Source organism: Tachypleus tridentatus, chromosome 11 (genome assembly GCF_004210375.1).
Source record: "Tachypleus tridentatus isolate NWPU-2018 chromosome 11, ASM421037v1, whole genome shotgun sequence".
NCBI classification, from domain to species: Eukaryota; Metazoa; Arthropoda; class Merostomata; order Xiphosura; family Limulidae; genus Tachypleus; species Tachypleus tridentatus.
The window spans coordinates 46762992-46907170 of NC_134835.1; the positions used below are offsets into that span (position 1 = coordinate 46762992).

The 144179-nt window shown below is 33.0% G+C and overlaps 1 long non-coding RNA gene across 1 annotated transcript; it reads left to right on the forward strand.

Moving 5' to 3' along the window:
• The first annotated feature begins 7572 nt into the window (after positions 1-7572).
• Positions 7573-79749, forward strand: LOC143232094 (uncharacterized). Its single transcript, XR_013017375.1, has 4 exons — positions 7573-8609; positions 9877-10849; positions 77805-78028; positions 78476-79749. It is a non-coding gene; the product is annotated as an uncharacterized LOC143232094 (long non-coding RNA).
• Positions 79750-144179: the final 64430 nt, after the last annotated feature.

Sequence of the window (144179 nt, forward strand, 5' to 3'; positions counted from 1 at the left end):
TTCAAAAGCAGAACCGCTTCGTTCCTCATCTGCCCGTTTGTTCTTCAGACAGTTTGTCTCCACCAGCCCAGCCTGATGCGTGAGAAAGCCAGGAAAAGAGGAGAGAACAACACCAAATCGATGAACTGATAGCAACTGAGTAAAGACAAGTGGAGTTCTGCATCTATTTAACAGACTGAATTCAGTTGTATGCGATAATGTAGCGAAGCTTAGAAGAGGCTAGTATAAGTAGTAAACTTCTTCTACCAGTGAATACGGATTTCGGTAGACAGCCACCAGACTTGCTGGCTTCGCTTCCGAATCGTGTTCTCCACAGAGGTCAGCACGTCTTTAGCTTATGTGCATGTTAGTTTGACATAATGGTTGCCATAGCAACTTTACTATTATGCTAATACGGCACACTCGCGCAGGATTTGACAACGTCTCTCGCACACGTCAGAATTGGGATAAAGCGCACGCAGACATTGATTCGCCAACCACCGAAGGTCTCTTGGCCCACGCTAGTATCGACGCAACCGTACTAAACGTGGTATGTTGGATGAGAGTATCAGACGAGCTTTACTGCTTTTAGTTTTTTTTCTTTCCAAGGCAAAGAAATTTTCAAACAAGAACATAAAGTTGGAAAGAGAGAAGAAGTTAAAATGAATACATATATAAGAGAGCAATCAGAAAGAAAGATGATGCTGAGTTTTCCTGCGAAACTGTTTTATCTCTCTTCAAATAGATAAATCTGTAAAAATTTATAATACTTAAGTTATGCTAACTAAATTAATTAACATATCTTAACAAACAAACAAGTTCAACAAACGACAGAAATACAAATATTCCGTTTATTTCTTTTCTAGGCTTACTGGGATTCCTTAATCTTGTGCAATTTAACTATTAACTCTTGAATTACGTTTTTCTTTTTGGAGAAATTTGTTATTTTTAATGCTATGCAACATTTGATATGCCAGAAAAAAAAACAGAATAAGATGTTTAAACACGCTGTTTAACAACACTGTTTATGTGGTTAACTATGCTCACGAATAGGAGTAACTGATTACAATGAAAAATAACCCGCGTTTATTGTATACTTTGACGAAGTAGCATTTCCGTGGACTTAGCGGTAACCTTGGTGGCTTTTAACGCTAAAATTACTGGTTTTGCTCCTTCGGTGAACGTGATGTGGATAGACCATTGTACAGCTTTATATTGAAATGAAACAAACAAAATGACCAATTAAGTGACCATACGTAACCCTTCCATATATAAAATACAGTTGTTAATTTTTGTTTGATACTGAAAGAAAGCGCAAAGAGAACTAATATGAATTAAAGGAAAACTGGTAGACAAACCAGTAACTGCGACCAATGTTTTGAATTGCGCACAAAACTAGTTTAATCTTTTTTAAAAGCTTTAAGTTAAGATTTGTGAGTTAGGGGTTACCGATTCGTTCGTTGACCAATACAGATACGCTAAAAATAAAAAGAGAAAACCTCCTTGTCCTTCTCCCCAGAAAAAAAGATAAAAAAGATTGATTTATAAGAAAGTCACCAGTCACTCTAGTCTGGCAAGTCTTACAACAAAAAAGGTCCTTGCATTAATTCAACAGGCTGGCGTTAAAAAGAGTTCATCCATGTTAGGTTCAACCGTGACAGTAAAATCAAGCATTTCTACAACCATTGATGCATTTTTCTATTCGTACAGATCGTTTAAGTTTGCTCATTCGTGAAACAGAAACAGAAACAAACAAGCTGGAATTCGAATAAAATGTGTTCAAGAGGTTATGAATTGATATATAAAACACAGAAAATCAGGGGTTGGAAGTACATCTGGAGACACGCTATTTGGCAGGCTGGAATTTTCCTTATGAAGAGAATTAAACAAAGTTTTAATACTACAAACATCGTGTTAACGCTTCACATTATTTGTTTGTTATGCTAATTCTATAAATGGATAATTGACTTAAAGTCACTGACACACGTAACTGGGGTGGCAATAAATTTAGGTTTAACAAAGAAATATTAATTTTAGAATGAACTCAGTTATCTTGTATTGTGTTTTGAATTTTTATGACATGTATGATATGCATGTCTACTGTTTATAAAGTTATTCTATCCGAAAAATGCTTGTTAAACCACAACGGAACGGCTCAACAGCGCTACCTGTTATCTAAAAAGAGAAATATTCTGCCGGTTTGAAGCCATTGTTTTGTTCGCATTTGTTGTCAGCATTTAAAATATAGTTTATGAACATCTATCTATTGTTTAGAATACTCAAATCACAATGATTCTGTTTAACACTAAAACTCTTCTCACTTTTGTTAGAGGAGGAAATCGTAACATGATGGTCAGACTGTTGTACACTGACTGGACAGGATATTGCAAATTCAGTGAAATATTAAATATTATGTGTGTGTGTGTGTGTTTTTCGTATAGCAAAGCCACGAAGGGCTATCTGCTCAGCCCACCGAGGGGAATCGAACCCCTGATTTTAGTGTTGTAAATCCGGTTAAATATTAAGACGTCAATATTCACATTTCTCAGGAATTGTGGTAGAATGTTAAGATGTCAATATCTTCTGTTTTCAGAAGTTTTAGTGAAATATTAATAGTAAGCCGTTGACGTCTATACTCCTTACGAACTGAAAAGAAATAGTAAGCATTGAGACACCAATATTAACATTTCTCAACTGTCTTTGTTTATTCGAGATTACTCATTACTATTTTAATTTTTCATTTTTGAATACGTATAACATTTCTTGTTCTGTTCGACACATTTGTAGAAAAGGCAGCGATGCGACACAAATTTCCTGCTAACTAAAACAAACAAAAGCTATTCTGAGCCAACCAGACGAAGGGACTAAGAATGTGTCCCGACAGTTTGATAATGATAACCGTTATAAAAAGTGAAATATACATTTCGTTATCTGGTAGTGATGGAAGAAACTAGAGTATTTCCGAAATTTAATATAACTTTCTTCATTCGACAAAATGCTCACGAGGGAAAAAATGCGCTACGAGAACTAAAAGTATACTATTTGTTTGTGTTTATAGAAGAATGGTTCTATTTTACTTTGCACAAGTCCAGTCACTTATCCCTGTTAGAACTGTGCACACGAAAGGCTCACTACAATAACTTGTATTGCTATAAACATTTGATTGATTATTTTGAAGGCTTTTTTTTTTCTAGACTATGAACTGTGATGTTTAAAAACAAAATGTTAATATTTGATGGGAAAAAGTTTTGAGACGATATTTATACCAAAAGCTTTTCTTCATAACATTTAAACTTTCATAAGCTTAAATAATTTACGAAGTATTTTATTTATTTCCAAGAGTTTCTTCATTTTGAACACTCTCGTTCGTTTGTCTTTCAACCACTAAGCTGCTACCACACGAATTTATGTGCGGTAAAATTCCGTCTGACAAAACCCTACTTGCTTATTGTTGTTCATTGACTATGCTTAGCGTGTAGTTGTGTAAGCAGAATATAAGTAAAATTTTATTCCTAAACGAATATAATGAAACACGCCCGGTGGTTTGCCAGAAATGAACAGACTAGGACGTATCACAAAAACAAGTACATGAACAATGGTTAACACACAGAACATCGCTACAGTCATCAGGAGATACAGAGAGGAGAATCTGAGATAGAAAAACCTTACCAGATGCCATATTCTCACTGGTATGATGAGCATCGAGCTGGTAGCCTTTCCAAACGCTCATTACGTCCATCAGCCTTTACAATAAGCGCCGACGCATTATTTGTGTGCCCGGCTGTGTTCCGAGAGAGCCTGGTTTTACGTTGGTCGAACTTCAAGGGGAGCTGTGATAGATAACTGTATAGTGAGTAGGCACGTCGTATTATCTCATTCCTTATTGATGATCCAGGTGCCTATTAACTCAATGTAATAACGCTGTTGTGATGTTGGACCTAGCAGAGACCACGTGACTAAGGTAATCTGCTACCTGTCCTTTCTCTCCCTTTGCGATTGATAGTAATGCTGATACATCATATTATGAGTGGAGATTCTCAAATATAGAAAGATACATTTGACAGGTAACAGTTATTTGGTGACTTACCCCAGTATCGTAACTCAGCCACTCTTGTTTCTTACTGCCAGTTGCTGACACTTTCATTCACATGTTACAGTTTAAGAATGATAAGTAAAGGTATTTGATGAAATGGTTTGTTTCAGGTAACTATTCTCAGACTAAGGTTTTACTTGCAGACGAAAACAGAGAAGGCCGGATAGAAATACTTGACTATCATTTTTCGTCTTTATTTCGTATCCCTTTATAACATACCTTTTTTGATAAACTCCTCTTCGAATAAAAAAATTTGAGAGCTTTCTATTATAATAAAAATAAAATGTAACGCTGATAAGGTTTGTGTAGAGGCGTATATCTGAGCTAAATATTTAAGTTTGTTTTCAATTTCGCGCAAAGCTACAATCTTGCAGTGTAAGACTAAAGGGAAGGCAGCTAGTCATCACCACCCACCGCCAACTCTTGGGCTACTCTTTTACTGACGAATAGTGTAATTAACCGTCACATTATAATGCCACCACAGTTGAAAGGGTGAGCATATTTGGTGTGACGGAGATTCGAATCCGAGACCCTCTGATTATGAGTCGAGTGCCTTAACCACCTAGCCATGTCGGGCCACTCTCAAGAAAACATTGGCGTTGGATTTTCTTTTTGAATCAAACGAATTATTTATGCTGTTTCTGTTGATAATTCTATCATTAGGAATACTAACATAAAGAAATACTTGCTACTCTTAAATTACTAATTAATACAGTTTTTCACATGTCTTTTTGTCACTACCTCTTATTGTTCACATTTTTAATTCGGGAATAAAACAGATAAGCTTCGGAGATAATTTAAATGAAACATAAATGTATTTAACACCACTGACTGAAACATAAGTGTATTTAACACCACTGACTGAAACATAAGTGTATTTAACACCATTGACTGAAACATAACTGTATTTAACATCACTGATTGAAACATAAGTGTATTTAACACTGACTGAAACATAAGTGTATTTAACACCACTGACTGAAACATAAATGTATTTAACACCACTGACGTAGTTAAAAGTTCAATCTCTTGAACAAGATTTTAATTACCACTGACACAGTATATTTAATAGGAAAACAAAATAACATCTGTGTATATAGAAAGCTCAGAAGAATAAATAGTGTTTTCGGCAGATGCTTCAAAGCCAGAATCTGTAACAGTTGTTTTACTTTCTTTGTTTTCAGCTCAATAAGGTCTTAGAATTACATTTCACGCAGCCCAGTAAGTTTTTTTCTCAGTTACTTTTTCTGAAAGACAGCATTTTGCAACATTTATCCTTGCAAAGAAACGTTAAGGAAGCTTAACATTACTGACAAAGTAAACCAATACTGGTCAGATACTGTGTACGGATGGTTATTCCAATGAATGCGCTTCATGTCAACTGGAAAATAAAACAGTATACAAATAAACAAGAAAGATATTCTGAAGCTAATGGCATGTTACAGCTAATTTTCAGTAATAATAATATTTTGCACCTGACAAAACAAAAGCATTTAAATTATTGAGTTCGTAACGATACATAGAACGTTCCTCTCTAATGTAACCTTATAATCTGGTATTAAAGCAATACACTAGGGTGTGTAACTTACGCTACTGCTTTTAATGTTTAAAAAGAGCAATCAACTTGAGACACTATCTCGATATTGTTGCCACCTTCAGTTATTCTACAGGCAAGTTAGTATCTTATAACCTACACTACACTACACGAAGAAACATATTTTAAAATATAAATGCATTTTTCGTTAAATATGTTCTGCAAGCTATTACAACACTCTATCATCAGGTCACTAATGGTTTTTGAGGACTCTTCCGTATGTTTCTGAAGTAGAATGTTAACCATGTAACCGGTAGGCAATCAAAGTAAAATAAAGAAATAAACTATGTTGTTTCCCCACTATCTAGATTTTCTACAGTGAATTCGTAGATGTGTTTGGGATGATTATATACGGTTTATTGTTTTTCTTTGAGTTATTTTTGGACAAAACTAATTTTTTTCTTTAAAATAGAGCAAAAATGAAATCACACGGTGGAATAATGTAAGGAATGTTTCATTGATTAGCAGCACTTTCTATAATCTGTGACAAAAAAGTTGCTAGGAAATAGCTTTTTTAACTATCAAAAAACTAATCTAAAGCGTTGATTGATAAATTAAAAAGTTAACTCTATTCAGCAAAAACTAATCCAAAGCGTTTATTAATAATCTAGAAAGGTAACTCTGTTTAGAAATGCCTACTTACAACTGCTTATAGTAACAACAAGTATATCTATGTTAGCTGAGGTAAATCTTCTGACTGTTTCCATCAGTAAATCCAACACGAGCACCATTCCCAGGGTTCTGTTTCTCTGGTGATTTTTGTATTTATTAAGATAATCTACCGATTGTCAATCAGTAAGAGTTAGGTTTTAAAACATTCTGTATGTTTTATTCACAAAAAACACAAAATCGTCTTGTGACTTTTGTTTAGTTTAAAAATGTTCACGACAGGATACAGCCATCAAAATGATATACAACTAAAAACATGCAAAGTTTCAAAAGGAAACTAAATCACTAAACAATCTATGATAACTTATATATTTTTAAAACTATTTCTTATTGTTCAATAAACAAAACTTTTTGCAGAAATATTTCAAATAACTTACTTGTTTAGGTAAGTAATGGTTAAAACTGTCGGTTCCAGTGAAACGCCATAATAATAGAAGTGAAGAAAACAAAGAAAGTTGTACGCTTTGGTTGTGATAAATGAAACATTTATGAAACGTATGGTTGTATTTGATTCCTTCAGACTTACTGATTTATTAACACAAGATACTTTTTTATATCTTAAATTCGATCGTGAAATCAATATGACTCAATTAAAGAAAAAAATCCATTCAAATCTTTACTTTCAAACCAAATTTTTTTTGTCAGTATGTCAGCTATTGTTAATTAACCATCTTTTGTGAGGTTAAATATTGTGTATCTAAGCTTAATCTATGATAATTGTTTTTTTATATACTTCTATTTGAAAAAAAAGAATAATTTCTACCACACCATTGATACTCAACTACTAAATATCTTTTGGATTTCTAGTCGTGATTATGTTGAATTTTAGAGTAAACGAATAAAGAAAGTGGTTTTTGTTCATTTTCACAACAATAATATATTCGTGGTAAAATCATCTACATAAATAAAAGTCAATATGTGTGTGTGCTTGTTCCTTATACGTTTCCACATTCCTTGATCAATCAGTACCAAACTTGTCACAGTGATGCAGGATGATACGAGGAAGGTCACGAGGGGGTTGAACTCCCCATCTAATTTCATATTGAATTAATACTTGAAAACAGTATGTCTTTCTTTTCAGTATTGGCGCCTTTGTGTATTTTTTGCACTTTTAGTCTTTATTATGTTAAGATAAACATAGAAGCACAATTTCCTATCTTTTCTTATTTCACTCGTCCATCGCATGGGTACTCCAGCTAGTAGTTCTATAAAGCACATTATTGACCTGACGAAACAATAAATGAAACTTTTATTAGCTGTGTTACATTATATTTCAATATCAGAGACCATTGTTGTTGTTTTTTAAATTTTCAATGACGAAAACAATCAGCAGATATATATCCATAGAAAAGCTAAATTGACTTAGGAGTGACTTTCTAACAAAGTATTTAGAGGCCGCGTAAACAACAATGATTTAGTAATAACTTTTATTTGTTTTCAAATTAATCACTCGAAAAGGTTGAAATAGTTTCCTATAAAAACAGAGGATAAATCCAAAGATATACGTTCGAATAATTAAAAAGAGAGAGAGAGAGATCTTTACCATACTGAGCGTGAACACAAATAATAAGTGATTTAAACTGAACAAAATAAGAACAGGGATCAACACATGGCGACGGCCACCAAAGAATTTTATTAAGTCTAGACAGAACATCTACGTCGGTTGTACGGTAAATTGCACATTACAAGCTCACAGACTGCCCTTTGATGGTATTAACAAAAAAGAAGCTTAGAAATAATTTAATTAAATATATCTGTTCGTATATGTTCAGATGAACTTAATACTTATCTGTACATCATTAGGTATGATATAATCAGTTCTGTACGTTTAAAGAACGAACTTTCGATAACCTTTGACAGACTTTTCGTCAATGTCATTCGACTTGATTTAATTTGAAAGGACAACAGCGCTCGTCCCCACCGTGCACGCTTCATTACGGCCTGCTATGAACAAGTAACTGTGACTTTTGTGAGAATGGAATTACGTCATGATCTGGAAACAGCCGGATTCCATACCCACAGCATCCTTTAGGCAGGGACTTCACAGTAAGGACATTATGAAGCACTTTACGGAACTACACCCTAAAACTCATACAATACAGAGAGAGGTTGTAGAGTTGCGATAGCCGCTCAAGGTGGACAGAATTGCTATTAAGTTTGACACAGTTACCTTCTGAAACTATATACTGTTGGTGTCTTTCAGCCATAGTGTTACTGTAAATGCTTCCATACCAGAGAGTATAGCACGTAAATGAACCGTTATGGAATAGTTCAGTAAGTACGCTTTCAAAAGTTATAATTTTTTTTATACTGAGGAAATCCATTTTATCTTTGTAATAGTTTATGAGTTGTAAATTAGCTACTTGTAAAATATTTGTAAATAATTTGTTGATCTTCAACGTATGTTGCCCAATGTAATACTAACAATACCATCCTTAGAAATGCATTGATTTTAATCGAACTTCACAATTCTGTAGCGCAAAAATAGTTGAATGGATATAAAGTACTACAGGTGAAACAAAACAGAATACAGTAGTAGCTGAAATTTTGAATATTATTTAATTAAATTCAACGTAAAAATGTTTAGCGGTTCCTAAGTAATTAGTAAGTTTTCTCAATTTTTAATATTTTCTAGTAAACACCAGCGAATACTGAGATGACGCTGGTACCATAACACCTATTGTTTGTTTTATTTTTTAACGAATGTCTACGGCCCGGCATGGCCAAGCGTGTTAAGGCGTGCGACTCGTAATCTGAGAGTGGCGGGTTCGCATCCCCGTCGCGCCAAACATGCTCGCCCTTTCAGTCGTGGGAGCGTTATATTGTGACGGTCAATCCCAATATTCGTTGGTAAAAGAGTAGCCCAAGAGTTGGCGGTGGGTGGTGATGACTAGCTGCCTTCCCTCTAGTCTTACAATACTAAATTAGGGACGGCTAGCACAGATAGCCCCCGAGTAGTTTTGTGCGAAATTCAAAACAAACAAAGAAACAAAACGGATGTCTCCATAATGTTATAAAAGACTACCTGCCCTAATCGTTTCAATGTTGAAGTGAAACACTAGAAGGAAGTTACTTCGTTTACAGTTAACTCTTGGACTACTTTAATTAAATAATGACATTTAGTCGTCTTTCCTGTAACGCAGCCACGGCCCCAAAGTGTGGAGAGAAAATTTTGGCGTCGGGTTAACGTATACAAGCATTCAAAATAAGCTTTTCTGTAAACTTCTGGTGTTTAACAATACTCCACCAGAGTTTCCTAAATATTTGTGCAACATTTTGCTTACTTGTGTATGCAAAAAGTCTGAATGTATGAAGTGTCAGTTGGTTTTTGAAGCTCAACAGATGTGGAAATACAATCGTAGTCTAGTCAGACTGAAATACAGTGGATATCAATAAGCAATTTCCCTGCTTTCCAACTGTGTGTGTGGTGGAAGGCTGTTTAGCTGTTTAACTATAATTTTTTTTTTCTTGACCGAATGTTCTAAAGCCTTTATTTTTAAATCAAGAATGACAGTCTAAAGGAAATTTTTCCTCTCCCTAGGAGAAACTGTGATATCCAACCGCTGGTGACTTGACGAGCGAAGTAGAAGAATATGAGAGACCAAATAGTTGAACAGTTGTTAGTAAGTCTGTATCTATATTGACTGATTACTCCAACAGTGATCAGGATTTGGTTATATCGAACCTAATCAAATAGAGAACGCAAAGACAAACTGTCATAAAACTATGACTATTGTATTTCAAATACAAACAGGCAAACTAAAAACAAAACAAAAAATGCGTAAGTAATGCTTAAAGTACAAACTGTATCCAAAGAGCTGCTGTGTGCACGTGAAAATATGGTTTCCATCATCTTCTCTACTGCTAGTAGAATAAAAACAAGGGAAAGATAACACTTTATCTTGAGTGTATTTTTCTCACACTGCTGAAGGTGGTGTGATAGTGTTAGAACATTCTGTGACCCCATTCATTCCTGGAACAACATTTCGAGTATATGTGATAATTTCTTCAGATCATGCTCATCATGTTATATTTTCACTCCAATGGATAACGGATCCTTCAAGGTACTAATACAACAATCCACTGTTTTCGTACTGTCCGATATTAGTTCGAAGAAAATAGCAATACTGTCTGTAATATTTTAACAACTAACACAACATCTATATCTCTGGTTGAATGAACATTTTTAGGATGAGCTTCATACACTGCATTCAGCACTATACTTTCCTGTTTTTGTCTTTTAATGGCCTACAGTTGAGCAAGACAACGAGTGAAAACTTTTGTACATTGAATTCACCACTATAATATTCTTCCTTTATTTGTTAATGGCTTAGAACTTTAGAAATTTGGTGTGGTGTATACCACATCCAGTCCAGTCTATTTTTACGATGATCCAACCTGACATCAAGTTGAGACCTCAAAAATAGTTTGGTAGCGTAAATCGTTAATACAGTTTTTCAAAAATTTTCTCAGTAATGAAAACGGTTATTCAATAATTACTAGATGTTTTTGAGGTAAGTACAACTTACCTATTTATATTGATTCATAGTGTAAAATTTACCATTACATAATTCTCTCGAAGCTACAAAATTTAAGACATTCATAACATTTTTGATACTGATAAACATAATAAGGGTTAATAGGTTTATGGGTATTTGCACGTCTTTCATATCTCGCACCAATCATAATGAGATAGTATTTATTAGAATCCTAAGTCATTTTAAATTATTAATCATACGTAAATTAATTTAAATTTATAATTCACCATTTCCTGCAGTTGGTTTTGATTAAAATGTCTTTCGTGCTCATCGCTAAACATCAAGCCGTATAATAAAAACAAACAAACGAGTACAATGGTGAAAATTGCTTGGTATTTCCACGTTTTTAATTCCATCCTAAAAGAACATCAAAGATTCTTTAGAATTAAAATAAATTAGTTGCATAAGTTGTAAGCTTCTTCTGCATGTATTATTTCATCTTACAATTACGATATTTGTACTAGACACAAAATAACCTGCTGTACGTAAGACTGAATATTGAAATACTGATGTTAGCCTCAGACTGTTCTTTAACATTCTTTATTATTTGTTCATTTGAATAAAGAGAAGTTAATTAATTTGTTTTAATTATGTCATTAACGTGTTTTCTCATTGATTGATACGAAATCATGCTACGAAGGCTCAGAAGCAGGCAGCAATATTGTTATTTTTACTACTTATATTTGGATTAGCAATATCAGGGAGGGCGGGAAACCCATGAAATGTCGCTGCCTTTCAAAGCTAATGTCTTCATGTAATCTAATTTTAGCTTTATTTTAGACTTGGTTCTGTTATATATCTCACTGTCCCTCCATCCTTAAGAAGAACTTGATGTCTGGACTGGTGAAACTGAAGAAGAATGTTTAAGCCTTTCATCATACTTCCTTATATCAGGTCATGGTTAGAGAAAACAAGGAGTAATATTATAACCATACTCATAAACTTAGTAATAGCATTTTCACTAAAAACACCAAAACATGTTTACTAACTCCAAACAATGAAAGAGTCAACGTAAAGCGTCTAATACCTAGCTTAATAATCTTGAAATAAATCAGAAACATATGTTAAACAAGCTTGAAGAACTCGATCACAAATTTTTAGTAAGATGGTGTTACTTCCATTCTGGGTACGGCATTGCCAGATAGTTAGGATGCTTGACTCATAATCTGAGAGTCTCGGGTTTCGTGGAGGTGTTATAATGTGACGGTCAGTCCAATTGTTTGTTGGTAAAAGAGTAGCCCAAGAGTTGGTGGTGATGACTAGTTAGCTGCCTTCTCTCTAGTCTTAAACAACTAAATTAGGGACGGTTAACGCAGTTAGCCCTCGTGTACATTTGCACTAAATTAAATACAAACAAACTTCATTCCTGAGTTACATGAGTAAATAAAAAAGTTAACTTTTCAATATAAATATGTCAGCAGTTGTAACAACTAGTTTAAGAATCATATTCTTATAAGGTTTGAATTTTGTAAAGTTTTCGAGTTATAAAATAATATTCAAAGCGAATACGTGTACATGATACAATGCCACATGATATGTTGAAACATAGATATAATCAGTTGAAATTTATACCAATAAAAACTGTTGCTATTATAATGATTCTCTTTTGTATGCACAATTTCGTCTGACATAAATCACTTAGAAGCTAAATGCTCTATCATAAATGCTCTATCAAGCCAATGCATTTTGACATAGAGCAAAAAGAAGAAAAATAACAAACCAAAGAAACTCTCTTTGAGGGTTGAACGAGTTTTATTCCACGAAGTTTCTTTTGATCTTGTGAAATTATGCTTTATTGGGTAAGGGGCGGAAAGATGGTTATCATTTATTCTGTTTGACTTTTGCTTTTAATTTTCTTTGTATTCTAATAGTGACGCTGACTGAATAAGGTGTTTATTTGACTTCTGTCGCATTGCAAGTGTTATAACATCTGAATGAATGCAATATACCTCTGTAATAAAGCACATTAAGATGTACACGCACAACTTTCCGGTTTTTAATGTGATATTAGGAAAAATGGTGTCATTAGTTATATATTTTATCTGTAAAGTTGATGGAAGCAAATTTGAGTTCAAAATACGTGTATGTCGTCAGTACCAAGGGATGCTGCTTCAATACGGATGTTGTATTTATTGTGCCTAAAAATTACTTTGGAAAGAATATGTAAAACCTTTACACATACAAAATGAATATCTTAAGACATTGCACAAAATAAACGAATCGCAAGATAAAAGCTGAGAAAGCAGGTCTGTAGTAAAACGCTTGGAGCTTACACGTAATGAAAGTACCTTTGTATTGGACAAACTACTCATGTGGTACGGCTCAAAATAGTGGAAGGGAGCGACCCACATCTCCGTCTAACCCGTTACTTTTTTTAATCTAGAGATTTCCAGATATCTTAACTAGTATTATAATATTCATAAATATTTGCTGTTAGCGTGAAGTGAATATGTTATTTTTAGCATACAAATTTGTATCTACGAATACGCCACAAAATATGAAAAAGATAAAGAAAAATTACGAAGAAACATTAGAAAAGTTTAGTTATAAATTGGTTAAATATTTGATGCTGTAATTGGACAGATTTATAGAATACGTTTTTTTGTGATATATATATATTAATATGTTTCTATTTCACATTTGTATGTTTTTGAATTTCGCGCGAAGCTACACGAAGACTATATGAGCTAGCCGTACCTAATTTAGCAATGTAAGTCTAGAGAGAAGGTAGTTAGTTACCACCACTCAGTGCTAATTTTTTGGCTATTCTCTCATCAATGAATAGTGGGACTGACCGTAACATTTTAATGCCTCCATGGCTGAAAGGGCTAGCATTTTTAGTGCGACGGGGATTCGAACTCGCGACCCTCAGATTACAAGTCGAGCGCCTTAACCACCTGGCCATGCTGAGCCTTTGTATGTTTGAATGTTACATAAAGTTAAATATATAATAGACCTGTTGGTCTCCAATGTTTCGTAAGGGCTAGGATCTTAAACCGTAACTTTTGAAGTTACAAGAAGTATGCTACTCATAACATCAGAAAAAATATAGCTTAAAACATTTCAAAAATAGAGTTACTTTAGCTGAATGTTATATTAATTAATATATAACTTGTTAACATGAAGATGACCTAGGAAGGTCGAAACGTTGTTCTTTGCTTTATTAGTAAAAGTGTTAATACACATACCAGCCGTTCTGAGATATATATAATAGATAAGGACGAATAAAAATGATATATCTAAAATGCTTTCTGTATTTCTTACTTTGTTACTTTAGGTTATTATGAAATTCAAGTATTTAACATAAAAACCAGAAGTTATGAAAATACAAATGCGATTGAAGTAAGTTGTATTGAAAATAACGTGCTAACAAGTGTGTTACGATTAAAGATAACTTGATGATGTATTTCCCAATTTGTTACCTGAGGACATTACGAATAATGCGCATACAGTGTGGAAAATTGAATTAGATTTACTTTTGAAAACTGAGAAAATACGATTAAAGATAATATTTTAGTACATGTTTATCGGCTTATATCTTAACACGCATATATCGGTGTGTTACATTAGGGTTTGTTCGTTTTGGATATTCGCGTAAAGGGCTATCGGGGCTAGCAGTCCCTAATTTCAAACTGATAGACTAGAGGGCAAAGCAGCTATTCAATAACACCCACTATCGACTCTTGAGATACCCTAGTGGGAGTCAATTTTTATAATCCACATATAGTCCCGAAGTGGGAAGCACGATTTCGTTCTACGCTTACGGGACACGGGCATTGAACTCACAGATCCATAGTCCAGCAAACTTAAGCGTAAGGCCACGCTCGGGCCGACACCTTCCGTTACTGTTACTATTATAAAGTGAAAACCAGGGATGCTCTCTATTTTTGAAACCCAAAGCTGTTCGCTACTCTAAACATTTGTGTAGAATTATATAATGTGAAATAATCACTTTATTTTACATTTATGTTACACTAGTTTTACAGCAAAAGTTATGCTTTTTTGGAGTAAAGTTTTTGAATAATCTGTAAGCTCTTTTCGTTTATTCTTTTCCACCCTAGTGCACTTCTATTACTTTCCATTTAATTCGAAAAAAGCAATTTTAATACACGTAAATGCGAATACAAACTTTTTATCTTAAATTGGAGAACAATATGATTTTAAAACGTGTACACATTAATCATTAAACCGAAATACGATTCAAACGTGGGAAACTAAACAACATTAGAGAAATATTTGAGGCAAACACCTGCGATTACTGACATTTTGAACAGGTGCTTAAAATGGTTACATGAAAGTATACGTAGAGAGACAACCTAAATACCTGACATTTAAATGTTTAAGTACACGAATATATGTGCCTTTTAGTTTGGACTGAATTTAGCGTCAAGCTACACGAGAGATATCTGCGCTAGCCATCCGTAATTTAGCAGTGTAAGACTAAAGGGAAGGCAGCTAGTCATCACCACCCACCGCCAGCTCTGGGGCTACTCTTTTATCGACGAATAGTAGGATTGACCGTAACATTATGACGTCCCTCCGGCTGAAAGGGCTAGCATGTTTAGTGTGACGGGATTCGCACCCACGACTCTCGGATTATAAGTCGACTGCCTTAACCACCTCGCCACGCTGGGCCTAATGTATATATTTAATATATGGGTTGTTTAGTGTTTCTTTATCAATGTTTAATGAAACATCAAATACTTGGACAAGTTAACTAAACAGAATACTACACATATCACGTTTTCAATTTCTGTCACTCGGAAGATTTGTTTGTTTTGTTTTTGAAATTCGCACAAAGCTACTCGAGGGCTATCTGTGCTAGAGGGAAGGCAGCTAGTCATCACCATCCACCGCCAACTCTTGGGCTACTCTTTTACGAACGAATAGTGGGATTGACCGTAACATTATAACGTCCCCACGGCTGAAAGGGCGAGCATGTTTGGCGTGAAGAGGATGCGAACCCGCGACCCTCAGATTACGAGTCGCATGCCTTAACACGCTTGGCCATGCCGGGCCAAAATATGAACGCGCCCGAAGATGGACTAGAACCCTAGACCGTTAGGTTAAAAGTCTAACGCTCTACCGACTAAGCTATCCGAGTCTTGCTTGAAAGGTTATATATTTATCACATTCTAACATGAATTTCAAAGTTTATATATTTTCTATTCTACTGTTTAGTATGATATAGTATTGAACTTCGAATACTTTATGGACATTTTTTATCGTGTATGTGTGTAACACTAGCTAAAATAATATATATATATATATATATTTTACAAACTGTTTGAAATATATTATATATTTAGGTTTGCAGTAATTCAGAAGTTCAGTTTACTTTGAGAAAATAACCTAAATTACTACTATCTTGATTTCTTCGTTTACCCATTTGCTTTCATTTCCAAGTGGCTTAGCGGTAATCTTGAAAACGCATAACGCTAAAAACTGGGTTTTGACACTCTAGGTGATAAAAACACAGACAGCCTGTTGTGCAGCTTCGCGCTTACTTTAAAAAGAAACAAACATTTAATTACCTTTGTAAAAAATTCATTTTTTTTATAGCACCTACCTTGATTTATGCAAGACCCCTTTCTTACTTTTTTGTAAACAACGTAGAGAATGCTGGGAAAAGTATTGTAAGTATTGAAGCTAGCTAAGTTATTTTATGAACAGTTGAATAGTGCGAGTTTAGTACGTTTCTACTTACAATGATTTTCTGAACAATTTCAAATTTTTGTTCAGAAAAGCTCAGATACCAGCAAGGAACGCATTTAACGAAAACGATTTATCTTGGCAGTCTTATTAATTTTGAAATTATGAACTCTTATTTGAGTTTCAAACAATATGCTTATATAAAACATTGGGTAAGCAAGTTTTAATGAGTCATACCCCCCTCCCCTACTCCCAGCCCACTCAAAATCACTTCTCATTTTACATTGTCTCAACGCGCTTTATCCGCTTTGAAGCACATACGGTTTCACACAGTGAACTTTTATTTAGTATTGATTTCAAAATACACTGTCATTTAATACCATTGTTGTGAACTTACAGTACAACCAATCAACTGTATTCAACTGTGAAGAACGTTGCAATATTTTACAACCTGTTACTTAACTATTCAGTGTATTTTTTCATTAATCTAAAACCATTTTTGTTATAGACCATTAAGACAACGAACATAACTTTATTGATAGAAATAGTTAATCTTTAACGTCAAGACGTCACTTCCGTGTCTAAGATCACAGAAGGATGAAAATGACTAGAATGTTGTGCTTGTCGAGTCATCTATTTGTGTGTTTGTTCTAAATTTCGCACAAAGCCATACGAGGTCTAACTGCGCTAACCCTCCATAGTTTAGTAGTGTGAGACTGGAAAGAAGGCAGTTAGTCATCACCACCCACTGCCAACTCTTGGGCTACTCTTTTACCATGAATAGTGGGATTGACCGTAATACTATAACGCTCTCACGGCTGAAAGGGCGATCAAGTTTGGTGTGACGGGGATTCGAACTCGCGACCATCAGATTACGAGTCGAGCGCCCTAACCACCCGGACATGCCAGACTTTGAGTCGTTGAAGAGTACAATTGGACGTGGTTGAAATCAACAAAACACAAGAGAATATGAAAACAAGGGATTTTCCTTGTGAACGTACTAGATACAATTTCAAATATTTGGTTCTCCTCGTGACTCAGCAAAAGTTCGGGGTTTTATAAAGTTCCAAATGGGATTTTGATACTTTTGGTTGGCACAGCACACATAGCTCATTGTGTAGTTCTGTGCTCAACAGCAAACAAAGTCAAATGGATGAACTATAGAGGGCGCCTCTTGATACTCTTTTGTTTGTTTGTTTTAAAAACTTCACTCAAAGCCTCAAGACAGGCCAATCTTGAACTGATAGAACAAAGAAAAGACAGTCTGCTGCACCATCATCAGCTCTTTGGTTACTCTAGTCTAACTGTCACTCCTACAACGCATCAACAGACCCAAAGTGCGGGTTACACTTGTTACATTCGCACTCGAAGTACGCTATTAACTGAATCCAAAAGCAATAAGACTTATTTTCAGTTACTCGAGGTAAGGTGGGTATTTTTAAGAAGTTGGGACAGAGGTAAGTCTACGGACTTAAAATGCTAAAATCCGGAGTTCGATTCCCATGTTGGATACAGTAGGTAGCTGAATGCAGCTTTGCTAATTTGTATAACACACTACTGAAGTCCATATGATTTGTGAAACGTATTTTTGTAATCCTGTAAGCTAGAAAGTCAATGCGAAATATATTATCTGCTTGTTTAAAGTTGCTCCTCAGTGACTCAGCAGCATGTCTGTGGATTTACACCACTAGAAACTGGATTTCGATACCCGTGGTGGGCATAGCACAAATAAACCATTGTGTAGATTTGTGCTTAATTACAAACAAACAAATAAAAATTGTTTAAAGATGCACAATGGGTTAATGCAGCACATTTTACTAGTAATGACTATAGTTAGGTACAGTAAGGTGTATCAAGAATGTCATAGATAGGATAGAATAGTTTCTAATAATGTAAAATTTTTGTTAAACGTCAGTTGAAAAGAAATTAATAATCGGTTGGCTTATTATTACGAAAAATAGATAATCATCGATTTGTTATTATGGAGGGAGAAGATACTTATGTCTTATTGTAATACAGGAGAATGACAGTAGTTGGTTCATGTTTGATGAGACATCCTATATATATATATGTATTGACTGGACCATTATCGTAGAAAAGACGAGATGGTGATACGTTTTATCATGGAGGAAACAGATATAATGATTGGCTCATTCTTGCTGAGACAGAATATAATGATTCGTTCGCCACAGTGAAAATATCAGATAATTGGTTGGTTTTTGGTTCGTCTTATTATCGTGAAAATAAAAAAAATTATTGTTCTTTTCTAAAATACAATAGTACCAGACAAAATGCTCATGAAAGATATCTTTAACAAAACATACCTTTAGGGAAAAAAATAACTTTATAATAAGTCTCAGTTTTAAAAAAATCTGTTTAGGCAGGACTGACAAAAAACGTCTTTATTGAGTACAAATGCAGGAACCAATGCTGAAGGTTCCGATACACGTGGTAGGTACAGTGCAAATTGTTTGCTGTGAACCTTATCTTTGTACTGAACACCAACTAAAGAAAGTTAAAAATTAATTATTTTTCAGAACACAAAGCTGATTAAAAATTTATACAATATGTTTGTTAAGCACAATGCGACATTTGTGATGTGCCTGAAGCAGAAATTGAATCTCAATTTTAGCTCTCAAGCTTACCACTGAACCATTGTGAATCTATATGATTTGAAATGACTTTTACTTATAGAGACGGTGTAGTATACGTCTAGACGTAGACTAACAAGATAATGATTTATTAGATCGAAGAATTCAGAAAAGTCGCCAGAAGAGGAAGGCATCTTAAGTCTACTGAATTCAGTGACTGAAGATGTTGCTTTAGATCACATATTAGAATATTTTACATTGCAAACTCTCTTTGTTAACCTGAAGACCTAGGAAGGTCGAAACGTTGTTCTCTGCTTATCAGTCAAAGTGTTAATACCAACTCCAGCCGTTCTGAGATACATTTTTATTTCAAGTGGGTTTCTCGTCATCAAGTGTGTCTAAACGTTGTTTACTTCTTGACAAAACAGCCGATTTTGTTGTGTATATCAGAATAATATTGTGCCATGTGACTTGGGCAGTTAAAGTTAACCGAGTGTGTTATAATACATTTAGAGATAAAAACTATCTACATGCTTTGCTTAGAATGATAAATGATTCAAACGCAATTCTATATTGATTGATTTTGTACGTTGTAAACTAAAAAGATGGATTAATAAGAGTTTATACGATCTGTACGGATACTATTACCACTAAGAGAAGAATGAGAAAATCAACAGAAAAATAGTGTAAAGCAAACCTGTCTGTTTAAATAATATATTTAGATATGTTCTAAACTTTTGTAACACAATAACAAAGGAAACTTATATTTGTTAGGAAAAGCTTAATATTCGATGAAATTATGCTGTTAATATAATAATAATAATAATTCATACTTATAACGCTCAAAAAATGGGTTTCAATACCTCTCGGGACAACACAGATAGCACATTGTATAGCTCTCTTCCTAGCAACAGAGCATAGAAACTGTACGTTTTTAAGTAGTAGTATTATTATCACAGAAATTACGATTAAAATCTACAAAATGTAAAGAAAGTTGAGATAATTTAAAACAAAACCAATAATTCATATTTAGAGAGATAATACAAGAATACCGAATAATAAAAATAAATAGAGTGAAAATCTCTAGGTGGAATAATGACCTCAAACACAGTAAACGTAAAGCTTGTCTGACATGAAACCTGAAACAAAACAAAAAACTTATGAATAATATTTATGTAGTACAAAGCCATGTACAAAAAATATAATAATTTACCGTTAAAACCTAAATAATCTAATACAGGTATGAAATTCAAAGGAGAAGTGCGATTAAAATACACAGAATTCAAACTGATATTGCATAGTTAAAATATACGGGATAGTTCAAACATTTAAAGTACAACGAGGTAGAAGAATGTAAAACAAAAATAACTAAAAGTAATAACATACAGAAACTCCTTGAAGAACCGAAGAAGTGATAATTAAGAAATGTCGTGTAAAAACAAACTGGTATTCATAACAGAAACGACATATAAAATCTGTGGATTTGAATTTTGGTATTTTAATAACTGAAAAAAAAACGACGAAAATTTTTAAGGTAGAAAAATTATATAAGTATACAGAATGAAAGGATGATCGAAACGTTTAAACTACAAAAGCTGGTTCAAGCCCGTAAAACTGATACCAAAAACGTGTAGGGTAGAAACCAATGAACAAGAACTGAAAACACAAGCAGTAAAAGTTTTAGTTTATAATGCTGATATGAAAGCATAGAACAGAACTGATAATTAAAATAAATAAACTTCAAAACCGATATAAGAAACTAATTTATTATCGACAAATAAGCTATATAGCATATAAGTTGTGTACAAAAACGTGAAATAAAAGACTATAGAACATAGATCTGGTGTAAAAAAATTGAACTAAAGCAGTCTTAACTTATCTACTGATTATTGCTTCTTCTTTGAAAACATGCATGTTGAAAGTTCCTCACGAGTTCAACAATTTGTTTAATATGGTTACAGCTCAAAGCTTTCTAGAATTATAAACGGAAACAACGATTTTATTATTGACCAAAGATAAGTCTATAAGATCTGATTGAAGAAATAGTGTTTCTATAGAACTTCTAGCATCTTTTATATGAGATAAAGATACATAATCTTAGATATTCCAACCTTAGATAGAGTAATGTTATATTATAGAGTTAGGGCATTGTGGTAGCTTATTGCAAATATTGAAATATCGTTATAAGCATGCGTAAGAGAAGATAATGTTTTGCACTGGATTATCTGAAACTGTGTTGAGGTCGTAGTGGACGACCTGAGAGTGTTAGAATCAATCTAGACCTCTTTCTCACCTCTCGGCTATTGTAACTGACAAACGCTACACGATAATTTACGAGATTAATATACAATTCAAGATATTTATTACACTATTCGTATTACCCTCTTCAGGACCTTGTCCATGAATTTCCCATGTATAGCATTTTCACCATTTCACTTTGTCGGTCAAACTAGTCGTCTTCGTAACCATTTTGTACTCGTGTATATTGCAGTGTAACGTTAAATTTTAATATTAAAAGTCATTTAGGAATGATCTATGAATAACTGTATAATCCCCATGTTCTCATTTGTATTATTTTCGGCATTTACATCCATATCTTATCTTACATTTACAAAATGTCTCTTATTATTTGTTATTATTAAAAGTGTTTTCAAATAAGTTTCGGAAGCTTCACTAAAATGCTGTCAACATATTGTTTTAATTATACTGAAACTTTAAGTTTTAAACAGTTCATTTATTGTTATTTGAAAATTAAAATTAATTAATAAAACTACTCGTTAAATCGCTTGAAATTAATCTGAACGCTATTTAAAAACATTTAACCAATGAAGAAAGGTGTAACCGTCCAGTTATAAAAAAAAAACAATAAGAAAATTTGCAGCGGTGTTTCGTCTTAGATCAGGAATAAGTATCTTTATTTATCTGATCCTTCAGTAATACGGCTCAGAGTAGAAATAAACAAAAAATTACGTTTGAAATTTACTTGCTTTTCACTATAAAAAACATTCACTAGTAAAACAACGGTAATTTCACTGAATTATAACCCTAAAACCCTGAATTAGATTTCCCCCGTGAACACAGCAGATAGTCTAATGTAAGTTTATAAAACAAACAAACATATAAAACTTGAATTTTGAATTATTTTGTTTATCCCAATAGTAAACACGTTTATAAAAAAATAAAATGTTTGAGAGCAGATGAAGACATTTCGAATACAATTATATTAAAATAAAAAAGTAATGTATAATTTCGTGATTTATCTGAAGAAATTATTTTGCAGCAAAAATAATTTTATTTCCAAAAATATCTGACAATTTTTACTTCCTACCCTCAATTTAACACGAATCTGAGCACTTAAACTTCAGCAAGAAAGTTTCGAATCTATACAATAACTTTAAACAAAGGGAATCGACTTTTACCCACACACGTGATTTGTCTCCAGTTATCTGTTTCAAAGCATCACTTGGGTTCGAAGCTGAAATAGGAATAACGCCATTATAAAAATAAAGGTGAAAATAGCACACGTTTCCAAGAGAAGAGGTGGTTCGAACAAGGTGAATATTTTACTTCGCTTGTCCGCATATGTAATGACTCGTAGAAAATTGATCATTTTCTTTTCTGGTTCGCTGTTGATGAAAGACAAAAAGAATGAATGTGGAGATAAAAACACTGAAATGAAAAATAATGTTAAACTTCCAACTGTTGTATAGCAAGTTTTTTCTCGTAGCCTCTTAGATGATAATCACCACAGAAGAAACTGCACAGCATTGGCTTGTTAAAACTCAAGAACACTTTTTTTTCATAATTACGTCGGCTAGTTCTATATCGCTGTTTCAGTTTGGTATATCGTTAATAGAAGTTTAGGAGTTAGTAACAAATTATCATAGGAGGTATTTCCTAAGCAATACAAGTCTTTTTTTTAAAAACGTTATCGGATATCTCACACATACACGCTTGGTTTTAGAATGTGTTCAGCGCCTGTTATTTACTAGTAACACTGTCGAAATTGACAGATGTAATATTATTCTTTTAAATGTAGTAATATTTCAAGGATGACTATAATTCTTACGGTAGCTTTAACAAGGTAAATTAGAAAGTTATATATATCTAACAAGTGTTTCAAATGTTCACACTTAAACGAATTTTAGAACAATTTTTTCCACTTATTTTTAAAAGTGTGATAGCTTCTCAACTTTCTTAACCAGTGTGATAAATTGGAAAATCAGCTTGAAATTATTCGGCTAACAATTATAGGCTTAAGTCTTTATGGACTGCAAAACAAAGAAAATATTAACAGTTTAGTAGTATATGACTGCAGGCGGGTTGAGCATAGAATCTAATAGTTAGCGTTTGGGTCATTCTCGTTATCCGGATCAGTGTGTGATACTAACTATACCTGAATTTGAATATTTTCTTATCTAGCTATGTAGCTCGATTGCGCATAAGATGCTATTCAGGCAAAAATTCCAAAGCCGTTAACAATTCAAATTACAGTTACCAAAATCCTTCCTTCAACCTGCAGTTTTTTTCACTGTAGCTTTGTTTGTTTGTTTTCGAATTTCGCGCAAAGCTACATAAAGGCTATCTGCGCTAGCCATCCCTAATTCGGCAGTGTAAGACAAGAGGGAAGTTAGCTAGTCATCATCACCCACCGCCAGCTCTTGGGCTACTTTTTTTACCAACAGATAGTGGGATTGACCGTCACATTATAACGTCTCCACGGCTGAAAGTGCAAGTATGTTTGGTGTGATGGGGTTTCGAACCCGCGACTCTCGGATTACGAGTTGAGCGCCTTAATCATCTAGCCATGCCGGGCCTTCACTGTAGCACTACAGCTTTCAGACCCTCAAAAACAGTCTTCTACAGTTGGCACTTGTGAACAGGGTTTTGCAAAATGTAACTTCACAAACTGAGATATCGAAGTTTTCCTTGTAAAGCTATAATGGTAATATCCAACTTATATCTTGCATTTATTCGTCTTTAAACAAAATTGCTGGTCATACAAAGTGGCTAATAAAATGCTCATTGTATGTTGTTTTCACATGCTGATATTCAGTTAATAGCACACTTAAACATACTCGCTCAAACTCAAAGAGGCGACATACAGTTAACAGGGAAAAATGAGTTTTGTTGCTAATTATAATGACATATCAGGAGTTTGGTTTATTTTTATGTTGTGTCTGTAAACTAAACACAAACTTAGTTAAACGTTTCTTTACACATTAAAAAGAAAGAAATTTGACTGGTGTGTGTGTGTGTTCTTTATAGCAAAGCCACACTGTTGTGTCTACCGAAGGGAATCGAACTCCTGATTTTCGCTTTGTAAATCCGTAGATTTACAGTTGTCCAACCAGGGGACTTTTCAAAAGTGGATGTTGAACTTGCCTGTATGACCAGCGTTTCAAGAGGGAGGCAGAAACGCTCGGACAGACACCACGATTTGCCCATATATATAACATTCTATTTGATCTTCTTCATTTATGAGACTGAAATTAATTAAGAAAGAGTAATAATTAGCTCACACCGCTATATTATGCAGGCTTCACTTCAAACAGAACTGAAGTGGATTACAAGATAATAATAAATAACTCATACCGCTGTATTATGCAGGCTTCACTTCAAACAGAACTGAAGTGGATTACAAGATAATAATAAATAACTCATACCGCTGTATTATGCAGGCTTCACTTCAAACAGAACTGAAGTAGATTAAGAAAGAGTAATGATTAATTCATATCACTACTCCAGTAATTACTTAATGGTTCTAAACTGTTGCGTGAGCTCCTTAACTTATTTTTTAAAACTGTAATCACTAATTAAACAGATGTGAGGACCAAGATTTGCGTGATAGATTTAAGCAATAAACATCTGAAATAGAAAGTATGGCGCCAAATGAAAGTTCACTTTAGTTGTCGCTCTTGTGTTTGTTTAATACACAATGGGCTATTTGCGCTTTGTCCATAACGAGGAATGAAAATCCGAACTTTAACTTTCAAGCTTAAACTTAGCGCTGACTAATCAAGAGGCTAAAAGTCCAGAGAACGATGTTTTGGGTAAATCCAATGTGTGTATTTATATTATGAGTGTTTTGACATTAACAATGTTAATTTTACTAATATTCAGAAAGGGTCTTTATGTTTTTCAAAACTCAAAAATTTTCTGTGTTAGCAACTTAAGGCGTTGATACTTTACATTTGATCAAACGTTCAATTTCGACTTTAGCAAGCAGTAGCAATGCAGAATATTATTTATTCTAGAAGCTGGCCCGCAGTCTATTTGAGGTTTTTAGTCACATATTTGGAACATATTGATATATATTTTAAGGTACAGTTTGTTTACTAAAGCCATTTCTTCGGAAGTTGATTCCCATTTGTCACTGTTCATTATAATTATAGGCAAGAAAGTCTCCATTAAAAATCTTACAGTCTGATTTTTGTTTTTTTATGCAAAAAGGAATTTCCTCAGGTTCATCAGGACGTAATAACTCTGGTACAATTTTGACATTTAGTTAACATTTTCATTTCACACTGAGAATCATTGAATGTGTAGCATTCGTATTCTGTAGCATCTTCAGTACAGGTCTCGCATCGCTAAATGATTTTTTTGGAATTACTTAATAAGAAATATCAGCTAGTGTAAGCAAATAATGTTTAATCGGCTATCGAAAATGCCTAACAAGTTTGCTAAAAATGAGATCCCGCTATGTGTTTCAGAAACTTTCTGTTTACAATTGGATAGCTTCTATGACACTGGATGTTGTTGAAACAGACCAAAACTTATTGATTTTTTCCCCTAGACCTATATTTTCGTCAAATTGAATACCTAGTAATCATGGATATAATCCATAACCTATACACTTGCATACAACTTTTGGTTATATATATGTGTGTATGTGTGTGTGTATGTATTCTAATCTTTGATCAGAAAATTAGTAGAGGGAGAACTGGATTTTAATATGAAATGAGAATCTGGCATAGCACTCGACTCGTAATCTGAGGTTCGCGGGTTCGAATCCCCGTCACACCAAACATGCTTGCCTTTTCAGACGTGGGGTCATTATAATATGACGGTCAATTCCACTATTCATTGGTAAAAGAGTAGCCAAAGAGTTGGCGGTGGGTGGTGATGACTAGCTGCCTTCCCTCTAGTCTTACACTGCAAAATTAGGGACGACTAACGCAGAAAGCCCTCATGTAGCTTTGCGCGAGATTCAAAACAAACAAACAAACAACATGAAATGAAATGTCTTTCGAGTCGTCAACGATTAGTTCCGTGCAATCGTGGAAAGTGAGCTTTAACAGTGCTGGAAAAAAAATATTCATTTTGCATTTAGTAAGTTATGAAAGTTCTTGTTTTAAAAACTACTAATTAGCATTTAGCGTGTAGGTATTTTCGATAGTTTGTCTGGCTAAATTAATGGCGTTTGATTATACTTACAGCGCTCCCTATCGATAATCTATTTAAACTCATTAGATCGAAGATTGTGTTTTATTCTGGCATTGATTACATTTTTCAAGTCTCGATCACGTTCTGTTTCTCTTTATCGTATTTTTTGTGAGTTCTTGATCACGTTGTCTTTCTCTTTCGGCCATTCTTCTCCTCACTGAGTCTGTAATTAGGATCTCTTCTATTACGTTCTTCCGATGATGTATCTTGTTCCATCTGTCAGTCTCTTGTCTTCAAATAAATTAAGTGAAATCATTAAAACCCTCAGATATTTAATTGGACTTGGCACTACTATTCTTCTTTGCATACACACTTTCCTATTTACGTTTATATTCCTGAAAAAGGCTATAAACCAAAACTCTGATATGCAGGATATTTTATAATTCTTGTTTATTCCACTTTTGAAATAATAAGCATAATACCAACACTATGGTAATGGTTCACTGATCTCTGTTGACAGTTGCATGAGCAAGGATGAGAATACTTATTATTATTTAAAATTCCAATATGCTTGTACCAAGGGCATGTCATAAGGGTTCTGTTTGAATGAACATACTGATCAAATTTAGTCTCAATAACTGTCATAGTACTGTAGTATTTTAACTATACAGAAAGAAACTAGAAAGGAGGTAGCATGTGGAACCAGTATATGCTAGAATAAACCTATTAAACAGCAATTTAAAATACATTTTTATAAAAACAATGTTTAACGCTATCTATTAAGTTTTGTTGTCATGACACGAACCAAGAAACGCGGAGAATTGTCAGTAAACAGATAGTTGGCATAAAATATTAACTTTGTTGAACTCAAGCGCTTTAACTAACTTTCTGTTGCACTAAATATGAATATTAATAAAATGTTGATGTTTTACCTGTGAATTACCTTCTGTTATTCTTTGAAAATAATCTGAAATATAATTTTTGACTTTGCCCTAACACTTTGGACAGTATTGTATGTATTATCATTGAATCTGTTCATTTTGCTTTTCAATAGAAATAGCTTTTGACTTATCTATTTTACATGTTTTCTTGAATTACGAATTTTTGCATTTTTGTGCTGTCCTTGTGAGGTAATTAAGACAACTATATTCGAGTTATTTGATAATTTGAAGACGAATCTTATAAAACGAATTCTGTACATACTACTATGTAAAAATTAGGCTGGTCTTGCTTTAGCGGTTAGCATATCGGGTTTTCAAGCTGTGGAGTGTTATAAATGTGACAATCAGCACGACTATTTGGCTACAAGTAGTGGTGTATGTAGCAGGTAGTGAAATATAGCTGTCAACAATATAAATTACGTATAGCAATGCTTGAGCCCACGGGCCTTGGAATTTACTCTATGTGTTGCATAAGATGTCTTTCAGCTGCAATTATTAGTTCGAAATGTAAAAAAAAAAACAACTACGAAAAACACACTGTTGGGTAGAATATGGCTTTGCCGATGGTGTAAAAATGATTTAACTTGGTTTAACCAATAAATGTTGAAACTTGGGGCTGCAGTTAATACATATATTAAAATATTTTTGGTCGATAGGTCCTTCACACAGTGACACTTTTGTCTAGATTCGAATGTAATGGGACTAAAGATTTTCTAATAATAAAATATAACATTCTTGTTAAACAAGTCTGCAATTGTTTGATTAACAGTGCTATCTGCGGTAGCCGTCCTTAATTTGACAGGGTATGGCTAAAGGGAAGGCAGCTAGTCATCATTACTCACCATCAACTCGTGGGCTACTCTTTTACCAACGAATAGTGGGATTGACCGTAATATTATAACGCCCTCACAGCTGAAGGGGGCGAGCATGTTTGGTGTGAGGCGGACTCGGACCCGCGACCCTCGGATTACGAGTCGAGCGCCTTAACTACCTGACCATCCCGGGCCGTAACGTTATGTGTGTAGCACATTTTGAAACATGACTAGGAGTAAGACAATATTAATTTGGTTTGTAGTAGATACTTGCAGCTTTGGATAAGACGGCTGTTCATAAAGAAAATATTCGAAAAGCACATCACATATGTTTTTTCCAAACATCACAAACACCAGCGATTTGAAAATATCCTACTTGATAAATATATTAGCAACTTTTAAATTTCTTTTTATAGATATGTATACTAATAAAAATACCTTTACAAGAACGCATGCAGTTGTATCAGAATTGGCCTTTAAACTTTTTGTTAGAGTGTATGCATGCAATAGAACAATATAATCAGTAGATATAAGACAAGTTATTTTTTATATCAGACTTGTAAAGGTTTAGGGTATCACAATATCGAGCGTAGAAAAACCAGGACTACAAATATGTATGGAAGCTAATTGTAAACAATAAGAAGGTGAGAGGCCCGGCATGGCCAAGCGTCTTAAGGCGTGCGTCTCGTAATCAGAGGGTCGCGGGTTCGCATCCCCGTCGCGCCAAACATGCTCGCTCTTTCAGCCGTGGGGGCGTTATAATGTGACCGTCAATTGCACTATTCGTTGGTGAAAGAGTAGCCCAAGATTTGGCGGTAGGTGGTGATGACTAGCTGCCTTCCCTCTAGTCTTACACTGTAAAATTAGGGGCGGCTAACACAGATAACCCTCCAGTAGCTTTGCGCGAAATTCAAAACAAACAAACAAACAAGAAGATGAGATTAGTATAAGTTATTATACATGAGTGCAATAGGTGCGTATGTAAATACAGGCAAGAGCGGGTTAATCTCACGCTTTGTAAGAATGATTTGCACATGCATAGAAAGTGGCATGTTTACACAAGTATGGATCATGGCTTCATTTGAGTTATTGCTTATTCCAGTCCATTCGAAAATGTAATGCCGTCACGAACATGCTTATATCCGGGGATTATTTCAGAATTATTTTCTATGAAGGATATTGTAGTATACGGTGTAGAGTCAGTAAACACAGTGTTTCAGAGAAGCTATTTTTTTGATATTACTCATGAACGTAGAAAAAAAAATCTCCCAGCTGTTTAGGAGAGAAACACGCCAAACTCTCTCCGGAACAACAAACTCTTCCGCAAAAGGGGAAGCTATGAGTACCATAAAGAAGACAAAGATCCTTGTGAACCATAAAGCTATTCTAATGAAGCTGGGTGTATCTCTTGGCAACCTCATCCATCTTCCAAGGCAACTCTAATAGACTTTTGGACCATCGGTTTGCTTAAACATAGTGTTGAAATACTAGATTGGGATGTGGGGAGATTTTATTAAAGTGTGTTGTAAAAGATTCACCGCTTTTAGGGGAAGCTTGTTGCAATGCAAAGTGCATCATGGGGCAAAAGGGCATAATTATAATCAGTAGACTGACTACGAGTAAAGATAAAGGAAGTAAATCCATTACCAAGTTGGTATCTGGAAAAGTGTTATATAAACTATAATTATCTCTCAGTAGAAAGTCAGAATACAGAATCAGCTTCAAAGATCAAACAGTTAACTAAACGTGAAACTATAAGTTACATGGTTTCTGTGATATTAGATTTCCAGAGAATGAAAGTCTATTGATTAGAAAGCTGTTCTCAGATTTGATTTACGATATTAACTCATTTGGAGCTTTGTTATCGTAGTTCTGTGACCTTTTAGTCTTCTTGTTTGTTTTTGTTTGTTTGTTTGTTTGGAAATTTCGCACAAAGCTACTCGAGGGCTATCTGTGCTAGCCGTCCCTAATTTAGCAGTGTAAGACTAGAGGGAAGGCAGCTAGTCATCACCACCCACCGCCAACTCTTGGGCTACTCTTTACCAACGAATAGTGGGATTGACCGTCACATTATACACCCCCACGGCTGGGAGGGCGAGCATGTTTAGCGCGACGCGGGCGCGAACCCGCGACCCTCGGATTACGAGTCGCACGCCTTACGCGCTAGGCCATGCCGGGCCTTTAGTCTTCTTACACACACTTTCGTAATTGGAGTTTTACGACAGGCACCGTTCGGTGCAAAAACCTTATTAATAAACTGATTTCAATTTCTTTCAACATGTGTATTAGTCGCATTATAGTCTGTGTTTTGTTATAGCAAGGCCAGATCGTGTTATTTATTGTGTCCATCGAGGGGAATCGAACTTCTAATTTTAGCATCGTTAATCCGAAGACTTGTAGCTGTTTCAGCGGGGAAACGCTATAGTGTGATCTGTTTTCTTATTTATATTTATGATATATGAATTATGCTCTATTTCTTGTGCACAGTTTGTAAAATAAGGCTAGTCTGCTGATGATCTTTTATTCGTATGAAGATAACTATGCCGATCAGATATGCAGCTAATATTTGTAGGAATTTCGAGTACGTATTTTATGAGTTGGAGTTAAAAATAAAACAACTCTATAACTTATCATATGAGTATATCTTAATTAATAAATTTATCCCCTTTAATTTTATTACAGGTTTTTGTAAAGTTCTAGACAAACAAAATTTCTCTAACTTTGCATTTAATAATCTTGCCCTTAGGGATATTTCTCGTGTTCGAAGACGCAAGCGCAAGCACTGTCTATCGATACGCCTATCCCAAAGCTTTGCTTTTTTCCCCTTTTTTGTTAACTAGATTTTCCTGCTGACGTGACATGTCAGGAAGTTATCACAGAATGGAATATAAGAGTATGCAAATTTAGTTCACTGGTATAATCCATTTGTCGTTGTAACAGCTCTCAGACCGAGAGAGTGAGTTGATATTTAACCACTAGAGAAGTGGTATTTAGGTTAGGTAATAAAGGTGCTCTTTCTTTTAAGAAGAGATAAACATTTCGTATCCAGTCTCGTTCATTGTTAGAGATTCACTTATTTCACACACGCATACAGTTTTCATTGTACATCCTGTTATTGTGGCTCCGTAATTTACCAGTTGGGTTTCACAGCACATTAAATACCTCACTCTTTTAATCTTCACTTACTAACATTCGTGGCACCAGTAGAGCTGCTTTGATGGAATAAGCTGAGAATTCTTCTAACCTTCCGTGGCCGTTTGATGAACCACCTAAACTCTGATTAAACAAACAAACAGAAAATAGGACACACTATGACACCGTCCTTACTAGTCAAATTAACAAGCATGTCGACACACGGACCCTTATTTACTAACACATATAAAACTTATGTCCTTTAGTTATGATTACAGAACCTGACTGTTTTGCACCCTGATATTCTATGTATGCATACGGCTAATAGAGATGTATTGCTGTAAAAATTGATGGTATTATTATGCTTTATTTTTTGTGTTCCTTAGAACCAGTCTGTAGCAACTTCAAGTATATTTTCGTCTGAAATGTTTTCAGTTAACATAATCCTGAACAGCTATTATGTAATATCATTCATCACATCTGGATCGCTCTAGGTGCAGCGAACATATAAACAGACCAATTCTACAACATTTCTCTGAGATGTTGCTGCACTAACTCACTTTAATGCGGAGATCTTCGAGGAGTAATGACTGGTTTTTAGTTCTATAAATTGAATTCGGTTGCAAAACACGTAACACATTGATACACTAGAACACGTTCGTGAAACTAGCTGATGATGCGCTTGCGTAGATGATCCAGGTATCATTCGGCTTATTACTATGTCTTACGAAGGAAAGTGAATTAGAACATCAGAGCACTTTACATTCCAGGATACTTGCTAACACAATGAAATATCCATGTGGTAAGATAACCTGGTTCTAATTATTCCTTTCTTAAGTGTGACAAGTCGGGCGTAAGGATGTGAAAGTGACAGAAGAAGCTGGTACTTTCTCTAACACCTTTTGTTTGAGTTTCTATGGCAACTAAGTGTATTTTGACATTTCACTAAAGTTTGAAGTAAATTGTGTGAAAGAGAAACGCACAAAGATTACTGATGCACATCACGAGTTTTAGTACGTCAAGAAATATTAAGTGAAATTAAATCAATGTATCTTGTACTCTCGTATCTAAAGTAAATACCACTATATACATAGCTGTTAATTACATTTTCGTGTAAGATGTTCTGTGACTTAACAAGACCCGTCAAGAAATACCGATTATGATGTAAACACTTTAAAAACACAGGTAACTTCGCTAAGTATCATGAAGTGATACAGTTAAATCACACAATCAGTTAGGACCAATACAATAACCAAAAACTATATACTACCAATATATTCATATATTAAAATATGTTAATAATCCGCACGATACTAAGAAATAAACTGCAACGTTTTCAGTATATATAAAATATTATTTTTTGAGGAAGAAAAAAATTCGGGTAGAATTATGTTTTGTACAAATTCGAAGAAAATAAATCCCTAATAAACACATTTCTCTAATACTTTTCCAAAAATAAACTTGACTAGAAGAAGCAGTACTGACATCAATTTGAAAACCTCTTCTAAGAAATCATGTAATACCCTAAATTAATAATTATGCCTAAATGGTGTCATTAAGAATAGACGTAGTAAAGCTAAACTGCACCTTTTAATCAGTGGTAGAATAGTCATATAACGACATTTAAATAATAAATTGATTTTGCTCACCGAAGCGTGAAAACACACACACACAGGTATATACATATATATTTAGTGGTATAGTTTGCAATAAACATTTACTATTGTAATTCTGTTAGAATTTATTCTCTCACACTTGATCACTGTAAGTAATTTACAATAAACTTGGTCAAGTGTTCTAATTATTAGACCTTGCGACGACAGATTTAAGGTTTTCTTTTCTTTTTTTTTACTAAGGGATTTTGACTGATGCAATCAGATTTTAATTTAAATAAAGTGTAAGCTATTGTAAAAAAAAGATTTGGTTTGAAGTTCGCGCTACTCATCCCTAATTTTGCAGTGTTAAACTACAGGGAAGGCAGCTAGTCGTAACCACCCACTGCCAACTCTTGGGTTATTCTTTTATCAACGAATAGTGGGATTGACCGTCATATTATAATGCCGCCACGGTTGAAAGAGCGAGTACGTTTAGTGTGACGGGGATTCGAACCCGCGACCCTCAGATGACGAATCGAGTGCCTTAACCACTTGGCGATGCTGGGCTTGTAATAAAGATAACTGAAGAACTTTTGTAGCAAAATAGTAATAAATTAATTGCAAATGTTAATTAAAACAAATAACAAAACCACCACTCCAAGTCGGGTAGAAATTAAATTAGGCCAGTAATATAAATTCTGAGATGGTATTTGTTACGGGTATTTTTTACTGAGGTTTGATATATAACATGATGTTTTTTCACTGAAATTTGATATTCTTTCACAAAACGATATTTTAAGTGATTTGCCACTGATAATTAATATTTTTTAAAGAACATTATTTTTACATGCTTTATCACCGTAGTTTGATGTTGTTTTATAAAACATGATAAGTTTAAGGGTTTTTCATTAAGACATATGATATCATTGTATAGAACATTTCAACGAGATATTCATAACCAGAACAGTTTTACCACAGTTATGCCAGAGAATCTATTACACTCATTATAACTTTAATTACTCGTGAATTTAACACGCCTGATAAGATAAAACAGTTTTTGGTTCATTTCCTCCTAAAATCGCTGCTTATCTACGATATCTGGGGTCAGTTTGAAAGAAGTATGTTTAAGAACTATCTAACTCTTACAACGGACTCTTAAAACGTTAACCGCCAACAACAGTGTAAGCTGTATTATATAATTTCTTTTGACATCGTTGATGAAGTGGTTACTACATTATTAGATATATCATCCAGTTTTAGTACTATGTGTTTTTGTTTACTATTTACAGTATTCGGGAAATACTGTTCAACGTAATACTTTTGGATTTATTTAAATTACATGCTTATTATTTTTTGAATTAAATAAACGAAATATTTATATTAGAGTAGAAGCCATAAGAAAAGTTGGTGTTGAGTCTAAGTAGTTATAGATTATTTGAATAGTTTTCCTCTTGTTCAAACATTTATTATTTTTAAAGGATGCCCGAGTTTATTCTATATGCATGAGAGTTGAGTACGTTATATGAAAACGATTTTGAATATGCAAATTAACAAAGCAAGTCACGTGACAGCTTCAGCTAATATGAATTCGCTGTGGAACAGAATGTAGGAGATTATATTTTGACAATGTTTGGCTTTCGCAGTTAGCGTTATAATGCAGCAAAATTGATCGCTTTTAAGAAGGAGATATAACAGCCTTTTCCAACGCAAAATATTCACAGAATCGTATGATATAAATTTGTTCAGGTGAGGAATTTGAAATTTTAAGACCGAGATACGCATTGCATTTAATGGCATTGGAAAACAGAGGAATATGGATCAGCTTTGGGTACCTACCCAGGACCACCGAGAACGATCTGCAACAAGTCGCACTCCAGATGTGGTAAGAAAAATTTGACGTATTGTTACAGGTGAAAATCCACAAACATAAAGGTCAATGGCAAAAGCTATCTACGTGCCATAGGCAACAGTAAGCAAGATAATCAAGAAAGAACTTGAGATGGTGAATTAGACGGATATTCATGCGATTTTACTCGAACGCATATTGGCCAGGTTGTCGAACGTAGTGCGCATGGTTTTCTATGCGATCGGATTAAATAAATGAATTCTGAGAAATCCTAGTGGATTTGATAGCTTATAAGAATTCTGTAGGGAGAAGGTTCTACTTTTGGACCTAACAGCTTTGTGACGTAGCTTTTTTTTTCTGGAGTGAAAACAATGCTGCATAGCTATTGTGAAGAGATACGGTCATCAGATAGAGTGTGACTGGACGTGACAACAGGGTCAGTAACAACATTGTGAAGCTCGAGCGTCGTTTTAACACAATACACTCAATCTTTGTATATTTGATTCCTTGTGATTCCTACAACTAAGATAAAAAGTTTAAAAAAATTATTTGGTGTGAGTCTAGCACCTCTCATTTGTTTCCTGTAAGTAATATCTAAAGCCTACACCGCTTTCTACATGAATATTAGACACGTGAATTGTTTCTGGTTGCCCTCTACTGCAAATCTCTAAAGCCTTCGCAAATTTTTAAGGCACGTGTATAATCGTTTTTTGCTCCCCGCAAAAAGATTTAAATTATACACAAATTGTTTGACACATAATTTGTTTTTCTTTATTCTCTAATGGGAAGGTATTAACGTTTCCACAAATTACTTGATATTTTTCTTTTTGCTTTCCATATCAAGAATCTAAATGCTTTATAGTTTGTTAGACATGTGTTTGATTAAGTTTTTGTTCTCATTGACAAGAGCATTAAATTCTCACAAGCTATTAGACATGTGTGGTATTTATTTGTTCTCCGCGACAAGGTACTACGTTCTCATAAACTGTTAGACATGCGTGATGTCTCTTTATTCTCTACGACAAAGGTCTAAGTTATTTACAATTTTTTGTCACTTATCTTGTATACTCTTGTTCGCCACGCATGACACTATGTTCTTAACAGACTGTTAGATATATTCACAGTTTTCTCTTTGATTTTCAACAATAAGTTACTATACGTTTCATAATTGTGGTTGTCTGGTCTCTCTTTATTCTTCAGGACATATATATGGTTTGTTGTTAACAAGATATAAATTATTCACAAATTATTAAACGTGGCTCTAATTTCTATCTGTTTCTTATGACAAGGGTCTTAATTCTTTACAATTGTTATATATATTTCTTGTTTTCTGTCTGTTCTTCCTCATAAAGTACTAAATTAATCGTGAATTGTTGAACATATATCTAGTTTCTCATTACACTCCACGATCTATCTTTGAGTTCCACCACAAGAGTTTAAAATCTTTATAGATTGTTAGAAATGTGACTGGTCTGTTTTTGAGCTCCGTCATAAGGATCTAAATGCTTCACAAGTTGTTAGACATGTATATGATTTTTTTTCCCTACGGCAATATCCCAATTTTGACTTTGCTGATCACGAGGTACTTCTTATGTTTCACTTCTCTCTCTCTCGCTAAATTCGAAGATATCCACAAATTATAAGATAAGTATCTGATTTCCGCTTATGTTTTTCAAGATAAAGTTTTAAGATCTACAAACCGGTAATGTAGTCTCTCTTTGCTCCCTCTGTATACACTAAAGTCAAAAGCGTCTACAAATTACTGGTTTCTATATACACTAAAGTCTCTACAAATTACTGATCTCTATATACACCAAACTCCAAAGCTCTACAAATTACTGATTTCTGTATACACTAAAGTCAAAATCATTTACAAATTAGTGGTCTTTATATACACTAAAGTGAAAAGCCTCTATAAATTAGTAGTATCTATACATACTGAAGTTAAAAACCTATACAAATTACTAGGTGTATATTCTGTGCCTTTCTGACTGTAACCAAAATTTAAATTATTCAGTAATTTAAGTATTTTGATCGTTTGTTTGTGAAGTTTCGTGCAAAACTATTCGAGAGCTATCTGCTCTAAATATCCCAAATTTAGATATGATAGACTAGAGGGAAGAAAGCTAACCAATTCTACTCATCGCCAATTTTTGGGATACTTTTTACCAACGAATATTGGAATTGACTGTCATGTTATAACGCCACTACAGATAAAATAACTAATATGTTAGGCGATAGGATTAGAATTCACGACCTACATATTGTGTGTCAACCGTCTTAAGCACTAAGCTCTGTCAATTAAAGAGTGGTTCTTGTTTGCCCTGTACAACTAAAGTAAAATGATTTCCTATCTCTTTTATTCTCTCTTCATTCTTTTCTATTGTTTACTCATCTTATTAATGTAGTTTGTGAATTCAGTATTAAAATTGAAGACGTTAACGACTACATAGATATTTACTCGAAAGTGTACCGAAAATAACCGTTGTTAAAAATTGTTATTTTTCATCGTTTATGAAAGTTCTTTAAGTACTAAAACACATAAGTATCCCACTTGTGTTAGAGCAAAACTCTGGAAATAATTTATTTTCTTAGTTTTTTCCAAAGTCATAATGATTAATTATGACTTCTCTGCGAAGTAGGTTTTTTAATAATGAAATAAACTATTTTAAATGAATTGTAATAATTAAAAGGCATACACTACATTTCAGCGTTTCAGTAGAATATTGGACATTAAAGAAGCTAATAAGCGGGCTATTAGAAAGATAACATTACAGTTAAGCGTAAAATAATTTATTTATTCAATTAAGCCCGAGAATATTAACATTCTTCTAGACCTGTTCCTATTAACCAAGAGCTGTATTGTGAGTCGTACGTTCTAGGATGACAGTAATAAAGGAAAGACGGTTATCAATAAGGTTCTAATGCGATTTCTTCACGTTGTAAATTGGACAAAATTCAAATTCATGAGCCACATAATTTCGTGAATATGAGAAGTTAAGTTCAAGAAACAGATATCAGGTTATATAAGATCCTGTAATATAGTATTTTATAAGTTTCTGTGTAATATATTTTATTTTTTCCAACAGAGAGTTAATACTATACGTTGCATCTTAAGCTTTTATTAAACTGTGAACATATGTATATATGGAAACTTGTACCGTATTTGCCGGCGTATAAGATGTTTCTGGAAATGTTTGAGCAAATTAAGTGTATTTCTTGAAGGTATGGTGTATAGGACGACCTCTACTGTTAAGCAAGTGTGGAATGTTCCTTTTGTAAAGAAATTCTTACAATTTATTTTTAAACTCTGTTAACCTGCGTTCTGGGATAATCAATACAACCTCAAGTGTGTTTTTTATGGTCTTTAAATGCTACGGATAGTTCAATGCGGCTTAACTTAAGTTACAAACAACTTTCAATGTTTTCATCACAGTTGATCTCCTTTTCTATTAGAAAAATACTAAACTTTAAAATATAATGATGTACCATAAAAACACGTTTACAAAATTAGTGTACGTTACAGAAACTGATTTTGTAATATAGTATTACGGATGAAATCAATACCTTTGAAATAAAAATTGATTACTTGTAACTTGCATGTGAGACGAATAACTTATAGTTGTAAAGAATCGTGACAAATGACACAGTGACATACATGTTATTGTAACACAGTAGTTAGCACAATGAGAACGAACTTACTCAAGAAACAACAACACAAAATAAACAGAAGTAAAAAGAACAACGCGCTATTATTTCAATATGGTATTAACCGAAGAGTTGTTACTGGTATTCTATTTTTGAATCTGTGTTTAAGATGAGAGGTAAAATCAGGCATTGTTTTAAGAGAAAAAATTATCGTCTTATACACTGACAAATACGGTATGTGAGTTAGTTATGTATGTATATGTATGTGTGTGTGTGTGAGTATTAAGGTGTGGAGTATAATAAACGCCCCCTTCCCCACATGGTGGTTTGGCAGAAATGTTCAGGGTTTATGACGCTAAAAATCAGTTTTCGATACTCGCTGTGACAGCAATACATTCAAATCATATTAGAAATCTATACAGTTTATATTAGAAAAGTGAAATTCCCGATTTTTGAACATTGAAGCAACTTGTTATTTGTTTCAGTAAAACTGGGTGTGTATAAACGTATGTATAGATGAATCTTTCTTACCATTATAAATGCTAATTTGTTTACAGTAATTTTTGTATTTTAATTAAAATGAGGTGTATAGCCGTTCTAACATTGCTATTATATACTTTGATCTATATGTTCCTATTAGAACATGCTTAGATTTACGTGCATGGTAGTTTTGTATTTTTATCAGAAACCAAAAGAAACCCAATATTGGACAAAACAAGAGAACAAAGTTGAACAACGACTAAAGATAGAGTAAAAAAAAAAAACCAACAAAAATACATTACTCTATGGACAGGCTATTTCAGACATTGGATTTTTGACGACACTTCTTTTGTAGCTCTGATAATACGAATGTTTTATGACATAGGTTTAGTTTGTTATTCTGTTGCATATTCCATTCAAATATCTCTAACCTTGACGATCGCTTTTTGTTTCTAATATAGTTAGAAAATACCGTATCATTGAGATGTATATCTCTTAATAAATAATCATTCAAACAATAATATTAAAAAAGAAATATATATATGCAAATACAATATTATGATAACAAACTGATTTCAAAATTAGACCAGATATACTAACACATAGGTATCTGATTACCATATGATTTTGCTCAGTTTTTGTTTAACATCCAAGTACGTATTTCTAGTAAGAATGTATATAGTACATATTATGAAGATGTGTCTAGATTTTCCCAATTCGCCTCAGATTTGTCTGTGTTTATTTTGTGACAATACACGTTTAAAGCGGATATATTCCTATAACTTTAAAACTTATTATTTTATTTGTACTTACTAAAGATGATAAGTATTTTTAAACAGCCATCTGAGAACAACAGATTCACCCCCTTAATCAGTTGCATACTTCTAGGAACTTGTAGTGTACTATAAGCTATTTATTTAAACATACAGCGTTATTTGTTTGTGTTGGCTGAGGATAGTACTTTGTTATAGTATATATTTTAGTTTCCTTTTTTGATAACTCGCTAGTAAGCTAAACATCTGTACAGCAACAAGATTAAACATTATGTTTGGAAAAGGTTGTTATTTCTGTTAATTTATAGACTAAAAATATCTTTGTCTTATCGTTTACTTTTTGTGAATGTTGTAATGCAAAAATAAATATAGAATTAACACGCGTCCTCCGTCAGCTTCGAAGTCGTTTTAAACGCTAATCTGTGCAATAACATAAACTTATATAATTTATTTACATTGCATGAAAATTAGTTTAACAAACATCCGGCCATACTCTATCTGACGGTCGTGTATCTGAACGTTATCCCCGAAGCGTAGTTTCCGTTAGAAAGTACTCTTTCTAAAGGCTGTCAAAAGCACACCACTACTTCCCGCAGGCTTGCCATAAGGAATCTAGTATAAGAATAGGACGCTTGTTTCAACAGTCGGATGGCACAGAAATCAATAGGTGCTGCATCTATCGAATTGACTGGTATGCCTTCGTGTGAAATATTTAAGATACCTCTTTCATTTCCTAGTTGCTTGAGGTATATGGATACAGCAGTTCAACTGATATGTTCTGCACACATGACTTGTGTCGCTTTTCCAGACGAAGATTCTTCTTGATTATGCTGCGTACTGATAGTTGCCTGGGGAGTGTGGAGGGTTCATGTTACTGACATTTGTGTTCGTGGATTTTCATCTGTTATATTACATCACGCTTTACTTACCGCTGCATGTTGCGGTTTCTTTCTGGATAGTTCTGTTCCCCAAACTAATTCATATTTGTTTGTTTCCCAATGCCGTTAAGTACAACAGATATCTTTCCTGTCTTGGAAATCCTAAGTTCTCGATTTTAAAATATTTTATTTTCTTAGTATATGAATATTTAGTGTCATAAATGTCTGTTACACATCCTTCTCTGAAACGATCAATTTTCGATTGAATCACACTAAACGTGATACTAAGAGAAGCCGCTCTACCGCTATAAAGACGCGGTAAATTTAATAAGGCGATTCAACCCTCATCCGAGCCCAAGTTAACCTCTATTAATCAATATATAATTATATCAAAAGCCGAGCTCATATAGGCTAAGGAGGAAACATACAATTGTACCAAAGGCAGAGCCTAAGTTAGGTTAAGAATCAAACACATGGATGTACCAAAAGCTGACCCTAAGTAAGGTTAAGAATCAATATAATTGTACCAAAAGCTGAGCCTAAGTTAGGTCAAGAAGCAAACATATGGATGTACCAAAAGCTGACCCTAAGTAAGGTTAAGAATCAATATAATTGTACCAAAAGCTGAGCCTAAGTTAGGTCAAGAATCAAACATATGAGTGAATCGTAAGTCACGCTCAAACCAGACGTTGAGAACAAACAGATGATTTTTTTGTTAAACAATGGAAAACTTTTCTAAGTTGTTGTGGTTTCATCTTGAATTAGTTTATTGTTGAAACATTTTATGACGTGCTTTGTCTATATCCTCTTTGAAACCTATCTATCCATAAGACTCACGCTTCTCTATCTTATGTCACAACTATGGAACTTAAACCAATAGCATACAAAACCTTTATTAAAATTAGAGGAAAGCTTTAGTCAGGTTCGTGTAATTTTATTACTTTGATAACACTTTAACTTATACTTCGTCAAAACAGTATGTTTACCTTCATAAAAATTGGGAAATAGTATAAGTACTTGTTCAATCACGTCATAAATCATCAGTGTAGTTTCGCTTTAAGAAAAATAAGTGCAACTACCGCTGTTGAGAGATTCTAGGAAGCTCTCCGACAACAATTAGATGAAAATGATTTGAATCCATTCTCTAGGGACTCTAGAAAGTTCCCTATAACAGTCAGACCGAAATTACTTTGAATCCATTCTCGAGGGAGACTACAAAGCTTCACAACAACAGTTGGATCAAAATGACTGAGTTCTCTGTTGAAGGACTCTAAAATTTTTCACGATAATAGGTGAATGAAAATAACAGAGAATCCTCTGTTGAAGAACTCTTAAAAGTTTTCTGATAACGAATGGATCAAAGTGACTTTCAGTCATCAGACAGAACCTTCTGTTTGATCACTGTTATTTATCAGAATGAAAAAAGTGAGACAGGTTTCAAATAACAGTTGAAACAAAGAACAACTACAAAACAAAAGTTTCTGTTGCATGGTAATGCACGTTGATGAATGTGTCCTAAGCAGTTTAAATTCATTTAAGCCCACTAGTAGGAAGGAAATTACTTTTTTGTTTCTTTCAGAGCAAAGTCATATTGGACTATTTGCTGTGTTCACCGCGATAAATCGGATGTTGGATTCTAGCCTTGTTAAATCCGTAAACCTATCGCTGACCTACCAAAGAACAAGGAAATCAGATGTTAGTAGCTTAATCGAGCATTACTACTCTAGTTATATCGAGATATAGCGACAACTAAATATATAGCTTTAAAATAACTTAGAAAGTGTTTATGTTTGCATATTTTGCTTAAAGCATACATTGACCGTAAGCCAGGTTTCTATAGATTTTAACAAGCTAACGCTTATTGAAAATTATAAGTACATATATAAATATTTTTCATTCAGGATGCGAAATGTGACTAGTCGTCATAGTTTGCCGGATACCATACACAATTTTATACTGAGAGTCGGTTCAGTTGTTAAATGGACAATTACTACATAATAACGTCGCAGTGTGTAATTATAATCCATCTGAGAAAATTACGTATAAAACTACCTCGGTTCAGTGGTTCTATTGTACACTACTGCCAGGAAATGAAAACTCTTGACGTTTCCGGCTACGACCGGCAAAACTAGCGAGCTCTGGACCTATGTACATTGATTCCTACCGTTTTACTGTTTGTTCTAACCTCTTATCAGTAAGCTACAGCTGTTTTACTTCTTCTCAGTACTGCTGGAGTTTCGTCAAGTTGACGACTACAAGAACGCCGTCCATGCAGCGGTGATCGATGGTGTTTACCCGGCATTGGCCCGTACTGAGATCCCGCCGCTGCAGGACATTTGAAAGTACCTAGCCTAGCTTAATAAGTGGCTCTTAGCCAACGAACTCACGTTTACTTTTTTTAAAATGACCTAGAAGAACAGACTTTCTAACCCACAATAAGAGTGGACTGTACCTCCATTAAACCACACTCGAGTAGTAATACTCTTTCTTCATGCTGTTTACTGTTTCGAAAGGTTCGCTTTCTTCTAAATGATTAGTGAAATGTAGAAATATAACCACAGAAAGAAAAGAATACATTTTTAATCTCTTTATTTTTTATTTTCTGTGTTCTGGAGTGAAAGTCTTGAAATATTGTCGACAGAAGGAAAATTGAAAAGAATTTTAGCTTAGCAAGTTTTGCGGGTACAACTTTTATTCTTGGTCGTTGAATAAATGTGTTTTCTAAGTAGGCTTGGGATGTTTCAAACCAGAGCCATATTTATCTACCTGCTGTGCCCACCGCAGGGAATCGAACACCGAATACGTCCAAGTAGGCCGAACATATACAAACGTTTTTTCTTTCCTGTTTTTACAATACCTTGGTGGGACTGAAGAAACATATTAAATGGTCCTGTTTTTTGTGTTTTACTTTTTAATACTTGATAGTAGAAAAGTAAAGGTAATTTTTTTCTCTCACTCTCCCTAATGAAGACCAAATAATGAAGTATTTCAACTTGTTTTATCTTTAAAGAATTATATCTAATAAGCCCACAAACAACCAAAATTGTTCAACAAATATATTATTGAGCAATATGAAGTCGTAGTGTTTTCATCAAATGCAAAATACTGGCAAAACCTGAGCCCACATGGAGCAGTAGCTGACTGCCCCTGTGGTTACAATATTATAAGAAAATATACTTTATGCATTTCAAAATAATACAAGCATGCACGTATAGTGTATTTGCCCCACGGCAAAGTAGGGGTATATTTATGAACTTAAAATTCAGGGTTATTTTTCCTGGTGGACAGAGTGAAGAAAGTTGGTAGCCTATTGAGTAGTTTTACGGTAAAAGAAACAAACATTCCTTTGCCCATTGCAACTCAGTAATAAGTTTGTAGACTTTTAACGTTTAAAATAGGGTTTCGATATCACTTTTCAACCCTATGCTTAACAAAAATAAACACAGTCTCTATTAAAACTAATACGAAAATCCTACAGTGACACAGCGGTGTGTCTGCGGTTTTACAAAGGTAGAAACCGTGTTTAGATACACGTAGTGGGTAGAGCACAGATAACCCATTGTGTAGCGTTGTACTGAATTACAACCAACTATCAAGAAAGGCAGCGCATCGAAGTACACGTCTTAGAAAATGTCCCTAAGCTTCAACTATCCTCTCTAAAGATCTTAATGAGTTTTACAAATTTTGTCTTACAGACCTTCTGAAAAAATTCCATGAAGAACCATGTCCAGGAGTTTATCGCGTGTGTTTACATTGCGTTTTGTGCACACGCTTACCGACTGTCATCGAACGAGTTACACTTGCTTGCAATCTTTTCTTTCATTAAATGCATGATAAACTTTATATATTTATGAAACATAAAGTTTCTTAACTTTTCTAAAATCGAATGTTTAAACTAGAAAGTTCATTGTATTCTAACGATGTGAATTAATATATGTGTACATATTTCCTTCTTTCTTTTTATTCATTTTACTCAGCGTCATGTACACGTGGTTTTTATTTGAATTACCGTAATATATTACTACTTTTATAGATAGATTTACTCAAATGTCTCAGTTCAGTTATACACGTGTTTTTTATTTGAATTACCGTAATATATTACTACTTTTATAGATAGATTTACTCAAATGTCTCAGTTCAGTTATACACGTGGTTTTTATTTGAATTACCGTAATATATTACTACTTTTATAGATAGATTTACTCAAATGTCTCAGTTCAGTTATACACGTGTTTTTTATTTGAATTACCGTAATATATTACTACTTTTATAGATAGATTTACTCAAATGTCTCAGTTCAGTTATACACGTGGTTTAATGACAAATATTTTCTTCAACACAATGACTTGGGGCTGCTTCTTTCACTAAAGGAAAGGTAAAATGTTTTTATTACCATTTTCTTTGGTATTATTAAACAAGAATCAAAATGTGATAATTAGAGAGCAAGACATTGTAATAGGATGAAGACGATGTCTTCTAACTTGTCAGAGACTTCAGATATAACTTTAGATTGAATACATCTTTTAGACTAATTTGCATTACAGTAAAGCAATGTAAACGTTGGTTGATGAAAATTTTAGCATGGTATGATACGAGCATGACGCTTACAGATGGTTGTAATGCCGTTTCTCTTGAATACAGATTTGACCAAGTTGCATTATGAAAACCACCGAATCTTCATAGTGTGGCACAAATCTACGAATAATTAATTAGAATAATTATTCCATATGATGACCATTAGTTTTATTGAAAGGAGCATGATACATAAATCAGGTAGTTTAATATTGATTACGTCATAGTATTGTTTGTTTTTTAATTTCGCGCAAAGCTACTCGAGGGCTATCTGCGCTAGCCGTTCTTAATTTAGCAGTGTAAGACTAGAGGGAAGACAGTTAGTCATCACCACCTACCTCCAACTCTTAGGTTACTCTTTTAACAATGAATAGTGGGATTGACCGTAAAATTATAACGCCCCTACAGCTGAAAGGGCGAGCATGTTTGGTGTAAGGCGGATTCGAACCCGTGATGCTCAGATGGTCATATTGTAATACTAATTTTATGCTATTGTTTTATACTTGGAAAAATAGCTTTCCTCTCGTTTTATGGTTTTCTAGTTGATTCAGTTTGTTCTACAGAATATTAAAAGATAAACTGATTCATGTAAAAAATAATGAACCTGGGATTTGTACAGAAGAGCTATGCATTACAGAAAATAACTCTAAACATTTAATCATTTTAGAGTTTAGTAAAGAAGGTTTTGGTGCATATATTTTACTCGAAAGGAAACGAATCTACATACTAAACAGGAATCAGTATATTACAATAGCGTTTCTACGAGATTACTAGCCAATACTCTCAGTTTGCAAAAAATATATAGCCAAATACAAGGGTGAAACCAATCTGCATACATATATGCCTACATACATATTTGTTAACTTGAACAGCAAGTCCTTGAACATTTCGAATAGAAATTTAGCATTCTTCATCCTGCTGCTAGTTAACTAATGGCAAACTGTACTTAAGAAGCTTCAAACATAAACTTCATCTAAGCTACTTTTCGCTATGGAAAAATATAATGGTGGGTGTAAATACGAATCCTGCCTCAGAACCACCTTGAGACATGTAACAATCCACCTGATAACTTTTCATCTCATCATACTTAACTGGTCTAATGGAGTTGTCCTTACTCGAGACTACCGTTCATAGAATTGTTTTTTTTAATAGCTTTTAATATGCTATGTATTACATAATAGAGAACCACGAGGGATGACTCTACGAATTTTACATCAAGCTAAAATTTACACACCCACAAACCTTTTTTGTTATAGCAGAATACTTACAGTGGGTGTGTACACACATACACACAAAAAAGCAGGCTAAACATTTACATAGACGTACATACAACTATATATACATGTACGTCTTTATAAAACTCCATTCTTAATGCATTTTTTTGTTAGAACTTAATAAAATGTTCAGGTTAAATATAGTAATTAGTTTTTCTTTATATTTACAAATACAACTATATATTATAACACAGATAACGCTATACTTGAATGTTTCATGTTTATAGTGAAGCAGAATATCCATCGACTTTTATAATTAACTTGGAAGTTCAGATAAGATTTTAAAACAAAGTCAGACTTGAAGAACAGACGACACAAGTGCATATAATTTCCTTTTTTTTTCTTCCCGACATTAACAAAATGTGAGGCTTTTATGAATCCAAAAAATAAGACATTATAAACAACAGAAGACAAACCTACCTTCACGTCACCTTATTATTTCTTGTTTTTACACAACCTTTCCTTTCTGAACTATTTTACCATTCAAATATGCGATATTAATTTACCGAACGCCGAACCAGCATAATTAAAACTAACAAAATTTTGACATTTCCTTGTGAAAACGAAGTAATGAATGTAATAAGAGATTATTTTGCAGGAGAAACTAAAAATGCCTAGTTAATGTTCTTCCCTCTGAAGCATCCTGTGAACCGTATATTGTATTATAGATTTACTTGGCATAGGTTACTCTTGCCTTATTGTACGTGTTTAAATGATATCCACCCCTTTTCCTGTAGTTTTATAGATAAGCTGGTTCCTTGTTAGCGGCACTCAGCTGCATTGTCACTTATAATTAACTTTAGTAACTGCTGTTTGGGATAACTGATTTTTTTTTATACGGGGTAAGGAAGAATGAAACCATACGCGTAATGTAAGAGAGAGAATGATTAGTGTGTTTGTGATAGAATGAGAAATAAGAAAATATATATTTTTTCCCATGGCTTTTCATGTATTTATATGTGAATGTCAACTGATATAGTGATATTCGAATAGAAATATTCATACTCAAGTGTTAAAGGCGAATTATTGTTATTATGTAACAAAAATAACAAAGTTATGGTTTATGACAAAGTCATAGAATAAGTCGGTTCAAGATAGTCGTAAAAAAGTTCCATGAAATAAAAATGAATTAAACCAGAGACAACGGATACAAATGTATCCGATAATTCTGCAACTAAACAGTTTATAATATAATTTGTCAGTTAAAGCGCAGGAATAATGAACAAATATTACTTACGATTCTCTGGTATATTTACAATTTTTATAGGAAAATGCAGTTAATCTTTACAGGCAATGTTGATAAATATCGTTATAACAATGATACAATTAAAGTGCCTTGCTTAATTATTGTGTTATGTCAAATACATTTTTGATAATCATTTATTTTAATATATCTATACAACACCTTTCTGTGTTGTTAAGAAGTTTTAATAGTATCTATTAAAGGGTTTAATTGCTACTCCACATATTTGAAACATCTCGTACTAATTAACTTCAGGGATTACAGAACACTTTGATGCGTTAGAAAAAGTCTTATCCTAAAACTTAGTGTTTCTGCTCATTAACCAATTATTCTTGTGCGTTAGGTCTTGCATTTTGTGCATACTGTCGATTGTGGTTTACTTTAATGAACAGAAGAATTGATCTTATAAAACATGTTGTTTCACTATAGAAGCCTTATTTAAAGTAAGACACTGTAGGATCCTAACAAAACAATGTGTTAGATGGTGAATAGAAAGCTTCAAATCGGTGGAGAGCATCTGGCACTTAACCGCTTGATGGCTGTAATGAACGACTTCCTTCATTTGCCATTGGTGCCCACCTCCATTTTATCCCATGTCAGCAACGTGTGAGAATTCCTGTCGGGTGTGGCTACTGACGTCAGACCCATGCAGCTGTTGTTGATGTTCTGTGCTGTCAATGTGAAAGATAAATTACATCTAGAAACAACACCATCGTCATGTGATGTAACTACGAATTTTGATAGGTTTACATTTTCGTGTTTTTGTTGTTGTTGTTAAAACTGATAACCAAAATTGATGTTAATGGACTATTGAAAACAAAGTAGTAAATAATTGAATTGTTTGTTGGCAGTTGATACAAAATATCACTTTAATATTGCATCGACAGAATAAACTTCGTACAAATAAAATAATTACTGAAATGCACGCGTGATATTATACATAATTGTGCATTTCGTCTATGGAACAGCTAAAGTCCTAATTTATTAGCAATGACTAACTAACTTTTCCTTTGCATTTTTTACTGAAATGCACGCGTGATATTATACATAATTGTGCATTTCGTCTGTGGAACAGCTAAAGTTCTAATTTATTAGCAATGACTAACTAACTTTTCCTTTGCATTTTTTACTGAAATGCACGCGTGATATTATACATAATTGTGCATTTCGTCTGTGGAACAGCTAAAGTCCTAATTTATTAGCAATGACTAACTAACTTTTCCTTTGCATTTTTTTCTTTTTCTTAACAGATTCCTTTTAGAGTTCAATAAAAATCGTTATTTCTGTGACTCAGAACACTTGCTAAGGCTAAGGTAACATATTGAATACCAGCCTCCTTTATATTGTAAAGTAACACGTTTACAGTTACGCGATGAATTTTGGAAGCTCCGAAACATAACAATAAAAATACTTTTAGTTTTATTTGAAGCCTATATCTAAAGAAAAAACCTAAATATTTAAATACAACACATTAAGATAAAGGATTCCAAGGATATTAATTCAGAAAATTATACTAAATTCCGTTGTAGAGCTACGTTCCTTGAAATGTCAACCAATACGCACATTCAGTGGGATGAAGTATCCAAATATTAATTTCTAAAGTTCCTACACGTAATGCAAGTGCTCTGTTATTAGCCTTGAAAGCAACTCGTCAATTTTTGTCTGTTGAAAACATTAACTGTGACATTAATTTTAGCAGAAGAGAACTAGCTGACTTTTATACCTTGGTAACTACTTTGTGACGTCTAGTAAAGAATAGATTCGTCATTCCTGTTGCTTAGGTCACTAAAGTTAGTGAAGATAACTTCATACAAATCTGAAAAGTGAGTGTGTTTTTAATAAAACTGTAACTTTTAAAGTATGAAAAGTAGCGAAGTTGAACACAACGTATTTTCAACTACTGGTCACACAGGCTCACCAGTGTTATAGAAACGCTATGAATCACACTGACAACCATTTGTAACCAAGAAGTTGCTTATATAAACATGAAGAAAACATGAACAACACGGTTCTTCAACGTTTTAGGTAGAGTGGTTCTGTATACAACATGAGGGAAACATGGGCAACAAGGTTCGTCAATGTTTTAGGTAGAGTGGTTCTGTATACATGATACCATAGGCAATATGGTTTGTTAATGTTTTAGGTAGTTATTTAGAAAAAACCATTATTAATAAAAACAATGTGACACGAATATCACTGGTAACCTGAAAAGGACCATTACACTTTTTGTAAACTTCTATAGGCTTTCATTACGGACATTAGAAAATGTTATATAGTATCCAGAAATAAAACACTCAATTGTTGTTGTAGCAAATGGCAACACTGTTGCAGAGTCAGTTGTTGTTTTGAATTAAGCATAAAGCTACACAATGGGATATCTGTGCGCTGCTCACCACGGGCATCGAAACCCGGTTCTTTGCGTTCTAAGTCTGCATACATACCGCTGAGCCACTGGGGAGCTGCGAAGTCAGATGACCAGCATTGGAAGATATTTCTAATGCAGCTAAGAAATTTTTTAAATATTTAAAACCTCGTTATTTATTTAATTAGTTCCATTAAGAATGAAAATGATACCCAAGAAACCGCGATAACTTTAAGCAGAGGATTGTAATCACTTAAGTTAACACCTTTTGTGTACCTAAAAACAAAAAATGGTGATATGTATGAACATACTAGAAGAAACCAGTGTTTAAACTGTTGTATCTTGTCTCTAGATTGTCCCCTGCTGGTACAGCGGTAAGCCTACGGATTTACAACGCTAAACTAAGGGGCTCAATTCCCCTCGGTGAACTCAGCAGATAGCCTGTTGTAGCCTTGCTATAAGAAAACACACACGCTTCTGGATTGTGGCAGGTTGAGCTACATAATAAGAGTTAATGAACTGCTCCATCAGGACTTGGGATTGGTTAAACGATTCTAAAACAATGTCGGTTTAGTTACTCATTATGCTTTCTGCTTTTGAAGAACTGTTCGAAACTCAACTAGGAAAACTATTTGGTATATATATATCAAAGACATTCGTTTGTTTTAGTAAGAAATGAGAATCAGTTCTAAACAGCGTACTGTTAATATCTCAAGAGACTTATATAAGTGGTCCGAAACCCAAACCTGAAAGTTGAATGAAGTTGCACACATCTTTAATTCCTTGGGCACATATTGAGGAGTGAGGAAGTATGAAATTTAGCCAATAATGAGACAATTGAGAACATACATCATCTGACAGATTTTATACTTGCATGCTATTATTTACATTTTAGGCTAATTTCTGAGTGCTATTTAAAGCCTCAGTTCTAACATATTCGAAACCAGATTACTAGTTGACATTGAATTCGCATGCCAATAATGCTGTAAAAACATTCAGTCTAAATCATTGAGCGTAAACTTTACATGCCTTATCAATGCTGCTGCAACACCTATTGCACCTCAGAAAAGAAAAGACAAAACCAAGCGATCACTGTGACGTAAAAGATGTTATTCTATGATCTAAGTCAGCATTTTTCAAACTTTAGAAACCCGAGGATTCCTTTTAATTTAAAATTTTTTCGTGGTCCCCAAACTTATCGATGTTTTTGTTAAAAATTCCGTGTACATGAAAAGCTGTATTTCAAGAATGAAATGGTTTAACTGATACAAATTTGACTTCACAAAAATATTTCTTTATTCTCTAAATAATTTTTAAAATGTTTTAATGAACTTTACATATACTAGTTCTGGTTATATGCTTGTCTATGTGTACAACATACATATGCGTATTTAAATTTATGTATATATTTATTTAGGTAATGTAACTGTGTGGTGGCGTTCTCTTCTGGTAGCATTGTAAATTATTTACATCTTTCCTTATGAAAACGAAGACACTGCTTTTAAACGAAAGGAACATAACAAAGGGTTTTCTAAAGAATGGTGGTATAATGAACAGGTTTATAAGAAATGGAAGGTAGAAAGGACGAAAACTTCTTTATAGAACAGGAAATCTATAGCAGTTTGCTTTTTTGCAACCAAATAATTAGAGTAGGAGTTTTATCAAAAATATTGATTTGAATTAGGAAAAACAGGATTGTATTAAAATAAGAAACACATTACATTTCGTTTCGATCAGTTTCGAGTAAAACAAGAAACATATCATCTTGATTTTATACTAGTTTCGAGTGAAAAAGAAACATAACATTTTACTTCTCTACCAGTTTTGAGTGAAAAGAGAAATATAGCATTTTACTTTTTTACAAGTTTCAAACAAAAAAAAACATAATATTTTACTTTTCTACCAGTTTCGAGTGAAAAGAGAAACATAGCATTTTACGTTTTTACAAGTTTCGAACGAAAAAAAACATAATAATATTTTACTTTTTTACCAGTTTCGAGTGAAAAGAGAAACATAGCATTTTACGTTTTTACAAGTTTCGAACGAAAAAAAACATAATATTTTACTTTTCTACCAGTTTCGAGTGAAAAGAGAAACATAGCATTTTACGTTTTTACAAGTTTCGAACGAAAAAAAACATAATAATATTTTACTTTTTTACCAGTTTCGAGTGAAAAGAGAAACATAGCATTTTACTTTTCTACCAGTTTTGAGTGAAACTAGTAAACACAGTGCTGTGATTTCCTACTGTATATATTAAAACAAGACACTTAATCCTTTAATTTTCTTGGAGCTTTTCTATAAGACGTAAATTTTAATTTGGCTTAAGAAATTTTTTACAGTGCTAGTTTTTTGAGTGGGCGTAGCTCAAATAGCAATTTTTGATAGCTTTTGTCGCTTATTTTAATTAACTTTGATAGACTAATATTGTTTTACTGCTTCGTAACACTTATGCTACTCGTATTTGCAACTAAATTGAACGTGCAATTTTAGAAGGTATTTGTGATCTATCAGCCCCACGCATTTATATCGACAGTGTATTACAAAGGTAGGTTGTTTAAAGTTTTTATATAAAATATTTATACGTTAATATATTAATTTAATTTACACAATTTGCCAAATATATTTACTTAGCATGTAATTGGGTTAATGGATTAATCCAATTAGTTGCATTACTTTTCTGAATAGGTTTTTGAAAAGAATGTTAAAAGCGAGACATAGTTTTTGTTGTCCAATATAGTACCATAACAACATTTGTAGCAATTACGACTTTATCTTTTTTGAATTTCTCGCAACGCTACTCGAGGGCTATCTGCTCTAGCCGTCCCTAATTTAGCAGTGTAAGGCTAGAGGGAAGGCAGCTAGTCATAACCACCAACCGCCAACTCTTGGGCTACTCTTTTACCAACGAATAATGGGATTGACCTTAACATTTAACGCCCCCAAGGCTGAAAGGGCGAGCATGTTTGGTGTGACCGGGATTCGAAACCGGGACTATCGGATTACGAGTCGAACGTCTTAACACGCTTGGCCATGCCGGGCTGCGACTTTATCGTCATATCATCTAAATTTTAAAATAGGTTTAATATTAGATAACCATTTCTAAGAATGTGTTGTTTTTCACAAAAAAAAAACATGCATTTGGAATATTCTTTAAACAGTTTTTCGTTTTTCTTGATGGGAAGATTTTTTATTACTTATATATTTTTCAAAGAAAGCGTTGGTGCAGATGTGCTGTTTTCCTCACTGTATCATGTCTTTTCGGTTTAGAGAAACCATAAACCTTCAACACAGATATGACACAAAATGTTTAGCAATTTCAATGCAAATTCGATTTTATATAACGTTTGTAACGAAACAGGGTTAACATGTAAAACTTTTCTGTTTTTATTAAAAAAAGCAGAGATGTTTAAGATACTTTGTGATCTGACAGAGGATAAGAATTGCAATTATGACATTATGTATTTGATTGTCCCTAGTATCATATTTTATGCTATCTTTTTTATGTTACAACATTTTAGATACTTCAATGAATTTTACAGGTTTTCTCGGGACTAAATATAATTTATTACTGTTATGCCAACATACAGAATTGAATGAAAATAAATTGGTGTTTTTCATCACTTTATTAGCTTTATTAATATTAAATAAGTAGTATTTTAGTCTGGTTCCTGGAAGTCCAGGGTAATTAAGAAATGGAATAACCAAACCTTTCTAGTGGCTCAGCGATCGATCTGAGGACTTGTAAGTCTAACAATCAGAGCACAGATAACTCATTTTGCAGTTTCGTGTTTAATGACAAACAAAGAAACGTGTTGATGTATAATTACTTGTCTGTATTACTTAAAATACGATCAATTTAATATAGCTTTCGTATCTAATTGGTAAAATATCGGATGTAGAAGGCAATTGTACTAACCCTGCGTTTCTATCATTTGTAGGCCTCTAGGTTATGGCATTCCAATCTGCAACTCGAGGGTTTGAATCTTTTCATCAAACATGCTCGCCCTTTCAGCCGTGGGATGTTATAAAGTCACAATCAATTCCACTATTCGTTAGTAATTTGTAGCTCAAGAGTTGGCGATGGCGATGTTGAACAGTTAGCTGTCTTCTCTCTAATCTGTTGCTTCAAAATTAGGGACGGTGTAGTTTTGCGCGAAATTGGGCAATGAAACAAACAAACGATGATTCTTATTTTATTTCTGGCTAAACCAAAATATTTCATAAGTTTGTGTTAAGGTTCTTCCGAGTTAGAATTTACAAAACAAATACCAGAGAAACTTGAAATAAAGGAGAATAACATGGTTCGCTTCGCACGTTAAACACATTAAATAGAGTTTGTTATTGTGTTTAATAGGTTATTGATGATTGGAACGACAGAAACATTTCATTTTAGCAGAAGGCTAATTGGACGAGTTATTTGTAGTTTTGGTGTTAGGCAGCGAATAAAAAGTTGTTATTCTCTGTGTTTGTTAGTTTAAGAATATGACTTCTCTTAAGAATAGCCTATACACTATAGATAATTATTTCACGTTAAAAAAGAATGATCAGTTATTAGAACTATTAAGATTTACGTATAATTTCCATGAATGCGTTGGTGCTTTTATTTTGAATAATTTCATGGTGTTGCGAAATAAACTTGTAACTGAGAAACATTTCACGTATTTCCTTCAAACACATAATACATAAACTATTTAGATTATGGTTTGAGTTTATAGATACCTCGAATATTCTCATGCCATATTTTTTTTGTGTATATCTCTACTTCATTTAGGTTTTATCACTTTTGGTTTGTATATCTCTGTTTCATTAAGGTAGTTAGTGAATAACCAATATAAAATAAGTATGAAATATAAAAATCAATTAATTAATTATTATTTTTATCTGTAAATATCTCTGCAATTCTAAGACTGTTTTTAAAACTTAAATAAAAATAAGATGAAATAAAACAACTATTATTTACAGTACATTTACACAAACAGATTCATCTGAAACAAACAGTAACATTAACTCTTAATATTCAATTTGGACCCAAAATAAATAAAGAGAGGAAGTTAATTACTTGCCACTAGATAGAATGAATGCAGTGGTAAGACACAAGCACTACAATGGACAAGAAGAAATAATATTCTACTGAGTAATCTAAGTGCTCGTACTTCAACATTTCCGACATTACGTGCCAAATTGTACTTTCTATGAATCCCTACAGTGCCGTTTCGTTATATCTGCTCAGTCATGTTTAGGTCGTGGGGGGTATGATTAAATTTAATAAATGATCAAGTCCTACAAGATTTAAAACTCATATAAATATACTTTTACAGAAGAGATTTGAAGGCGTTACTTTCTCCAACCTCTGATGTGCTTTCTTGTTAATAAATTTAAAATGGTTATGAACATTTACTTTCCAAAACATCCAACGCATGAATAGAACTGACAAGATATGTTACTGTTTTTATTTATTTATTTAGAAGTATCAAGAACTGTTCTTCATGTTCAAAAACTAGTTAATAGACACAACAAGATATTGTAACCAAGTGAATTTAAAAACAAGTTCCGAACACTAAACTTCAAAATTATTTTACAGCTACTTTAACGTTTAAAATGGTAAATAGTCCGGTCAATGATATATTGTGTTAATACGAAGGAAAAGTGTGTTCTTAAAAGTAAATATGTCCAATTTACGTAAATAAACTTGTAAACAATAACACGAATCTTTGTAAGTACTTTCAACAGCATTTTAAGAAAAGTTAAGATAGCCACGTTTTTCTGCTTTCCCTTTTTGTCACATTGTGAACAATCGTATTGTGTAGATTATTGTTAATCTGGTTAAAACCAAGCTGAACAAGACTTAGGGCTCTTAATGTGCCTCTGGTAAACTTTGGTTTACTTATGGCAAACAGTCTTTAAGAAGCTAATGATTTTGAATATGGGTATTTTCTATAGTGTGCTTACTTGCTTGTAATTAAGCAAAAAGCTACACAGTGGGCTATCTGTGCTTTGCCCACCACGAGTATGAAATTTAATATTTCATAATCGCTTAGTATTCACTATAAAAACATTCAATAAAAATGCATTAATACCATTGAGTAGAGTCATTATAAGATTGTCACACAAGTGTGACTACAGGATGAGGACTGGTCTTTAAATGTTATTACATTGTAATTCATTTCATGAGCCTGTGACGAATTGTCTCTGTTCTTAGCTCTACAAGTGATTAATATATTGAAATTCTAGTAGTTATGTGTTTTCGTTACATTAATTGTTCTCAGCCTTTCGTAACATTGAGCACCATTACTTATTTATTCTGCCTGCCAAAACTCAACATCGGGAACTCCGCAGAGAGTTCCGAGTGAAAAATGTGGAGGATAATACCTATTAAAGGAAATATGTTCTTTATAATAATATATTCAAATAAAAGTTTATAGCGGACAGAGAGAAACTTGCGCTTTCTTACTGTTACACAGTTTATTCCATAAGACAATGCATTGCTTTGATCAGCAGCTGTCATTATACTGACCACCTTCTGTTAATTAGAATACAGTGTTATTTTTTTAATGCAAAACTATAGAATGAGCTGTCTGCGCTCTGCCCATCGTAGGGAATCGTACCCCACCTTTGCGTTTTAGGTCTATACATTTTTCGCTAATATGCCATGAGACAAGTGCAGTTTATATATATATTATTTTGAAATACATAAGTCACAACTGTTGATTATATTAAAACCGTATGAGCAAGTATTTGTTGGCCCATGTGGCTCAGATTTGGGTAGTGTCTCTTGATAAAAGCATTACGACTTGAAATTACCTTGATATTATCCAATAATATACTGGTTGAACAATTTTGATGTCTTGTAGTCTTACATTTAGATTTAATCCGGTAAATGTAAAGCAAGTTGAAGTAGCTTTGGTTTATGTGCATGATTTAATGTAATATTTATTAAAGTACTGTCATAATAAAAGAAAGTTCCCTAAGAACGTTTTGTAGCACTTATTGTTTTGTTGTGTTTTTATGGAGAAAACGTCGTTCAGGTCTACAACATAGTACTCGTTGGATGACCTAAGAAGAGCTCGAAATGTGACGTCATACAAGTTTCATCCAGGGATTTTTGTATAAAGTGTACATGTTCTTCATTATATTACCATATGTTCAACAGTACCGTCACAGGGAACTTGATGCTGACATGGGAATGGTAAAGAAACACTCCATGTCACTAGTATACCTGAATTACATGATTGCATATAAAGGGCTCTTATAAAAACAATAGATTGTAAAACGAAATGTGAATTGAAGAAGCGTAAAACAAAGTTCATATAAAATATTTTAAAATAACCACCGCAAATGATAGAGATGGCAGTTCTCTCACCTCTTGCAGTTTGAGTTTGTACTGGAGGCGATTCTTTTTCGAATATTAGGAATTTCGATTTTCGTTGAAGCTATTGGTGGTCAAATATAGAATATAATCTTACACACTATAGTCACCAGGGTTGCAACATTTCCGTGTTAATGGTTACTTCAGTTATGGAAAACTTTCTGACATCTACAGTTTGTGAATAAGTGGTTAATCATTCATCCGTTCATTTAATGATAATGGAAAGTTTTTAAATATTGTAATTACTGACTATTTAAAAGTTGGTAAGATGCGACAAGTTATATTTCTGTGTTTTTTTATTAATAAATTAATAATCCATGTACGGTTTCTGTACTTAATAAATGTTGCTACGAGACAAATACAACAAACGGTTTCTTTTTTCAATAAATGTTATTACAAGGCAAACATACAAACGGTTTTCGTGCTTTTAAACAACAGAACAAAGTTTAAAAAAACTGTTGTATCAGTAGATAGCTACAGTAATTATATAGACAAAGTGAATAATTTTAAAGAGTAGGGTCTCTGGATAGTAAAATCCGACTGGAAACAAACACATATGGTAGCTGTTTTAGTTCTCCTGTGGACAATTGATTGTGGTTACACGTCATGAAGTAATTTAATCTTTATAGTATAGACTTATGAAACAAAAATATTTTTTAAATACAGAGCTTATCGTATTTAGGTAGTGTCAAATGATGTAATAAAACCCGTATTTTGTTCTTGCAATACAATAACCTCAAAACCTTTTCAACTGTTCTTTCGAATTTTACAGAAAGAAGATATTGTAATCAGAGCAATATTAGTTTTCTATAATGTTTGTCTAATATCTACTAGTGATTACTTTTTAGAGCACCCAGGAGTTTCCAGATAGTGAAATATAAGAAAGTACCATAGTATTACGTGCCAACCAATGGGATTCAACACATTGTCACGTGACTAGGCTAATCAAAGATCATACGGGGGATAATAGCGAAATCGTGGCCAATAGTAACAAGATATTGGTTATTTTACAAGCAAAAGCCAACGATGTTATAATGAAGAATTGAAGCGTTGATAAATATGTTTGCTTGTTTGTTGCTTAGCACAAAGCTACCAAATGGATCACTTTTGCTGTGCCTATCACAGGTACGAAAACTCGGTTTTTAGCGTTTTACGTTTTCAAATGTATCGTTCAGCCACTGAAGGGGGTCATAATTGAGCAGAAAAGTTTTATATAATTATTATTTGCTAAAAATATACAATAAAAATAAATAACTTTTCGATAATTCCACCTAATGATTATATTGATTATGGTTTCCAATTGTTCCTTTATTTAATTCGTAATTTACACCTACAATTTCGCGAGTTTTTGAAATAGCAAAATGCCTTATTAAGCATTAAACCACTCATAGGAACATTTAGATTGCTACGAACAAATATAAACTCTTTTCTCAATCTTCTGCAAATAAAGAAAGTTAAAGCAGCCTATTTTTATCTTTTTGTTTAATGTTTTCCCTTTACTCTCATCACAGAAGCGTATGGTGTTCCAGAGCAGACTGTAACGTAAAAATTCATAAAACATATATCGGCCTATGAAAGAGAGGACACAGGTGGAAAGCTCTTATACTTAATATACACATGTATGTATAAGCTAGCTGAAAATTAGATCATTGAATTACTTACCCAGCTATCATAATCTAGACCAGGGTGTAAGAAGTTCTTGTAGGTAAGTCTATTGCTGTTGATAATAGTAAGAATAACGAACTCTATTTAAAACTTAAGATAAAGTACGTATATAGGTCTTGTAATTATATCTGTATTGTAGTTCACTAGTGCTAGAAGATAAGATACTACTACAAGAATGTCTCTCCTCTTCATGACGCACAGTCGTTGTTCGAGTGGCGATACGTAAGATCGCTCCGCTCGCCCGCTTGCACGTGTGTTCCACGCGACATCGATCTTGATCACGGTGAAATAAGCCTAACAGTTCCTAGATTTGTTCGAAACAAGTAATACACGAGATGGATCAGTGTTTTCCAGACAAAACTGTATTTAAAAAGGGTTAGTTTGGAACTTATTAAGTTTTACACATTAATGATTTGCGCCTTTTATGTAAGTAACCCTAATAGCAGTTTTAACATATACTTCATAATAATTCGCACAAAGTAGACTGGTTGATAACCATTATATGAGGCCACATAAAATGATGATAGCCTATATGCAACAGCTGTTCTATATATAAAGTTTCAAGGTAAATAATTTGGTTTGTTTTGAATTTCGCGCAACGCTACACGTGGGCTATCTGCGCTAGCCGTCCCTAAGTTAGTAGTGTAAGAATATAGGGAAGGCAGCTAGTAATCACCACCAACCGCAAACTCTTGGGCTACTCTTTTATCAACGAATAGTGGGATTGACCGTAACATAATATATCGCCCCCATGGCTGAAAGGACGAGCATGTTTAGTGTGACGGGGATTCGAACCCGCGAACCTCGGATTACGAGTCGAGTGCTTCTTTAATTTTGTACATTTTGCTACGAAATACGCTATTTTAAACAAAGAATACGCTCTTTTAAAACAAACAACCTTTGCATTTATTTCTCTTCGTGTGATTAAAAAGTAGTCTATAGCTGTACATTTTTTCAAACTTAATAAATAATTACACAGAGCCATGACCTACATAAAACAATCAACAGCCAAACATTCGGTGCTGATTTTTATGCATTATATCATAATTTCAATTGAGTTCTGGACAATTAGATCTCATATTCTCTTCTCCATCGAATCACATTATGCCAACATTTTCTGATTTTGTTAATTGGTGCAAAATAGAAAACAGAGTAAACGGCGAAAGTTACCACAAAGCTTCCCACCCACGCTCTTCCGTACGCTGGTTTGTAGTCTGGTATAATAAGTTGCAAGGGCGTACTACAGCGTTCTGTTACCGTGAACAAGGCATTCCTCATTGTTTACTGTAAGACAAGGTGGTGTTTACGCTGGTGTGGAATAAGACTGAAATCCACTCAAGTGAACAAGTTCGGTTTAATGAAATTAACTTCTAGGACTCTGAAGAATGTACTGCTACTATCTTCTACAAATACAATTCTTTATTTACGACAGCTTTTGCTCATCGGGTGCTCAATGGATCAGATATTTCGCGTTATTTCGAATGGATTTTCAACTAAATTTCTGGTGAAGAAGTGTGACCTAAAATAAAACACTTAACAACATCTTAATTCGTAGAGGCCCAGCATAGCACATGTAATCTGAGGGTCTCGGGTTCGAATCCCTGTCACATCAAATATTTGTCAGTCATTGACAGCGGGTGGTGATAACCATGTGTGTTCCATCTAGTTTTACACTGCTGTATTACGGACAGCTGGTGATGATAACCCTTCTCAAATGAAACAAACAATACTTGGTACTGTGCCGAAATCCCCTTCCCCATTTCGTAGCTAAACTTTATTTATATCTCTTCAATTTTTTTGGATATGTTTTTCTGAAAGTTATTTTAGGAAATGATAATAAAGTATTGCGAATTTATTAAGAATATATCAATGCGTATAAATTATTGCTATTCTCATTTGGTGACACGTGAACTGTTATTTTAGTGCCACTAGGGGTTTTATATTCTCTATTTGCTAACGTTTTAGTGTCTTTGGGAAAGCTTTAACAGGAGTGTTTCGTTTTGGTAAGTTTGGTTACAGTTTTCCTTGCAGTTAAATATTTTATAAATTGATCACGCGTTACATTAAACCCTAAAAATTACAAAATCGAAACATTCTTTTCCTTCGATATTTCAATAGTATTAAGATAACCTGGAGTCAACCTCTGAAAACAATTCGTCAACTGAAGATGTGTTTAGGGTTCTTGTTGTTATTTTGGAACGTACGAATACACAGTATGTCTGTTTAATATCTTTAATTTATATTTTTGCTTGTAATATATGCGTGTAATGAGGTTGGATATTTTAAAAATTGCAGACAAAGTATTTGTTTGATTACAAATAGCCTAAACTATTCTTGCAACATTACTCTATCTCTCCTTTTATCATGCTAAACAATTATAAGTTTATTGTTGACCTTGTAACAAATAAATAACTTAACGTTCTTTTAAAATATTCCATAAATCTCTCTTTCTATATATATGTATATTAAAACATATTTTAGGTAAACATTTAAATTTCTAATTACTCAATAATTCAAAATCCACTTTAAACAACAAAATTTAATAAGATTATCAGAATTACATACTGAAACTAATATCACAGACAAGGGTGTAAGAGGACTAAATTAGGCCTAACAAAGTGACATAAAACACTGGATTACATGAAGTTTTTTAAAATGTAGGTACTCACCTGTGCTTGAACTTGCAATCTGTCAATATTTTAACATAGTTTAACTAAGTGGTGTATAAGACGGTCCTCACGTTACTAATGCAATGGTCAATGTTGTTGTCAGTTTGACCATTTGCTTGTAGTTAGTTGTAGTACGAAATACGTAACACCTGCCATACAGTTCTGCGTCCTTGCGACATAAAATACTATTATCCAGTTTCTTAGCCGATTAGGTCAAGTTATAGTTCGTGGAGACACAAACAAACAAAGAAAATGAAGTTCCAAAGAAAGTTAAATTAATTGGCTTTATCCAAATGTATTAAAATAATAATAAGAAAGTGATACATTGTTCTTTGGAAGAAATAATTTTAATTAGAATATCATTAAATGTCAGTTCAAATATGTAGGATAGTATATAGGTAATAATTGTACGTTTAACTTATTAAAATTTGAATTGAAAGGTACAAGATACAAGTATCTATATATATATTATATTGTACAGTTTTGTTTTACCTTAGAGAAGAGGATAAAAATTTTTTTTAACTATATAAAATTACAATTATCTAATCAACATATTAAATGTTGCTTAGTTTTTCACATTATATGTTTCTTAATATAATATGAACACTAGTAATTTCAAGAACTTTTGAAAAAAAAACAATATTTTTCGTAATTGAGCGATATAAGATGTCGGCAGTCGAATAGGAAATAAAACCCATTGAGAAACATTGATTTAATCTATATTTAATTGTAAACTCAGTTAACTTTAAAATTATACATGTATACTTTATACTGGTGTTTGCACATTCAAGTGAGAAAGACGGATTAACAAAGAATGAAAACATGCTATTTACCCATCAGATTTTGATAAAATAAATTTACTTTCAGTTCATTTCCCATTCTTGAGTGAGTGAAGATAATACCTGCTAAGAGCAGCGTCCGTTGAAACTAAGCTTAATCCGTTAACAAGTGAGGATCTAAGTTTGGGTGTGTGGGTAAAAAAACAACAACAATTCAGTTTAGTTTTGAACTTTGCTTATTGTATTTCTACTACGAAACTTGGCAGGAATAAGAAAAATCTTGAGATGTATTGTTAATAAAGCATTTTAAGCTTCCAGCCGTTTGTGAGAGGTTTAATTTTGGGTTTAGTTTAATCTTTCCGATCCAAGAGAAGTTAATATTGAATAAATAAAGTTATCTACCCACTTGTTTTTGACAAAAAACATACAGATACTCAAGTTCAAATGTTATTTGTATTCAAGAACACGTTACATGTATTGTGTGTACGAGTCATAATAGGTACTTACATAATCTTTAGCTCCACATTAGAATTGTTAAATATGTATAGACGAACAAACATTTCATGACATTAACCACTTGCTGAACGAACGATATTATAATCATATAACATACTCTAGTTGTTTGTCTACAGAGTTATAGATAGAAAACAGTTTTCAGCAAATAGATTTTTGTCTCATATATTTTTATACTACAGTTGTCCCTTACAAACTAAGCTTTATGACACCCATTTTCTGACTTCCTTTCCAGAAGCGTTTGGCCTTGATATAAATATCCCTTTTGTGATAAATCAACACGAGCGAGGGAAGTTTCGCAATAACGGGAGGTTTAGAGGATTTAACTTTTGCTATTGGTAGCAGATGAAATGATTCAAACTGGCGCAAGATAAAAATAATTTAGACTTTAATAATACACTTTACAACTGTACTTAAGCAGAAACAAAACATTAAACAAATTTGTGATTTTTTCTATAAAATACGAAAATGAAACGGTTAAATTTAAATAAGGCTGTGCACAACTTATAACCGTTTTACGAAAACACACAGGAATTACACAAATATTAATAATTCTTGAGAGACCAAGTCAATACTTATCTAATTTGAAAATAATCTGAGAAGACACATTTAACATAACAAACTGTTTTAACTGACACAATAAATTTCCATGCAAATCCAGATTGCAACTGATCAGTTTTTCTCGTAAAATTCACAAGATCAACAAACGTAATTGTCATTAATACTTAACAGACCAATGAGAAAACAGTGAGAGGTTAGAATGACAACAACTAGAAAGGTCAGATTTGTAGGCAGCTGGTAGCAGATTAGCGTAATCACAAAAATAAATGACAGACATTCACGAGAAACAGAACTCATAGAAAAGTACATTATAAAATAGATTTACACGTAGTTTCTTGTTCCTAGGTTATTTTTTGTGATACTTGCTTCATTTTTCTGTGTTGGTGTTCACATTTATGGCTTGTATTTCCTTCTGAGGTGCATGGTACAAATAGTTTATGGTCAACAGAATCTTCCTTACTGTATATTTAACACAGATTTCTCTGTTTAAACTCTTATTATTAATATACATATTAAAATCTTCTGTTATTTATACTCTCATTGTTTTAAATATTCTAGAAATTATTATGAAAAAAGACAAGTCTTAATCAGAGTTAATCGCATTTAGCAAAATATGTACTACTGTCTCTCTAGACAGAACCTTTGTTCCTATGTTCCCATTATTATCTTCTGCTACATATCTAGCATAGATACTGCAATCTGTTCTACAGAGCCTTACTACTAGAGTGCATAATTTAATGTTATCTAAACGAGTTCTTTTCATTGCTATACATAACACACTGCCCTCTCTCTTTTTCTGTGTGTTTGTGTTTTCTTATAGCAAAGCCACATGGGCTATCTGCTGAGCCCACCGAGGGGAATCGAACCGCTGATTTTAACGTTGAAAATCGGGAGACATACCGCTGTACTAGCGGGGGGCCTCTCTTTTTCTAACTGTTCTTGAAGTTACTGTAGAAAAATATAAGTTTTGTATGGATTGACCATGTTGACTGGCGTAATACTTCATTCTGTGTACATTTGTTCCTAGTATACTAACTACAGTTTTCTGTCCACAACTGTACAAATTTTAGTCTTTGGATTACTTTAATCAATTCATGGTATTCCTAATTTAGGCTTCTGTCTTCACATACTAGTTCCTGGTACACACATGCCTGTTTTCTGTCCACAGATACTATTTCTTGTTACACATATTACAGTCTTTGGTTCATATTATTTACTTCATGGTGTCACTATTCCAGGCTTCTGTCTGTAACCCACTAGCACCTGCTACATATACTTCAGCCTTCTTACTACAGACACTAACTTTCTTCAAATGTTCTGTTTACAAATTTTGGTATACATACACTATTATTTTGTATCACTTTCTCCGTAATATACAAATGATCGACTACAATATTTTGCATAAATATACTTACGTCAATATAAGAAACTTAGAACGTTTGCACGTCCTTTCCAGCATTCTGTTTGCAGATACTGGTTTATGGTGTATGTTTAGATACTGGTTCATGGTGTATGTTTTCCACCTGAATACCGAGCTGTTTGATAGAATTTATTTTTTGACTTTTATTTATCTCTGATATAGATATCATAGTTTGCTAGTCATACAATTTCGTTTATGTTGTTATATATTTACATATATAATCATTTTCTGTTCACACAAATATAACAGAACATAAGCTACCAAATTTGATCCGAACACTTTTTGCCTCTTTTGTAGAGAGATATTCGCGACCTATGATAACGAAATTAGGTTGAGTGAGTTCTTTGATCTAACAGCTTTTTCTTAACCACCGATGGTGTTCTATATGACGGTTCTTGTTGTGGGCCATTACTCGCCCAATGGTAACTTTCAAGAACCAATTAGAGCAATCTAAAGAAACATAAATCCGTGGGATACGGCACGAATTTCCGTTAATACTTACAACTAGAAGGGAAAAACTGACATACTGACTTGGACATGTGGCTACATGTTTCATGTTGATGATATCCGATCCGCACAAAGAATGTATTTCCTCTCAGTACAGTGGTGTCGGTACATTAGCTTGATCGTATGTAGGGCTCATCTTGACGTTTTTTTCTAGCCTTCCGATGCTTAACTTATTATTATAGACGAAATATTCAATCATAAAAAAGGAAAACCTTTGCAACATTGTGCTGTATTGATTTTAAAGTGTTCAGAATCGTCATAATGATAACGAATTGCCCAGAGAAACCTATGTATCAACAGGTGTCGGAAATGACCAGGAGGAATGTGATAGGATGTGTAAATAGTTATCAAAGAGAGTGACATCTCTCTTTACTTACCTTCCGCTGTTCTGTTTTCACCACGGGATTTACTGTATTCATGTTCTGAATTTCGTCTATATTTTTTATTCCTTGTGCAACTACGCCAGTTATCTGTCTACTGACCATACATCTTGATATACCTATTCCAGTTTTCTGTATACCTGCTGACATTTATGGTATTCATTTCCTCGTTTTTCTGCGCACTGGTATAATCTGTGTACAGACACTTACAGTTAGTATGTATATTAAGATTTATCATATCAATTATCTGATTTCCGACTGCAGGCGTTTTTCTTGACATTATGGTCTACAAGAACATTCTTCACTCGACACACTATTTTAACCTTCTTACATATATTAACTTTCACACACTGGTTCGTTGTATCCATATTTCAGTTTTACTTCTACAGTTATTAACTACTTACATGGTATACATATTTCCCGCTCTTATGGTTAAATATAAATTTTAGTCGGATTTACCCTTTTTCACTGCCATGCAAATTCTAGTCTTCTGTCTGCCATATTTTACCGTATTTATGGCTGCCATATTTTACTATATTTATGCTCTCCATTCTAATTTGTTCATAGACGTTAGGTTATAGTATTTGTTTTTTGTTTATTTTGTAAGTTTCGCGCAAAGCTACACAAGGGCTATCTGCGCTAGCCATCCCTAAATTCGCAGTGTAAGACTAGAGGGAAGGCAGCTAGTCATGCCACCCACCGCTAACTCTTGAGGTACTCTTTTACCAACGAATAGTATGACTGACCGTCACTTATAACGCCCCTACTGCTGAAAGTGCGAGCATGTTTGATGTGACGGGGATTTGAACCATCGACTATCAGCTTACGAGTCGACCGCCCTAACCACCTGAATATGGTTTTTGTACTCCAATCTTGTGTCTACAGACTGTTGTCTTTAATGTAAAGACTACAGTTTCTATAGAATTGTTGCTGTTTATTGTACATAGCAGAAGTTATCGAGGTTGCTGCCATTACTATACGTAATCCAATCTTTTTTTCATTTCTAGTTTACTTACTCCGCTTTTCTCTGAAGAGATTTTTTGACGCTATTAATACAAACTCCAGAATCTGTTTGCAAAGGCCTTATTTATGTTTACATATTCCAGTACAAGAATTGTCATATTGATTAAAATAATCAAGTACAGATATTGTTGTATTTAATTAACATATTCCAGTGTGGAAGCCGCATCTTGAGTTACATAATTTAGTACAGAGCCTGCTATATCTAGTTCACATTCTCCAGTACGGAGCCTGTTTATTTGGTTTACATGCTTCAGTACGGAGACTGGAATCTCTAGTGTACACAATCAAGTACAGCAAGAGTTATTTTTTTGGAAATAAACCTCGGTAAAAAGCCTGTTACCTGGTTTACCTACTCTTGTAGAAAAACTGTTATCTTTGCTTACCTTACCATTACAGAATGCGGTATGTTTGGTTAACATATTCTAGCACTGAGATTATTACATTCGATTTATATATTCCACCATAGAGATTGTTATCTTTGGTTTACACACTTCGTTACGGAATGCGGAATCTTTGGTTAACATATTCCAGACTGGGTGTAACGGTTTTATAAAATTCGGGTTCTGTCTCGTGATATTTGTTGTCTGAATCGTACCTCAGTTTCTGCATATGGTTAATGTATGGTGAAATACAATCTATCGTTTTTCTTAACTACATACCACAGAACTTATTTTTAAACTCTTGTAATTAAATAATCTATGGAAATGTATGCTTTTGTATAGTCGCTCACTTTCAGTACGATCGAGAGAAGATTTTCTGTATGTTGTGTGAAATATAAAGTTAATATTATAGTTTTGGTGTTATTATTAAAGTTAATATTATAGTTTTGGTGTTATTATTAAAGTTAATATTATAGTTCTGGTGTTATTATTAAAGTTAATATTATAGTTTTGGTGTTATTATTAAAGTTAATATTATAGTTTTGGTGTTATTATTAAAGTTAATATTATAGTTTTGGTGTTATTATTAAAGTTAATATTATAGTTCTGGTGTTATTATTAAAGTTAATATTATAGTTTTGGTGTTATTATTAAAGTTAATATTATAGTTTTGGTGTTATTATTAAAGTTAATATTATAGTTCTGGTGTTATTATTAAAGTTAATATTATAGTTTTGGTGTTATTATTAAAGTTAATATTATAGTTTTGGTGTTATTATTAAAGTTAATATTATAGTTTTGGTGTTATTATTAAAGTTAATATTATAGTTTTGGTGTTATTATTAAAGTTAATATTATAGTTCTGGTGTTATTATTAAAGTTAATATTATAGTTTTGGTGTTATTATTAAAGTTAATATTATAGTTTTGGTGTTATTATTAAAGTTAATATTATAGTTTTGGTGTTATTATTAAAGTTAATATTATAGTTCTGGTGTTATTATTAAAGTTAATATTATAGTTTTGGTGTTATTATTAAAGTTAATATTATAGTTTTGGTGTTATTATTAAAGTTAATATTATAGTTCTGGTGTTATTATTAAAGTTAATATTATAGTTCTGGTGTTATTATTAAAGTTAATATTATAGTTCTGGTCTTATTATTAAAGTTAATATTATAGTTCTGGTGTTATTATTAAAGTTAATATTATTGTTCTGGTGTTATTATTAAAGTTAATATTATAGTTTTGGTGTTATTATTAAAGTTAATATTATAGTTTTGGTGTTATTATTAAAGTTAATATTATTGTTTAGTCTCATTTCTACAAAGTTGCCTTCTCTTTAGTGTTCACACTAATTACACTCTATCTTTCCCTACCAGTTATTCGAATTCCTGTAATTATTAGTATTTGATATTAATTTATTTTCTGGCTGTTTAAAAAGAAAAAGACAAGGCTCATTCTTGGAAATACTTTTCAACTTGTTTTGACAAACATGTTATTGAAAACTTTACTGATTCTACAATAAGTATTTTCTTGATATTAATAATACAGGGTGCTCGGAAAGTCACTGTGCAGTTTTGTAATCATATTTTATTCAGTCTATTTCAAGCCACCAACTGATAGCGGTGTTTAGAAACAAAATAAGAAGGATACAGACCTGTATTGATGCCAACGGGGGTCACTTTTAACATTGTTTATAATTGTCATTCATAATTACTTCCTATATTCTATATTTAAACATGCCTGTTAATAAATATATAAGTGCGCAGTGACTTTCCGAACACCCTGTGATTACTTTTCTGGAGTTCTAATTACTTGAATTACAGTTAATAGTTATTATTTTCAAAAGAACTTAAAGGACACGATTTCTTTCTACAATTCGAAACAAGTGTGCTCATACAGAAGAAGGTTCTAAACCTGGATAAAAATCATCTTTTTTAAAGACGTATTCAAAATTACAGTACAGTGTTTGAAGATAGCCAAACAAAGTGTATTGCAAAGAAATCACACATATCGTTTTACCAAATAACAAACTAGCAAGTTCATGTTGGCATAAGTTATGCAAGCTTCATTAATTTAATAGATAAGAGCAGCATTTGATAGTGTATTACAGCATAATTTAATCTGGTGTCTAGTTATGATGCATATGGGGCTTTTATATTTTATCATTAATATGCTTTAAAATACATGCAAAGAATAAATTATTATTTTTTATCAGGTTTTGAAGTCAAATTAGGAGTTCTAGGATAACATGGTAATCTACATCACTGTTCTGTTCTATAAGTTTCGTATTTTAATGCAACCTGGTTTGTATCAATGTTTGAAATAAATATAACAATTAAGCTTACGTTTTTATTCAAACCTGCTTGGACATTTATCCTACATCTGGTGTTTAAGTTTTCGTTACTTTTTTCCCCTGTGCAACTGAGAACTTTGATAATCAAGTTTTGAAAGGTTTTTGGATGTACAAGCAACTAATATAGAAAAGAAAAAACACCCTGATGCGTTAGTGCAGCTGCTATTACTGCAACGTGCTCTAAACTTAGAAATAAAACAAAAAAACTTTTTTTTTTCATCAGGGGAGTTTCTTTTGAGCAAGAGAAAAAGTAATCCTTGATGCTGTTATATTTCTGCTTCAACCGAGAAGACATGCTTTTGCTATTAAATATATATATATATATATATATATGTTTCTTTTATATGAAATAATGGCTAAGTTTCTGTTCTAGAAAACTGAAGGTTTCTTTAAGTTAGGATCTGATACTTTGGAAAATTAAATTCCTCGTGTGATAAAAACATACTTTCCTAAACTAAAATGAAAAATTATATTTAATTTAATAAGTTAAAAAACCAAAAAACAATATCATTTGCCTAAGCGCGCGCGAGTTTCTCTCCAATTTCTTGTAAACATCTCAAAAGTGCTGGATAAATATCTTGAAAAATCATAAATAACCGGTCTAATTTCTTACCTAAATATCAAAAGTTTGAAAAACAACAACAAATATGACGAATCTTTTAACACGTAAAGACATACGGTTAAATTATAACACCAAAATTAATTTGAGTCAACTTATCAACAGTGCAGTTTTCAGCATTCAGCTCATGGCAAAACCTGTAAATATGACTAAAGCAATTTTTAGATGAATATTCCAGGTCGGCTACTTTTTTTACTTCTTTTGATGTGGATTTTGGTGAAAGTTACTTTCGAAATTGATTAATTTAGAAACATCTTGGATATCTTAAGGAATTGTTTCGGATATTCGCGCAAAATTACACAAATTCTTTTTGTGTTACCCGTACCTAATTTTAACCTAATAAATGGAAATAATCTCTTCTATGTTTCTCCTTACAGCAAAACAAAAATATAAGGGAGATCCACAGGAGATCAATAGATTAGCATGTAATTAAATAATGAAATTAGTTAAAGTCATTTCTACCGAGCAACGTCAGAAACTCTGCTAGTAGATGAGATGAAATTGGAAACGAAAAGTAACATAAGATACCTATCCTGTTTTGTTGCTAACAAACCAAAATACTAAAAGAAATATAAGTTTGTATATCTTAAACATTAGTTTCAGGCACCTAATTCTATTATACTGGAACCTAAATATCATACATGAGTGAACGTTAGCTTTTGTCATTCCAATATGCTATTAAAAGATCAAATTCTTAATATAAATGAAATGGTCGTGAAACATAATCAGTTATACCCGCTCTTGTAAATATTATTATTATTCGAATATATTGTTCTTTCTATGCTTTAATAATTCTTTGATCGTTGGTGTATTTCTCAAGTCGTTAACTCAGGATAAAATACTGTCTAAAAAGATCGATTGAAACATTTATTTGTCTGAGAACCGGTTTGATATCAATAAACCAAACTAAGTCAATACGTTAGTGGTCTCTTAGTTCGACCAGATCTAGAAACAATAAAATAGAACTGTCCGACACACCTGGTTTAGGTGAGATCACGAATTGCACACTACACCACCCATAAGGAATACTAACAATAAAAATCAGAACTTGAATTCTCCTGGAAACGTCTACTAATAAAATACTTCACTTTAAGTTTTTACCTGAAGAAACACTGCTTAGAGATTGAAGATTTTGGAAAAAAAAAAACATTTCTAAGGCGTTCTGCTTGTTGATGGCATGATATATCTTTAGAGTAAGCCTATGATAAAAAATATCATGACAGAGAAATTGGGAAATATTCAAGTGAAATGTGTTATTTTTGTAGCGAAACACAAAGAACGAAAAAAAATCACTAAATCCACCGATATAATTTTTTAAGTTCAATAATATTAACTAATGCGTTTTTGTTAGCTGATTTCTAATACTCCAATTAATAATTTTATGATATATTCTCTTCTCATATCGGCCCGGCATGGCCAGGTGGGTTAAGGCGTTCGACTCGTAATCTGAGGATTGCGGGTTCGACTCCCGGTCGACCAAACACGCTCGCCCTTCCAGCCGTGGGGGCGTTATAATGTTACGGTTAATCCCTCTATTCGTTGGTAAAATAGTAGCCCAAGAGTTGGCGTTGGGTGGTGATGACTAGCTGACTTCCTCTAGTCTTATACTGCTAAATTAAGGACGGCTAGCACAGATAGCCCTCGAGTAGCCTTGCGCGAAATTAAAAAATAAACAAACAAACAAACAAGACCCAAGCTGGGATGATGAACTTCGAACAAGTGAAACTGCAGTCCACAGCAGAGGGTACGGCCAATCAAAGAATACATTAGACCTCTGATCACGGATTATCTTTTCAATTTCGTTACTGTTGATAATGAAAATAAGTTTTAATATTTATATATATAGAAAATATAATTGATGAATGGGGCAAAATAAAATAATATTAAGCGTGCAAACTATACTTAGAGATTGTTAGGGGATTTGCTTGTTCGTAGTGAAGCACAAAACTACACAATGGGCTATCTGTGTTCTGCTCACCACGAGTGTCGAATCCCGGTTTCTAACAGTATAAGTCCGCAGACATACCGCTCTGGTGTCTTACGGGAATAAAATTAGTTTTATTATCATAAAAAAATGTAACAGAAATACCTCCTAACTGCGTTTGGGCGTTTTTTTTTTTATTTTAGCAAAGCCACATCGTGCTATTCTGCTGTGCCAACCGACGGGAATCAATCCCCTGATTTTAGGGTTGTAAATGCGTTTGGAAGACAGAAGGACATTACTTTTACAATAAGGAGATAAAAACAACCATAAGGTGATAAGAACACATTAAAGACATCCGTGAATTAACAAATTAAATAGCAATATATTTTGAACATGTTTCAAGAAAGACATATTGAAAATGACAAGTTGGATAGAAATATATTCTGGATAGCACAATAATGACATTCTGAATGTGAAAAATTATACAGAAATACACGAAGACATCTAGAATGTCTTAATAAATTAAACACATATATTTTGGTTGTGAGAAATGATGCAAAAATGCGCTCTGAATACTATAAACGATGCCAATAAATCAAGAAGTGGGGGGTAACCAAGTACACATTCTACTGAGATAAAGAAACGTATAGTCATGTGCTAGGAAGTGTGAGGTAACAAAGTACAGTTTCTATGCGTGATGAAGAAACATAAAGTCGTGTTAGATGTGCCAGGTAAACAAGTGTTAGGTAACAACGTACACATTCTACATAAGGTAAAGAAACTAAAAGCCATGCTAGATCTGCTATGAAATCAATAACTGTTAGGTAACCACGTGCAATTTCTACGCGTGATAAATAAACATGAATTTATATTAGATGTGCTGGAAACTAAGAACAAATGAGATAAAGATATTTAGCGTTTCATTAGGGAAGGTTCCTGAAATTTCGTACAAGTTACATAAACGGCCATCCCTGAATTTAGACTGGCCGACTACAAGGAAGGAATCCAGCTATCATCATCCATGGTAAGTTCTTCTCTGGGTAAATAACAAAATCGGTTGATTCTTCCAACACACCTACGACTCTAAAGTGAGAAACATTATCCACTGGGTTACGACTGACCCCATAAGAAAACATAAATCATTAACGTCGTTAGGAAACCAAGTAAAAACTACAGATATGGAAAGAAAACATATGTTCCGGATATATTTTAAAGGTAATGAGGCAAATGTTCTTAAAGTTATATAGGAAGACGCAGTCTTTCTTATCATGTTAAAGAGATAGGAAGGTATTACTTTTGTTAAGATGAAGGGGAAAGAATACTTTTTGAATGAAATTTTAATGAATAAAAAATCGTATTTCTACTGTATTTTCAGCACTTTTATTTGTAACAGTGATATTATTTTGCTTCGTTTTGGACTTTTAACTGTAAAGATATGAAAATAGTTTTAACTCATATCATTTCAGTTTGTGTTAGTTTATCTTACCTTTGATATGGGCCCGGCATGGCCAGCTGGTTAAGGCACTCGATTTGTAATTCGCGGGTTCGAATCCCCGTCGCACAAAACATGCTCGCTCTTTCAGCCATGGGGACGTTATAATGTGAAGGTCAATTCCATTATTCGTTGGTAAAAGAGTAGCCCAAAAGTTGGCGGTGGATGGTGATGACTAGCTGCCTTCCCTCTATTCTTACACTGCTAAATTAGGAACGGCTTGCGCAGATAGCCCTCTTGTAGCTTTGCGTGAACTTCAAACCTTTAATCTTTATGTTTCTCCTATGGCATTCTGTCAGCTTGAGTTTCATTCCTAACAATCAGAATAATTCGTCAGTTTGTTTTTGAACTAAACATTCTTCCTTTTTTAAGACGTAACAACCTCTGGATCTTTGAAATAAACATTGTGGCATTAAGAGTTTGTTTGTTTTTTGAATTTCGCACAAAGCTACTCGAGGGCTATCTGTGCTAGCCGTTCCTAATTTAGCAGTATAAGACTAGAAGGAAGGCAGCTAGTCATCACCACCCACCGCCAAATCTTGGGCTACTCTTATACCAACGAATAGTGGGATTGACCGTCACTTATAACGCCCCCACGGCTGAAAGGACGAGCATGTTTGGTGCAACCGGGGTTCGAACCCGCAATCCTCAGGTTACGATTCGCATGCCTTAACACGCTTGGCCATGCCGGGCCAGGCATTAAGAGTGCTGTGAATATTCGATATGTTACATTACTAAAAGTTATAGAAAATAACATATCCCTATTATTTCTGTAGCGTTAAATAGTAGTTTATCAGTTTGTCTTTACGCTATTAGTTGCTAATCAAACTTGCTTAAGTTATAAAGTTACTATTTTGGATATAATATTGTAGAATATTTCAGATGGTACTTTTAAAATAGCTTTTAAAATGAAATTGAAAACTTGAACTTCTAGAACGAAGCTCAGTATGATTTTTAGAAGTATTGAAGAAAGTTTTATTTTTGTTTTTGTATATAGTTTTTCGAATGTTGTCCTAACGATATGTTTAAAATGTTTAGGCATAAATGTTTAATACAAATGTATAATTGCTAGTTTTTGCACATTAAGGTTGAGTAAGTGAATTTTAACTGGATCTAATTTAAAGTAAATCAGATTAACCAAAGCTCCATCATCATTTGTCTCATAGTAGAGATGTCTCACAGTAGAGAGCAACTCCACCAGTTAATCGTCTTAAGTAATAATGATCAGTGGAAAAACATTTAATATCATCATTTAAAGAAATGTTTGTTATGAGACTCCTGTCTTGAATGGCACATGAGATAAAAAATGTCAGGAAAAAATGTTTGAAATGCAGATGAAATTGTATTTTGGCGAAATAATTTCTGCAATTGCTAATGTTATTGCTGCATACGTTATACATGATGTCAAAAAATGAATGTTTGTAGTTTAATTGTAAGTTGATTATAAAAGCATTCAAACATGGAAGAATGATTAAATAATATTCTCACTTGACTAAATTATGAGGATATTACTAACCTTGATCACCTACTATTTTTTGTTGTAGGTAATGAGAAGACATTACAAGTTCTAGTCATTAAATATCTACTGTATGCATTTAAATAAGTGTTTTTGTGATATTAGAATCCCTGTATACCTTTTAATGAAATTAAATTCAGTAGAAAATAAAACATGCTGGTAAATATCCGTCTAAAGTAGTCATTTGTCATTTCTCGCTGATGCTAAACATCCACCTTGCAATAAAAGATGTTAAAAAACTGAGAACCTTACTTGGAATCTAATGAATGTATTATTTTTAACAAAACCACATAGCGTACAAGAAATAACCTTTTCCTTGTAATGGGTATATTAGTTTTACAGAGGCTGAAAATTACATTCCGTCGGTTAATCTCAGGTGAATTAAAATGTTTGTACAGAATTTTATGTTATTATGAAAATGTTTCAAAATAAACGACATTCCACAAATATATTTAAACGTAGATACACTGGGTGATATTCTGCACAGTATAATTTTCACTACTATTCACTACAATGAGCTTAATGAGGAAATGCTTTTGTTTTAATGACACTTTCAATTTGTTTTAAAGGGAAAACAGCGACAAATATAAAATTTAATTAAGACAGGCATAGCTGTGCCTACAAACTTAAGCATATGAAAAATCAAAGCATATATCTATTGAACAATGTTTACACTGATTCTTTATTAAGTTTTAAACGATATCCAGCAATTACCTATCTAATAAAAACATTTTAGGTGTGATAAAAGGTGTTTCCAAAAGAGGATTGAGCGTTCAACTTTAAGGAACAAAATCAAAATTTGTGGCCAGAACTTTTAACTTTTACAAGAATGTTACAGCAAATATTCATTTATTACTTAGTCAGGTAGCGATTTTTGTTCAACTTGGTGCATGATGGTCGGTGAAAAAAGCCTTACAATTTTTAAAACAATGTAAAAGGTTTTGTCCGAATTATAGTTTACATGTATTTTTTGTTTCTATACAACTATCCATTGCTCTTTCAAAAGTTCAAAATAGTTGTAAGAAACATCGAGAAGTTATTAAAGAACACAAAAAGCTGGATTTGTACGAATATTTTTGTCGAGAGAAACATGGTAAACAATATCAAATTTTAAATTTTAAAACTTATCGAACCGATACAGATTTACAGTGATTAATACACGTTGCTAAGTTTCAGCCTTAAACTGGTATGTGTACAATACACGAGTCGATTACGTTTCGTTCAGTCTAAAGTGTATCTGGTTAAAAAGCTCCAAGTTGCGAATTGAAATTTCCTGGACAAAAATGTTTCAGTCCTAAATGTGCTGCTTTTTAAAATTTGCACCATAAAAATTACATGTTTCCCTCCACGATTTGCGTTCTGTATTAAGTGATTAAATACTTTAAAAGGCTAAAAAAAATGCATATTTACAAGTTGAACGTTCCAATAAAACGATCGCCATCGATTAAAGCTGTTTTGTCGAAAATTAAACCGGCTAATTTTTACTTGTTGCGATTGTAACAATTTTTATAAAACTTCATACTTGGTGTATCTTACTTCACGCTTTTAAGTTATATTTTATCTATTTAAATGGAAATTGTAATATAGTAATATCATCAACACTGATATTGAGGGAAAGAACAATGTCGGTAGAGCCTAAAATAATATATATATATTTATTATAAATGGAACAAAATAAAATGTTTTATCGTGCACAAAACCACATCAAGATAAAAGTTTATTGAAGCGAGCTCAACATGGAAATTCTACATTTTTATAAGACACAACTTGAAATAGTTTGTTTGTTTGTTTGTCATATATAATACCCTCGCAGCTGGAAGGTTTGGTTTGTTTCGAATTTCTTGCAAGGTTACACGAGGGCTATATCTGCCCTAGTCTTTCCAATTTTAGCATTGTAAGATTAGAGGGAAGGCAACTAGTCATCACCACCCACAGCCAACTTTTGGGCTACTATTTTACGAACGAATAGGGAAATTAACCGTACCATAACAACGTCCCCACTGTTGAAAGAGCTAACATGTTTGATGTGACAGGGAGTTGAACCTACGACCCTCAGATTACAAGTCGAGGGGCCTAACCACTTGACCATGCTGGGCCGACTTGAAATAGTAACACGTCCTTAACCATCGTCATTAGCAACTCCTTTACCAAGGAAAATAACAACACTACAACCAGAAAATAAAACAGCTATTTTAAAACGAGACTGTATTTTTATCATAGCGTAATCATTATAACTGGAATAAAGATTAAAAATTATAGAAGGAACTGCTATAAAAAGAGCATAATGTTCCAAACACAGTTATAAAATGTAAAAACAAATAAATTATCAATGTCACTCTCAAAAAAAAAAGTTCTCCACTAGCACTGGCAGGGAGATATATCTTTGGTCTTTTTATATCATTATCGGATATTTACTATAAGCAAAAAATTCTAACATGTTTGATGGCATTAAAATATTTTCTTTTCCTTTTGCATCCATCGCATACTTACTGGAATTTGTATTTAAACTTCTCAGAATTAGTCACATATGCGAATTAATAACTTTGATTTTAATTAAACATTTTCTTTTTAGTTTCCCAACAAAAGATATAACTCGTTACTCGTCTCATGGTTTTCTCTACCATCTTCATCTATGAGTACTGCGTGTAAAGAAGAAATCAAACAATGGAAAAAAGAGGGGAAGAAACGAGAGGAAAGAAGATTCTAAGGAGAAAATAGAAGTGGAATAGGTTGATAGGATATATGAAAAAGTGGAAAGTCAGAAAGATGTGTTGTTTGTTTTAACCAAGAAACTAGGTTATTATAATATATTTACATAACCGAATGATTGAAACTAAAGAAATGCTTTTAATAATTTAACCTATTCACACTTACAAACATATTGTTTTCTCGTTGTATTTCATTTCTTTAAACAATAACGTGGTAAAATGGATACCCCTGAGATATTCAATATTAACCTGTTAAAGAAATGACTGTCTTTGAGCTATTTGACAATAAAGCTAATAAAGGTATCCTTTAGACATTAAAAATGAACAGTTTGCTGACATTGTTTGTACATGATACATAAATTATCCTCTATTTGTTTATATCTTATGGATTCAGTACTTATTATCTTAGTTACTGAATGAAAGAGAACTAAGTTTATTTGCTTTTAAACAATTGGATACAGGTTTTATATTGTACATTAAATATTCTTGTTCTTAACGCTGGGGCAACTTGTAAATGTTTTCTGTATATTTGCAGTTACGAAGAGCCCTAATTAAGACGTGGCCGATGATTTAACATTCTGCTGCCATTTTCGACAGGCTGGGACTTCGTGATATTCTTTTTTAAGCTTTGCAACAAAACTGCTTGTTAACCGTATTATATATACTAGCCCAGAAAACATTAATTACTTGTTGAGAAATGTATAAAAAAACAACAGAAGAGACTTACAAAACATGCTGTTTATACGTAGGTAAGTATAGATTATTTAAGATGTATTTATTTCCTAAAGAGGTTCTCTGCTTCTCAATCCTTTTCCTACATGTTGATATACGATGATGTCTTGACATCCTACACGTTACTATGTAGTGGATCCTTGCCAAGTAATGTCTAAGCCAATGTTATTGCCTAAATTGAAATGTTTCGACATATTCCATAATCTCTATGTTCTAATAGCATGTACTATAAACAAGCTAAAATTGTAGACAGAATTTGATGTTTGTGAATCTAAGGTCTATTAGGTTCTTTTAGAAGAACAGCTGTTTTCGGAATCATTTCGATACATTAAAACTGTTGTGCAAAAGCACTTTTGTTGACGAATGAATTTAGTGACTGTACAATGCTACTGAACGAACATTGGTTCATTTCTCTATATCCCACTCTAGAGGATCATCTAACATTGCTTTTCCTGGCCAATCTGTTGAACCAACTTTCAACATTATCTACGAAATCTTAACAGGAAAAACCTTTTGCACTCGAAACGACACATTTCTGTGACTATTAAAATAGTGTAAGGAAATGATATATTAATTAAGGTTATTAGGGGTATTCTTTATTTTTGGAGCATTAAAAGTCGCTTAAGTACATTTAATAAATAGGGTGCCAAAGGTATTACAAAACAACGAAGAAAAAAAATGTATTGAAAGCTAACATTAATCGTAATAGGGCTTCTGGAATGAATCAGTCCTAAGAAGAGTTGCTGGAATAAAATACTAACAAGCTGTCTTATTGTCTTTATAAGACAAATATGATATACATCACGTTTTCGCCACTACTACTTTTATTATTGAAATTTATTTTTTGATCAATTAAATTGAGAGTCGAAATAAAAATTAAATTGTTCTTTCCGTTAGACAGAACATGGAAAATTTTTATTCTTGGGAAAAAAAAATCGGTTTGGAGAAAGCTGTAAACTTATGTTATTGATACAAATATAGTTGCATGTACAGCAGATTGCCCATGTTCACCTTGTTTTCAGATTGGATGTCTTTTTTGTTTAAAATTCTATAGTAATAAATATATATTATTACCATTGTGCGTGTGATGTTTTAGCTGCTTACACCAAAATACTATAGGAATGAGTAATACATATCCAAGCATAGTGCACAACATACTGCATAGAAACTTAGTTACATGGTACCTAATGAGGTTGTGATCCTGTTGACAGTTTAATTGTAAAGTAGCCTGTAAAAATGTTTTCACTGCATAATACATGTACTATAGAGTGAAAAACAGAGTTATGACTGCGAAATCACGCTCATGCGAGTTAAAAACAGACGTTGACACACAGTACTTTCTGTTCCGTTACTAAATACAGGTTCAACGATACAACGATTTCCCATTTTCTTTAACTTCCTGTATCCGTTTTTTTCGCCAAACTGATTAACGTATTTAGTGATTTTGATGTTAAGCCGACTGTTATAGGTTTATGAATGTTTCCAGAATTTTACTGTAGAATAGGGATTGAAGCGTGGCTTCAGACAATAAGTTGTGTTTCAACTCTTTCATTAGTCCATCGTTTCTAGCATGTTTGACTGACCATCATGAGTTAAAAAGCTTTATAAATAATACATGAATTAAACATGGACGGGTTTTTAAAAATGAAACAGAGCATATTTTTAAGTATTTTTATAAGTTTAGCTTTTAATAACTCATTCCTTATACAAATCATTTGAAACTCCACATTGCTCAACCAACCATGTAATAATCGTGTAATTACTGTTCTTATGGGCTTATATTATTTTGAAGGTTGTATTGCCACTGGTTTATATCTCAAACACAGTGACTACAGCTTTCTGAAGAGTGGTGTTGACATTTAAGACGTTTGTGACGTAGAAACTACACTTAGAAATATTTCTTGCAATTTTACGGTCAAAATGACAAGAAAGATTTTTTTTATGTACCAAACCCATATCTATTATTTTCAGGTATTTTTCTTTCATGAAAAAAACAAACAAACTTGCATTATCGACAATTTGCTGAGTTTAATTTCACGGTGAATTTGTTGTAATAATACATAATGTTCCACCACAAGTCGCCAGACAAATTTAACTGAGAATTAAGTTGGACACAGAAAATACTAAAATAAGGTGGTCTGTTTTTCAACAAAACTACATAAACCAGTGGACAATGACAAAGAAGAAGAAGAGAAGGTTGAAAATGTGTAGAAATGGCATTAATCCTCACATCTCTATATAACATTATTACCTTGTTTAACACATTTGTTGCTCACATGCACCAGTTTGAAGGAAAATGTCAAAGGTGTCAGTTCCATTTATATCAAATTAACACATTTTGTGTGTGTATATATATATATATGTGTGTGTGTGTGTATACATATGTGTATACGTAAAAACAAGAAGTAAAAATAAAAGACATAATAAAGCTGCAAAACTACTAAAAATTGGTATTAGAGGTACGTATAATGTTTATAATGCCATGGACTTTTTAAATAAGCAGTATGTTTTTGTCTAAATAAAAGTATGTTTTGGGTAGGGTACCAGTTTGGTTTCCTAATACAAATTTGTACTATGTCATATAGTTACCCCTAAAAATAGTATTAACTTATACAGGGAAGTAGACTGAAATTTAATTGATACCTTTCGCAGTGTATAACATTAAAACATCCATTTTTAACTGTATTTTTGCATAGAAAATATTCTAGGTAATTTATTTTAATTATTGCAGAATCATTTTGCATATACGTTTGTAAAGCCTATATTATTTTTAGGCCAGGCCTAGTCTAGTGGTTAGCGTGTTAAGACAATGGTTCGCGTCTCGTTTCCGCAAAATTGCCCTATAAAAGTGATGGTTCAATTACACTTTTTGGTAGGAGTTAGCGATAGACATTATTGCCTAACAACCTAATCTCTTATTTATATATCTATCCAAAATTATACAAATAGCTCTTATGTAGCTTTGGGCGAAAATTGTAAATAAGCAGACTGAAATATTTCTAAATCTGTTAAAAGAAAAAGAAACAGTTGGTGTCAAACATTCATCATTATCTGTTATATATATGTGATGTAAATACAATAATAAAGTTTGTCTAGAAATATTGAATAACAAGTACAGTGGAATAATTAATTACTTGTCCTTAGAAACATAACATTTAAGAACATTCAAGAACAAGTCATATAGAAGATAATTTATAACATTATTAGTTTGTTAACGATAAGCTAAAAAATACGGGCAAAGTAGGCCTATAGATATTCCACTTCATGCAATTCAACTATGTCAATACGGGCAAAGTAGGCCTATAGATATTCCACTTCATGCAATTCAACTATGTCAATACGGGCAAAGTAGGCCTATAGATATTCCACTTCATGCAATTCAACTATGTCAATACGGGCAAAGTAGGCCTATAGATATTCCACTTCATGCAATTCAACTATGTCAATACGGGCAAAGTAGGCCTATAGATATTCCACTTCATGCAATTCAACTATGTCAATACGGGCAAAGTAGGCCTATAGATATTCCACTTCATGCAATTCAACTATGTCAATACGGGCAAAGTAGGCCTATAGATATTCCACTTCATGCAATTCAACTATGTCAATACGGGCAAAGTAGGCCTATAGATATTCCACTTCATGCAATTCAACTATGTCAATACGGGCAAAGTAGGCCTATAGATATTCCACTTCATGCAATTCAACTATGTCAATACGGGCAAAGTAGGCCTATAGATATTCCACTTCATGCAATTCAACTATGTCATAAAAAAACAAATTACGTGGGTTTTGGTTTTTAACGACAGTGGGTGGTTAATAAATGCATGGATTTTGTTGTAACATAACATAGTACGGCATGTTGATAGAAGGTACAGAGCTCATATCACAGTATGGTGCTTTGATTGAAAGTACAGGGCTTATATCATAGTACGGTGTTTTGATAGGAAGTAAATGGCTTATATCACAGTATGGTGTTTTGATAGAAAATACGGGGCTTATATCATAGTACAGTGTTTTGATAGGAAGTGAATGGTTTATATCACAGTATGGTGTTTTGATAGAAAGTTCACGGCTTATACGATGGTTGGATGGCAAGTGATTTAACGACATTTATTGTGATATTTCAAGCTGAGTAAGTTTAAAAATTGGATGGTGCGGATTGAATGTTGAGAAAGTGGTTCATTTGACCAGGTATATGACGAATCTTCAGGAGCACACATACACCAGATCAATACTTTGATTGATGTATTTCACGTGCCTAGTATTCTCTCGTACTGAAGTTTAGGGTCAATCAATACCAGTAGACCATCTCTCAGCTTAGAGAGGAGTCCTCGATTGATTGTACTCTCGAAGCAGGTGGCGTCCGCAAAGGATGATCGTAGAAATATCAGAAATATAATTGCTCTTTTTCTTCGTCGTAAAGGCTGTTTTGATTCCAATATCTTCTCATATTAGTAAAGAAATGAGGAGAAATATCCATCGACATTGAGGATATAGTTATAGTTTTTTTATTAAATGTTGACGAAGACAAATAAAGAATAGACTCTCGTAATGAAAGAAAAACTTTTAAAATCTCAAATCAACAAACACCTGCATGAAAAACAAGTTAAAAAGCGTACAATCAGATTTAAAAGTCGTTGGTTTTAAAAGTAAATAGCCTGTAACTGTATATAAACGAAAAAAAATACTATTACGCTAGAATAAATAAACAAAAATTGGCTAGAAGAAGTACAAAATGTTGCTGTTAAGATATCGACGTGTCGGATCACTTGAAACTGATAAAGAAAACATTTTAATAAAATTAATTTTTAACTGTGGAAAAGAACAAAAAGGAAAAAAAATGTTTATTTTTCTAAGTGTGTTATTCATTTGTCCACACAAAGTTCATTCTTTATTTTTAATTGAGCCCCTATATCCACATGTTTTTACTGAATTTCAGTTCTGCGTCATTCTAAACAAAGATCTCGTGTTCATGAAAGATGTTTAATTTCATTTGTTATTCATTATGAATACTTTGTGTGTCAGAAATTAAGAGTAACGTAAGTTGTTTATTATCCATTAATTCAAGGCCTTATATCCATGCCAATAAAAGTGACATAATGTTTATATTATTCGTTATCAGGGCCTTGTATGATGGTAGCAAAGGTTCTATAAGTCCTGTTCATAATAATTTCTTAAGAACGTCGTGTGTCTGGAAAGGTTAGAATGAATTAAAGTGCTTCATTATTATTAACCAAAGTCTTACAGGCGAAACTGTACCTTCTAAAAACAAATAGCCAGTGACATTCTGTAAGATGGAAGATAAGTTTGGGAATTGAAGTTAGCTTTCTTTACCACAAGAACAAACTTTCGAATTACAAACCGTGTTATTATTTTCTGTAAGTTAAACAGTTTGTACAAACATAAAGGTCACAAGTTTTTTATTTGTACTTGAGAAATATCGAGACCTTTGTCAATATGCTTCTAGATTTATTAATGAATTAAAAGCAGATATAACAAAAATAGTTAAAATTCATTTGCGTTGCATTTACGATATACTGTGCAACAAGATTAAAAAAGGCACTGTGATTATAGAAGACAAAATACACTAACCGTTAAACAGTATGTAGAATATTTAGTTTCAGTGTAATAATAGTTTATATGGTACTTCAACAGTATGTAGAAGATTTATTTGTGTCATGGTTTTTTATTAGAACCTCAACAGTATGTAAAAGTTCTAGTGTAATGAAAATTTATATAAAACTTCAACAGTGTGTAAGTGTAGTTGCAATGTAATGATTGCTTCAATAGAACCTCAACAGTATATAAAAGTTTTAGTTGTGATTTAATATTTGTTTCTTTCAGAACATCAAGAATATATTGAAATTTTATTTGCGTAATTGTAGTTTCTATAAAACCTCAACAGTATGTAGAAGCTTTAACTGAGGTGCATATGTAATTTATACAGAACCTCAACAGTATATAGAACTTTTAGTTGTAGTGTAGTGATTGTCTGTATGTGAACTCAACGGTATAGAAAAGAATTAATGTGTAATGGTTGTTTCCACAGAATTTTGCTTGTATCTGGACATTTTAGTCTTAGTGGAATGGTTATTTATTTGGAACCTTTGGTTTGAATCGTCGTTGAAATATATCTGAACTTTGATCTGTAAAATAAATGTAGTTAAATTGTTAATAGTTAAATAGTTAAACTGATTAAGAACTATCTTGTTTATAAATCAAAGAATAAATTGAAAAACTGGATTTTGAAATCGCCTTTTGTGTTAGCAAAGTATTTGATCTTAGGTTTGGATTTAGTTATTGTTATAGATGGATGAAATATTGTGAAAAATTACAGAAAATCTGCGTGTATGAGAAAAAAGTAACAACTACTTTTCAAAATAAGAATTGATTATTGCTTCGATGAAACTTGTATATATTAAAAGGTAATTTACAACTTAAGAAACAATTCTAAAATGTAATTTATAGCTTGAGCCATTTTATTTAAAACATATGCGTTATTAAAATCCAGGTTTTAAATGCTAGAGAAATCCCATTCAACTTCTAACAATTCAGCAAAGGTTACACAAATATTCACATTTCAATGGCGAAGCGCATCACCGACTCTATGAACTATTAGTGAAAAGAGAAATCCAAATTAAGGAGTCAGCCTTCAGAGGGTTAATGAAATCGTAAATCAAAATAACGACGTGTATTTGTAACAAACTTCAAGCGTTCAGCACTTAACAGTAAATAAAACACATGTGAGTGAAATATGACGATTAAAACTATGAACGTTAATGCAAGATGCTTAAAGAAGTTTTGAAAAACTAAATTCAGAAATCTTATCTGAGATAAAAATCAAAATCTATAAACACTTAAAGAACAATTGAGAAACAACACAACAATGAGGCAAAAACAAACATTTTTTGTTGCTGTTTTTACCTTTTATTGGAATGAATGTATTCTGTGGTCAGTTGTGGGTTTGTTTCCAACTAGATAAGTGTGCCCAAATGTTTCTTAGAGAGTTAGAGAAAGTATTTTTACTTTACACTAAACAGTGCGAATTTAAAATTGGTAAGGTTAATGTGACATTTATAATATATTGTTAAATTAAAATAAACTAGACCTTATAGAACAGTTTTCTCCATTTACTGTCGCTGTTGAAAGTGCTTTATTCAGGGAATCACAGGATTATTACTATTTCATAATAATTAATTATGAAAAAATTAACCGATAACGATAGACAAGACAAAGAGTAAAGTTATTTTGGTCTGTTATGAATGGTTGAAAACATGTATTTCATAAAAAGAAATTAAGAAAAATAAAGTTTATAAGTGTAGTGGAGCTTATAACATGTTCATTATGCTGTTAGTTGTAATTATTTTAGTCATTTCACCTTCTTTATTGTCATCTTTTTATTAGTTAAAGGTTCGTGCAACTGATATTTGGTTTTCAATTAAAGTTTATTTTATTCCACATCGCTAGTTAGTTCTGATTTTAAAATAATGCTTCAAAAGTTTTAAAGAATTTAGCGCAAAATACGAGTATATTCATAAATGTATAGGCTACATCAAACCATAAGCAGTGATTACGCAAAGAAACATTGATTACTACTCGCTTTATTTGAAACTTTGGTAACAAACAAAATTTTCGTATAAAAATGTTTTCTGTAAAAAAATCAACAATGACAAAAAACAAATTTTTTTCTAATTTCTTATCATCTTCAATAATTGGTTTGCCTCTATACTAATCACAGGATTTTTAACATCCTCCCCTCCCTCAACTTTTCTCCTATGTTATTAAAGACTACATCTCTCAGTTGCAAGCAAATCATTTCATGGTTTCCTTGTTTCGATCAATAGAGATTTCTTGGTGTGGGAATAATGCGACGGAACGCAAGTTATTCCAGATGTGTCAGAGCTCTGCTTCCCGAATCCCTGCAACACAAGGCTTAACGTTTATCTCTCCCCTCTCTCATTCTCAGGCACGCTTCATCACCACTCGGGACATGTCATGCATTTATTAATTAAGACTGTCTGCCTAGAACAGCCATTCCATACCTGCATCATAGCTCTGGAAGACGCAGAGTTGATGCTCTCAATGGCTGTAATTTTGACGATAGGAATGCGTAATCCCCGATGTTCTCGATTGTAGAAGCGTGGCGGTGCTAGTGGTACATACATTAATCAGCCTTGAATAGAAACGTTCCAAGAAAAATTAGGAATGCGTGTTCTACAAAATGTAGAAGAAAAAACAATCAAATTTTCACAGTTACATATTGCTTTTTTTACATCTCTAAAGCTTTTGAAATATGTTTACAGTGTGTGTGTGTGTCTATTATGATTACTTTATGCATGCTAATAGCCATTATAAACGACTGTTTGTAGGGTAAAAGTAAAAACAAAAAGCAGAGTAGTGCTATGAAAGTGATATGGAGGTGTGACCGTATTTTTTTCAATTGAAGAGAAGAAACTGACAGATATTTCTTGTGGTTTGGTTTGTTTTGAATTTCACGCAAAACTACACGAAGGCTCTTCGCGCAAGCTGTCCCTAATTTAGCAGTGTAAGACTAAAGGGAAGGCAGCTAGTCATCACCACCCACCGCCAACTCTTGGGCTACTCTTTTACCAACGAATAATGGGATTGACCGTAACATTGTAACGCCCCCACGGTTGAAAGGGCGAGTATGTTTTGTGTGACGGGGATTCGAACTCGCGACCCTCGGATTACGAGTCGAGTGCCTTATCCACCTGGCCATGTGTTATAAAAACGCATTTTTGTTCAATAATCTTAAAGAAAATCAACTGCATCCTGAGTAGAAACTTATTAAGAGAGAATGCAATATAAAATACGCTATGTATTTATACGTACACTTACAATAAGTTTAAAGTTGGTCTTTTAGGAAATTTTGCTTGACTTTAACCGCTGGAATTATCCAAGGAAAGTATGAATAAGGCAACTAATAAGTACTAAGAAGAAGAGTCAAGCCTGTCATAACCAAATGGTTACAGTAAAATTCTGTTACTAGTCGCCAGGTGGTTATTTAATCTCTTGGTAAAGAAAGCAAGCCTTGATGTATTCATGTTGGGTACTTAGAGAATTTTAGTCTGTGTGAATCTCTTTTGGTGTCTAACTTTATTGTGATAAATAACTTATATCTCATCATCGCTTCAACTAAATGGCTTCCAGCTGTTAGAATAAACCGCATTTTAAGGACTCATCACAATATTTGTAAAATGTACGTTTCAAGGAAAGATAGAAAAAAATTCAGCCACACGAGTGTTCTTTGCTCTAAAAATCACGATAAGTAAAGCTATAGAGTTAAAGAGAGTATAAGTTTTTTGCTGAATAAACTATTCAACGTCATTTCATTAAAATTAAATTTTGATAGAATAAGACATCAGTTTAAAGTTTATAAAAGCATAATATAAAAGGCATCACTGGAAATGTGTGTAAAGTGTTCACATTGCTAATTAACAAACTTTAGAGGCAGTAGCTGAATCGTCTCGGAAAAACAAATGCCTACTTGAGCAAAGAAAAGTCAAGGTGGACTTATGAATCTTAGAAACTTTCTGATGGTTCATTGCTCGCGTCCCGCTTTTGAAAAGAGGCTCTCTGGCAGTGGATTGTTTAAGTGAGGGTCAGACAAGCAGCCCAAGAATTAGCGGTATTGTTGTTAAGTAGTTGTCTTCTCTCTTGTATGTTGATTCAATATTAGAGACAGCTATGAGTATGTAGCTCTTATACAGCTTCATAAACAAACCGAAGTAGAAATAAGCAGTGTGTTTGAATCAATAAAAAATACTACTACCAAGTGAACACATTCAGTATGGACTTAGGGCCTCTTTTAAATTTTATTACCAAAACAATTACGGAACCAAGAAGTCAGAGATACAGTCAGAAGTCTTTTTACTCACATTCTCCACTTTGGGGTTTATTCTTTAATTGAAATTTCTTACATAACAATGTGCTAGTTAATCTGCCTTGATGATATGCATAATAAACTGTAAGTGATGAATAATTCACATCAGAATGTCACGTATTCCTTAACAAAGTATGTGGCAATTAGTGTGTCTTTTTATTTTCGGTTATACCTTGCTTACATATAACAAGCTGATTACACGTTCATCCTGATATCCATTTGTCGATAGGGCGATAATCTTGAAAGGAGGTCCCGTTTATGAAAAATGGGTGTCGTATAATTTTGTTTTATCATACATTATTGGCACAATAGGTAATTTGTTTGTTATGTTGTTCCATGCAGAACTACACAATGGGCTATTTGTGTTATAGAGTGTGTGAATGTTTTCTTTTAGCAAAGCCACATCGAGCTATCTGCTGAGTCCACCGAGGAGAATCGAACCACTGATTTTAGCGTTGTAAATCCATAAACTTATCGCTGTACCAGCGGAGGACTGTGTGCTTTAGATATCACGAGTGTTGAAAAATCTAGTTTTTAGTGTTATAAGTTCTCAGACTTAGTTCTGAATCGTGGGGGGCAAACAATAGTATTTGAAGAAAAAATAAGGTTTAAAGAGGCATCCTTATGATTTTAAAATACCTTGAAGTTCATTAAAAAGTAACAGTTTAATGTAGACGAATAATGGGTATTTGTCCATGTATGATCCAAAATTTACGCTGTGGTTAAGTAGGACACAGTGAAAGTCATTCAATCACTTGAAGAGGTCTTATAAGAAACAATCATTATATCAGTTTTTTTTTAATTCAGTGAACATGATCAGACACTGAAAAACTATGGCTCAACCGTATATCATAAGAACAGTAGTAATTATAGTAGGAATGGGCCAGATATACTCTGGGTGCAATACAAATTAAAATCTCAAACACACTGCAAACAACATATAAACGAAACTTTTTAAGCACCTTAAATACGCTGTTTAGTGGTAAAGAAACCAACTGCAGACTACCAAGCCATCAAAGCAGTCCTCCAAAAAATCCGGTAGAATAAACACAAAAATTTCAAAAAATCACAAATTTATTAATTTTTCTATCTGACTGATTGACTAACGGTGTTGAAAGGCATTAGCTCTCTCTTGTCTTTACTTTATGCAAACCTAAATGCACATGATTGAATTACGCTATCTTAGCTAAAGCGTTTATTTTTATTTTTTACTTTTGTTTATAGTGTTGGTAATAAATAAAAACAATAACTATTTCACAACGCTACTAACAAGCTAAGAGTACACTAGTAGCCATATTCTATGATTACGAGCAAGCTCTGTAAATTGCCAAGTAACAACTCGCTTTCATATCACTTTCGAGTGCACGATTGCTTATGTGCACGCACTATGTGAATCGTCTGCAGCTAGATAAAAAACATGGACTGTGTAGATTTTCTAAGTCTAGATTTTAACTATGATATAAACTTTGAAAGGGAAGTTTTCTGTTCTACTCATCTTTCTCAGGTTTTGTGTTTGATAAAGCAACTGTAGAAAAGTAGTCTATGCCTAAACGTGATTCTTATACATAAGGACGAATGCTACCACTCCCACTCATTCCTACCCTGTTTTCTTACTTTGTGGTGCTTCATTTTTTGATTCCAAAATTAATTATTTAACATTTTTACACTTGTATAATATAATTTGAGATTAATGCAGACACCCCCGGTGAAGACAAGTTTTAAAAAAAGCTAGCTTCTAATATTAAATGTTAGTGACTAACCACCGACAAAGCAGAGGTTATAATTAGTCAATAGCTAGATCTTTTACAACTCAATGAGATGAATGACAAGATTGTAGGTCGCACTAGGGAAGTTTAATTCAGTTTTTAATACAAATATCTTGTACGTGGTTGTCAATTCTAAAATTATACTTAAAATCACTCCATATTTTATAGAGATAGTTTTGAAGTGTAATGAATATGGTTCACAAAGAGTGTGATTTTATTTATGAACATCTTTTTCACACCAAAAAGTCAATTTCAGTGAAGAAATGATGACATAGAAGCCTATTCTATATTTTATTTGCTGCTTTAGTGATATTCGCGTTTTGGTGAGGAAGCAAATTCACAAATATATAAATAACTAGTTAGTCTGTGATGGTGTGTTATCCAAACATTATTATAGGTTATTAGTGGTGAATGAAGGGTTATACACCAAAACCAAAACATTAGATTGTTGTGAATGTAATGTTTCGATGTTTATGCTGTTAACTGTTAGCAACATAAAATTTCTCATATGATTTGATAGCTTCAAGTAAAAGGCTTTTATATCTTCTCTAAATGTCTGGAAGAAAAATTAATTATTTGTTAAAAGACTTAACTTACCATTATCATGTGTTAATGGTTGTGTATTGGAAGATGATTATCGTTCAACCAGCTGCTGGTTACAGTATTATATTTTAATTAATTTTTTAATTAAAAAGGATAAATATCTGCTTTTCTCTCTTAACGTATTGAAGATAAATTACAACTACTGGTGGGAAGTTTCTAAACGTCTGTGTGGACAATATATTTAAGTTGGATTTCAGATTAGTATAATTCTTATATTGTTTCCTAAAGTGCAAAGCTATTCTGTTGTTAATCTCTAAAACTACATAATAACATGTAGTTATTTGTAATACTACAAATAACATTATGTAGTTTTATTTACATCTGAAAAAGACTTTTCAAGTTCACGAGAATCGTGTATTTATAAAATGGTTAAGAAAAGAAAATCACATTTTTCCAATTTGAACTATATTTCTAGATAGCCCGAGAGAATGGTACAGCTTTCTGAACCAGATTCCTTTATACGATAATGCAGTTATCGTAGATGACACAAAAATCCCCAGTCAAGAGAAACAAGCTTTAAGTCCCAGTTCGAGACACTTAGAATGACTCAAAGCTATAAATGATTGCTTGTGATCTCAGAACGTGTTCGAGTTGTGATCAAATCAGCGTCATAAAGATAAAATTTTAACAAGATATTACTGAGAAAAACTGAAAATTTTTGATTCTCAGTTTTATGTGAACAGTAAATTATTATATTTCATTAAAACATAACACCGTGTAAAGAAAAACTCATTTCAGATATAAGCAGTATAAACAATGATAGATCTTACTTTACATAAATAAAATTTTTCTTAACAAATATCTATCATTAGAACTTTTGTTGTCTCAAGAAACCCGTAGATCTTTTGGTTAACCTAGAGTCAAAATTAGTCGTTTTAAACAACTTTGTGATATTTAATGACAACTCAGAGTAGTTTTTATTTTATGATATGTGTTTTAAGTTGTTTTTAAATAAACAGCTTTAAAGCTGTATATTGATATGATATATATAAACAACAATAAATTATATTTTGAACAACTTTAATGGTTAAGAATGAATCAGTAACCAATGATACGTGATATGGATATGGAAACAAGCATGGCTCCAACGCATGTAACCTTGGTAACTGGGCTAATTAAAGTTGTCTGATATTTTATAATCGATTGTTAAAGAGAGGTTGATATCTGTCGTATTTAAATTAGCTTTAAAACTAGATTTTTGAAATGAATGAATACAATGAAAACATGCATTTTAGGTTTGTGACAAGTAATTATACATTAATCTCCAAAATTAATCGAAATGAAGCAAACTTACCTAACAAACAACCGAACTTTTACTGATGTGTGAATACCATGAAAGTATCATTATTTTATTTTTAAATTGTATTATAGACAGTGACGCCCTTGAAAGAAGTTTGACAAGAACGTCGTTACCTATACAGAATTAGTATCGTCGTTGTAAGAAATATGCTTATTACGTAGTACCTGCTATGCCAGACTAGCGTTAAGTATACTCATCTTCGAAAGTTATGGTTTAAACGTCGAAAACCGGTGCAGAATTAGAAACCAGTAGGTCCACAATTACCGACAAAAATCGCATTAATTTCAGATGTTTTTTTTATATGTTCCTCTTCATTTATCAGTTGCGGACCCAAAATCGACATATATAGATAATATAATTTTTATTACAGATTTTAGGCTTATATTTACCTTGATTTACTACGCATTGTTTGGAATGCTAGATGATGTCAGTTGCGTTCATCTTCGGTTATTTGCATATTGTCTTGTTTGTTTGCTTGTAGTTAAGCACAGAGTTACACAATGGGCTATCTGTGCTCTGCCCAACACGAGTATCGAAACCTGGTTTCTAGCAATACAAGCCCACAGACATACCGCTATGACACTGGTGGGCGGATATTGTGTGGAAGACAGACTGGTGTTAACTATGTTAATCTGTGTTTATTACTTATTGTATAAAATGCTAGACTGGTGTTAGATATAATAATCTTTGCTTATTACGTATTGTCTGGAATGCCAGGCTGGTTTTAGCTGTGTTCACGAACAGCTGAAAGATATGACTGGAGCTCAGATAGTTTCCTTAATTCGAATATAATGTATTCATCAAGAAATCATAATTTTTGTCGTTTGTGGAAATTATCGTTTAATGTTGATTCTCACCAAAAAGGAAATCAAAATATGTAGCATTCATTTGATCTTGTACATAGTATATTAAGTGTTGCTAAGAATGAAAAACAAAATAAGTTTATGTAATTTTCGTAAGCGTAAGATAAAATTCCAACCTCTTCTTCCGTATAATAAAGACTGCTATGATTATTTATGGAAATGGATTTAAAGGAAGCTCGTTTTCGAACTTTTCACTTTTTTCGCTCATATATTAAGTCACCTAAGAGAAGATTTTGCGAATTTCCTTTCATCCTCTACTTTAATGCTTCTTTAAATACCCTCGATGACAGAGATTTCTTTTTGTTAGAGTGGTAATGTGAGTAATCTTGAAAAATTGAATCTTGACAAACATATGTTCTTGAAAGTTTCTACATTTCAGCTGGGAGTAATTTGTTATAATTTTTATGTAACTTAGAGCTTTTATATTTTTATATACATTGTAAAACAATTTATTGTTTTTATTCGAGTTTTATAATTTTCAATGATATGTGAGTAAATATTTCAGATTCTTAAAGGCTATTGCGAATTATATTAGGTAAGTTTCAATATAATAAATAAGTTTCATCCTTGAAACTTAATTCTAGCAAATAATAAAACTGTAATACCTTTACTTTTGGAAAATAAACATTTTGTGTGTATATGGTACTTTGTTTGTTATTTTTGTGCCTTAGGTTAAGAACACAGTTAGGCCGATTAACACATAAACTGCTTTAAGAGTGTGTCATCATTCAAATGTTTGTTAAAGAGTCACTTGGGCTTGTGCTAATATCACTCTGGTGTTCAAGACTGTAATGTGTTTTTTCTCTTAGCTTAACAAAAACACGTAAAAGCAAAGGGACTAGTTTTAATTACCTCCGGATCTTATGTGATGAAACCAAACGTACTGAAACGTGCGCTTGTTTTATAGTTTAGCTAAAAATCACTTTAAGATGCGATTACTTTAATAATTATTTGTCTGATTTAAAATATAATTTCGGCTAAAATACATATGACTCTTTTGAGTAATTCATATATGTGTGTATGTTACTATAATTTTAATTCATTGTCATGTGGTACGTTTTCACGTCATCAAAAATCTCACCAAATAGTATTGAAATGTATCTTGGCACAAAATGATACAACCAGCGATGCTGGCATAGGTTTTGCTGGATATTTGTGTGCATGAAGTAAGTAACTATTTTATTTCTTTTGACACAAACTTTCTGTTATGGAATATTTTTTCTCGCAAAAATACAAATAAAATTGTAACCTATATGTAAATGTGTAATTTTTCCCTTTACGTCACTGTAAAATACAGTATTGGAAACCTAGTTCGGTACAAAGGTTTATGATGAAAACTTCTAGAGCCTCAGGAGTGACTTTTTGAAACTAAAGAATTGAGGTTTATTAAAAATCAACAGGAAACAAGAATGTTAGCGTCTTGAGTGTTCGATCGACATAAAGCTGGCGCGGAGTTTTGGGTTAGAGGCAGTAAAATCAATCGAATTTCAATTAGAAGTGACCATTGAAAAACTTTTAAGTAAAATTACACACGTCACTTTTCTTTCGAAAATCAAAAGAAGTTTCTTCTGGGAAAGTAATTTTTTTCGCAAGAGGTAGAAAAGTACGCTATAAATACCGAAATACCTTGAGCAGTAAGCATGTCATTACGTTGTAGATAAGGTAAGACCAAACCTATGTTAACGTTTTTCTATTGTACTATAGTGAGTAAAAAAAAAAAAGAATACGTGACCTTTCAGACTGTTCATAGGAATACGACACTCAAATAACATAAAGATAAAGTAACAATGCCAAAGCAGAATATTAGCCTCAGTTTCAAATTATTATGTAATCTGCTTTTCAAGGTAATTTGTCACACAAATTTCTGTAATAGCAGTAGTTTAATTTGAGGACTAATATTTATTGGCAAAAATCTTCTCTGACGTTAAGAACAGATATGGGTACTCAAGTCTTCAACAGCCCACATCTGAAACCGAAGGCTGCAGACAGTTGAAATAAGGTATCTGCTCTTAACAAAATAGAGTAATGCAATAACTAAAACAGACTATTAGAATAGTAGTAGGAACGGATGACAAGTAGCTAACAGGCTATTAAAATAGTAGAAGGAACGGATGACAAGTAGCTAACTGGCTATTAGAATAGTAGTACGAATGGATGACAAGTAGCTAACAGGCTGTTAGAATAGTAGTAGGAACGGATGATAAGTAGCTAACAGGCTATTAGAATAGTAGTGGGAACGGATGACAAGTAGCTAACAGGCTGTTAGAATAGTAGTACGAATGGATGACAAGTAGCTAACAGGCTGTTAGAATAGTAGTAGGAACGGATGATAAGTAGCTAACAGGCTATTAGAATAGTAGTGGGAACGGATGACAAGTAGCTAACAGGCTGTTAGAATAGTAGTAGGAACGGATGATAAGTAGCTAACAGGCTATTAGAATAGTAGTGGGAACGGATGATAAGTAGCTAACAGGCTGTTAGAATAGTAGTAGGAACGGATGATAAGTAGCTAACAGGCTATTAGAATAGTAGTGGGAACGGATGATAAGTAGCTAACAGGCTGTTAGAATAGTAGTAGGAACGGATGATAAGTAGCTAACAGGCTGTTAGAATAGTAGTAGGAACGGATGATAAGTAGCTAACAGGCTATTAGAATAGTAGAAGGAACGGATGACAAGTAGCTAACTGGCTATTAGAATAGTAGTACGAATGGATGACAAGTAGCTAACAGGCTGTTAGAATAGTAGTAGGAACGGATGATAAGTAGCTAACAGGCTATTAGAATAGTAGTGGGAACGGATGACAAGTAGCTAACAGGCTGTTAGAATAGTAGTAGGAACGGATGATAAGTAGCTAACAGGCTATTAGAATAGTAGTGGGAACGGATGATAAGTAGCTAACAGGCTATTAGAATAGTAGTGGGAACGGATGACAAGTAGCTAACAGGCTGTTAGAATAGTAGTAGGAACGGATGATAAGTAGCTAACAGGCTATTAGAATAGTAGTGGGAACGGATGATAAGTAGCTGACAGGCTATTAGAATAGTAGTGGGAACGGATGATAAGTAGCTAACAGGCTATTAGAATAGTAGTGGGAACGGATGATAAGTAGCTAACAGGCTATTAGAATAGTAGTGGGAACGGATGATAAGTAGCTGACAGGCTATTAGAATAGTAGTGGGAACGGATGATAAGTAGCTAACAGGCTATTAGAATAGTAGTAGGAACGGATGACAAGTAGCTAACAGGCTGTTAGAATAGTAGTAGGAACGGATGATAAGTAGCTAACAGGCTATTAGAATAGTAGTGGGAACGGATGACAAGTAGCTAACAGGCTGTTAGAATAGTAGTAGGAACGGATGATAAGTAGCTAACAGGCTATTAGAATAGTAGTGGGAACGGATGATAAGTAGCTAACAGGCTATTAGAATAGTAGTGGGAACGGATGATAAGTAGCTAACAGGCTATTAGAATAGTAGTGGGAACGGATGATAAGTAGCTGACAGGCTATTAGAATAGTAGTGGGAACGGATGATAAGTAGCTAACAGGCTGTTAGAATAGTAGTAGGAACGGATGATAAGTAGCTAACAGGCTGTTAGAATAGTAGTACGAACGGATGATAAGTAGCTAACAGGCTATTAGAATAGTAGAAGGAACGGATGACAAGTAGCTAACTGGCTATTAGAATAGTAGTACGAATGGATGACAAGTAGCTAACAGGCTGTTAGAATAGTAGTAGGAACGGATGATAAGTAGCTAACAGGCTATTAGAATAGTAGTGGGAACGGATGACAAGTAGCTAACAGGCTGTTAGAATAGTAGTAGGAACGGATGATAAGTAGCTAACAGGCTATTAGAATAGTAGTGGGAACGGATGATAAGTAGCTAACAGGCTATTAGAATAGTAGTGGGAACGGATGACAAGTAGCTAACAGGCTGTTAGAATAGTAGTAGGAACGGATGATAAGTAGCTAACAGGCTATTAGAATAGTAGTGGGAACGGATGATAAGTAGCTAACAGGCTATTAGAATAGTAGTAGGAACGGATGACAAGTGGCTAACAGGCTGTTAGAATAGTAGTAGGAACGGATGATAAGTAGCTAACAGGCTATTAGAATAGTAGTGGGAACGGATGACAAGTAGCTAACAGGCTGTTAGAATAGTAGTAGGAACGGATGATAAGTAGCTAACAGGCTATTAGAATAGTAGTGGGAACGGATGATAAGTAGCTAACAGGCTATTAGAATAGTAGTGGAACGGATGATAAGTAGCTAACAGGCTATTAGAATAGTAGTGGGAACGGATGATAAGTAGCTGACAGGCTATTAGAATAGTAGTGGGAACGGATGATAAGTAGCTAACAGGCTTTAGAATAGTAGTGGGAACGGATGATAAGTAGCTAACAGGCTATTAGAATAGTAGTAGGAACGGATGATAAGTCGCCTAACAGGCTATTAGAATAGTAGTAGGAACGGATGATAAGTAGCTGACAGGCTATTAGAATAGTAGGGAACGGATGATGAAAGTAGCTAACAGGCTATTAGAATAGTAGTAGGAACGGATGATAAGTAGCTAACAGGCTATTAGAATAGTAGTGGGAACGGATGATAAGTAGCTGACAGGCTATTAGAATAGTAGTGGGAACGGATGATAAGTAGCTAACAGGCTATTAGAATAGTAGTAGGAACGGATGACAAGTAGCTAACAGGCTGTTAGAATAGTAGTAGGAACGGATGATAAGTAGCTAACAGGCTATTAGAATAGTAGTAGGAACGGATGACAAGTAGCTAACAGGCTGTTAGAATAGTAGTAGGAACGGATGATAAGTAGCTAACAGGCTATTAGAATAGTAGTGGGAACGGATGATAAGTAGCTAACAGGCTATTAGAATAGTAGTGGGAACGGATGATAAGTAGCTAACAGGCTATTAGAATAGTAGTGGGAACGGATGATAAGTAGCTGACAGGCTATTAGAATAGTAGTGGGAACGGATGATAAGTAGCTAACAGGCTTTTAGAATAGTAGTGGGAACGGATGATAAGTAGCTAACAGGCTATTAGAATAGTAGTGGGAACGGATGATAAGTAGCTAACAGGCTATTAGAATAGTAGTGGGAACGGATGATAAGTAGCTGACAGGCTATGAGAATAGTAGTGGGAACGGATGATAAGTAGCTAACAGGCTATTAGAATAGTAGTGGGAACGGATGATAAGTAGCTAACAGGCTATTAGAATAGTAGTGGGAACGGATGGTAAGTAGCTGACAGGCTATTAGAATAGTAGTGGGAACGGATGATAAGTAGCTGACAGGCAATTAGAATAGTAGTGGGAACGGATGATAAGTAGCTGACAGGCTATTAGAATAGTAGTGGGAACGGATGATAAGTAGCTGACAGGCTATTAGAATAGTAGTGGGAACGGATGATAAGTAGCTAACAGGCTATTAGAATAGTAGTGGGAACGGATGATAAGTAGCTAACAGGCTATTAGAATAGTAGTGGGAACGGATGATAAGTAGCTAACAGGCTATTAGAATAGTAGTGGGAACGGATGATAAGTAGCTGACAGGCTATTAGAATAGTAGTGGGAACGGATGATAAGTAGCTGACAGGCTATTAGAATAGTAGTGGGAACGGATGATAAGTAGCTAACAGGCTATTAGAATAGTAGTGGGAACGGATGATAAGTAGCTAACAGGCTATTAGAATAGTAGTGGGAACGGATGATAAGTAGCTGACAGGCTATTAGAATAGTAGTGGGAACGGATGATAAGTAGCTATTATCTCCTGAAGCTTACATACCAGCCCACGTTTAATGGTCAAGTATCGGTATGAATAGTATAATATATATTTATATACGGATAGATAGAGTGATTTCTGTTGTTATAAAAATGAGATTTTCTTTTTTAGTTTCAAAATCATTTCTTGATACTTTCACCTCGAGCCATATGCTGTTAAAGTATAGATTCAAAGAGTTATAGAAATAAAATGAATTTTATCTGTTTGCAATATAAAATAATAATGATAACAATATTGAGCATTGGTTGTTGTTTTCTAGTACTTTAAATAATGAATTACAGTGTTTGGCATATATATATATATATATACATATAGTTTTGCAGTATGTACTTTTAAAACTATTCGAGAATACGTGAAACGTATTTAGGATTACAGTCAACAGAACCATTCTCATTTATGTGCATATCCAGAAAATTACAAATAAATGTCAAAACCCCTCTTTTCTATTGCATATAATTTCAGTTAGACACTTCAAACGTTAATATTGTAAACCATCTAAAAGTGTGTGTAACGTGTAAAGTAGAACCATCCACATCTATAGTGGAATATTCTTCACTACTTTTTGGAACTCCCAACTAATTCGGGATTGTATTACCTTCTTTCTGGCAACTGTTTGGATTCGATATTACATGATACTTTTTAAGGTACTTTTTCCAATTGTAGTTAAATACTCGTGTTTTATGGTTGGCTATTGACCCAAAGATGTCGGCAGAAGAGTACGGTACGCGAATTGTATAGTTAAGTTCACTCCAAAGATTCTCAGTCGGTTCGAAAAAAGTCATGAAAATAAGATATCTTACTCAGCAGAGTAGAAATGTAACATTGTGGGTGAACACGATAAATGACATCTTTCAAATACTCTCTGGATTTTATCCGTAGAACTAATGGAACCAACGGACCCAGTCATTGTCATAAAGATGTTCCTGATACCATTGTACTATCATCAGAGGTTTGAAATGCTGGACCAGTATTTACAAATTTTTGATTTTTTTACATTCAAATTATACATTTTAAGGATAAAAATAAGTAGAATTCTGTTTTTCTGTTATATTCCTTTCACACTATCGATAAGTCTACAAACCTGTATATAACGCTAAAATCCAGTGTTAGATTTTCCACGGTGGACAGAGCAGATAACTCATTGTTACTTTGCTGTAACACAAATACACACACTCTAAGAAAATCATGGATTAATTATAAGTGTTTGTAGATTGGTTTAATGCAAAAAAAAACATTCTTAAAATTGCGTTGTTTATTTAAACTTAACGTGGGTATTATTTAATCTATGCACATCACAACTCAGTATTCGTTCTTATAAAAACTCATTTTTTTAGTTAAGAAATAAAATGAACACTTTTAGCTGATTAATGCCTATTTTCAGCTGTGATAAGAACATACGCTGTAATCTTTAATACATGATGCATTCTGGAGAAAATTTAAACAACCACCTGAAACGCTTAATAACGTTTCGGTGTTTCTTTTTCTATTCTTCTTCTGGCAGCCCCGAATGAAAGTTCCTTTTATGTTAATATACACAGCTCTAACTGATGTACTTTATTCACACAGAGTTTCTCACAGGTTTCCTCTTAATTAAATCAAACATAACGAATCGAACGACTCATCAATTTCACGTTGTTCACTCCCCTAGTGACAGTCTATTCAAATACTTCGTATCTTCACAACGTATCTATATTGGAAGTTGTTTGTGTTGCACAAACTTTTCTTAGTGAAGCAAAGAATATCTTCAGTAAGTATTTGATAAAGACATTTATATTAGTTCGTCTATATTAGTACAAATTATTTGGTATCTAAAAAGACGGTTTAACTAAACATAGTTCAGTACAATAATAAAAAAACTACGATATGACAAATCTTAAATATATTGGGATTAATGCAAACTTATGCTTCACGCAGGTGATTATCGTAAAATAATCTCGATATTCTTGTTCTCAGATGTAATGACTGGCTGTATTTTGCTTTCATGTGTTAAATTCTGATGTTAAGTTTCAAATGAAAAGTTTCAACGAACTCATAATTTGTTTATTATTACTCCTGAAATCACGTTATTTGTTTGACAGCTAATTGGTTGGAATGTACATTAATACATTTTAAGAGTGGAATAGAATCTGAGAATGACATTTTTTTACGCAGTCTGCTTTGAGAAATGTGGCTTTCTTCTTGTAAATTGTCTCTTTTAGAAGGCTAAATAAACCATTTGCGTTTCAGCTTTGCTAGTTTTTTATTGTAAAAAGATACATTAAGCTAAATTTAAGTTACTGTTGCGCATTGCACTCTACAAATCTGCAGTTATATACTGGCATTTACATAGTTGAAATCGATCAAGGGTTGTGTATTTTGGTATAAAAGTTCTTAGCTAACGTTTAAAATCGATCAGTGAAATGGTTCTGCATGTGTTCTAACTGACGTAACAAAGATTCATGAAGGGCGATCAACAATATTGCAAGATAGAAAGTGCGACCAGTAAGAGAAACTAGAATACATTACCGATATTGTTTCTGCTATTAATATTTTATATGAAACTGTAACATCTTTTGAAACACAAATCATATTTCTGATGTGAATAAAAAAATACTACAAATATTAGTTTAGCGGTATTTATATTTTAAAGGTTCTCGATATTATTAGTCCATACTTAAGTTTAAAAACAAGCTTGTAAGTAACAACTTGTTCTATTGATTTCTGAAAATTAACTTTATTTATAGTATTGGTTACAATGGTTAAAATAATAATAATAACTATTATTATTTTTACATTACCAAGATTGTTTTGCATTTCTAACAATTAAACTCTTAGACAATTTTTAAATGAACAACTGAGAAAGATCTCAGTTTAGAAACTCCGTATAGATTGTTCCTGAAAATGTGCTAATAAATTTGTGACCACAATCCCAAAGAAAAATGCACTTTTTTACATTTATATGTGATTTACATCAATCTCTGAAACGGCAGAAATGTTCCAACAATTGTAATTAATATTACGTAGTTGTAGCCCTATGATAATTGAGATCTAGAAGACATTACTGGGTTGTTGAACTTATGACGGATGAATTTTGGAAATATCACTGAATTGTTGGCTATAAACTTCCTCCAAAACGTTTTTATTTTGAATTCTGGAAATTATCTTGTGATATAACAAATTAGTGTTCAATAATGTAACTCATATCGAACTTGATGATGAAAAAGGATGTTACTGAGACAAGAAGATTGTGACGATGATGAGAGAGGAAATAGTGAGATGTATTTCATCTAGTTAGAAAATACTCAAATCACCACCATCTTATTGCTTTGATTTTTTAATTCAGGTGCTAGGAGCACCTATTTTTCTTTATATTACCGAAAGAGAGAAATATTGAAATCCAAAAGTATGTATTAGGATTAGTTGTAACATCTTTTGAGGAACAATAAAAAATAGCAAACTATAAAAAAAATAATAGCTTTGATTTATAAACTAGGGGTAGTTTCATGTTTATGAGAAGCGATGAAATGTGTAAACGGCTTAAATGTTTATTTTATCACCTCGTTAAATAGAAAATGGCAGTGCAGACTTCCAGCAAAAGCACCATTTAAATGCTAAAATCCGGGGTTCGATTTACCGCTCTGGACAGAGGTGCGAATAGTCCATTGTGTAGTTTTCACTTAAAAAAAAACTCACAAAAGTTGACCACAACGCACAAAGATTAAATGATATTACTAAGCTACCGCTCTGGACAGAGGTGCGAATAGTCCATTGTGTAGTTTTCACTTAAAAAAAAACTCACAAAAGTTGACCACAACGCACAAAGATTAAATGATATTACTAAGCTACTAAGCATTCTATATTTAAAAATTCCAAATAAACTGTTTCTGAAAATGTGCTTATAAATTTATGACCAGAATGAAACACAAAAATACGTTATTGCACAATTATATGTGACATACATCAGTCTTTGAAACGGCAAAATCTCCCATGTACTTTAATTAATAATGCGTAGCTGTAAATAAAATATCAGAAATATTTCGACTTAGTATTTTAAAAATCTTACCTAATATATTGTTTCCTTATTGTATAGTAAATCTATTGCAATGACTATAAGTTAGTTTTAATAGATCTTTTCAGATCACTAATGGATAAAAGAATGGAAACAATAAGATTCACTGTTTGAAATAAAAGTGAAAAATGCATTTGAAGAATCTTTGATTCATCTGCACCATCCATGGAGTGATGAAAATTAAAGGAATTAAAAACCAACATTTAAAGTTGTAAGCTGTTTAAAAAATAAACACATGCACACAAACACAGACATATATAGGAATATAAAATATTTAGGGTTGAGAATGCTGTATTCAAACAGTTTTGAGTATAGAAATCAATAAGTCATCGGATAACCGCAGTTGATATAAAGTTGCAATTGAGCGGCATGTAATGGTACTACATTTTGATATTGTTTGGGGCTTATTGTGTAGTGTGATGACACAAAAAAGAACAAATAAATGCAATTTGTACTACATTTTGATATTGTTTGGGGCTTATTGATGGGTCGCTCGCAATTGAGCAGCATGTATTGGTACATTTTGATACATGACACCAAAAAATGGGTTTTGATGGTACTACATTTTGATATTGTTTGGGGCTTATTGTGTAGTGTGATGACACCAAAAAAATGGGTCGCTCTTAGGAACAAATAAATGCAATTGAGCAGCATGTATTGGTACTACATTTTGATATTGTTTGGGGCTTATTGTGTAGTGTGATGACACCAAAAAAATGGGTCGCTCTTAGGAAGGGTACATTACAGTCCTTTCCATCGTCAAATATTCATACATTCATATCATAAAGATGTTTTTATTTCTGGAACTTATAATATTGAAGAAGGGAATACTCCTTGTACTTAATCGCATTGGAAAATGTAAGAATATGAACCATTCTGTAGAACCAAGACCATCAAGAAAGAGACCAGTAACAAGTCGTAATTTAGCCATGGTAAACAAAATGCGGTATCTTATAACAGACAAGAAGCCAGGAGCACAGAGAGCAATAGAAGAACCACCCACGTGCCCCAGGCAACAATATGCAAAATAATCTAGAAAGTTGCTTCTTTTATAAAGGTGATCCAACTCGCGTGTACACAAATTGCTTCTACGACATGCCTATTTAACTGCGTTGCGTGTCTGAAGCAGATGGGGAATGAAACAGGTATTCTTCTATACAAAGACATAACTGTCAACTTGCCAGACACGTTTCCTATTGATTTATTTATGATCAGACTGTCTAAACAGGCACTAGAAATTATCATCTCCTATACGAAATAGATTATGGAATGCAGCAGGAAGGAGGGATGTGCTTTTGACATAAACAGCTTTATGATGGAGCATTTAGTAACGGAAACAAAGTTCTTAAGACGTATGATTGTCAGACAGAGCATGAATGAATGTGACGACATGAATTGTAACTATGGGGTGAGACTTCCAAATCTTTTCACAACAACAGAAATATATGCATTTCATATATAAGTGTCAACATTAAAATTTATGTTTTTAATGAATGCTAATAATCTTCATATGTTAGGTTAAATGAAGATTACACACATACACATATGTATTTGCTTAGCTACCTCTCTGTTGTATTTAGAGCTATAGAAGAAAAACTTGGAGTGGAACTTTAACCTGAGTTGTCCACACCAAAATGTCACGTAGGCCAAGTGGCAAGGCCAGAAGCATTATTTAACATTTATGGGTAAATATGCTCAAAATGTATTTAGATCAATCCCAATCACAAATGTAACGGTTTTGAAAACAGTGTTTCTTAAAATTTTCTACAAGTGTAAGTTTAACGTAACAAACATTTATTCAAGGATATGTGACACTTTCTGAATCATAGCTATATTCTGAACATTTATCACTGACCAAATGTCACAAGATGTCAGTAGTGGGATCTGGGTTAGTTTCAAAATATAAGTTAAATATCTGTCTATATAAATAAAACCAACCTGGTTTGGAAATATTATACTGATTTTAGTCGGCGTGATGCATGAAACAAATCAGCATTTGAATGCTTTATGTTATTATCGAAAATAGTCCTTTTATGGACTATGTAGGTTAGTGAAACTGTGATATAAAAATGTTAATTTACGTGTTCAGTTTTTAATTTATTATTGAATAAATTGGTAGTTAAATTATATAATACATCAATATAAAGTAGAACTAATAATATGTCAGAACGTTTTTGCAATGGAGCTCAAATAAGGCTTATTTACAGACTGGAACAGTTTAATAAACATCTGGAGACACTTAATAAACTTTATAGCGGTACTTCATGGAACTATTAGCACCTGTGACAATTATTGGTACCACTAGCCTATTACATTTTATTTAACACATAAACCTCCCCCTTTCATGTATTCAGGTGCCGGCATTCTTTAGGAACACAAGTGCAGCCTATACTACTATTAAGGACCCCCCAGGGTTTAAGTATAGCTGACAAACAATTTTGAACTATTATAACCAAGAATGTCTAACTGAATACTGGTTTGCGATCTAGTGAGAAATGATCAAATAATTAAGAGTGCAATACATATGAACATCGTGGAAAAGCCATCCATTTAAAGCAGGACCTTTAATTCATCGAATATGTAACAGTATTTCAGAATTAATTAATTTACGTCTTTCTTTAAGTCTGATTTATCTAAATAACTCACTTTAGATGCATATTTACATTTTATCGTTATTTCTGTTAAGGCTTTATAACATAAAGAGTTGTGTGAAAATTACGTACAGTTTATTTAAACGTGACAAGAAACTTTCATGAGTACTTAATTATTAATTTACGATTTGAAGAATTAAAATGTAACAAAAGATGAGATGAAGATAAAGCCTAAAGCTTTGTAGTTGCACTTATACATGACGACCAAATTTTACTATTAAGAAACAATTTGATTTTGTGACGATATGTGAAACTAAAAGAATTAGATGGAGTAAATATGTTACGGTGTATTTTCTGTGATTATGTAATTGGTGATTTAATGCTCAGGATAATATCTCGTGTTCTAAGATGGTACTCAAAAGTGTTTTTCTAGTTCATTCTATCTTTTATATATGCGATATTTGAGAAGCTTTGGAAAAATCTTTATCCATGTTCAATTGGTTCTCAATAAATGATATATATTCCTAATCCACAGATCGATAATATAGGAGAGATATTTGTGGAGATCGAGTTAATCTGATATTTTAAAATTATGTTTGAAGTACCATCCAACGATAAGCTTAGATTACATGTTATTGTGCAATGGCGTTCATGATTAGCTACATGTCTGAGAATTTTCACATAAAAATATGTTACTTGTACTTACGATTTTGGAAGTCAGTGTATAAAGATATCTGTACTTCTTCAGTTAATTTACTAATGATGTCTTCCAATCTGTAATAGACACACTCAAATGTTTCTTTGGGAGTGATGTTAAAAACCAGAAAAACAAACAAAGTTGAAAAAGTAAAAATAGATAATCAATTATTTTCACATTTTCTAGAACATATTTTTCATGTAAACAAAATCAGATACGACGTTTAGGTAAAATTTTCCTGGAAATTGTGAGCTAGCGAAATCCACAAACAGACATGCAACAGTTTGCATGACGTCACTCTATTTTTTTCTATGCGAGTGACAGTCATTTTTTACAGTAACAAACGTTTTGGTCTCTAACAAGGGCGTAGAACTGTTAGCTTGTCTAAAATACCCACGTCGGATCAACTGACCAGTTACTAAATTGACGATGAACAAACAGCAAAAGTAAGAGCAGATGTATCGATGTATCCTTTTTCCTTCTAACGTAAGCACACTGGATCTTCATTTTCAAAATATAAGATGTGACAGCTTCGCTAGGCTTATTTGGAGAAAACTGTATTTATAAGTAATATCTTCTGTGCTCTGGTATTTATAGAAATATATAAATATTCCTGAAGGGAATGTTTGTCTTTGTCTTTCTTTATTTGATTTTATCATCATTAGACAAGTCAAATTACTGATATTTTGTGAGTTTAGATGTACTTGTATTCAAAACATGATTCCTTTTATGTGACTTTCGATGTTTAGAGATGTTTAATATTGGGTTCATGTCCGGTTTCCTATTTACTTGAAAATGTTTTAGCATTGATCTACTTTCAGGTTGTATTCGTAGTTTATCTGTCGATATGTTATTCGTCTCGATAGTACATTTCTTGATGCGTTTTTACAGCACAAAGCAACATAAACCCTGTAACTTGATTAGCACCAGAATTCAATACAACAAAGGTTCATTCAAAGTGAATTACAAGATCCAGGTTTTTACGTCTTTCTGCTTTACCGGCAGTTAACTTTCGAATAAAGAACGGATGTAAAAACATTCACAGATGTGCCACTTATCCATGAAATGTGATTTTTTTTAGAAATTACATTGACTTACTTATGTTTTACAGGCATTAAAATAACTCTTGATGTTCTTAATTAATGAGCCATTGTGATATCCTTTAAACATTTTATTGTTCAGTGTATGAAAGTCAAATATTTAAACCAAATCGTTATTTATTAAGTCTTAAAAGGCAGTAAAGAGAAGCATCTGGACAGGATAAAAAAGTATCTTAATGCAATACATGTTAATTAATATATGCTAAATATATCATCAACTATTTTTCCTGAGTAATAATTAATATTAGATCCTTCAAATGATTGTTACTAAATATTCAAATTAGACTAACGTGACGATGCCATAGGGATATTTCGTCTCCGTCTTTCCTTTTTAAACAAAAATTCATTTCGTTAGAAATGTTAGACGGACAAAGACCCATTATTTTTCTACATCTCACATAGTCATTTCAGAAACAGAGGTTTTAGAATTATTCATTTCTTCTTAATCAAATTATTTCTAATTGGAATTTAGTCTTACCGAATACGTACACTAATTCGGCTTCTTCAGATATCAATACACACGCTAATCCTGTTTAATCGCGTATCCAGCACACATTTATTCAGTTTATTCACACGCGTCTAAAAATATTTGTTTACTATATGTTACTGGCTCTCTGGGTAACGACAGCGCCATGTGTAGTCTAGTGGTTAGCGTCCTCGGACTTTGAATCCCATGATACGTGTTTTACGGCCTGTTAACACAAAAAATACGCTTCGCACTTTGGAGCTGTGAGTATATCATAAGAATGTGGCCAAACCCCGCTATTCAGTCAGAGAAAGTAGCGCAAGAGGTGACAGTGGTAACTTTAACTAGCTGTCTTTCGTCATGTCTATCAGTTTAAAATTAGGGATGGCTATGCGTAGTTGGCCCTTTATATAGTTTTGCGCGCAAATTTTGAAATAAACAAACAAACTTAGATACAAGTTATTTAACTACAAAGTATTATTTTTTGGGGGGTTATAAAAGAAAGAGTTATTCATTTGCACCACGTCAAGGATTTACACTGAATAATCCAAGAATAAACTGTTCCTAATTATGTACTTAATTTTAAACCACAACCAGATCATGGACAAAGATTTATTTCTCCACATAAATTTACAAATCTTATTAGCAAGTTCAGCTAGTGGTGAAGAGATCACTTTTATAACGAAATGTTCGACAGATAACTTAAAGAGAAAGAGAGTTACTGAAGTGTGCCCGGACTGGCTTGTTTATCAACTTTTATAGCGTTATCATGCTTTATATACATATTCACAACTCCAGAGCTACTAGATTAGTTATTCTATGTATAATTTGCAGGTTTAATATGTACATTGCTTTACAAATGAATAATTATTTCCTAATTGTAGACTCTTTGGTTGGGATTTATTTGGACAGTAATACTTTCTTTCCAATTGTTATGGCGTTCGACTCGTAATTCGAGGGTCGCGGGTTCGAATCGCGGTCGCGCCAAACATGCTCGCCCTTTCAGCCGTGGGGGCGTTATAATGTTTCGGTCAATCCCACTATTCGTTGGTAAATAAGTAGCCCAAGAGTTGGCGGTGGGTGGTGATGACTAGCTGCCTTCCCTCTAGTGTTACACTGCTAAATTAGGGACGGCTAGCGCAGATAGCCCTCGAGTAGCTTTGCGCGTAATTCAAAACAAACAAACGTTCTAATTGTATTGTACATGCGTCCATGCTAAAACATCAGTCAAGGATGTATTACCACACTTCCGTATTCAAGTGATTTTCGAAGTCATTTTACTGAATCTGCAATGATTCGCTCGAGAATTGAGTAAATTGCCAATCAATTAGTCCTGAATGTTAAAACTTGTACGTGACTCAGGTTTTATAGCTTTATAAACATTATATTTAAAACATCTATTAAAGTTGTACATAGTCTTTATCAAGTGACTAATCATAAAATACCTTTTATGTTTGGTTAAATTTACTTCACCTATTATTTGTAATTGGAAGCTATTAAAACGTTTTTGGAACTATATAGTTATAATGTTTAGACATTAATATTTTTATCTTTACACAACGGAATAATGTATTTAAATTTCTGATTTTAAACATTATATAGTTTTGTTGATATTTCTATAGATACATCGTATTCAAGGATAATATATATATATATATATATTACACAACTGAGAAATGTATGAAAATATCATATTTAGACATAATATATATTAAAGAATGGAATAATGTATTTAAATCTCCGATTTCTAAGTCAAATAATTTTATTGACATTTCTATCAATGCGTCATATTTCACACCTTCCAGTTCTCAGTGAAACGCTTGCAAATTATAATGCTAAAATTTAGTTTCGATACTCGTGGTGGGAACAGCATAGGTACCTTGTGCACCTTTTTGTTCAACAGCACACAAACAAACCATACTTTACTATATGATTTAAAATTTTAAACTCGTATATAAATGTCTTAGAGGCATAATATTCAGTGGTTTATATTTATGAATATCAACTTGAAAAGCATTTCTATTTTGTGTAATTAAATGTATAAACTTGTTTTGCACAACAATTGCTGAATACGTATTATTATAAAGAAGTATTATAATTTTACCTCTCGTCCCAGAGTAAGGACTAAATGCGCTAAAGTAATATTTTCCGTTCTTCAACCTGTTTCAGGAAGTAATATACAATAACAGTTGATATACAATTATCATTCAACAATATTCAGATCGTAAAACATACTTATTTTAGTCAAAACCGTGTATGACCAATACATTCATGTTTTTCGTATAAAAAAGAATATTTTTCCTTCAAAGTTTTCTATCACGTTTTATATATATTACTTTATGAAAAATTCCAGAATTGAAAACTCGTGTTTGCTCTCGCCATATATCAAGGATATCTACCATCAATTAATGTTGTATTAAGACACAATACATGTATCTATCACGAAAAATGATGAATATAATATAATATTGGCTGATACCCAAAATTAACCTTTTATTATGTATTACTTATCTCGAAATTTATAAACGGGGTAGTATTTGTTTGTTTTTGAATTTCGCACAAAGCTACTCGAGAGCTATCTGTGCTAGCCGTCTATAATTTAGCAGTGTATGACTAGAGGGAAGGTAGCTAGTCATCACCACCCACCGCCAACGAATAGTGGGATTGACCGTAAATTTTTAACGCCCCCACGGCTGAAAGGGCGCGCATGTTTGACGCGACGGGGATGCAAACCCGCGACCCTCAGATTACGAGTCGCACGCCTTAACACGCTTGGCCATGCCGAGCCACGGGACAGTAAGTGTGTTTGTTTTACTTAAGAAGAGGACTAACGGAAAGGGCTCTTTATCAATTTCACTATTCATCATGCAATAAATCCAATCATGCTTCTTTAAAAGATATTCACAAACCTAGTGATGCAGGAATATGAAATATAAACTCTTGCATTTTGTAATTGGAAATGTTGCACAGTCATGTGAAAGATAAGTCTAGAAATATTTTGGAATTAAAGCGATATAAACAGTGAAAGATAGATATACAATTTAAAAACTGATAGAATGTGAGGCATGTTATACAAAGAAAGAAAAACGAATATTATGTTTGAAAAAACTTTATTTTATTTCCACTGTACCTTTCATGATACGGAATACCTTTCCTTCCCAACCAAAAGGAATGACATAACTGGGTTGACAGAATCAAAGGAATTATTTCTTTTTAAATTCTATATAGAGGATAACATCACGTTCTACCACGTTTGATAAAAAAACAGATACAGCTAGGCCTTTCAGAATTGCAATCGAGTAATAACATAAGTAAAGTCATCTGCACGTTCTTCTTACCGCTGGAAATTCAATTTCTTTCCGGCATCCAGGCAATTATGAATGAAGCTTAAAAGCAATGCACTATTGTAATCATACCGTTTTGACGTCTCCTCGTACGCTAAGCTAAAAGCTAAAAGCGTGTTATTATCCCTGAGGGTAAATTGGCCTCTGCTGCCGTACATATTTCCCGTATCTTAGTAGAATTTAATCATTATTTTTTCATTTTTATAAAGGATAAAATAGTTAATTTTTCATCTGTACCAACGTTTAGAGGTGTCCAACATACTTAAACAACAATATTCTCATTTTCTTCACTTGCTTTTCGTTTATTTGATCTGTTATTAAAAATGGCCTTTTATAGTTATATGTAAATTCCTAGAGGAAAGAATCTCGTTTGGAGTTAAGCTAGTCACATTAGACGAAAACAAAGGAATAAATAAAAACGGATTATAAGAAATAAAGATAACAGTTCTATATTAATTCATGTGAATAAAACAAAACATAATATTTTTTTTTATTCTCATTCATTTCAAGAATAAGTTCCATGAATATGCTTCATGGGTTCATCCATTAAAAGGTTAAATCTCCTTTATAATCATATTGTTCTCTTAGTTACCTAAGTTCACTTTTAACAAGCATCTAAGACAGTCCAAATTAGCTTCTCATGCATGTTTTAAAAATATAAAATTATGTATAACGGTGTCATATACTGTAACATAACTATTCAATGGTCAGCAATACCAATAATGGTTTAGTAACCTAAAAAGAACTTAAACGGGTTTGTTTTTATTCTTTGCGAAGTGTTTTACTGGAGTGAAGTTCTCTGTTACTTTATTATTTTGGTGGGAAGGGTTATGTATTACAAGAAAATATACCACATTGTTACTTTATCATCTAGACGGAAAGCGTTATGTATTAAAAGAAAATGTATCACATTGTTACTTTATCATCTAGATTGAAATGTTGTGCATTACAACAAAATGTACCACATTGCTGCTTTATCATCTGGATGGGAAGGGTTATGCATTACAAGAAAATGTACCACATTGCTACTTTATCATCTGGATGGGAAGGGTTATGTATTACAAGAAAATGTACCATATTGCTACTTTATCATCTGGATGGGAAGGGTTATGTATTACAAGAAAATGTAACACATTGCTACTTTATCATCTAGATGGGAAGAGTTAGGTATTACAATATAATCTGATATATTATTACTTTATTATTTATATGGAATTGGCCTTGTGTTACCCGGTTTCTTCACAATTCCTAATAAGGATAAAATGACGTCATCAGATATTGAAGATGCTAATTTAGTGCTTATAGTATTATCATCATGTACACGGCCTTACGAATACAGCAGTTACGATGAAGCTGTAAATTCTCATTTGGTTTCACTTCACTGTCGTATTAACCATTTTTACGTTGTGAAATAAGACAGATATTTTCAAGGGAGTAGATGGTACTAGTTGTGCAGTACGTGTGAAATAATTATGTTTTTTGTTTCCTACTATACTTCCTTAGAGTATCATTCAGTTTTAAATAATTACATCAGGTAATTACTTCAAAAACATATTTTATTACCCCAACACCTAGAATGTAAAATCATTACATTACATGTTGCATGTAAAGTTAAGTTTTAAAATTGTAATACCATTTTATAAACCGACGTTATTGGCACTAATGATGCAGGTCCAAATATTTTTTAATTTTTATCGTTTAGCTTGTTATAATGTTTTAGTAAAGTTTTCTTAGTGGCACTACAAGCTAAAATATTTGACCAAAATACAGAACTGAAAAAATTTTCTAAACTATAACTCATTGTTCACTTAAATTTTCTAAACTAGAACTCGTTGTTCATTTAAATTTTTAAATTTTCTAAACTAAAACTCGTTGTTCATTTAAATTTTCTAAACTAAAACTTGTTGTTCATTTACTGAAAACTAATTTTAATAATGTTACCAACAAGATCATAATATTTAGGCATCATTTTAAATATTTCTTCAGAAAATCTTTGCATACCTTTTTAGAATACGTTATAATGCACTTCTTACTTTCCAAGTACATGTTACAAAGTTTGTTAAACGACGGATGATTGGTTTGGTTTGGTTTGAATTTCGCGCAAAGCTACAGAAGCGCTATCTGCGTCGGCCGTAAGTAATTTAACAGTGTAAGACTAAAGGGAAGCAGCTAATCATCACCACCCACCGCCAAGTCTTGGGCTAATATTTTACCAACGAATAATGGGATTAATCGTCGCATTATAACGCCTTCATGACTGATAGAGCGAGCAAGTTTTGTGTGACGGAAATTCGAACCCGCGATCCTCGGATTACGAGTCGAGTGCCTCAACCACCTGGCTATGTAGGGCTTTAGGACGGATGAAGAAGTGAATGCAACACATTTAAACATGTAGAACTTTGTGGTAGTGTTTGTTTGTTTTTTGAATTTCACGCAAAACTATACGAGAGCTATCTGAGCTATCTTCCTTAGTTTTGAAGCAAACTCTTGGGCTACTCCTTTACCAATGAATATTGGGATTAACCGTCACATAATAACTCCTCAAGACTAAAAGAGCGAGCATATTTCGTAGAACGTAGATTCGAACCCACGACCTTTAGATTGCGAGTCTTACACTTTTATACTGGAAACGTCTTATACTATTTTAAAACAACATATGCAAACTTATGTTACGAGTTGTTATAAAATATTTATCGATACATTAATATATGTTGCTTTTTCTAATGGTAACTTACGATGTCGGAGAACAACTAATTTAAAGTATTTTTTTGTGAATGTAACGTCTTATATAGATGGACGTTAATAACGTTGTTAGCCATATTTACATATCTTAAGATCTTTCAAACAGCATGTTTTGGATACAGATTGACTTTAGAATGTGATGAACAAACTTAGAGTTTGTACCTAGTTAAAATAGTTCAAGGGGATCCTTAACTGTTGTTGTTTGTTATTAAGTACAAGGAGTCATCTGTGTTTCGTTCATCACGGGTATCGAAACACGGTTACTAGCGTTGTAAGCATACAGACATATCGCTGTGCCACTGGTGGCAGGATCCTTAACTATAAACAAGTCCCGACTTGGTAATTTTACAAACATTCAGGGTAAATTATCGTAAATAATCAATCATCAAATTTATATTTCAAAAATTAAAAATGTTCCAGAACATACACCTGTATCACCATCAAAGCATAAGTGGAAAAATAGCATCTTTTGTGGTATTGGTCAAAATGTCAAGAACCATATATGATATTGTAGAAAAATCTTTCTTTCATACTTAGCCCGGCAGGGCTAGGTGGTTAAGGTACTCCACTCGTAATTCGAGGGTTCGAATCCCTGTCACACTAAACGTGTTCGCCCTTTCAGCCGTAGGGGCGTTATAATTTGACGGTCAGTCCCACTGTTCGTTGGCAAAAGAGAAGCTCAAGAATTGGCGGTGGGTGTTGATGACTAGCTGCTTTCCCTCTAGTCTTACACTGCTAAATTAGGTGCGGCTAGCGCAGATAGCTCTCATGTAGCTTTTTTGGGAGATTCAAAACAAACAATCTTTCATACTTTCTTAGCTAATAAACAGACATGGGTATATTGGTGATATTCCTGATAGCTACGAACACACTAATCATATTTTTATGATTATCAGTTTAAAGGGCAGGTATTATAACACTATAGATTATACAGAGGGCTAATCTCGTTTTACACGAATAATTTGAATATGCCGCAGTTTAATCCGTGACTTCACTGGTGACGAAAGTAGTGTCTGTACTTGTGTTTTATGATGAATTTTCCGGTTGTTTGATATTACAATTCTCCCAAGAGTAGATTTATGGTCGAAAACGAATTCGGGTGCTTTTTTTTTTAAGTATAGTCTGGTTTTGCATCATGAATGCCTCCGAAGAACTCATAAATGAAATCCATATAGTAAGTACGTTAAACGATGTACAGTCTAAGAACAAAACATTTAGGAAATGGTAGCTTTTAATGTTCTCCATGAGAGCAGAAAACTGGCACAGTGGAACGTTTAGGAAACACTCTAAACTATTTTGAACGACGCTCTAATCTGCAAAGTGAAGGTTATTGTTTCAAAAGAAAACCTTATTGCTCCATATGTCAGAGAGATGAAACTGTGGTACTGTTAAACAGATAACAGGCCACAAGCTTCAAAATACCTTTTGAAATAATCGACTTTTTTATGAAAGATCTGACTGAATAAACTGGAATCACAATGTCAAATTAATCGGTACATCTCTATTACCTTTTAGTTTTTATCTGCTTAGAAACGCACTTGGAACCCAACGTTTACGTATGGTGAAGATCTGTTAAAATTACGGTTCAATATTCACCTCATATTCTTTCAAAGAAGGCTGTCACAATATAAAATGCGATGTCAAGCAACAGTGAGCACTCATGGCTATTATAATGAACACAATTCACTACGGAGAGAGTGATTTTAAAGGTAGCACAGGACCATGAACACAGATTTACAAAGTGTGATCAACCGAAGTTTGAAGTTTTGAAGTCGTTCTTAGCAGTTACCATTTGTCATAGCTTTGAGATATGAAGCCATTCCTCTGTACTTATGAACATTAAATCGGCGAAAGTTAGAGGAATTTTACTATATACAATGTAAATGTATAACATAGATGTATATTATTGATATATTCTAAAAGTAATTAGATATAACCCCTCAAGATAATTTGTAACTCAAAGTGAGAAAGTAACATAAATAAAGTTCTGAGTTTTTTACCATTTGTGTATCCTTTTAGAAGCCGAATGTCGTTGGCTTGAAGGAATAAATTGGTTTGTAAGTTTGTCTTTGAGGAAGCACTTATATATTTCATTAAAGTGTTTTTCTAAGTAACACAGTTGTGTAAATGTTAACTTGACACTAATTTTATTGTTTTCGATCTTTAGAAATTTCTATGTCTTCTTGTCTTGTTTATTTTTTGAGTAAAAATATTAATTTTCTTGGATACTTCGAAACGCTGTCTTTCTACCAAGAACACCCGTTTCTTTACACAGTAGATTGGTTGAATTAGATTATAATCAAATACAATATTGGTTGTGTGTGAATTTTGGAAGGTAGTGCAGACGTCTACAGCAAAAGTGGTATAAGTTGTCGATATTTCTATAGCAGTGTAACTGAATTTGCTTTCTAACTTTTTTCTCATTTTTATTGTTTGAATAACAACAGAGACTGGGAACTTGAGTTAGCTTTAAGTGTGAGAAGTAACGAAAAACCTTTAACTTTCAAAGTGATTGATGATGATACTTGAAATCAAGGTTGACATGGTTTGTCATAATGTTTTTAAAGAAGTTTCAGTTTTTCAGAATGTTCTTAAAATGTTTGGGGATGAAAAAAATTTGTAAGTTGAACTTGAAATTACATTATGCTGTTAATACTGATAAAAACATTTATCTGGATTGAATGTTTTAGTTAATAATTTAAATATTTGAAACTTGTCATTATTCACTTTCCAAGAAGATGAACTTTCCTTTTCGTTTCAGTTTCGTGCGCTTCGGTAAAGACTTCGCCTATCTTTAGATAGGCTTCGCTATTCAGGACTTAATCGTTGATATCTTTATTACGAATTCTAATGTCCTTGCTTGTTGTGTTAACCGTTTTTATTTTATGCTGAGAACGTAACTGCTATAGACACTTTACTGAATTTTAAAATGCGTATGAACTGCCTAATTTTAGCTGGCATAGTCAGTATTTCCCATAATGTGGCTTTATGATAAACGGAAGGAATTCGTCTGCACCACTAGATAGGAAACATAATCATGTAAATAACTTTGAACTCAACTTGAAGGTTTTAACGGCTTTTATATTATGACGTTAAAGTAATGATGAATTCTACTGACTTTTTGAAAAGTATTTTCTAAACAGATGTTCGACCAAACGACGTGTGCCTAATTCAGCAACGCGGAAAAGCGTTACTTTGGAAATATTCCACCAAACTGTTGAAATGCATTAGAGTTTGAAAGCCCAAGCTAGCCGTGAAGGGCGAACACGTCTGAACAACTTCTAAAATCATTATGGAAACTGTGAGTGAACTTAAGATTCCAATGATAAAAATCAAACATACACGCGAAACACGCATGTTTCGCGAATTGGCAAAAACATCTTTGCTTGAGATTTCGTCTAATTATTTGTTGTCTTGGTCGAACATTCTTTAATTAAAAATGCTTAAAAGAAATAACTTAGTGAGCGTAATAAAAATTGGACGAAGATTCAATACTGTAAATATGTAGTTGTTCGCATGATTGGATTAGGAGGAAAGTTAGGTCATTTATTAACAGATGTGTAATAAAACACGTCAGTGTCAAGCATTTCGCGAAAGGAATAAAAGTTGAATAACGTTTTTATTTATATGTGGTGGAAATATATTTGATACCGTAAAGCCCTCTTTTCAACAGTATAAACTGTATGTCGTTGTTGTTTGAAAACTTTAATTATCACATGGATTAGTATATTAGCAACACAAAACAGGCGTTTCGTAATGTGAAAGTTTCACGACAATAATAAATATCCATTTCATTACTAACTGATTTTTTTTATGAACATTCACTTTTAACTAAATAGATAGATCTGTAAATATATATATTTCATACTTAGTGTGGCTTTGATTAAATATTATTTATAAAGTATGGGTGATGATAGAAAAACGTTATAGAAAAACTATTTATATGACTAATAACTTCTAATAAGATAATTAAAATGTTCAAGTTCAATATTACATTATCACTGTAATTATAATAGTAAAGTAGCTAGTGAGTTCAGAAAATAAAGTAAGACGAGTTTGTTGTTTATGCTGTTGTTAAGAGTAAGCGAATTCACAAGTAGGTACATAAGTCTGATCGGAAAGTAATATTATTAACAACGTGTATATCTTACATACAAAAAATACAACACTTTATAAACACCAAAAAATATATTAGCTCTTAAACTTCGTATCAACATTACAGCAAAACACAAACAAACACAAAGAGATGACCTGTAATTTCCCATAAATGTGTTTGTTTGATTGTTTTGAAGCAAAACCAAAAAGGTTATCTACTATATCCGTTGCGGGAGAATCGAATATTGGTTATAAGCGTTGAGTCAGTAAACTTACTGCTATTCCAGAGAAAAAAAATGTAACAGAATAAAAATAACGTACCATCTCTTAAACCTCATAAAAATTTTACACCTTAAAAATAAGATCAAAGTAATAATCTGTAAACTTCACATTAAAGAACGTAAAATTTCGTAAACATCTTAAAAATAAACCAGTAAACACCAAAAAAACTACTGTTATGACTAGGAAAGTCCTTAAAAATGTAATAGCTTGTAAACTTCATAAAAGCTTTACAACTCGGAAACACCATAAAGTAATGTAACAACTTGTTATTCTCATAAAATCACTGAAATAAAAACAAGCTAATAAAAAATTTACAGCCTCATAGAAAAAAAACGTGTAAAATATACATAATGGAAAATTTAATTTACGTTATCTTTATTAGTTGGATTATTGCAGGAGTAATTTTATATTTTCAGATATTTTTCGCAGTTTCTTTGACATCATAATTGGGATGTTATGTTATCATAAGATACAAATATATACAGATGCAGCTAGAGGATAGAGTATAATCAGTCTGGTAGAGCACTGGTGTTACATGGCCACAAATTACCTGAATAAATTTGCTATAATTATTACGCTTCTTTTACGACGAGAGAAACATATGCAGAACGTCAACAGAGTACCCGGACAATTTAATGAGTTAGAGAGCTAATTAACTATAACACGAAATATGCAAACTAAATATAGAGTGAGAAATGCTGGCAAGAAAGATATCGATTTCCGTTATTTTCAGAGTTAGATATACGCGCTAGAGGTATAACATTTCCCAGTTGATAATCTGAAATCTCTTCAGTAAGCAAATTTCCCTTTATGAATGCATAGGAAGCTTATCCTTGGATAAACTGAATTAAAAAAAAAAGACTCACAATTTCAGATGTTTTGGCATTTTATAAAAGACGTGAAAAATTTTCGAAGAATAAAGAATACTTATGTTTCACGAAGTGTAATAATGGAATTGGGTAGGGAACAAAAAATACCACGTGATGCAGCTGTGGTAAAACATTGTAATTAAAATGGTACACTCAAAAAGCAACACAGAAGGATAAAATGGGGGGAATACCGTCATAAATCGTAGATTTTGGAAATAAGAAAATCAGTAATAACATTTTTGTTGGGAAAATAATAGCTCAAAAATAACACTGGAGTATCTTTGAGTAAAATGTAAAAAAAATTGAAATAGACAAAAATTATTTGGAGTTCGAACCTTAAATTTAAAATTAACTAATTATCTGAATACGGTTGTTAATTGTGTTTTTTATGTTTATTCAACCTAATGACGTGTTAAAATGAAAGGAAGAACTAATAAAAAACCATTCATCAAATTGTATTTCTGTGTTACTCCTACATCCATTTAATCCTACATCCATTCAATATTTCTATGCTGTAATACAGGGCTCGGCATGGCCGGGTGGGTTAAGGCATTCAATCAATACTCCGAGAGTCGCGGGTTCGAATCCCCGTCGCACTAAACATGTTCGCCCTTTCAGCCGTGGGGGCGTTATAGTGTGACGGTCAATCCCACTGTTTGTTAGTAAAAGAGTAGCCCAAGAGTGGTGGAGATGACTAGTTGTCTTCCCTCTAGTCTTACACTGCTAAATTAGGGACGGCTAGCGCAGATAGCCCTCGAGTAGCTTTGCGCGAAATTCATAAAAACAAACAAGCTGTAATATAACGATGTTATAATTAAGAAAATACAAGTTAATTAAGATTATTTTCTACAAGTTGGTGGATATAACTGAAGAGTAACATATTATTATCACACTACAAAAGTTTCCAAGTTTTGACAATTTTATAAAGAAACGAGAAAACTTTTGAAAATAGTGATTGTATATTCGTTTAAGGTTAAGCGCAAATATACAGTATTGACCATCTGTGCTATGCCCATCACGAGTACCGAAACCCGGTTTCTGACGTTGTATGTCCGCAGATGCCATGCCACTGGGAGGCACGATAGCTTACCGATCTAGCAAAGAAAAAAAAAAATCTGTCGAGATTCCGTCGACTATACAATATATTGTTGTTTCTACAGTCTTTACGGATAAACTGGCAGTATAATCATACCCCAAGGAGTTATATCCTTTTTATCGAATGATATTATCATTGTTATTTCTTCTACTTTGAAAGAAATTTTATTTCCTCATAACATCAAATTTTAAACACGCACAATGAGAAATATTTCTCTAAAGTTACGAAGACCGTTACGAAAACGCCACGTGTGTAATTGTTAAAGATTACGTAATTGTTGAGAAACTTGATACTCAACAGAAAGGTTCAGGAATAAATTAATAGTGAAAATATGTAAACACGAAGGCGATAGAAATGTATAGTTCATTTAAGATACATCCGAATATAAATATACTTCTTGAAGAGACCGTTCATTTCCATATAGAAAATGTTTCTGATTTGCGAAGAAGCGAGAAGCTAGACAGAGATGTGTCAAACTATTATATGTGAATACTGTCATTTAGCCTGTATCGCATTCATTTGTTGGAAATAATATAATGGAATACTTAAAATATATCAATAGACCTTAAAACCTAAAATACATGTAGTATGTTTTTAGAGTTAGGAATCCAAAGTCGAAATTTTCAGTTTCACATAATATTCAGTTGAAAACTATGTCGACATTTCCCACCGACAATGGAAATACACGAATTATAAGATTGTAACTTTTCTGATGAAGGCAAACTGAAACGTCATCAAAATGTCAGAGTGAAAGTTTTATTGTTGTCATTCACTTGAACCTGGTGTCGGATATGAACACTATCAGCTTAGCCCATAATATTATAAACAACGTTATTAGCTCTAGGCTTTGTTTAAACATTTGTTGACGAAATAAAAGTCCATAAATAATAGAAGGTATAAAGTTTCTGATTAACTCGCCAAATGCAATATTACAGATACTATTATTAGTTCTGCGTTTTGTTTGCCACTTGTTGACAAGAGAACCTTTCACAGTCAAATTGTTCTCTGAATACAATTTCAAATAGCTGGATCAGAATAAAAACCTAAGACATGATAACAAAATACAGAAACATTATCTTTTAGAAATTTAATAAACGAAAATATAATTTCAAAATTATAGAATCAAACGTTTTATTTCAATATGGTAGATTTTTAGAAAAGTTTATTCGTTGCACTAAAACGATTTTGGAGCATCACCACATCGTTACTACGTGCATTAATACTTTAGCGACTTACTATACATCTAGAGAGTAGTGCACCAGCGTACTTTACATCGCAAAAGAAACCTTCGTAAAAGTATCATGTCCAAAGCATACCACATTTCTCTGAACCTTTCCACGATCCATCTTAGTTTATGAAGATGACAATCCAATCGCACGGAAATCCATAGGAGCTGAGCCTAGCGATTTGGGCTGTATCTGTATGTCTTCATATGAAATTGTAAAAATACCTGTTTCATAAACTAATTGTTTGAAGTTTGCCATAGTTGAATTGCAAGCACAAATAAAAGCGTTATCTTGGTGAACACATATTCTTTTTTACTAGTTTCCAGGCAATGATTTATCTGAATTAAGTTGCATATGGTTGCTTGGTGTAATTGTACGGGTTTTGTCACTGATCTTCATGATCAAGGACTCTCACTTATTACGAGACGCTGTATTTTGTTGCCACGGCTGGAGTATGACATGTTGAAAGTCGCCTTTCAATTATACTGGTTTCTTAGGTTGATCCATATCTTTTTGGTTTTAAATACCATTAAATAAGATCCATATCTTTCATCTTGGAAATTCTAAATCCCTGATCTCCACACATATTTATGATATGGGTATATAAATATTTTGTGTCGGAAAGGACTCTTACATATTCTTTTCAGAAACAAGCAGTTGTCAGTGGCATCAAACTATAAATACAGAATGTTAACTTTTTTCAAAATATAATTCTAATACGTACCATTTCTCCTCATCTTTATATAGGCTTTGGTTATCCAGTGGCTTGCTGATTTATATGTTTAAAATAGTTTTCATATAACATTATACCTCTGCATAAAGTACTTTTATAGAAAAATGTCCAATGCTCGAACATGCAATGTCAAATTATGACATAACAAATTGTGAAGACGTGTAAATTTACAAATGCAATAGACCAGCAATACGCAAGGAACATGTCAAGCTAACACAATAATAGAAATTGCACTCAAAAGCCATTCAGTTAACATCTAGGACTTATAAAGTTAAAACCTGTAACGAGCATTTTCCACAGAAATTATTACAATTTGGTATATTTGAAGTACTGCTAGAAGTTCTTATATATTTTCACACATTAACTGATTCGAAGTTTTCCATCACTAAATTTTGTTCTTAAGAATCTGCTCATAAAATACGTTTCGACATAATTTTCTGACGATTAGTCCCAGAAGAAAGTTCAGTGTAGGAAAAGCCAATGCTGCCAACAAGTTACGGGAACAAAAATATTGAGTACACCATTTAACTATGTTTCTCTTTGGGTACCCATTATGTATTTGTTAACAATTATATTACTAAAAACATTAGCAGCTAAAACTGTGCAACAGGCTATTTTATCACGTCCTAAAATCTAAATTTCAAGTTTACATACACTAAACTGGCTCAGTTAGTAATAAAATTTCATTGGTGTTAAAACTTTTAAAGCTGGAGGATGTTTATCTGGAATTAAGTGTAAGGCTACACAAGGGGGGGATCTGTGTTCTGCCCACCACGGTTATCGAAACCTCGTTCATAGCGGTGTGAGTCCGTGGACATACAATGTGCCACTGTGGGGCAATGGTATCGGAAGATACGGTACAGATATCAAAACTACACAATGGGTTATCTGTGATATTCCCACCCAGTTAAGTAATTTCTACTTACGTAAAATATAAGCTCTAAACATTAAAGTTGATATGTCAATTACGACTCCATATCTAATTTTTCAGGATACATTTTGAATGAAGAATTCTTTGTTACTTAAATGTAAACTGAAAATCTAGAAACTCAAGGTCTGGTGTTTAGGGCGTTTGACTCTCCTTCTGCGAGTTCGAAACTCCTTCGTTGAATATACTCGTCCTTTCTATCGTGGAACCGTTATAATGTGACAGTTAACCTCACTATTCGTTACTAAAAGAGTAGCCTAAGAGTTGATGGTAAGTGGTGTTAACTAGTTGCCTTCCTTGTAGTTTTTCACTGCTAAATTAGAGATGGCTAGCGCAGATAACCTTTGCCTAGCTTTACACGAAAGTTCCAAAAAGAAAGTTAGGAACTAAAGTGTGATGATAAACGAGAATACCACAGCTAACGTTTACTGTATTGATTCAGAAATATGTAACTGAGAGAAAGCCTCTGACATCTTGCAAAAATTATTCTTATCTGATATTCATGCAAAACGTGAAAACATCGATCTCCATTGAAATTAATTTTACTCTCTGCCATAACCACATTTTATAAATAGTTTATGTTTGAGAAACTGCTATTTAAGACGCAAAGAGTTTTTATAGATTAGAGACACAGCAATGTACTGTGTCCATCGCGGAGACTTGAGATGTGGATTTTAGCGTTGTAAGTCTATAGATTTAAAGCTGTTCCACCGGAAAGACAAAAAAGTAGAAACCAAATGAGATTTACGCTTAAAATTATTATTTAACCAAACTATTTTTCGCCAGTTCGTGCAAATTTTCTTATTATAGTTTAGAAGTGAAAATCATAATTTGTTAAACTAAAAATATTTATAAATAAGATAAAATGTAAAACAGCCAATAACATTATTAGGCACCTGTAGGTCAAAGACGCAGACAGAGCTGAATTCCCTAATATATATGTAAAAACGGCTCGTTTGGGTTGAGAAAAATATTTTTACGTAGAGGAGCGCTCTACGTAAAAATATTTTTCTCAACCCAAACGAGCCGTTTTTACATATATATTTTTCTTTACAAGTGGGTTTTCTTGACATAACTGAATTCCCTAATGTTCTTAGCGACATCTGGCAACAGCTTTGTCTAATATCTATTAACTCGTTAGTTTTTCTTTGCTAATTCAATATACGTTTTGGTATGGTCAAGTATTTTTTAAACTTTGATATGGAAAACTGTGTGTGCAGAACTGTCTTAATTTCTTTATTAAAAATAAGTAAAAAACAAAATCGACCATCATGTTGACCCTACAGTATATGTCAGTTGCATAACTAAATGCTGTTTTTTTAAACAATGAACAAATAAGTAATCTAATTTTGTTGCTTTTACATATGAAGCAGCATAATTACCTGATACGGAGAAACAAAATTAATTTACTGTGTGAAATGGGTGTCAGTAGCAGTTTATGGTATCTGCGAAACCACCCGAGGACTAGTTTCCTCGTTTCTAGAGCGCGTGGCCTGGCATGATAAGCCTGGGGCATTGCTCCACGAGGAAACAGCCGGAAACTGCCACGCGCTTATAGATAGCTGTGTATACATGACCGACGTGACTGCCTCCTGGCGTTGTCATCATCATAATGATTTGATAACGGCGTCATGGAGGTTTACTCCCCACCCTCTCCCCCAATCCATACAGTTGATTACTGACTAGACTATTGCTTCGCTTCTTACCCCTTACGGTTTACTTCGCTAGAGATTATTACATATTATTACAAGATGTGCAGATATACGTGGAACGGACAGATAAGCTGTTTAGAATATATATATATAGAGAAAAAAAAAACATGTACCATAAGCACGTCGGATAGATAGGATGAAATATCGATTTTTTTTACCGTTTTCAGGCAGACGATTCCAAGAATAGTTTTTCTCCATTGCTGTTAGCACTGCATATACCTTTTAATTAAATATATTAATAATTGAAGTTATGGTAATAATCACAAACCTACAGCGACTTGTTAATTAGTTTATCTTTGAAACGTATATTTCAAGAACAGCTGTAGAATTAATTTTAATTAAAGTCACAGGCTCAGATTTCAACATTGAGTAATATTTTTTTACTCACAATGGTAGTGATTGGTTTATGATCATATGTTTCATGTACATCTAATGTCTTTATGACAGGTTGAAAGACGTGAGCTAATGCTTTTGGAAACTTTATAGATTTCGTTTAATTTTAATCATTTGAAATTAATTAAACATTAAGAAAGATATATCTAGGAAAAAGGGGTGTGATCAAATCTACCCAAACATACAATCCATTTAACATTTTACTGGATGTTTGCCAACACGAGACCACATTATACGATGTGTAGTATTTTGTTTATATCATCCGTTTGACTCGCCATTTGAACGGGTTTAATGGAGTTGTTTCTGTTTCAGTGACTTTTAATCTTAGCTTAATGAGGCAAAATCCAATTGAAAGCTGGTTTATACTTAGGTGCACTTCACCTAAATGATGCATGATTATCAAGTTTGGTAAAAACTTCATCTTCACCTGTACCCGCCAGCTTTCACGAACTAATGATAATGGATTGCCCGTGGTCGCTTACTGCTCAGTCTTTATTGCTTTTGAACGGAAAAGGCTGGCTTCTGGGTATTAAATCCGTCAGCATTTCATAAGATATGACATTTCATATATAGGTAACCGAAATCAGATTAACGATCAAAATAATTACTCTTTTTTTCCAAAAAAAAAAGAAAGAAGTTTTGTGCCAGGAAACTGAATTCTAAATCTAATTAATTTTTGAGTGATCTATCACTTCTTAGTAAGTCATCATGACTTCACTGGGGACATTACACCCAAATAACAAGGAGATATTCACTAGCTTCTTATTATGTCACCAAGAGATTAACAACAGACGAAAAAAAAAAGGAAACAATAACACCAAACAACCAAAAACCAAACCCAAGAAATATGCATGACTTCACGCAAGAGGATTAACGAACAATGTATATTTTTTCACGTGGTTTTACAGTCACTCGTTGGAACGTGTCTACTTAAGTTTCAATTTTTTTTTAAAAACCGTGTTCAACTATATACAATATATTACACTTTTGATGGGGATTATAACACAAGATTGTTTGAGGATTATTAAAAGAACAAGAGTTCGAATAAAGGAAAGAAATCAATTAGAAGAGAAAGGGAACTACATTAGAAGAATGAGAAAGTTCATTACAACGTGACACACAAAGAGAAATCCATTAAGCTGGAAAGTACTATCATGAAATTATTTACTTAAGAATATTAACGGTAAGTCTTTCACTTAACTTTGAGGTGCTTTAACTATCTAAACAATTGTATAAGTTCAATAATAGATAAAATATATGTTTTGTGTTTGTTTAAAGCAATCGTAACACCAAAAAGTATTAATGCAAAGTAACTTTTAATGAAGATTATTGAGTTACCAAGAAAGGGAATTCGGTTCTATTGTAAAACGAATGTAAAAATTAACATAAGTAGAATAGCTCGTGTATTTAGTTAGTTGAAGAGTTTTACGCACCTTTAAGCCTCATATCACTTTAATAAATGAACATTTGCACATAATATTATCGTTGACATATTTCATATATAATTAGTAACGTTTTAAAGAAAAGTATGTTTTAAATAAAACTACTCAGATTGTTGTAAAAGATCTATGGAACAAGAAAAACAAACAAACCGAATCAATGTAGGAATGAATCTTGTGAAGTATCGTTCTGAGACAGAAAAGGAAATCTAAGGTTGAACAAAATAAAGAAAATGAGCCACTTCTCTGTATTACAATTTTATATACACTGTTAATCATCACTCAGTTTTATCTCTTCTGCAATCATAGTATATGTAAATGAATATTAGACGAATCTTGCGTCTTAAGATTCAACTGTACCTAGAACTGTTGTTGGATAAATATTTAAAAACCAATTATATTTTACTCAACATTTGTGTAGAACTTCTAAAGAATTGTGTTGTTTATAATCACTATAGCGCGTGTGTGGTGCCCCCCGCTAGTATAGCGGTAAGTTTACAACGCTAAAATCAGGGGTTCGATTCCCCTCGGTGGGCTCAACAGATAGCCCGATGTAACTTTGCTATAAGAAAACATACGCTGCGTGTGTGTGCTTTCTTATATTAAAGCCACATCGGGCTATTTGCTGAGTCCACCGAGAGGACTCGAGCCCCTGATTTCAGCGTTGTAAATCAGTAGACTTGTATGTATGTGTTTACATATAGCAAAGCCACATCGGGCTATCTGCTGAGTCCACCGAGGCGAATCGAACCCCTGATTTTAGCGTTGTAAATCCGAAGACTTACCTCTGTACCAGCGGGGAACATCACTATAGCAAATGTACCGAACATCCTTTAGTTATCCAACTATATTGTTTATTGTTCTCAGTTAATTATTCTAAACTATAGACAGGTTCTATATGAAACAAATTATCTTCTTATCTTTTTTTTTCTGCCTTATTTTGTTCATCAAATTTTTCCCTCACTGGGAAGAGTGAAGTCGTAACTTATTGGATTAATTAAGATTAAGCCTAATAAGTGTGTTTAAAATTATAGTTTCAGTATTTGTGAAGTGTTTTGAAAAAGTAACCCAAACACTTGCATGCAAGCTAGACAAATAAGAGCTTTATGTAAGCCAATTAACCTGTCCTAGTCGATGAAACAGACAAATAAATTGACGTGTCTAAACTCGTAAAGTATTACTTATCTTTGCGTTAGCTTCTAATGATCTTTTTTCTCTAGGATAAGGAATAAACCTCTTATTGGCGTCTTTTCAATATAATGCATGCAAATTTTATTCATTTAAGGTTTTATATATTAATCTGTCTATCAAAACTGTAATCGTAACCCCAAAACTGTGATTGACTTTGTGAAAGTTTAATTAAATTATGAAAATTAATAGCACTTTACTTACCTTCATTAAGTTTTCTTGGAAAAGGAGTTTGAAAAGCAGAAATAACGAAAAGAAACGGGGGGGGGAGATTATGGTGTGTTTTTACACCACCAGGTGAAACGATAAAACCTTCTTTCCATATAAAATCTCCTGCGATTGATCATGGAGCATCTCTCTCTTGACAGAGAAAAATAACCTATTCGTCTTGTCATATCCAAAAACTAGTGATGCATCAAACTGTATGAAATTGGAAAAGAGTAAAGATTTTGTTTTTCTTCTCGAGTAGAAAAAAAACCTTTCAAAACTGAATATTGTTTTTGTAGCAATTAATTCCAAGCGTTCAAAAAAGTTGCTTGTTTCTCAGATGAAATCACAGCAATTAAATAGAGAGAGTTTTTTATATCTCACTTAATATGAGTTACCACCAGTTAAACCAGCAACAAGTAGAATAGGACAAGATCATGGGTCTATCAAGTATCAGAGTAAATATTACTTTTATAAGAAAATTTTGGTTTTTACTGAATCGTACAATATTGAAATTTATCTAACAAATACCAAAAACTATAGTAACAACTTTGCATAACTTTTTTTCATTAACATATTTTACTCTCATAGAAATCGTAAAATATTCGAGCCAGACGTGGCTTTTGGCTTAGAATTCTCTGGTTGTGAATACGAAGGTTCATGGTTCGAGTCTTATTGTTTCAAAAACGCTCACTGCAAGTTGAAGATGAGTGTGTGCTATAAGAGTGACGATTGGTCAGATAAGAGTAGCCCAAGAGCTGGCGGTGGATAATGCTGACTAGCTTTCTTCCCTCTAGTTTCTAAGTTCAACATTTAAAAACGGCTATGTGCAGGTAAGAATAACCTTTGTGCAGTTCGGTGCGACAGTTTTAGACAATCAAACAAAGAAATACATAAAAATCCTAAAATGCAATTCACCTGCTACACATCTCACCAAACTAGGTGAGCGGCAAATCAAAGGATTTAAAACGCTAAAATCAGGGGTTAGATTCCCCTCGTAGAACACAGCAGATAGTCCGATGTGACTTTTCTATAAGAAAAGGTAAATTCACCAAATTATGTATGTAATATTTATATTTATTATAAGATATCGGGAAGGTTCTGAGTATTTTCTCTCAGATTTTGAAATATAAAGAAACAGCTAAGAGAGAAAGTTTACTTGTTGTGTTGTACCACTGTATAACTCAAATAACTTTCAGTTTATTTGAATAGGAGTCGAAATGTTACAGGTTATAGCCATGCCATTCTCAGATTGAAAGCCAATGTTTTTGTTAAGGTACATTGTTACCATTTTAGTTTTATTTCGGTTAATTAACAGCACAGCAGTCAAGTAATTATCTTAAAAAATAGCATTGCTAATGAAAATTAATCATAGATCTTAAAGAGAATTAATGATATCCTGTATTATTTAAGTGAAATGACAGACACACACATATATATAGGTATTTACACATATTTACATACAAATATATTTACTTAGCATGTATGTAATATATGTGTACGTATAGTGCTAAACTAGACTCCCAACATTAACATTCTGGATTCGATTCCTCGCTCTAGACATAGCAGATAGCTGAATATGGCTTTTTTCAAATCAAATATATATCACAGCCTATTTGGTACATGAAAATTTAAAATTGATTTAATTATTCTGATTATATAACTATAGGTATAATTCATTTTCCAATATCTTTACAGCTCTAGAAACCGGGTTTTGATACCTGTGTTGGTCAGAGCATAAGTAGCCCATTGTGTAGATTTGTGCTAAGTTCAAACAAACACAAATTACAATAAATTAGAAATACAAGATCCACAAAACTGCCTTATTGATGTAAGAAATGAATTGTAATGTAATGTATATATATTTAAAATAAAAACAATAGTCGAGGCAGAAGAAGTTCTTTTCGGCAGGATTAGAGCAAATTAATCTATAGATATGTGTTTTTCCTTTCTATTAGCTATGTGTTTTTCCTTTCTATTAGCTATGTGTTTATGCGTCAGCAGTAACAAGTGTGGGATGTGTGTGTACTCAATGCGATTTTATTTCTAATCAAAACCTTTACCAGCCTACCCTCAAACTGAAATTCTTCTTGGCAGCATTAGATTAAATTATTCTATAAAACTTTTAACGTGATCAAATACACCAATGAAAAGGGCTTGACCTTCTGAGTCCAAATCTGTAAAGAAGAGATGACGAAGCTATGAACTTAAGGTTTGTACTTGAAAAAACGAAAACACCCACAATCATTCTACCGTGGCTAATAATTTTTAGGAAGAATTAATGCACCTTATGATTCTAGGTAATTCTAGCGAAAAATAGTTTTATATAAGAATAAAAATAGTTTTTTTTTAACATTTAAATGATAAAAGGTAAACGAATAAATAGAAATAATTAAACGTGTTTATAAATGTTTCAATATTACTAGGCATGAAATTCATCGATTAATCGACCCCCACTGGTACAGTGGTAAGTCAATAATTTTATAACTTAAAAACATGGGATAAGAAATAATTATATTAATGCAAAGCGGTCAACAACACAATAGGGGACACAAGGACTAGTTGACAAATATTATTTTAATTTTTAAATAAAAGTCACCTGTTAATATAAGAATCACATAAGTCAGACACTTTTCTTTGTTACACAGCAAAAATAAACCACTTACCTGTTTGCTAATTTTCTCAGAAATGAACACAATAGAAACGCTTTGTTCGATGTGTCAACCTACTCCAAGAACGTTACAAATTGACACATATTCTGGGGTAAGTTGACAATAGTGAAATTAAGTAAAAAAACAGTTAATTTGTATCAACATATCTAGTGCACATTTATGTAAATGGAATAAAAACCGCCTAAACTGTTTCTCATCGTGATGCTTGCAGACGCATTTTGAAATTTAAGATTTACAAAGAAACTATCATAATGAAATTATGACAGCAAATGACGCTTGTTTGGACGTATTAGTGGACATGATATCACTTCTATCATCTTCAGCGTATAAAAGTTTTTTATGCATTATATCCACTTACCCCTGTGGTAACTTAGCTTTAGTCTTCCTTACTATTTTACCTATTTTTCTCCTCTTTCGACCGATACTAAACACATTTCTTTTGTTATTTCGTCCGTTACGTTACACGTATACCATCCTTGCTGTGAACAATATTCACCCATAACAATAAACATTTCAATAACTCCAGAAAAACCCATGCTTGCTGAGTATTACAGTTTCGAGCTATAATAGATTTAACCGGTTCCCGGCATGACGCCCACCCTATACCAGCTGAGTACTAAAGATCCGAATTCCATCAGACGTTACAAGTTCGATGTAACATGACCTTTGTGTACCGGCTGAGTGGGAAAGTTTTGAGATTTGCGGTTTATTTTGAGTCTCCCAAACCACAAATGTTACTGAAAGCGAAAATAAAAGGAAGACTTCTTCACAGGTTGTCCGAGGAAGAGGTTTTAATGGTAGCTGCAGTATTATTAGAGTGAAGTTGAAGGGTGAAGCACAAGTGAAGATTTTGCTTCCATGGTTGACAATAAACAGTTAACAACAAGATAAATACTGCAGCAGACTTGAGAGTTTTAAGCTATGAAACTTAAGATTGAGAGTAACTGTTGATCTGGACATGCATACACAAATTCATCTTGGAATGAAGGCACTTAACAAGGGCTGCGAACAAAGAATTCTAATTCAATAAGATTGGTTTATCTCGGTAATGATATAAAGTGTGAAAATTATTCATGTCGTATTCCAGAACTTCTAGAACAATGAGTAGGCGTGAAAAAAGTATTGTATATCAATAATACTGACTTGGCTCAATGTGGTTCACTATAATACTTTCGTATACTTCATGATGTATTCTCTAACTGCTAGAATCTTGCTGGAAGAGTAAACAAAGTGTTGTATATTATTAAGTGTTACAGATCGTTTTTTTTACACCATTTTGTTACAAATTTGTTAAACTTCCACTTATCTTTTTTTCAGTTTTATTACGATTATACTTATTCCTATTATAAACTGATTCATACTAATAAACATAATACGTATTTGTTTATTACTATTTTCAATAACACATAGAGTTAGACTCACGTTTTTTTCTCACTGGCAATATATTACTATTCTCTTCATCTCTCACTCAGTTTATTTTTACATTTCTTCGTCACTTATTTCTTTTTTCAACTCATGTCTGTTATATTTCTTTTTTCCAAAACCACGCTGATCACCTGTATATATTATATCGGATTACAACGTCTCATAACCATAGAAGGTCCAGTAATCCACACTTAGTGCTGTAATCCCTTAATTTATCAGTAACTGACCAAAAGCCGGCTGCTTTCTCATCTTTATCTCTTAACCGATGTCCCTTGCCCCTGACTTCATAATCTTTAGTTTTGTTTGTCTTCGTGACAAAATTTTAATACGTGCTTTTCTTTCACGATGTTTTCCACAATAAGTAGGATATTGCTAGAAGTGTAAGCGAATTTGTACCAGTTTTATTGGTTTATCTTGTTCAGAAACTATATAAAGCGTGGTAGTTTTTCATGATGTATTAGATAAGAGCTGGAATGTTGTTTTATCTCTAAGCATGCCAAATATTCTCCAGCAAATAGACACCTCAACAACAAACTTTAGTCTGTATCTGACCAACATGAAGTAGATGAAGATACTCGAAAACATTGAAACAGGCATTATTTTGCAATAAGGAACAATTATTGTAACCAATGTAGGTACTTTCACCTGGGTTCTATATATGAGTGTGTTATAGAAGTGGAATGTTCAAGCTTGTGTTAATAGATACTTTACCAAAACATATATTGGATATCCAGTTTGAGTCTTAAGAGTATTTAAAATCCAAAACAGACTCTGATTTTGCAAATTTTTGTAGCACCACTTAAAAACAGTTTGTCTTAAGAGGAACTGTAATGGAACGAACCAGGAAGAGGTCAGCAGCTGTTATTTTGTTGCTGGTTAAAGCGTTTAACAAACAAATAGATTAAGATAGGTCTTCCATGGTTTGGTGAGTAATGTCATCTGAAACAGATAATGTAATGCTTTGTGTCTTTTAATTGTCTCCTTGAGGAGATAACAAATATGGATAATTAGATATTTACAGTTAATAAGCTGAGTATAAAAGACGAGAAAAATCGTTCTTTTAATAAAATCTTTTGAAGAAGATGAAGGTAATTTAAGGGTATTTTACTCTAATTTGCTAACGTGTTTGTTGGTCTACGCTGCAAACTTGGTAGATATTGCTCATTGAGTTTGTTTAATTCCGTGTAAACCAACAAACAGTGGGATTGACCGTGAGATTATACGACTGAAAGTGCGAGCATGCTTGGTGTGACAGATTTGAACCCACATCCCTCATATTGCGAGTTGAGCACCTTAATCACCTGGCATTGCCGGGCCTGCACCCTGAGAAGCATGTTAACATGGAAAACGTCTCATCTGGTAAAGAGTTTCTTGATAGGTTAACTTGGTTTAACAGAAATGTGATGAAATACAAAAAAAATGTATTAAAGAAGTAATAATTTGACTTTCCAAGGACGTTAGGTTCTTATTCTTAACCATTTCGAGAAATATCTTTCTGTATGAACTTTGAGAAATTCAATGCTCTGATTTGAGTGACTCTCAAATCATATCGACAAGGGACAAGAGTTGTTTATTTCACATATTTGTTTCAGGCTATACATGGGATATTTATAATTTTTAAACTAACAACCAGTCTTCTGATTATTCAGATCTGATAGTGATCGTTATTCTTATAATGCATCCGGGACTCTAAAGTACTGAGCGCGATATTGTAGTAAAAGGCGACACGAACTTTGAGATTTATAAACCGACACGTTAACCACTGGGGCATGAGCGGCCCTACAAGCTCTTGAACATTCAAACAAACATCCAAAGATTTACGTGAATAAATATAATATTAAAATAACAATGAATGAACCCAGTAGTTTACAAGATTTTCTTCAGCTACACAGAAAATTTGTTTCAAATTATATCATTTTTGGCTGTTTTTAGGCATATGTTAAACTTCACATGGACTTTAGGGGGTGTTGTAAAATAAACATAAATGATAAAATTGTATTCAGTAACATTTATATATATAGACTTGCATATTAGTTATGGACTGTAAGGTCAAAGTTCATACTGAAAGAGTGAACTCTAAAGCAAACATAAGTTTATTTCTGGGATATATACCGAGAAGAGACAGAGTGGTAGAGTCATTGTTCTCATGAATCGTAGAGTAAACAAATCTAGCCTGTGAATAATAATCACAGTACATGAAACAGGTGGCGACTGAGTCATTTATTATGGAACATTGATGCCAAAATGGTTTGTTATGTTTCCAATATTGCACAAAGGTACACTAGGGTTTATCGTTGTCCCTAATTCAGCAGTGGAAAACTAAAGGGAAGGCAGTCAGTCATCACCACCCACTGCCAACTTTTACCAACAAATATTGATATTGACTGCCACATTATAACGCCCCTACGGCTGAAAGAGTGAGAATGTTTGTTGGAACATGCCAAAAGGAAGTTTTAAGTGTAATATCTGATGTCAGTGATATAGATGTTGGATTAGTCGTATTTAATTTAGAATGGAAAGGTGATGACAACAGTTTATGCAAGCCAAAGTGTCAGTGGTTCACAGAAGAACTATTGCTTTACAATAAAAGATACATCTGGCTGCAGTGATCTTGCTAAAATTCTTCTCACAGTACCTGAATGTTAGAATGTTTCTACAAGGAAGCACCAGATAAGACTGTGGTAGATGGAATATTTTCTATAAAATCGGTACAGCCTGTTTAAAGCAACAGATTTATCCTTTTAGAGAAGATATACTTGAATGTCGTTATCAAAACTGGCCTTGTTATGTTTCTATCACGTTTACAGAAACCATCAGTTCCGCATACTTCATCAGGTTTATGTCTCTTTGCAGCTTTTATACTTTATCTGCGGTTGTATAACAACTGGCCGCAATGTTTTGTTTTTTAATTTTGTAATAATAAATCCACTCATTTTTCATTAATGATTTCTAAATTATCTTGCGCAATTTCTATTCTAATTCGTGGATTTTAGTTAGTTGTTAAATGTTTAAACGTTCTTCTATACTAAAAGATGCTGGTTTATTCATTATTCAATCAATATTACAGATCTTCAGAAACTAATGTAATAACTGAAATGGTTAGGAGATAACGAAACAAGTTTGAAGACTAATACATAAGCATTTTAGTTTGGTTACTAATTGATGCGTCAGAGATACTATTAAACTTCATTTCGAACACTTAACTCTTACTTTGTTTTCCACATAAAAAATTAATGGATACATGTTAACGTAGAAATGAAATGGGAAAAGGTCGAACAATAAAAAAGTGTAGTAAAATTTGTTTAATCTCAATTAATTGTGGGTATGCATTTTATTATTTGTTTGAATGTGTGTTTTCTTATAGCAAAGCCACATCGGGCTATCTGCTGAGTCCACCAAGGGGATTCAAACCTCCTGATTGTAGCAGTGTAAATCCGAAGACTTATGCTGTACCACCGGGGGACTTGCTTTTTGAATTTAGCATTAAGCTATACGAGGGCTATCTGCAGTATCTGTCCCTAATTTAGCAACGTAAGACTATAGGGAAGGCAGCTAACTCTTGGGCTACTCTTTTATCAGTGAATAGTGAGATTGACCGTCACACTAAAATAATCCCACGGCTGAAAGGGCGATCATGTTTGGTGCGACGGGTATTCAAACCCGCGACCCTCAAATTACGAGGCGTGCGCCTCAACCACCTGGCCTTGTCGGGCCTTTGCATTTAATTATCTTTGTTCTTTCTAAGTTTCATTTTTAGGTTAATTGAAGTTATTGTTTTATTATTTGGAAGGTACAACAAATTCAACTGACCGCACACAAAAGTTATATTGATATTTTGTAGAATTAATGTATTATTTAATCAATTGCTATATGATATTAATTTAAATTAAATATGAATATTTTAATTTTAAAGACACCGTATCAATCATAAGATTGAATTTATTTTTTGAAATCTCTTATTTACTTTTCTAGCTGTTAACTTGAAAACTGCACATTTCTTTCCAAATACTACTGTGCAATAACCTAAGTAATTTACAAGAACAAAAAGTGATAGCTACAAAAAATTGTTGATGTCATTTTAAGACATAAATAGTGTTTTAAAAGCTTTATAACACAATTCTCATATCCTACCTCACTTTAACAAATACTTGTTTCTTTGCCATTATTATTTCAACGTGTTATATTAACCAAAAGTATGCTATCCATTTTAATGTGTCGAATTCAACTCTTCTTTAGTATCAGAAATACTTCCTCTCTCAACAATCCCCTCCTGTGGTACAGCACTGAGCTTGGAAGCTCACAGAGTTAACATTTGTGGTTCAATCTCAGCGATTATCACAGCATATAAAGTAGTTCATCTTTCTGCATTTTTTCTTGAGTTTATCACTGAATGCCCCCAGTAGCACACCGGCATGTCTGGAGACTCACGACCCTAAAAACTTAATAATTAAAACTGGATACTAAACTTAACTAAAATCGGATGCTAAACTTAATAACTAAAACAGGATACTAAACATAACTGCAATCGGATACCAAACTTAATAACTAAAACTGGATACTAAACATAACTGTAATCGGATACCAAACTTAATAACTAAAACTGGATACTAAACATAACTGTAATCGGATACCAAACTTAATAACTAAAACTGGATACCAAAGTTAATAATTAAAACTAAACATTAAACTTAATGACTAAAATTGAATGCTAAACTTAATAACTAAAGTCGAAGTCTAATCTTAATAACTAAAAATAGGATGATATTTTTTATACTGCCTGAAACTATATTGTTTGTTTTGTTTGTTTTTGAATTTCGCGTGAAGCTACTCGAGGGCTATCTGCGCTAGCCGTCCCTAATTTAGCAGTTTAAGACTAGAGGGAAAGCAGCTAGTCATCACCACCCACCACCAACTCTTGGGCTACTCTTTTACCAACGAATAGTGGGATTGACCGACACATTATAACGCCCCCACGGCTGAAAGGGCGACCATGTTTGGCGCGACCTGGATTCGAATCCACGACCCTCGGATTACGAGTCGAACGCCTTAACACACTTGGCCATGCCGGGCCCCTGAAACTATATTAATTTCTGAAAGGCTCTTAAATTGTACCAGATCTAGCATTTCTATCTTGACATTTATTTATAGGTGTTTAACTCAACATTCTTTGGCTTTCTCTTCTTTTTTCCATGTGTTTTTAGTTTAAGTCTAAACAAGTGTTTCTCAGTTGGATTTATCAACCAGTCCCCATCCCCAGGTTTTTAAGGTAGTGACCCCTTCCATTATCTCTTCAAGGATTAAAAAATCCTTGATGTTTCTTGGCGCGGTTCGTCATTGTTGATAACAAAGATGATACATGCAACTCTCAGACACCGCGAAGACTCAAGAAAAAAACAAATATAAAAAGTCTTGACTCAGCGCATAAATCTCCTAACCCCCTTGGGGGTCGCAACCCACAGTTTATAAAGCACTTCTCTAAATGTTTTATTATAATATATCGTAGAGCAAATTTTAAATGCATTGCATATAAAATAGAACATCATTAAGACATTTTATGTCTGTAACCTTGAAAAATAGTGTTTGGAAACTGGCCAAACATCAAATTTTAATACCAAATTTAGTAATTTCAATTTAACTCATAATAAAAACTTAAATTACCTTATTTTCATAATTCTGTTTCAAATAAAGTACTCGAGCATCATCACAAAGTAGTTCAAATTAAGTTATTTTTTGTAAATGATCTCATACAAAAATTCCACAAGTAATTAAATTGCTAGATTAATAATAAACTCAAAATTAACATATGACACTTGGATACTAAACACCAATCAATCTGTCACTCCCCTGGTGGCAATATATGGTACTTTGCCCTAAACAACAATCTGTCAGTTCCCCAGTGGCAACATCTGGCAAACCTTCTGGTAAACACACCCAAGTATGTCGGTTTTCTGGTGGAGACATGCGACAGTTGATTTGTACTAAACACCACCAATCTGCGAGTCCCCGGTAACCTTGAGGACTCCTAACACTAGCATTCAGAGTCTGATCCTCCACACTGGACGTAACACAAGTAGTTTAGTGTGCAGCTTTGATATTAACAACGTCTTTATAAGACATTCATATAAATGTGCTTATTAAGATAATAACATATTCATAAAAAGACTTTCATTTTAAAAAAAAAAGTATTGCCTCCCAGTGGTACATTGTTATGTCTGCGGACTTATAATGCTATAACCCGGGTTTCGATACAGATAGACCATTGTGTAGCTTTGTGCTTCACTTCAAACAAGAACATTATGAAAGTCATATGAAGACTTTCATTTAAAAAAGCAAGTCTTTCAGCTAAGATAATGACCTATTCACATGAAGACTTTCATTTAAGAAAGTAAGTCTTTCGGGTAAGATAATAACATCCATATGAAGACTTTCATTTAAGAAAGTATTATAGTCATGTGAAGTCCTTCAGTTAATAATATATTCAAATACAGCCCTTCAGTTTACGAAGCCGATTTTTATTTATATAAATGAAATTCACTTTTCTTTCCTATGTTATCAGAACAAAGTTATATACAACTAATGAGCAATTTCTTTGAAATCTATTAATTCCAGTGATATCTGTCATGTGGTTAATAATGCCACATTGTTTCGACAAGCTGTCATTAATTAGTAAAATCTGGCAGAGAATTTTGAATATGTGCTAATTCATTTTGATATCCTTTAAATTTTGCCTTTACGTATTTTTTTAACATAGGAGGTTAAATGGAATTATTTTCCCACTATGAAACTGCTATTCAAACTACTCAATCTTATTATAGGAAAAAAAAAACCAACAAAACTCACTGAAGTGAACAAAATAACATGAGGCACATCGAAATAATGGCCTTTCTACACGTTAAGCACGGCCTTCCCAGCGAGAACCCACTACCCCTAACACTTCATTTTTTTTTTCCGAATGATTAGTTTGTGACGACGTTGTTATCGTGTTATGCTCAGGAGTAAACGACGTTTTCCTGTGTCTCGACATCGCTAAACTTTGTCAAGAGAATCTATACTAGTTATCTGAAGGTAATCTATGTCTTTATTTTCTGTCATGTTTACTTGTGTAACACGTAAATCTCTTTAACATTGAGGGACAAGAAAAATCCGAAAGATTTTTCTGACCAGTACCCTAATCTCAGTCATTTGTATTTCTGATTAAAAACTAAACCTTTTAGATTAACTACCCTGAAAATGCATTGTGACAGTCCTCAGAAGTAATTTTTACACTCGCTTTTTGTAGCACTCTGGGGTTGGGCTTATAGTTTATCTACCCGTAGCTTTTGAGGCATTGTTTCAAAGTAACATGAACAATGTTTCTTTGAATATAGATTCTTTATTAACGTACTTTTTGACAGTTTCTAAAGAAAGAATGAAAAATAATCCCCTGTCTTTTGAGGTGTTAAGCCAGGATGTTTATAAGCATGATGGAATTCTAACATAAGGTTATACGGTCTGGTCAGGTTCTGGGTTTCTTCACTTCAGATTTATGTCGCATTGCAGAGAGTCACGTGACATCCTGAAACTAATCGATCAGCCTCCATCTGTTGCAGGGGAATATAGTAGTTGTGAAAAGAGGAAAGGGAATCCCGTGCGGTGGGGTCATTGGGTGGGTTTCCAAGCGGTCTTTCCGCTTAGTTATCTGAAACTGACTCAATCTTACAGACAGTGTGGTTAAGTAAAGTATCTACAATACGATCTTTGGAAACAATACCAGATCTGTAAATATAACATTTCACAGCCCTAACGAGAATAAATAACATTAAATACTCAGAAAATTAACCATTGCTTACACACGTTGGAAAGCAGTGTATTTTAGTATTTAGTTAACTACTTTTGGCACTGTAATGTCAACTTTTACTGAAAGCTTACAAAACAATAAGTTTAATCTTCCAAGTTTGTGTCCATGAATTCACTAGTCCTAAAAGAAGCAGCAATAAACAACAACACACATTTAAATTTCCTAATTTATACCAGTTACCATAGTCTTTTTATTAAGCCTGTAATATTATACGTCTCACATTTTTGTTGTTGTTCTTTCATGTCGACGGGATAAAGAAGGAATTTGTTCGGCGAATTTCTGCTATATTTTGAAATATATTAAAATGATGAAACATATTATATTCTAATAAATACACTGATTTCGGAAGATTGCTCTTCTCACCCAAGTTTTGGCATTCAATTACACAGGCAAATGTAGTTTAATTTAATATAAACATAGCGCTTAATATCGTTTTACTTAATAAAGTTAGGCTTAGCTTAACAAATATTAATGGTCATTCTTATGGTCATCTCTGTGCATCATACATGGGCTTTGTTATTGAGTATAAAGTATTGATTATATTTCAATACTTTCATTGAACAAATCTCCTACGTTTACTCAGAAGTTTGAAGGACTATAGATTAGACTCAGACATACATTTCCGTTAATTAAAATGTGGATAAAACGGTTGGTTGAAAGTATGAAAATAGAAGGAATTGAATTCTGATATTTTGTTTGGATTTGCTCATTTGCTGAAGTGAAAATGATTTAGAATGAGAATTTTTATTTTAGTTTTACATCACTTATTCGCCGGTCGTATTATGTTATTAACGGTTTACTTATTTGTTGAAGAAAAGTCATTAAAGTAACTAAATAATTCTTTTGATACACTCTAGATTTAAAGTACGAAATTTCGATTCTATTACCAACTCTTAAAATTATACAAATTTATAATAACTTGATCTCTCACCTAAATGTTCTGCTATATAATTAAATCAAAATAACTTATTTATCAAACAGTTTGCATATTAAATGTTGGTCTTTTAGTAAGTTAAGAGGTATTAAGATAAAACCGGAAACATTAGTAACGAAATTCCGTTGTTTTAACTCGACTTTCATAAATTTTAATTATTTGCAAACTATTTAATGTGGTTAATCCCAGATAATTTTCTTGTTATAACGTAGAGAAAGTTAACAGAGAATTTAGGTAGGCAGGTATTTGCTAAAGTAGTTATTTTAATTAAAAATTTTAATAATAACATTCTTTATGTTATGGTACTGTTATGCCAGTATTCATAATTTTAATTACAATTATTTTTATTGTTTGACCTTATGATATCATCTTAGTGAATTCAATTTATCGTAAAATGCGTGTTTCGTTTTAATTGTGTGCGTGAAACTTTATTCGTTTACAATAAAATAAGACACAAATATTTAAGAGTTCAGCTTTATTCTTACTGTTCTTAAGTTTTAATTCATATTAATCATAAAAGTGCGTAGTTTTTAGGCCAACTACATTCACCGATAGAAAAAAGAAACTTCTGCTGAAGTAAAGGAGATAATTTTTCAGTCTTATAGCAGACATATTAGCTTTCAGGCAACGCAAAACTGTATGTTCTCCTAGTAATAAAAGGAAAAAAAGCAATATTAGTTCCTATCAAACTCACAATCGTTTTCCATTTTCTGCTATAACACACACAAACTTCAGTTAGCAATTCACGGACTTTCCTGCTTACTCGGGGCTCTATAAGTGCCATTGCTAAGAAACAAACACAAAGGGCGTGGAGCTCTGACAAAATAAAACATGAAATGTTTGGTTAATATTTATCTTGCGCAGTTGTGGCGTGTGTGCATACAAACTGCGTGGCGTTGGCGCTCTTATCAAGAAGTAAGTTGCACAATAAAATATTTTAGGCTTATCTTTATGGATGTTTCTGTAATACTGCTTGGAGTAAACGCTTAGAAACTACTCATCATACTATTATGATTTCCGATGGAGTTTTTTTCATTGATATCATATGACACGTTATCTTACAAAAAAAAAAACACACAAAAAAATGCGTTGTGTTCATCGTTTCGGGAGTTTCGGTATGAAAAGCAAGTTTTTGTAATAGGAAAAGTTTTGGACTGGCGGCTCGCTTGTTTTTTTGTTTGTTGTTACGTTTAATATAATAAATAGCTTGTCAGTAGCTAAACTGATTATTGAAAGAATAAATAAAGAAACAACTTGCACGAATTATTAACAATTTATTTACAATAAACAGATAAATTTATTGAGTTGTTTTACTTAACAATAAATTCTGTGAGAATTAGACGTTTTTAAATCTATATATTTTTCTTAAAGAGGGCGCAAATAGCCAAATTGCATTGTATTAGTAAACCAGAAGAATCAACCAACCTTAAAAATAGTGTAAAAGAGTCATCGGACGACAATTAAAGGCTTCTAGAATTACGTTTTTAGTTTAAACAAATATTAAGCTAAAAACAAAATGATATAACTACATGCAAAATATTTTCTAATGATAAATCGCACATGTTTTATCTTGTGATAAAATCATTGATAGGAAGTTTAATTTCATGAGCGACTGCAAAACTACAACACAAAATATTTTACAGAGACATTAGATGAGCAGGTTTATTGAAGTCACAGAAGTAGCAAGTATATTGCTCACTAAAGAAACCTCTAAAATATTGAATCGCCAGAAGCATTAAAAGAAATAATATATGAACAAAACAACAATTCTTAACGTGTTTATTAAGGAAAATATATGTCGCGAAAACAGCTACATTTACGAAATGTCTTTAGTATAAAAACCTTTAGAAACATGACACAATACAAATTTCTTCATAAAACAATAGTCGAATATTGGAATTATTAAGGTTAGTTACTCACTTCTAAGTGGCTATGGTATGTGTGTATAAATATAGTACTCAAACATCACCAACGTTTTGATATAGATACTGCTGATTTTGAATCGAATACCGTCGCGTCATCTAGGGCCGAATTTTGAAATATTCTGATATTTTTGTTGTGTTCAATAAAACCATAATTTAACTGTCGAATAGTTAAGTGAACTGTTTTTTAGTGGTATTGATATAACATTAACATGAAAAGAAGCAGTCTAAAACATACGTAACAAATCGTTGAACTTTTAAAATTGTTTAGAGATACTGAACGTACATAAAATTTCAACGAATTCAACTATAACAGGCATAATCTACCAAACGAAACAAATAAACAAATACGTCTGATAATTGAGGAATCTTATCATAGGTGGCAGTTTTATTTAAATATCAATTCATCTTTTTGTGTACAAATATAAAAAATGCATATTATTCAGGAAAATAAAGCATAATACTAAAACACAGCAATTAGACCATCATCTGTTCTTATTGCTATTTGCTAAGATAAACATCGAATGAATTTGTCTAGATCTCTCTATAGTATGGGTGATTACAGTTTGAAAATTGTCTGCTTGTTTTGTAATATACAACTAGAAAACAGACTTAAACATCTTCTCAAATAAGATTAAGTTGTAGAGGACATTAAAAGGAAAGAAGTGTGGTGCTGGAGTTAATTAGGAAATTACAGCAAGGTTCTGTTTACGTATGGGTTTCTAATTAGTTCCAGGAACTGTGGCCAAACAGTTTCTATCTCTATTTTCCCCGTGGATACATCGTAATCTAGTGCAGAATGAGCTGAGTATTAATTATTAACAGTGCAAGCAACACAGACTGATTTACAGTGCTCTTAGTAGTTATTTATGGTGCTATCTTTCTTCTTAAACCTGCTTTTGAAGATACAAGCGAAGTAGTCCAGACAGGGTTTGTATATCATGCTGGAATTGTCCTATAGTTACTCTTATGTTATATTCATGAATAATTTTATTCCTGCAAAATATTCTTCGTATCTGGGGATCTGAGCATAAGAAAATACATAGAAAACAATTTATTTTTCTTTTTAATAACCATCTTACATGTTTAATTATTATATGTATGTAAATAAGACCTCAAGGAGAAATAAATATGCCGGAGTGAATATTTCTGACAGTAGTTTAAGCTCAGAGACAGGTATGCCAAATTTTTGGGGTCTCTGATCTGGTCTCTTAACCTGCATAATGTGTTGCGTAAGTTTAAAATTCTGATTTCAATTCTACGAATCTAAAAAAAAAAGGTCTTTTGAGACTGTTACCCGCTGGAAAAGTGGTAAGTCTACAGA